Source organism: Bidens hawaiensis, unplaced genomic scaffold (genome assembly GCF_021521415.1).
Source record: "Bidens hawaiensis isolate Kalapana, Puna unplaced genomic scaffold, B.hawaiensis_p1.1 tig00012849_1, whole genome shotgun sequence".
Lineage (NCBI taxonomy): Eukaryota > Viridiplantae > Streptophyta > Magnoliopsida > Asterales > Asteraceae > Bidens > Bidens hawaiensis.
This window is the reverse complement of record NW_027492073.1, coordinates 300,045-444,223: the sequence shown is the minus strand read 5'-3', so window position 1 is coordinate 444,223 and position 144,179 is coordinate 300,045. Positions and strand designations below refer to the sequence as shown.

Here is a 144,179-nt window from a genome sequence, read left to right as displayed (position 1 = left end):
TAACTTCTGGTTGGATATAGTATTTGGGCTAGAAAATTTTTTTGTTCACCATAAAATTTGAGTGTATAGGTCAGAACCCGATTCCTGACTCGAAGTTCGGATACTGAACAGTGTAACTCGCTTATATATTAAAAACCTCATAACTAGAGTTTTACACATTTGTTTGATCTGATTCCAGCTGCATTGTTCTCAGTTTTAATTCTAGTTTATTATCTCAAAGTTTTAGGTTAGTTCGTATGTCACACCCCTATCTTAGGCCTAGGAGTATGATCCATAGTTGGTACCACATTTGTAATTAAATCAGAGTTGCGGGTTAATGCGGAAGACTTTAATAAACATGTGGATTTAAAAATATTTACATTACAAAAGACGAGATAAAAAGTCTCGTTTAGATTTACTTGTTTATAAGTTTAACCAAAAACATCATATTTTAATATTTAAATAAAATATCCGAGCCATCGGATTCTTGAGCTCTTCGTCCTTCAAGCTCTAATCTTGATTACCTGCAAAATATTATAAAATACGTCAGCAACGAATGCTGGTGAATATGCTGACGCTAAAACATTTACTTTACTTAATCACCTCTCGAGACCACGTAAGCCTCGGCCCATCTTGGATTAGGAATAATCAAGTTAAAACAAACATCATTATAAACTCGAGTCTCTACACTAGGTCACCCCAGCAAAACACCGCAGAGTTTCGACGTACTTAGGTACCATAAATATACACAAGGTCATTTTCACTCGAACATACTTTGGTTCGGCCCATCGTGGCTGGAGGTCGTGACCAGGCGTGGTGCGATGTGCCCACCACATTTAACCACATATGTAAGGATCCAGACAAACGTATACTACAGCCTGAGTGCTAGGCTTTTACTCTTATTCATAATGTTTTTAGAGATACTTAATCTCATGTAAAGTTTTACACATAACACGTTTGATTTGTTTGAAAACAAGTTTGTAAAGTGGGGCGTATTCACCTTTTGATAGGGATCGGTTTCCAACACCGTCCGTGAGTTCTTCTCTTGCTATCTCGCACTTATAGTACGAGTATAACTTTTGTTAGTCGGATACACGATCCGGCTTAAGACCTTTAGTCTTATTTATCTCGATGAACTTTTAGTTCATAATCACTTTTTACTTTAAAACCTTTAATTTTAATAGTAATTTATAAACCTTTAGTTTATTCTTTAAACCCGACGTTTCTTCTTCTTTAAGAAACGTATTCTTTTCTTTATTATTTAAGAATACTCATTATTCTTAAATAATATATTTTATAACAAAGATTAATCATGTTCATATATATACTCACATATATGTTTTCATTTTTCTTTTCTTTATTTTCTTTGTTATATGTTTCTTCGTTTATCGAGAATAACTTCGACTTGGGTATTAAGCCTTTATAATATTTTATTATATTTTGGTCGGGCATCATGCCTACCTTTGTTGGCTTAGAAATACCCTAGTCACTTGGGCAGCACTTCGACGCCAATTGCTCTTTTCTACTCTTGGCACGCTTCTCGAGACACCAACACTTCTTGGCAGGCACTTCGAGGCGATTGTCGGGATGTTGGGACAACACTTCTTTCTTGTTTGGAATATCGTGGCGACACGTGGCGGGCGCCGCTCCACGTGGCGACACGTGGCGGACATGTTGCCACGTGGCGGCAGATGATGCCACCGTGTGCCACGTGGCACACGTGTCACAACGTGTCAGACACTCCATCGCGATACGCGATGGTGGTCTCTCTTGATTCATCGTGTAGCGCGATGGGTCAAGAAATTCAGAATTTACATTTTAGTCCCTGGAGTTTAGATATTGACGGATTTGGTCCCTTGACTTTTGAAACTTGACATTTATGGCCCAAAATTTACGTGATGTTATATCCTCCTCACCTTGAATAAATCTCGTCCTCGAGATTGCTTCACGAAAACAAGTGGGGATATTTCTTTCTCATTTCGGACTCGAGTTCCCATGTATACTCAGGTCTTCTTCGGAAATCCCATTTTACTTTCACGATTTTCAAGGTTCGTCTTTTAAGTTTCTTTAACTTTGAATCTTCGATTTGGATTGGACGTTCTACAAATTTTAAGTTCTCGTTAATTTCTATGTCTTTTAATGGCATTGCTAGAGATTCGTCGGCTAGGCACTTTCGCAGATTTGAGATGTGGAATACGTCGTGTATTCCTTACATTTCCTTGGGTAGTCAGAAACGGTATGCGACGGTACCAATTCGTTCAAGTACCTCGAAGGGTCCAACGAATCGAGGACTTAATTTTCCTTTTTAGCCGAATCGGACTACGCCTTTCCATGGTGAGACTTTTAAAAGAACTTTATCACCAACATTCAATTCTAACGGCTTATGACGGACGTCGGCGTAACTCTTTTGGCGATCACGCGCCGTCTTAAGTCGTTCTCGGATTTGAATAACTTTGTCGGTGGTTTCTTGGACTATTTCGGGTCCAGATAATTGATTGTCTCCGGTTTCAGACCAGCACACGGGCGTCCTACACATTCGACCATATAACGCCTCAAATGGTGCGGTTTGAATGCTCGTGTGATAACTATTGTTATACGAGAATTCCATTAGGGGTAAGTGGTCATCCCAACTCCCACCTAAGTCTATCACACATGCGCGGAGCATATCTTCCAACGTTTGAATTGTCCTTTCGCTTTCCCCATCGGTTTGTGGGTGATAGGCGGTGCTAAGGTTAAGCTTGGTGCCAAGTGCTTGTTGGAAGCTTTTCCAAAAGTGAGACGTGAAACGACTATCTCGATCGGAGATTATAGATAGCGGTACTCCATGCATAGCAACGATGTTGTTTACATAAATACGCGCTAATCTATCCATTGAGTACGACTCATTGATGGGTATGAAGTGTGCAGACTTTGTTAATCGATCCACAATCACCCATATAGCCTTATGTTGTCGAGTCATTTTCGGGAGTTTGGTAATGAAATCCATGGTGATTAACTCCCACTTCCATACAGGAAGTTCGGGTTGCTGGAGCAGTCCCAAAGGCCTTTGATGTTCAGCCTTGACTTTCAAACAAGTAAGACATTTTGCAACATGCGAAGTAATATCTCTTTTCATTCCATTCCACCAATAGTTCGACTTGAGGTTTTGATACATTTTGTCGCTTCCGGGATGTATCGTGTATTTGGATTTATGTGCTTCGTTCATAATTTTCTCACGCAAATTTCCAATGATTGGTACCCAAATCTGGTTTCCCATTCTAAGAATACCATCGTCACCTTTGACTAACGAGTCAATAGTGCCATTACGTTTCTCATCGGAGAGTTGGTTTTCGTTGATTGCTTGAGCTTGAGCGAATTTGATTTGGTCAATAAGATCAATTTGAAGTTCTAGCCTTAACGCTCTGACTCTTTTTGGTTTTTCGTGCTCTTTACGACTTAAGGCGTCAGCCACAACGTTGGCTTTACCTTCATGATAGACAATTTAGCAGTCATAGTCGTTTAGAGTTTCCATCCAGCGTCGTTGGCGCATGTTAAGCTCTTTTTGAACGAATATGTGTTTCAAGCTTTTGTGATCAGTGTACACAACAAATCTTACTCCATAGAGATAGGGCCTCCATATCTTAAGTGTAAAGATTATGGCGCCTAACTCTAGATCATGAGTCGTATAGTTCTTTTCGTGCAATTTGAGTTGACGAGAGGCGTAAGCGATTAGTTTCTTTCGTTGCATCAATACACATCCCAAGCCGGAATGAGACGCATCGCAAAAGACAACGAAATCTTCAATACCTTCTGGCAAGACCAGTATAGGAGCTTGGGTAAGCTTTTGTTTAAGTATATTGAATGCCTCTTGTTGCTTTGTCCCCCATTCATATTTAATGTTCTTGCGAGTTAAGGAGGTTAAGGGAACAGCGATTCGGGAAAAGTTTTCGATGAATCTTCGGTAGTATCCGGCCAATCCCAAGAAACTTCGAATCTCGGTTGGCGACTTTGGGATTTCCTACTTAGAGATAGCTTCAATCTTAGCGGGAACCACTTGAATACCGTTTACATTAATAATGTGACCTAGAAATTGCACTTCGTGCAACCAGAACTCGCATTTAAGAACTTGGCATAAAATTTCTCGGTTCTAAGAATTTCAAGTAAGGTTTGGAGATGGACTTCATGATCAGCCTTGGACTTAGAATAAATAAGTATGTCGTCGATGAAGACGATCACAAATTTATCTAAGTAAGGTTTACAGATTCGGTTCATCATGTCCATGAACGCGGCTGGCGCATTAGTAAGTCCGAATGGCATAACGATGAACTCATAATGACCATACCTTATCTGAAACGCGGTCTTTGGAATGTCTTCGGTTTGAACTTTGAGTTGGTGATAGCCGGAACGAAGATCAATTTTTGAAAAGAAGCTAGCACCTTGACAAATAGATCATCTATTCGTGGGAGTGGATAACGATTCTTGATTGTGACTTTGTTGAGAGCTCAGTAATTAATGCACATCCGCATGGATCCATCCTTCTTCTTGACAAATAGTATCGGCGCTCCCCATGGTGATGAGCTTGGTCGTATGAAACCCTTCTCAAGAAGTTCGTCCAATTGTTTCTTCAGTTCCTTCATCTCGGTTGGCGCTAGGCGATACGGAGCCTTGGCGATCGGAGTAGTTCCAGGAATCAGATCGATCCTAAATTCTACTTCACGATTGGGAGGAATACCAGGAAGTTCATCGGGGAATACATCGGCAAAGTTAGAAACAACGGGAACGTCTTTGATTTCTTTGGGCTTAGAGTCTTCGGTAACGTAGGCCATGAATGCTAAGAATCCTTGATTCAAAACATTTGTTAGCCCTTATCATGGAGATTAGGCTAACTTGGCCAGCATCTTTATCCCCTTCGATTCGTATGGTATGTTTGTCAGGGGCTCGAAGTTCAACGGTCTTGCTATTGCAAAGGATACGAGCATGGTTGTTGGATAACAAATCCATACCCAATACAACATCAAAACCAGCAAGAGTCATTGGTAGCAATTGAATAGGTAAAACATAACCGGCTAATAAGATTTTTCCGTTTTCTAGAGCTTCGGAGATTTTAATGATTTCGCCATTAGCGGTCTCGACGCTTAGAGTTTTATTAAGTTTGATTAAATGTTCGTTTAATAGACTACAAAATTTATAATCTATAAAACTTAAATTGGCTCCTGAATCAAACAAGACTCTAGCATAGGCATTGTTAACAAGGAACGTACCGGTAATGGTTTCCGGCATGTCGGCTGCTTTCTTAGTATCCAAGACAAAGACTCTTACATTGCCCTTCTTGGGTTCGTTCTTTTGACCGCTACCACCCGCACCACCAGTTGCGGGCTTATTCTTGGGGCACTTAAAGCTAAGATGCCCCATCTCCTTGCAGTTATAGCAGTTCATCTTCTTCTTCCAACAATCGGCCATGGCGTGGCCGGGTTTGTGACACGATTCACAGAGTCGCAGAGTTAGGTGGCATATACCCCTATGGTACTTCTTACAAGTTTTGCATTGTGGGATGCCGGGGTTGAATCCAAACCTTCGTTGGTCAACTCCTTTACCCTTGAATAGGGTATTTCCTACTTTCCTCGAGTCGTGTGTTGTCACGCCCTTCTTATTCTCCTCTTTATTGCGGATCATTCTGCCCATCAAGTACCCAGCCAACTCCATCGCGGAGTCAGCGGTTTGTGGCAAGTGTGACATTACCATGTCACGAATCTCTCGTGGTAGTCCCCATATGTAACGAGTAACTTTGCTGGATTCGGGGGTAACCAGCTGGGGAACTAAACGACAGTATCCATGGAATTTCGTATTGTACTCACGGAGGTTCGTTCCAAAAACCTTGTGAGCCAAGAATTTGGTTTGAATTTGGTCCGTTTCATGCATCGGACAAAATTTCGACATCAGCAACTCTTTAAACTCGTTCCAGGTCAAACCATACATTACCTCCCTTCCTCTACTCATGATTAGTGTGTTCCACCACTCTAGCACTTCGCCTTTGTACATCAGGGCGGAGTATTGGATCTTTTCTTCGTTCGTACACTTGCTCGTAATCACAATCGTCTCCATCTCTTCAAGCCACCTTACGGTATTGATGGCTCCCTTGTCACCGTGAAACTCTTTTGGTCCATAGTATTTAAAATCTTTGAACGAGCAACCACTTATTTTGAGTTTCTTGAACTCTTGCCGAACCACTATGTCATATCTGGGCTATAGTCACACTTTTTCAAAAACCGTCTTCTTTTTCAAAAACCGTCTTGTCACACTTTTGAAAAAATCTGTGGCTAATCTTAATTTCAGCCACACATTTGAGCATTCGTGTGACGAAACAGCCCAGTTACGAGGCCTTTGGTCACACTTTCTTAATGAACGTGACCATAAACACATCTTTTAGACACACACTTCAATTTCGTGTGACAATAAAAGCCCGTTACGATACCTTTGGTCATGTTTTCAAAAAGAACGTGACCATAAACTCACATTTTAGCCACACTTCAATAAAATAATGTGACAGTTGCTAGCCACACTGAACAAAAGAGTGACCAAATATTACCAACTGCCATGGTATTGATTGATTTTTTATTCATGTAACTAAAAACACAGGTAACATATCCACACTGGATGTGTGTGGCCAGTTGTTACCAACCGTCATTGTAGTTTTTTATTTTTGTGACTGAATGGTTTTGGATTTGGTCACTTACATGAGTTACTAGGTGTGACCATAGAGCAGTGACCTCTAAAAATTTGGGCGGTGGTTTTTCCCTCCGTCGATCACTCTGTCCCTCCTAAAAACCTCAGATATTTTCCTTTTGCCTACCAAAACTCACTGACCATTACAAACTCTAGTTCCACCATCTCATCCTCACACCATTCAACCCTCCGATTAACCACTGCAACCTCCGAATAGCCATCGCCAGTACACATAGCCCCCACCACTGTTGTCTTATACCTCGCCACCACAGCCAAACACCACCGTCGAGCACCACTTTCTTCACTCCAAACCACAACCATCTCCTGTGTCGCTTAATTCCGACGACCACCACTTACCACCACTGCTTCTGTCACCATATTTCTTGTAAGTCAGGATTTTAGGTAATAATTGTTAGTTTTTTGTGATTTAGGCATAATACATGTAATTTAGGATATTTTAGGAATAATACATGTTAATTTAGGATATTTTAGGTATAATCATACTAATTTGGGGATTTTATGTATAATATATGTTAATGTTGGGGATTTTAGGTATATTATATGTTGATTTTGAGGATTTTAGGTATAATATATGTTAATTTTGGGGATTTTAGGTATAATTCATGTTAATTTTGTGTTTGTTTATGTGTGCATATGCAATTTCTGGCGAGACTTGTTGCAATTGACCAGATTTGACATTGATGCTTGTTACGATACCAAATTGGTGGTGAAATGCACCGGTCACAAAACAGTGATGATTGTTAGCAATAATACCATGATTTGGTTTTATCCCATTTTTTGATGCTACACCATGATTGTAAGCAATATCACAAGTGACTAAAATAGTGATGATGCAGAATGTATCATGCAGCTCATTTTGTAACTTGTTCATACTTTCATGACCACAATTTTTCTGATCATCATGCTTTTGTGTCATCTTAAATTTTAACTCCAATAATTTGGAGTTCCATATATCCCATAAATGCACCATTGTCTTCTTGATACTGTCACACCCCGAAAACCTTAACTTAACACAGCGGAAGTCTTAACTTTAATTCGTCGGGTTATGACAGACGCCGATAGTCAACAATAATAAACAATTAATAATAAAAGCATCATCTTTTATTATAAGGAAATATTTTACAACATCAGAGTTTACTACACGTGCTAATGCACGGTTTACAACACATCACTTTTGTTCAAACACCCCACGCTCTCATTTCCATGCTACCTCGAAACCTTCACTTTCCTGCAAAGCATATTTAAATAATTTTTGGGTCAACACGAATGTTGGTGAGTTATTCCTGAGAAAAAAAACTTATTATATAAATATAAACAATTTATATATAAACAACACATGAATATAATGGTGTACGGCCATTATACTCCCAATTAAAGACCGATCAAACACGGTACACACAATAACGAAACCCGCATTTTACCTTTAAGCACAAAAAGCGTTAGTTGTAGACTAGCTACGAATACAACGCGTGTATGACTACCAATTTGATAACTCGAAACGTACCATACTCAAAATATTCCCACTTTTAACCCAACGCGAATGGAAGTGGGGGGCGTCACCCCGATAGATCTACCAACATTTCTGTGCCCGCCGTCCGGTTAATAGTTATTTAACCAAATTGATTCATCCCACAATAACGACAATTTGTAGTATAATGCGTTTTCAAAACATATATATATAAATACGAACATAGATATACAATATGCTTTTCGGAGGAAAAACTCACCTTTGATTTGGGGTTTTTGAATAAACGCTCGTTCCTATACTAGTACACGTTCGTTAAATATATATATTCTTATTCTAAAAATCCACACAAGCACATAACGCACAAAGTTTACTACTTATAATCATATAATTCTATACTTAAAAATATAAACAAGTAATAATCAACTAATAATTGTTTTATTTAATAATTTAATTTAATTATTAAAATTTATAAAATTTATTACCTTTAGTTGCTGGAGTGTTTTGGAAAAATTCAAGTTATCATTTTATTTAAAATTTTGACTCTATTATAATCGGTTTTGTCGGTTTTGCCGGTTTCGTCAGTTTTGAGCTTAAAAACGAACCGGTTGCCCTTTTTATGAAACTTTTAGTTTTAAATTATCTAAAACACTTTTTATATGGTTTTTAGTCAAGTTTTATTGGTTTTTCAATAAAAATGTTTTGGTTTTTATTTTATTTCCAATTTCTTAAAAATGCCAATTTTTAACGTTTTCGTGTCGGTTTTCGCGACACGAACCGTGTTGGTTTAAGTTTTGCTATTCTTGACTTTTCTTATACTTTAACTTATGTTAAATATAAGAATATTATGACTTTAGGAGCTGTTTTAATTCATTTCCAAAAACTCATGTCGGTTCACCTTAAAAGTCGAATTTTCCTACCGTTAAAGTCACCGACAAGTTATTTAAGTCACAATGTCAAAACCAAACCATTTGGTACGGCAAATATACACATAATAACAAATAATATATCTTCATATACATGTTTGATCATCTAGCATCAAGTATGCACATAAAACAAATTTTTAACTACACATGTTCAAGCCTTAGCTTAAGTTTTCAACTATACAATATACATGTTATTTCTTCAATCTCTACAAGGTGTTTATGTACCAAAATTTCCAGATCTTACTAATCCATAGTAAAATCTTATTTCATCCCATAATTATCCTTTAACAAACACATTCTTGATTTCTTTAACAATAAAGTTTCTATTATTAGTAAGTAGCAATTTTTCATAACCTTATTATCATACTAACAATCTTTACAATGGAGTTTACTAAAGTAATCCTAACCACAAGTCTTTAATCATCCACACAAGACTATGTTCACTTATCAAATCATTTTGCAAAACATCTTGTACAATTTATAAAGTTTCCTTTATTAGTAAGTTTAATACCAACTCTTGTTTACCTAAGTTATTATGTTTCATGCATCCTAGTACTTCTAGTAGATTTCATTCCTTTTCATATGTCCCATTCAATCACTCAGTTTGTCATTTTCAATCCATATAAAACAAGTATGAGCTTTATGATAAAAATCAATTTTTGTATTACTTGCATGTGTAAGTGACTTTCCATCAAAGTCAAATCCCTACACTTTTGTCAACCCTTTTCCAAGATTCTTTCAACACCATTATTATTATTACTTACAACTTTTTCAAGTAATCAAGTATGTGGGTTTTCAAAATTACCTTTCTTCTTTAACCATTTTACCATTTAACAAGTTATAACTTCAATCAAATGCCAAAATCAAAACCCATGGTTCTAATGAGTGTTTTTATCCATAATCCATTTCCAATCTTTTGACCATTTTCACATTTACTTCCAATATTAAAACAATACTTAAACTCATTTGTTAAACAAACTCAAGTAACATCCATATGGACAATCTATACAAGCTTAAATGCAACCATATCAAGTCCTATAATCAACAAAACCCATCTTATGCATTCCTATATAAACTCACGGCTACATACATACATGCACATATCCATATCATGCTTGCATGTGTACTACCAAACATACTAGAATCAAACCTTAAACATCAAATAACAACTAGTATACACAAATCTTTGAAGTGGGTTACCTTGGATTTCGGATTTGGTGCTTATGGTGGTGATAGTGTGACCTTGGGTTGGCTATAATCCTTCATTTGGCTTCCTACTTCTTGTATTTTGCTTAAACTTCCACCCAAAGATTTCCTAAACAAGTGTTGTGTGTGTAAAAATTTGAAAATGTGAGATGGTAGGGAGGTGAAGGGGGTGGCCGGTTATAAGGAGGAAGGAAGAGAGGGGTAGAGTGGTGAGTTGTATGGTAGGATAGGTGTATGTGTCCATCCAAATATCTAGGTAATCATTTGATGCATACATGCAAGCTTCTCATTGGTGGGTTTGGGTGGTGAGGTTGGGTTGTGTGTGTGTGTAGGCCGAGAGAGATGGGAGAGGGAGAGGAAGAGGTGATTTGAATAATAACATGTGCTAATAGCTAGGTATTAATGTTTAACGTATCTCGTAATTTATCTAGCCAAACGACTTCCGTTTCTAATAATTTTTATCAGACTTTGAGCGAAATTAGATTACAGTCAATGTCTACCTAAAAACATAATCTTCTGAAAAACTTAATGTCGGACTCTTACGGTGTCCTCTACTGGCTTTCGGTTACTTATTTTCTAATTTTCGCGATTCGAACCTTCTAAAATTAAGTTTATACACTATCTCTAATATCCTAACATAAAATTTTATTTTTCGAGGTCATCTTGACACGTTTATGAATTTATCCGTTTTGAGATATTACCCGGTGTCAATCTGTACAGTGTCAGCTACACGACAAAATTGAACTTTTTCGGGTTCCATATATTAATATTCAACTAAAATCAAAAACTTTGGCTAAAAATATTATTCCTATATATTTACCTTACTAATTAATACACGATTTCGGTTAATATAATTACCAGATTAGTCTAATTTTTGGCGGTTGTCACATTCACCCATCCTTTTTGAAATTTCGTCCCGAAATTTAGGATGTAGTGCTGGTTTCGGTTTCTTCTGGGAAAAGGTGAGGGTATTTCGCTTTCATTTGATCCTGACGTTCCTACGTGAACTCGGGACCAAGTCTTGAATTCCAGCGAACCTTGATAAGCTTAATCCTGTTATACCTTAGCTTCTGGATTTTCCAGTCCATGACTTCAACAGGTTCTTCTACAAATCGAAGCTTATCATCAACCCTTATATCTTCAATAGGAACAATCAGCGATTCGTCAGATAGACATTTCTTCAGATTGGATATGTGAAACACGTCGTGTATTCCACTGAGTTCTGAAGGTACGTCGAGTCGATAGGCTACCGACCCTACTCGTTCGGTGATTTTGAACGGTCCAACGTAACGTGGACTAAGTTTTCCTCTTTTACCGAATCTGACTATGCCTTTCCAAGGTGATACCTTTAGTAACACTTGGTCTCCTACCTGGAATTTCAACGGTCTCCTGCGATTATCCGCATAACTTTTCTGTCTGTCGGCTGCAGCTTTTAACCTATCCTTGATTTGAAAGACCCTGTCGGTGGTCTCTTGGACAATTTCAGGACCTGTAAGTTGCTTTTCTCCGACTTCTGCCCAGCAAAGGGGAGATCGACATTTTCTTCCGTACAAGGCTTCAAACGGTGCAACCTTAATACTGGAATGGTAGCTGTTATTATAAGAGAATTCAGCTAAATGCAGATAAGTATCCCAACTACTTCCGAAGTCAATGATACAGGCTCGCAGCATGTCCTCCAATGTTTGGATAGTTCTTTCGCTTTGACCGTCTGTCTGGGGGTGATAGGCGGTGCTCATATCTAAGCGAGTTCCTAGGGATTCGTGAAGAGATTGCCAAAAACGAGAAACAAATCGACCATCTCTGTCAGAAATGATTGAGACCGGTATTCCATGTTTGGCTACGATCTCTTTCAGATACAGCTGAGTTAACTTCTCCATTCTGTCTTTTTCTCTAATGGGTATAAAATGAGCGGATTTAGTTAATCTATCCACAATTACCCAAATCGAATCATAACTTCGCGGAGTAACTGGCAGTTTGGTTATGAAGTCCATGGTAATATTATCCCATTTCCACTGAGGGATCTCTGGTTGTTGCAGTAGACCAGGCGGTCTTCTATGTTCAGCTTTCACTTTGGAACATGTCAGGCACTTGCTGACATACACAGCTATGTCTCTTTTCAAGTTAGGCCACCAATAATGTTCTTGGAGATCTTTATACATCTTGGTTGATCCTGGGTGGATCGAATATCCAGACTTATGCGCTTCGTCTAGAACAAGATTACGCAGATTTCCATAGAGTGGTACCCAAACTCGATCAAGTAGGTATAGTGTTCCATCAGACTTTGTGACAAATTCATTTTCAAGTCCTCGTAATTTCTCAAATCTTACATTTTGCGGTTTCAAAGCTTCACGCTGTGCATCACGAATTCGAGTAGTAAGACTCGTTTGAATCGTCAATCCTAATGCACGAACACGCAGAGGCTTTTCTCTTTCCTTTCGACTCAACGCATCAGCCACAACATTCGCTTTACCCTTGTGGTAACGAATCTCACAGTCGTAATCATTGAGTAATTCTACCCATCGCCGTTGCCTCATATTTAGCTCTTTCTGATCAAAGATATGCTGGAGACTCTTGTGATCAGTAAATATTGTACATTTGGTTCCATACAGATAATGCCTCCAAATTTTAAGAGCAAACACAACAGCTCCCAATTCCAAATCGTGCGTTGCGTAGTTCTTTTCATGCACCTTGAGTTGTCTGGACGCGTTTGCTATCACCTTGTCTTGTTGCATAAGCACACAGCCAAGACCTAAGCGAGACGCATCACAATATACTACAAATCCATTAGTACCTTCTGGTAAGGATAAGATTGGTGCACTACACAACTTTTGTTTAAGTAATTGGAAGGCTCCTTCTTGTTTTTCTGTCCACTCATATTTCTTGTCTTTTTGGGTTAATTGGGTTAAGGGTTGGGCTATAGAAGAAAATTTTTCAATGAATCTACGATAGTAGCCAGCTAATCCTAAAAATTGTCGCACTCCAGTGGGTGATTTTGGTGTCTCCCAATCTTTAATTGCTTCAATTTTTGTTGGATCAACTAGGATACCATTCTCATTGATTACATGCCCTAAAAAGTGAACTTCTCGAAGCCAGAAATCGCACTTGGAAAATTTGGCATATAACTTCTCTTCTTTTAGCAATTCTAGAATCAGTTTTAAGTGTTGTTCATGTTCTTTCTTGGTTCGTGAGTAGATAAGTATGTCATCGATGAATATTATCACGAATTTATCCAATATGGCTTACAAACTCTGTTCATAAGATCCATGAACACAGCCGGTGCATTCGTTAGGCCAAAAGGCATGACCAGGAATTCATAATGGCCATAACGAGTTCTGAAAGCGGTTTTAGGAACATCCTCTTCTGCAACACGTAACTGATGAAACCCGGATCGCAAGTCGATTTTTGAGTAATAGCTTGATCCTTGCAACTGATCAAACAAATCATCAATTCTCGGTAGTGGGTACCGATTCTTAATAGTAAGTTTGTTCAGTTCTCTGTAATCGATACACATTCGAAAAGAACCGTCCTTCTTTTTCACAAATAAGACTGGAGCTCCCCAAGGTGAGAAACTTGGTCTTATGAATCCTTTGTCTAGTAATTCCTGGAGCTGATTAGATAACTCCTGCATTTCCGATGGTGCTAATCTGTACGGAGATCGAGCTATCGGTGCAGCATCTTGAACCAGATCGACTCTGAATTCGACTTGACGCTGAGGAGGTAATCCAGGCAAGTCTTCAGGGAAAACTTCTGGAAAATCCCGTACTACAGGAATATCCTCTATCTTTCGCTCTTTAGCCTTTGTATCGACTACATTGACAAGAAAAGCGGGACATCCTTTCCTTAACATTTTGCGAGTCTTTGTGATACTAGAGAGTTTTAACTCGGTGTTACTCTGATCACCTCGAATACTCAGAAATTGACCGGTTGGGGTTGGTAAACGAACTAGCTTTTCGGAGCATATGATTTCAGCACCTTTTTTGGATAACCAATCCATTCCTACTACTATATCAAAACTGCCTAACTCTACGGGTAAAAGATCGATTGAAAACCTAAGGTTTTCTAACAGAATATTGCAGTTTCAGACAATTTTACTGGTTTCAATTAGCTTTCCATTGGCTAATTCTATTGAGTAATTATTGTCTAACTTGCTTGGTTCAATACCGAGAAGGGGTTCAAATTGGTCAGAAACAAAGCTTAAATCTGCTCCAGTATCAAATAGTACATAAGCATAATGATTATTAACGAGAAACGTACCGGTGACTACGGATGAGTCTTTCCGGGCCTTTTTCGCGTTCATCTCGAATGCCTTGCTCTTAGCATTTTGTACCCTGAGTTTGGGGCAATCATTTCTGAAATGCCCGACGACACCGCATTCGAAACATTCGAAAGTTCGGTTTCCTGAACCGGACTGGAAGTCCCTACAGTACTGAGTCTGGTCTCCAAATCGATTGCACTTCAGACATTTCCAACATTCCCCATAATGACTCTTTCCACACCTATTACAAATGGATCCTTGTCCTGATCCTCTTGCGTTTGCTGCAAACATTCTTCGTGCTCCTTGATTTCGTTTGAACTGTCCTCCTGAGTCACCATTCCACTTTCTTTTGAGTTCTCCGATTTTCTGATTATCGGTAATTGTTTTTCGTTCAGGTTCGGCGTTAGTCGCTTTCTTACCAAAGTCTTTCAGAGTTCCCATACGAATTGCATTATCAGTTAAAGATTTTGCCAGCTCTCGGGCTGACTGGATAGTGGTTGGTTTGGAGGAGGTAACCAATCCTCAGATCTCGGGAGCTAAGCCCCAAATGTACCTCTCGATTCTTGCATATTAAGGCGTAACCAGTCGGGGTACTAGCCGTGCCAAAGCGTTGAATCGGGAAGTATATCCTCCAATGTTAGCACCTTCCATCTTAACTGCCAGAATTCGCATTCGATTTTCTGAAGTTCGTTTCGGGGACAGTATTCCTTTAACAACATTTCTTTTAGTTCTTCCCAGGTTAGACGGTAAGCGGTATCTTCTCCAAGATTTTGAATTATGGAGTTCCACCACTCGAGTGCCTCATCACGGAATGAACACACTCCGTATTTTATCCGTTCGAGAGGAGTGCAATCACTGATTTTCATTACAGACTCCATTTTCTCGATCCACCGGATAATTTCCAAAGGTCCTTCGGCACCGGTAAATTCTTTCGGTCCGCAACCTTGGAAAATTTTGTATGAGCACCCGCGTACCGTGCTACCTGAGGGGTTTTCGTTTAGATTTTTGGTTCTAGGTGTTTCTTCATTCGAAGTATTAGTTGTATTTAGGGGGTTTTGGCTTGCGATGCGATTAGCCTCATGTTGCTCGAGTGCCGTATTTACATGTTGAGCGATTAGCTGAGCTAACTCGTCTTGAGAGGAAGGTAATCCGGTTGCTTGATTATTAGTGGATCGTCTTGTTTTTGGCGCCATGTTCTTTTTAGAAAAATATAATTTTGGTTAGTTTTGGAAAAATGATATTTTTCTAAGTTGTAAAGAATCAAATAGCATCATTAATAATACAACATAAATATAATCATCAAATAGTGGGATTTTATAATGTACCAAAATACCAAAAATTAGGTGTACTTACCTACACCTTGATCACCCACCTTAATTCTAGTTCTTACCACAACCACACAAAAATAACAACATGTTCCAAGGTTAAGTTACATCACCACTACCATAACAAACATATTACGCAAAACGCCCTACTACATCTAGTGAAGGCTCATCAAATAGCCTACGCATGGCTCTATCATCTCATTCTTCATCTCAAGAACTCCTACCCTGGCTTTTGTCATCAGTCCCTGGTTCTTCAGTTCGTTCACAAACTGGTGCATCGCATCACGAGTTTGGTCATCAAGACCCTGTTTATGCTCGATAGCAAGCACACGGTTCACCATGTTATGAACGATGTTCTCGTAAACTGAGAACTTGGCAAGAAGAACCATAAGTAGCTCGTGATCAGAGGGTTCCTCGACTACAGGCTCCGGTGCGGGAGGCGGTGGTGAAAAGGGTGGGATCACAGCTAATGGGAGTGCAATGACAGGGGCCGATGCATCACGGGTTGCCCTGGTCCTTCTTCGAGTGTACACCTTCAAGGGTGTAGCTCTCGAATTAGACCCGGCATCTCCTGATGCAACTACCGGACGCCACTCTACCGGTGATAGTGGAGTACCACTGCCACTAGAGTCGGAATCAGATACGATCGCCACTGAGTTCGTCATCTGAATAAACATATCAATTTAAGTTAGTAATAATCTAATATGTATATATCCTTGTTACCTTTTCGTTTCGAGAGGCGGGAAAGGAGCGCGTGTTTGAACATACCGTTATAGTTTAGAAAACTTTATATTTTCTAATTCTCTATAACTGTTGGCTCTGGTACCAACTTCTGTCACACCCCGAAAACCTTAACTTAACACAGCGGAAGTCTTAACTTTAATTCGTCGGGTTATGACAGACGCCGATAGTCAACAATAATAAACAATTAATAATAAAAGCATCATCTTTTATTATAAGGAAATATTTTACAACATCAGAGTTTACTACACGTGCTAATGCACGGTTTACAACACATCACTTTTGTTCAAACACCCCACGCTCTCATTTCCATGCTACCTCGAAACCTTCACTTTCCTGCAAAGCATATTTAAATAATTTTTGGGTCAACACGAATGTTGGTGAGTTATTCCTGAGAAGAAAAACTTATTATATAAATATAAACAATTTATATATAAACAACACATGAATATAATGGTGTACGGCCATTATACTCCCAATTAAAGACCGATCAAACACGGTACACACAATAACGAAACCCGCATTTTACCTTTAAGCACAAAAAGCGTTAGTTGTAGACTAGCTACGAATACAACGCGTGTATGACTACCAATTTGATAACTCGAAACGTACCATACTCAAAATATTCCCACTTTTAACCCAACGCGAATGGAAGTGGGGGGCGTCACCCCGATAGATCTACCAACATTTCTGTGCCCGCCGTCCGGTTAACAGTTATTTAACCAAATTGATTCATCCCACAATAACGACAATTTGTAGTATAATGCGTTTTCAAAACATATATATATAAATACGAACATAGATATACAATATGCTTTTCGGAGGAAAAACTCACCTTTGATTTGGGGTTTTTGAATAAACGCTCGTTCCTATATTAGTACACGTTCGTTAAATATATATATTCTTATTCTAAAAATCCACACAAGCACATAACGCACAAAGTTTACTACTTATAATCTTATAATTCTATACTTAAAAATATAAACATGTAATAATCAACTAATAATTGTTTTATTTAATAATTTAATTTAATTATTAAAATTTATAAAATTTATTACCTTTAGTTGCTGGAGTGTTTTGGAAAAATTCAAGTTATCATTTTATTTAAAATTTTGACTCTATTATAATCGGTTTTGTCGGTTTTGCCGGTTTCGTCGGTTTTGAGCTTAAAAACGAACCGGTTGCCCTTTTTATGAAACTTTTAGTTTTAAATTATCTAAAACACTTTTTATATGGTTTTTAGTCAAGTTTTATTGGTTTTTCAATAAAAATGTTTTGGTTTTTATTTTATTTCCAATTTCTTAAAAATTCCAATTTTTAACGTTTTCGTGTCGGTTTTCGTGACACGAACCGTGTTGGTTTAAGTTTTGCTATTCTTGACTTTTCTTATACTTTAACTTATCTTAAATATAAGAATATTATGACTTTAGGAGCTGTTTTAATTCATTTCCAAAAACTCATGTCGGTTCACCTTAAAAGTCGAATTTTCCTACCGTTAAAGTCACCGACAAGTTATTTAAGTCACAATGTCAAAACCAAACCATTTGGTACGGCAAATATACACATAATAACAAATAATATATCTTCATATACATGTTTGATCATCTAGCATCAAGTATGCACATAAAACAAATTTTTAACTACACATGTTCAAGCCTTAGCTTAAGTTTTCAACTATACAATATACATGTTATTTCTTCAATCTCTACAAGGTGTTTATGTACCAAAATTTCCAGATCTTACTAATCCATAGTAAAATCTTATTTCATCCCATAATTATCCTTTAACAAACACTTTCTTGATTTCTTTAACAATAAAGTTTCTATTATTAGTAAGTAGCAATTTTTCATAACCTTATTATCATACTAACAATCTTTACAATGGAGTTTACTAAAGTAATCCTAACCACAAGTCTTTAATCATCCACACAAGACTATGTTCACTTATCAAATCATTTTGCAAAACATCTTGTACAATTTATAAAGTTTCCTTTATTAGTAAGTTTAACACCAACTCTTGTTTATCTAAGTTATTATGTTTCATGCATCCTAGTACTTCTAGTAGATTTCATTCCTTTCCATATGTCCCATTCAATCACTTAGTTTGTCATTTTCAATCCATATAAAACAAGTATGAGCTTTATGATAAAAATCAAATTTTGTATTACTTGCATGTGTAAGTGACTTTCCATCAAAGTCAAATCCCTACACTTTTGTCAACCCTTTTCCAAGATTCTTTCAACACCATTACTATTATTACTTACAACTTTTTCAAGTAATCAAGTATGTGGGTTTTCAAAGTTACCTTTCTTCTTTAACCATTTTACCATTTAACAACTTATAACTTCAATCAAATGCCAAAATCAAAACCCATGGTTCTAATGAGTGTTTTTATCCATAATCCATTTCCAATCTTTTGACCATTTTCACATTTACTTCCAATATTAAAACAATACTTAAACTCATTTGTTAAACAAACTCAAGTAACATCCATATGGACAATCTATACAAGCTTAAATGCAACCATATCAAGTCCTATAATCAACAAAACCCATCTTATGCATTCCTATATAAACTCACGGCTACATACATACATGCATATATCCATATCATGCTTGCATGTGTACTACCAAACATACTAGAATCAAACCTTAAACATCAAATAACAACTAGTATACACAAATCTTTGAAGTGGGTTACCTTGGATTTCGGATTTGGTGCTTATGGTGGTGATAGTGTGACCTTGGGTTGGCTATAATCCTTCATTTGGCTTCCTACTTCTTGTATTTTGCTTAAACTTCCACCCAAAGATTTCCTAAACAAGTGTTGTGTGTGTAAAAATTTGAAAATGTGAGATGGTAGGGAGGTGAAGGGGGTGGCCGGTTATATGGAGAAAGGAAGAGAGGGGTAGAGTGGTGAGTTGTATGGTAGGATAGGTGTATGTGTCCATCCAAATATCTAGGTAATCATTTAATGCATACATGCAAGCTTCTCATTGGTGGCTTTGGGAGGTGGGGTTGGGTTGTGTGTGTGTGTAGGCCGAGAGAGATGGGAGAGGGAGAGGAAGAGGTGATTTGAATAATAACATCTGCTAATAGCTAGGTATTAATGTTTAACGTATCTCGTAATTTATCTAGCCAAACGACTTCCGTTTCTAATAATTTTTATCAGACTTTGAGCGAAATTAGATTACAGTCAATGTCTGCCTAAAAACATAATCTTCTGAAAAACTTAATGTCGGGCTCTTACGGTGTCCTCTACTGGCTTTCGGTTACTTATTTTCTAATTTTCGCGATTCGAACCTTCTAAAATTAAGTTTATACACTATCTCTAATATCCTAACATAAAATTTTGTTTTTCGAGGTCATCTTGACACGTTTATGAATTTATCCGTTTTGAGATATTACCCGGTGTCAATCTGTACAGTGTCAGCTACACGACAAAATTGAACTTTTTCGGGTTCCATATATTAATATTCAACTAAAATCAAAAACTTTGGCTAAAAATATTATTCCTATATATTTACCTTACTAATTAATACACGATTTCGGTTAATATAATTACCAGATTAGTCTAATTTTTGGCGGTTGTCACAGATACACTTCATGGCGTTAAACATAGAAACCACACTATGTAACCCAATAAAATTGCATGTTGACACTTCAGCCGTTTGAAACATAGTAACGGGAAGTGGCGTCAATGTGAAACTTAAGTCGTTAATTGTGCTTATGTAAGTTGTGGCTATTCCAACTTCTATTATGCATTTTGTCATCTGAGCAGATAATAAGAATTCTATAATTCTCCCAGCCATATTTTTCATTATTGCATTAACCTGCAAGCTTGTTTGAGATTCTTGCAGCTTCAGTTCTTGTACCTCAAAATGTTTAATACCATTCTTTTGTTTCCACTTAACTACCCATTTTCTTTTACCTTCTTTTCTTTTGTACTTGAACACCAAGTTTGTTTGATCTGGTAAGTTGCAAATTGGGGTCAAACAGGTTACAAACTTATCTTTTATGTGTTTGTTTTATTTTTAACAAACAGTTATCTTTAGCTAGTTACAAAGTGTCTATATTGTTACTGATTTAGTGTCTTCAGTTAATTAAATTTAAATGTTTGAAGAGTTAACCAGGAACGAGATTGAGTCATGGGCAAGGGAGAAGAAAATCCAAAAGAAGCTGCATACATATTTCCCAGTTGACCTGGTAAGTTGCAAATTGTAGTCTTTATATTTAACCTAAGTATTTATAAAAAAACGTTTGAGACTGAAAGTTGGAGAAATTGTAAGATATACATTCCTCTTGTTTTGCTCTTTGTTATTGACCTATTCAAGTTTTTTATTTTGTGGATGTAGAGCTATGAAGTAACTATGAAGACTATCTTTCAAATGGAAGTAAGTACGTACAGACCCTTCATAGGATGAAATCAATAAGCAACCAAATAAAAATCTTTATGATGGTAAGAATCATTACATCAAACCATAGTTAGTTACAGTAGGATAAGTGTAGTTGTGCAAATTTTAATGAAGGGTTTGTAAGTTGCTAATGTACATACAGTTACGCCAAGCTGTTTCGGTAGCTTTTAACGAGGCAGCCTGCATTCGTGACCGGTGTTTTGGCTTCGGATGCAACCGGGCTATGTGATTCTTGTACATATATGCAGTACGTTCGATCCACTTTGGTTTTAATCTGTTTCATATATATTAACTTTTTTCCATGTTTTGTTCCTCCAGCTACCAGCAGAGTCACCACCACCAAAGAAGAAGAGAAAAATGCAAAACCTGGTTTAAGGGACGAAGATATGCATGATGATCCTAACACAAGGATGATCGATCAACAAAGACGACATACAGATCGATAATATATATTGTACTTCAATGTTTAGTCTGATGAACAATCTTATGTATGGATATATATTATTATTATTAATATATGATATGATTTGGATTTCCATTAGCTAGGGGTTTCATGTTAATTTAATGATTTTTTAATTAGAATTACAATATATTAATTGAATTTGGTTTTTAGTTACATTTATAGTTAAAAGTGGGAAAAAAACGTTATGTGTCACAAAAGATAGACAATAGTCACACTTAAACATTAGTTACATAGTGTAACTTTGTTTTTGTTTTGTGTGACTGAATGATATAGCCACACTGATGGGGACAAAATGTGTGACTACTTAAAACATTTTGTCATTGTAATTTTAATTCAATGTGACAATAACAAGCTTTCACGTCACTATATATAAGAAACGGCCACACTTATAAGAACATCATGTTGAACTTGCTACATTTTGTCACTGTTGTATTAAATTGTTGTCGCTAAAACATAAATGTTTGTGACTATACAGTAGAAACGGTCACATTGAAAATAGATTCATGTGGCCGCTGCTACCTTTAGTCACACTTAATAGACGAAAGCTTGATTCCAGCAAAAATATTGAAACCTTTTAGTCATGCTTTTTAAGACCTACGGTCACAAAACTTCAAGGTCATCGTATGGTATCTATGGTGGCGGCGGCTTTGGTGTCACTTGGACTGAAAGGGATATGTGTGACGAAATGGATACAGTGACACTTATTCTGTGTCACCGTATCTAAATTTTCACGCAGTGAACCCCTCCATCAGCGTTTGATTCATGTACGTTTTCATCCATACAGGAGGGTCTAGATCGGGGTTTAGAGACAGACTTTCGGGAAGGATTTTCATATTGCGAATGCTTTGTTTGTCTAGATTGGGATTTAAACTCAGATTCGGCCCTTACGGCGTCTTTTACCAATTTTTGAATTTGTTTCATGTATTTGTCGGGAATCAGTTCCTCTTTTTCATTTTTAGGACCTTTCCCTTTCTTTTCCCGTCTTTCGGCTTCCTTTCGGGAGGCCTCTCGATTATCACTTTGTCTAGACACTCTTTTTAATCTTTTATATCTGAAATTTTAATATGTTTTCTTTATTAAACATACATTTTATTTATTTCACACATATATATATCACAAAACGATATATATATATATGTATATATATATATATATATATATTATTACAACATTCTTATATATCGTTTATGCAATATATAAGTTCCTATCCTTATCATGTGTTACATATAACACACAACTATTTTACACACATAAACTTCATCACTTGGGATATGCCATCATCATCATCTTCTTAATCTTTCATGTACTTCTTCATAACCCTTGTCAGCTTATTACACTTACGGAGAAGTGTTTCTCCCATCTTCTTCTTCTTTTTCTCATCCATGGCAATCTTTTTCCTCAAATCATCAGTCTCATGTAAAGCTCGATCCAGATGTTCCTCTTGTGACTGGGGAATATCATTGGGATAGCCATAACGAGGTGGTGGATCTCGATACCCCATCATCACTACATCAAAGTGATTCCTTGGATCTGGGTATGGGGAAGTAGTCACTTCAGATTGGTAGTTGAAGAAGGTGTCGGCAGCCTCATTCTGCTCTCGTATCTCATTTGCTTGTTCTTCAACTGTTGGGAAGCTTGATGATGCTTTACCCTTGAGCACTTGAAGGAATTGCATGTAGGGATCAACTGAACCACAGCTTGGGGTTTGTTGAGAGTATGGTTCTTCCACCGGTGTCATCTCTTCATTTGGGTTGTCGGGAAATTCCTCTTCCTCAGGATCTGTTTCCTCCTCCGGTTCCTCCTCTGATTCTTCTTCCAGTTCATCTTCAGTTATTGCATGCACATGAATCTTCTCGTATGGCATTGTCACTCTCATTTTGGGCTTGTGAGACGGTCCCCCTTTGTTGATGTGAGAATTAGCGGAATCCATAGTTGAAGTGCCGGTATGCCATCTTCGTTGATTTGAGTGGCATTGCATCCAATCGGATGAAGGAGAATTGGGTTCCTCCTTTACTTGCTTGTTGGCGAGAAAATAATATGACGGATGTGGATTTGGCGGCACATATGTTGGATCTGAGTAATGTGGTGGAGTCTCCATTGGTTGATATGTTGGAACTTCTGATGAGTGATACATTGGTGGGTTGAATGGATGATAATTTGAGTGCCTTGGTGCTTGGTATATTTGATGTGGAGTATTATCTAAATGGTATATTGGACTTTGTTTGATGCCAGGATTTGGTTTGCTTTGATTATGATCCATATCGGAATTGAAAAATGCTTCGAAGTAATCCTTACTCATGATGTCCTTTGGGAACTTGTAGTATTTCCTTGCTCTTCTTGCTTCACGATCATAATACTCCATTAATTTTTGTAAGACATCTTTGATGGGTGGTTTAAAATGTAGAGAGGGAAAGAAAGGGTTACCAGCCAATCTTATCCCTATTCAAATAAACAAATAAATATTTCCTATGCTTGGATCGAAGCTTGGGTATTGTTTTATAATACCCAATTCGCTAAGATCGATGGCTCTAATACCAACCTGTCACACCCCTATCTTAGGCCTAGGAGTATGATCCATAGTTGGTACCACATTTGTAATTAAATCAGAGTTGCGGGTTAATGCGGAAGACTTTAATAAACATGTGGATTTAAAAATATTTACATTACAAAAGACGAGATAAAAAGTCTCGTTTAGATTTACTTGTTTATAAGTTTAACCAAAAACATCATATTTTAATATTTAAACAAAATATCCGAGCCATCGGATTCTTGAGCTCTTCGTCCTTCAAGCTCTATTCTTGGTTACCTGCAAAATGTTATAAAAATACGTTAGCAATGATTGATGGTGAATATGCTGACGCTAAAAATATTTTCTTTTACTTTGTCATCCCTTGAGGGTTACGCGAGCCTCGGCCCATCTTGGCTTAGGAATGACAAAGTTAAAACAACATCATTATAAAATCGAGTCTCTACATTAGGCCACCCCAGCAAAACACCGCAACGTTTCGACGTACTTAGGTACCATAAATATACACAAGGTCATTCTCACTCGAACATACTTTGGTTCGCCCATAGTGGCTGGAGGTCGTGACCAGGCGTGGTGCGATGTGCCCACCGCATTTAACCACATATGTAAGGATCCAGACAAACGTATACTACAGCCTGAGGGCTAGGCTTTTACTCTTATTCATAATGTTTTTAGAGACACTTAATCTCATGTAAAGTTTTACACATAACACGTTTGATTTGTTTGAAAACAAGTTTGTAAAAGTGGGGCGTATTCACCTTTTGATAGGGATCGGTTTCCAACACCGTCCGTGAGTTCTTCTCTTGCTATCCCGCACCTATAGTACGAGTATAACTTTTGTTAGTCGGATACACAATCCGGCTTAAGACCTTTAGTCTTATTTATCTCGATGAACTTTTAGTTCATAATCTCTTTTTACTTTAAAACCTTTAGTTTTAATAGTAATTTATAAACCTTTAGTTTCTTCTAAAAACCCGACGTTTCTTCTTCTTTAAAAAACGTATTATTTTCTTTATTATTTAAGAATACTCATTATTCTTAAATAATATATTTTATAATAAAGATTAATCATATTCATATATATACTCACATATATGTTTTCATTTTTCTTTTCTTTATTTTCTTTGTTATATGTTTCATCGTTTATCGAGAATAACTTCGACTTGGGTATTAAGCCTTTATAATATTTTATTATATTTTGGGCGGGCATCATGCCTACCTTTGTTGGCTTAGAAATACCCTAGTCACTTGGGCAGCACTTCGACGCCAATTGCTCTTTTCTACTCTTGGCACGCTTCTCGAGACACCAACACTTCTTGGCACGCACTTCGAGATGATTGTCGGGATGTTGGGACAACAATTCTTTCTTGTTTGGAATATCGTCGAGGAATCGCACAAATATCGAGGTTTCGACGGCACGTTTATCGAGATGGATCAATGGCACGCTTTTCGAGGTTTAGAGAGAATAGTGAGAGAGTAATGTGTGTGATTTGAGGTGTGGGTTGTGAGAACCCGTGGCCCTTCTATTTATAGCCAAATTTGGATCCCATCGCGGTATGCGACGGGTCCCTTGGCAAGCCCGTCGTGTACCGCGACGTAGGCTTGTTGAGTCAGAGAGTAGACCTGCCACGTGGTAACACGTGGCAGGCGCCGCTCCACGTGGCGACATGTGGCGGACGTGTTGCCACCGTGTGCCACGTGTCACAACGTGTCAGACACTCCATCGCGATACGCGATGGTGGTCTCTCTTGATTCATCGTGTAGCGCGATGGGTCAGGAAATTCAGAATTTACATTTTAGTCCCTAGAGTTTAGATATTGACGGATTTGGTCCCTTGACTTTTGAAACTTGACATTTATGGCCCGAAATTTACGTGTTGTTACATCGTGTCGGATTAGTCAACTCGCTTAATGCTCGGGAATCGTTTATTTATCTGTATTTTATCAATTAGCTCATCAATCATTAAGGTAAGTAATCACTCCCTTGTTTTAGCTGTTTTTAAATCTTTTGAGGACTTTATGCGTACCTACTTTGTATTCATTTATCACATTTAACTAGCAAATCATGACTTGTTGTGTTGATCAATTAAATGTTTACTTGTTATTTGCTTATTTGCTTAATTCTAGCATTCATAGAGGTCCATCATTGATTCTAGCATAACTCATTGGTGTTGTCTTAGTAGCCAAAGTCCGAATCACAAGATAATACTTAACCGACACCATTATTTGTATTTCATTCGTCTTAGTAGCCAGAACCCAATTCACAAGGCAATGTTGATACCCACAATATTGTTGATCTAACGACATTAATTATTTTCTAATTATTTAATTGTTGATACCCACATTATTGATTTGCCTAATTATTTTTACATATTATTCATTAACAAAAAATCAGGTTATTAGTTACTCAACATGTGTTGTTGAAAAATATATCTATTTTGTACGCATATTGCAGGTTATTCATTGGTTTGAAGTGAAGGTTAAAGATCATTTAGAAAAGACTTTAGGTTATAAATAAAAAAAATACAAGTTGATATTACACTATATGTTTTTGGTTATATTTGTAATTAATTGAGACTTGTGTACTTGGTTGAAATTAAATAAATAAATTAGATGTTGTGATATAAATTTTGCATGATAGTGTCTTGTAAGCTGTGAACCAACAGTTCGCGTCTCGACATTTTCGTCGTAGGTTGGGATGTGACAAACTGCTTATGTGGATCTAACATTAATACATGACTATTAATGTTTTTGCCTCATAAGCAGCCCACGCCATCAAAAAGCTAAAGGGATTACCTTTCTATTAATATGGAATTGACGGAGGTAAATAGTTCAAAGTCTAAAATTTATAGAATTGAGATTAATCACAGCTAATGTGTCAAAATTGTTATTATTAAAATCCAATTTCCATTGAATGAACTATGGATGAACTCGATACTGAAATTCCTCAAAATGGGGTAATTGTACCGAAAAAACTCAGTATGGTATTGTTCCGAATGCAAAATTCTGTAAAATGTCGTTACCAGGCTAGATCAGAGTACCGGTACCTTACCGATCTTGAAACTCAAACAACATGTACCAAATTTATACTAACGGTACCTGATTCGATATCACAACCATGGAATAAACTACCACACTTAGTCCAGAACGTGTATAAATTGTGCTGCTTGCGGGTTAATTTTTTTTTTCCGTCGGAAAATATATTAAGATACATGAGAAAACTAAGATAATATAACTTTAGGAATAGCTCAAAATGATATCTTCCTACATTGCTTTTGGCTTGTAGGGGTGTTTAATATCCACTTTTGCAAATCATAATTGTTCCCAGACTGCCTCATTTAGCTAGTACAGAGTTTGACCAACAAGGACATTTAACTTTTAATTTTCTTGTTGTAAGGTTTGACCGTTAATTACTATACATATAATGTACCCAAGTGTTTGCAATTACAAAATGTCAATCAGAAAACAATGAAAACAATATCGATCGTTATAATAATTCACGACATATACTAGAAAATCCAAAAAGTGAATCAAAAATAATTTTTTAAAAAATATGCCATTGATTGTACGTATAATATTAGTTGTCTTTGATACGTTGGTATTTATCAACGGACTTAGTTCATACACGGATGAGCTTAAGGATATCAATTAGGATAAAATCTAGTTAGAGGCTTTACTAGTCAATTTTTAGTTGAAAAGTCCGCATAAATAATATTCTTTTAGAATTGGTTGTTTTGGAAGTTACATGTGGTAAATGTGACGCTGAATCCATGTAACGTCCCAAGTTTGAAAAATAAAATTATTAAAAACCGTCATGGACACATATATAAGAGCTTGCGAAGTGGTCGGTGAAAAGAAAAAATAATGGGGAAAATGAGAGTTGAGGTGGAGGCAGAAGGTGAGCGAAAATGGGGGAAACCGAGTGGATATTCACCAGATCCCACTAAAATGCAAGAACAAAAAAATGAAATGGGAAACCCGCCACTACGCTCTCATTTGCTTCTTTCTTCACCAGGTTTAGTGAGAGAGAGAGAGAGAGAGAGAGAGAGAGAGAGAGATATTTGTACTGTTACAGAAAGAAACCGAGAGAAAAGGATTAAAGATCACGGTTTGAGTATACGAAATTATAGGACATTTGCCTAGTGATTTCAATAAGGTTCACCAGTGGAAGTTAACTGAATCAAGCTCGTCATCATCCACCTCATCGCGAAACTAAGGTCTCGGTTTAGATGTAAGTTTCACGTTAAAGAATGTGTGATTATTAATGGTTTTGCATAGAAGTTTAAGGATCTTCATTTAGAGTTATATATGAAGAACCACAAAGTCTAAATCTTGATTCGTTTTAGGAGTTCACGATTGAAGTCGTAACAAACCTTACCAATAGCTTTAATTACTTGTGGGAATTAGGTGTTGTTTGTTTTTTAAGACAAAAAATGTCTGCAATCGGATTTAATTTGATTTCATGTCTGGAACTGAAGATGTGGTCTGAAGGTCTGCAATCTGAAAATATAATATTGTTTGTTTTATAAACTGGATATCGCCTGCATAAGCTGAAAATTAGTTATCTATCATATATATAATAGTAGAACGAAATCTTTTAACGTCTGTAAACTGCTAAAATAATTGGTAGTGGTGTACGAACTACGGAAGTGAGTGGTGATATACAAACTATGGAAGCAGGTGGTGGTAGACGATTGTAGTAGGCGGTGAACGGTTGTGGTGGACAGTGGCGGACGGTGGTGGTGGGTGGTGGTAGTGGACGGTGGTGGCGAGTGGTGGTGGTGGCAGACGGTGGGTGGTGATGGATGGTGGTGGTGGATGGTGGTGGCGGACGGGGGTGGTGGTGGTGATGGTGGTGGGTGGTTGACGATGGTGGATGGTGGGTGGTGGTGGTGTTGGATATTGGGCGTTGATAGGATGTTAAGAAGTGTGAAAAGTGTGAAGATGGTGGATATTAGCTTATTTTTTAAGACCATAAAAGCAGTTTTCAGATCTATATTTTTTTTTAAAACAAACTGTCTTTAGAAGCTTATGTCTGTGCGTCCGCATACATGAGCCTCTTGCAGATCTTTGAAGCAAAAACAAACACAACCTTACTGAGTACAATTTTTGTATAATAAGGTAAGTGTATTTTTGTTATTTGTATTTTACTCATTCACTCTTCTTTTATAAAAAATTTAAAGTAATTATTTATTTTATTTAATTCTTTTTTCCATTACATTTTCTCTTTGTAAATTCCGGCCATATCTTTAATTCATTTCACCATCTCACGCCAAATAGACCATTGGCTTTTTAGACGCCACTAAATAGTTATAATAGTAGTGTCACACTATACATACATAAGGTAAAACTTATATAGTGACATTTAACGAGACCAGACGTTGAAATAAGCCATTAAGGATAATTAACTAACTAAATATTTCCTTTCGTTATTCTGTCGGAACTGTTCAATTGTCTGAACGAATCCAATATAGTATCTGGAACTCTGGGTCTTTAGTCAACACGATAACAATATATATAGTGGAAAGATATATAAGTAGAACTAATAATATAGCAAAGGAGACACATATTTTTCATTAGATTGCTTGGGTTCTGACATCTCAGACCCACACAAAAAGCAAAATAAGATAGCGAAATACACTGAACCAAACCAACACATAAATAAAGGTGACACCAACAGTAAACAACTGTAGCCTTAATTAGTTGATGGTCCAAAATACAAAATCAAAAATAAATATGGATTTACTATCTTCTACCAACATTTAAAATACAAATCCCATTTTAACTGTAAATATGTGCTCAATGATCATAAATCCTCAGGGTCTTCTTGTTCTTCGGCTCTTCGTCAATAAGGTCGATCCAGAATCGTCGTGTATATTTATCTATCAGATTCTAGACAATGATGATCACTGCATGTCACATGTTTTTCTCATATTCACATGAATTCAACTAATTTGCTTAGTCCATGATGTTGGGATTAATCTCCATACATTGAATTAATCATAACTCCATACCCTAAACAAGTAAAAGTTGAAGTTAAGATATATACAACATATACTTAGATTAAATAGATAATATATAATGATAATAAATGGTAAAATATATATGCACTTACCATGACTAGTGAAAAGAAGTTAAGTTATTGCTGAGAGCAAAACGATTGTCTACTTTTATTCTTTGTTCATCCACATCCCATAATTCATGTCCATTTCCCTGAAAATTAAAATATTTGTTAAAATAAATAATTAAATAAATATATGTCATACAAAATAATAATTAATATTTGATGTCTTAAAAGTGAAAGATACCTGTGACAAAATATTTGGCATCTGTGCTTGTTGAACAAAGGTAAATTAGTAGCTGATGAACTGTTAATCATCTGCGGCAAGTAGTTGTAGTTATCGCTAGCCGGAGCAAAGGCAGCGTCTCCGCCGTTGTGATTCCATTGTTGTATGCTTGGCATGATTGGCAGTACCATGTTACTCATATTCTGGACATATTATAAAGCATGCATAATTAATAAAGTGATCCTACAAAACCTCAATTTATTTATTAATTACCTCATCAGCTTTAAGCATGAATGTATCCAAATCAACTCCAAAATCATATAGCATGGGATTTACAGAGGCAAGCTTCATGGAAAGAAACTGAAATTTTGTTCATTAGCAAACTAAGTTATTTTCTCAAACTAAAATAATTAAATAAAATATACACATCCCATATATGTAGTTATTTGTATATATACCTCGACTTGATTTTGTAAGGATTGGACATAATTAATAATTTCATCCAACATGAGGGCCTTTCCAGTTACCTACATATCAATCAATCCCACATGAAATTGTCAGTTCTAATATTATTATCACTCTAGTTTATTAAATAATTGTAATTCATCTATTATAAATAAATAAATAAACAACAAAGACAGAAGCAAGCCAGTTCACCTTGTCACAACCTGGAACAATGGCTTGTAACAGCTTCATCCTTTCACTTATTTTCTCTCTCCTCACCTGAAGAATAAAAAATTAATCTTTTCAGTTAAATAATAATAACCAGTTTCATGTAATTATTCAAGAAAAAAAAATACCCTTTCAGCAAGGCTATGGCTATCAGTAGCTTGGCCTCTTCTTGCTCTAACTTGAATGTATCCAACTTCAGTTTCCTCTTGATCTGAAGAGCATTTCTTTGTATTCTTTTTCTTTTTAATTTCCTCTTGATCATCATTTGTTTTCTTGTGCTTCTTTATCATTTTCTTGCTTGTGTCCTTGATCATAATTAATATCATATAAAAGTATTTATTGTAAGTAAATCATTACAGCATTAGGAGAATATGTATTAAGCAAAAAATGAATATAATTAAGTGAACTACTTTAGATTGATCTTGATGAGAAACCATTTGTCTGTCCTTTCTCTTTTTTGCCAACAACTCATTTCCACTTTCAACTTTCTGATCATCAAGAACCATTGACATTGAAGATTCTGGGCTCTGTAACTTATGTGCTACAGAAGCTTGATGATCATGAGGCTGGTTGAACTCATAAGGGAAACATGCAGCAGTGGTGATGGTGTTAGGGTTTGGAAAGAAAATAGTTTGATGATCAAGAAAATAAGATTGGTGTTGTTGGTGTGAAAAGGCTGCCATTGTTTAAAACTTGAATATGAGTCTAATTTAGAGTTTGTGATTTGGAACCGAAAGACTAAACTTTGATGATTACAAAAAGTGGAAGAATTGGAAAAGAAATGTGGGTCTATGATGAACTTGGAGCTCACCTATATATAAACATGTGGAGAGAGAAATTAAGGAAATATATATATTTTTTTGGAACGACCAACTAAGTAACGACGGGTCCTCCGTACGCGGCCTCCATTGGCTAAAGGTAGCCCGAGCCGGCCACGAATCCGGACGGACGGAGCCCCTAGCGATCCACCTATTGAGGGATTCCGCGAATAAAACCAGACTCCCACACCCGTCAAACGGCACGACAACGAGGAGCCGGTAAACCGGGTGATATCAGAACTCAACCCTAGCATGCCAGGGTCATCCCTCATATTTCCCATAAAAATTAAGGAAATATTAAACAGAGAACTAGAGAAGTGCCAAAAGTTATTAGAATTAAATTAATAAATATTTAAAGATATTAACTTAAATATTTGTTCATTAACTTAATTAAAAGTGTTATATTTTTTGAACATTTATTTTTCTTTTCCATATATTTTATCACATGACTTACATGAGACTAAAACCCACGAATATTTTATTAAAGGCCATATATGATATATCAATAAAGTTTGGGGCCAACAATTTTTAGAGCTTAGCTTCATTTAATTTATAGTTTTCACTAAAAAGCAAATTATATATGTGATTCTGTGCATTTTATAAGAATTGTGTATTATGACTCTTATTTTATTAGAATCTTAATCAATATATATATATATATATATATATATATATATATTACAAAAAGGGCTTGATAATCAAAGTTAGCTAGACTCCAAAAATAAAAAATGACCGACCCCTTGTCACATCAGTTTCATAAACATTTAGGGTTTCACTTCCAACTAAAAACCGAAGTTAAATGGTGTTGGACATATAAGGAGGGTGCTTTTTATAGTATACCGTTAGACTAAGGGGTGTGGGGGCTCCAGTGGGGGTTTTAGCAGAGCCAAGAACCAATAATATTATGACGTGTGGCAGAGAGAGAAACTGGATAAGGGGGGTGTTGGAGCCCCTGGTGGAGCCCATGGCCCCGGTGTGAATGGGCTCTAGCAGGGGCTCCAGCGAAATTTTTTTTTATTTTTTTTATAAATATATTCAAACAACATATTATTAAAAAAACACATAAATTATTAAAAAAACACACATTAATAAAAAAATACATTAATATCCAAAATTCAAATTACAAAAAAAACATACTAAAAATTAAACAATATTTTTTTAATTGGTATAAAAATGGGTGAAATGGAATATAGTTTATATAGAAAATATTTATTTTTTGTTTTTTTCGGCTGGTCAAACACCCCAACGGGTGAAAAACCCTAAAAAATTGTGCCCTCCTCTCTCTCTTCTCCCGCTACCATGCTCACGGCTATCCATAACGTCTCTCTAGCGCCCCTGTTGGTGTGGTATTAGCGCCTGGGGGCGCGAGCGGAGATGCTCTAGCGCCCCCTTTGAAGCCCCCACACCACTCAGTCTTAAGAGGTGTTTTTGTTCCGATGAATCTATGTATGAAAACTATGTAAACTGTTTTTGTTATATATAGGATGAGGATACATACTGCAGGGATTTCTTATCAGTCCTATAAAAGAGACTGCTTTTCCACACTGGACAAATCTAAACCTCTTGTTTTTATATGTCAAGTTTTTGAAAGTAAATGGATAAAAGATTGGTCTACTATTATCTATAGATTATCAACACCCCTAACCCTGTTAGACTAATTAATAGGAGTGAGTGATTCAGTCTTCACTGAGAACCCGAGCAGCCCATATAATAACTCCTTTCTTTCTTTTGTTGTATCCGAATACATTATTATAATTGGGTTGTCCACTTCTCCTTAAATAAAGGGAGTTCATTTCTGTCTTTTTTTAAATACCCTCGGGCTCAATATAAAACCTCTAATTTCTTTTTATTTTCATTTTTATCATACATATATATAGAGGATTGATTTCTTTTAAGAACCACTTTGAGTTTTAAGAACTCGAAAGAACTCAACGTAACAATTTTTTTTTTCGAATTTTTTTTTACACATGTGTAATACGTAAGTGTAAGTGTTGTACAAAAAATTACGGTATTTTTTTACACACCGAATCGACTTTTTACACATGTGTAACTAACGTTTAAACTTGTGTAATTATCAAAAATACGTATTCTCTCTCCTGCTTCATTTTTTAATTAAATTTAATCTCAGACACATATTTCAAATCATTTAATTAAATGTGTGGTTCAAAATTAAGTTTTTAAAGTTCTTAAAACTCACCTTGGTTCTTAAAATAATCCTCCCCTATATATATATATATATGAAACTTGAAACCAAAACATTTTTTTTTTTTAAATAAAACATTTACGTGCATCACCTCAACCTTTGGGACTGATGATCATTTGCCAATAAAGGGAGTTCACGCGTAATTTTGTAGGACAATATATAAATAATTAAATATTATGATAAATATACCACTATCACAACTGTAAGTAATTTATATTTAAACTATAATCAATTTATATTTACCAAAAAATGATCTATGTGGGATGTACATCAAAGTTTAGTTTTGAGAAATTCGAACTTGTCTACAATTAACTAATCGACTCGTTTTCACCTAAGAGTTTTTGCTAATTCCATCTACCAGAAATAAAAGAATTCTAAACGCAAGACTCATGTTTATAATCTTATTATTAAGGGATTAATCTGGTGTCGTCACTCATGGTCCAAGAAGAGCCCGTATGTGATTGAAAACTTAAACCCTTTTGCCCATATTGACCATTCCACGCTAGTTTAAACACTGCCATTTGACGACAATTTGGTTACCGGCTTTGGTAGTCTTTTAAACTTGGTTTGGCCAATGACTTTTGCGACTGAAATTGCGATCAGAGGCGAATCTTTATTGGGGCCAGGGGTGGCCCCGGCCCCCCCTGTTTTTTTGCGCATTAGTGTAAAATTTTTTTACGTAGTGTAAGTTTAGCCTTTTTTGGCCGAAAATTTGAGTCCGGCCCCCCCTCGTTTATGAAATTTTGTATACATTTTGAGCTCGGCCCTCCCGATGCTCAGTCCAAGCTTCGCCACTGATTGCGATTGACAACATTTGATAACCAAGGTATTTTTTGTTCAATTAATCGATCGCATTTTAGTGACTTAGTGGCCGAGCTGGTTTCAAGTTTTAGTGACTAATTTTGTGGGACATTATAGTTGACAATTGTTAAGACTACAACTATTCTTATTTGTTTCCACAAACTTCAATTATTTCATTATTTTACACCGGTTTGTCAATTTGATTTTAATGCAACTGGCCTTTGGGTTTATTGTTCTAAAACGTGTTGTTTTGAACACGCAAACCGGCCCACGCCAGACCGTCTCAGCCCATCACGTGAGAGGTAAATCAGCCTCACTTAGCGGCAAGACGATTGGCGCTTATGATCGGTTTCGAACCCACGACCTCTAGGTTACTATTCCAAGTCTTATGCCCCCTTAACCAACTGAGCTACACGACGGGGACAACCTTGGGTTTAATGGTATGGGGTGATGGTTTAAGACTTGAGATTTTTAAGGTCTCAAGTTCAAAACATGACTCAATGGGTTTTCCACAGTGGTTGTTTTTCCTTGAAGGTGTTCTTGGGTTGGAACGTCAAAATTAGCATGAACGGTTGACATCCAGTCTCAGGAAGACTCACTCGGGTATTGGGATTAGTTTTAAACTTTGTTAAAAAAGATTTAACATTTAACTAGCTACTAATTCCAATTGTTAAGCAAAAATCTTATCACCTCAAATGGCAACAATTGTAATATATAATTCCCATATGAAAGCATTAAAATAAATAAATAAATAAAAGAAAGAAAAGAAAAGAAAGAAAGAAAGGATCGGTGGGCTTAAATTTATTTACATTTAAGATTTAACAGAGAATCTTTTAGGCCCAGCCTTCTATCAAAGTAGCTTCAAGCCTTCAACCACGTACTTATAAGAGCATCCTCAATGGGGTATGAATACTAAGGTTTGAATGATGTGGATGACTTCAAACAAAAGAAACCAACTTTTGTTGTTGTGGGCTGAAAGTTTGCTTCACAAAGTTTGTGAATACAAACTTCATCCAAACATCATATGTGGCAAAAGGTGGGGGACCACTCTCTCATCCACACATATATATAACATGTGTATATATATATTTCTTAATATTTTAATATTATATGATGGGTTTGTGGAGGTTTGTTATTGTAGAATAAAGTGAGGTTTTTGAGAAAAATTTGAAATCTGATATGACACTGACGTGGCGGTTTGTAGATGTTTGTTGTCGTAGATGCTCTAAATAACCTAGCCCGGTCCAACTGGACTTACTTTCATTTAGTACACATTTGACATTTTTTTTTGTGTCACGGCAAAACATGTTATTACAACCCTAAGAACATGAAAGTATCAAGTATGATGAAAGAGTACACTACTAATTACACAACGATATAACACTGACGGATTAGTATCAACGGAAAAGTTCTAATTATCAAGGAATCTCCGATGGAACAAAAATGATCACTCAACTTTCAAATTTGTATTGTTATACTCAATTCACTAAACTAGAGAAAATAAATCTTGTTTAAACATGAGTTAAATTAAAAAAAATGAAGTTCTGGTGATCAAAATATGTGAGGAAAAACACATAAATTGTGAAACTTATTTAAACGTTAATAATTTTGTTGGTGGTGTGTGTGTGGTGGGGGGGAGGGGGAGGTTAGGTTGTTCTCAATTCTAGCAACTTGATAGGGACAATGGGACAAAATGAGGTAGTTGCGACTTACGAGAAAGGGGGGGGGGGGTTGTAGGAGCTCAAAGACGATGCTGGTACGCAGCAAATGAGAGAGGCCTGCTGATGGTTATTGACGGTAGGTGGGCCCGTGGGGAAGGTTGCGATGGCCATATGTGGTAGGACTTAGGAGTAAGGTGTTTTTGTTTTCTTATTGTTTGTATTGTAACACTAGCTAGTGAAACTTCCTAACGTGTTTCAGCAGAGATTGATCCACATATATATGTAACATAATAATTTAAAGCTACAAATATAAAAATGTGAGTTTCAAAGTTACTTTGTCGTTTGGTACCGGTTTAGTATTAGTGAAAAAAAGACCCAAAGAGATTGAAACCAAATTGTATCAAAACCAAGGACTATATAAAAAATTTAATAGTGGTTACCGGTACCGATGTTGTTCGAGTGGTATCAGTTTAGTATAGTAAAACCTTATGTGTATCACATAATAAAAAAAAGTTTATTTACAACGGTTTAAAATTACTCATAAATAAAGTCATGATATACCTAAAAGGGGTTCTACATTCAGTCAGACATGATATACCTAAAAAAGGGTGTTCTGCATATACCTTAAAGGGTGCTCTACATTGAGCCATTGACCGAAACCCATGTCTTATTGGTTCCTACAGGAGAGACAAGAGTCTTTTGTTTCATTGGCGCCATCCGTGCATAAAGCTAGAACTTTATTTTTCTCCAGTTTTTTCAAAACTTCTGGAAAGATGGTTAAGGATACTCCGGTCCCAAAACCGAGTAACCAAGAGACTCCGGTAATTATGACCCCAGCTATAAGGGGGAATACCGAGTACACAAACTTTACGAACACTACCCCAGCTACCCAAGCCGGGGCAAGTGAAGTAAATAATCAGACACTGGGATTCACCGATACCCAGTTAGAAAATCAACAGACGAGGCTCCCCTGCCAAACACTCGATGAGGTTAAAGCGTGGGCCGAAGCACGTCAAAAAGAGTTCCAAGCTGAGTTGGATGAACGTTTACGTTCACTCCAACAAGTGGAAGAATTCGAATACGACGATGATTCGGAGGAATCCGAGGAAGACGCGAACCCTCGTCATAGGGCGAAAGGGAAGCGTAAAGAAACGGATTCCCAACCGAGAAGGCGTTTTGGAGAAGCATTCAGTCCAATAAACGTGGGCAACAGCCCACGGGACTTCTCCAAAACATTCACGCCAACTGCGGCAAGGGCGGGAACGTCCAAATTCGCAAGGGACATTGCGGAAGCAATCGCCCCAAGAAATGCCAAACAAATGTCCAACATAGGCACGTACGATGGTATTTCTGACCCTGACGATCACTTGAACAGATTCATCGCGGGGGCGACCGTCAGTAACTGGACGGAACCCACGTGGTGTTATATGTTCCAAATGACGCTGGTCGGGGCAGCTAGAGCGTGGTTCGACCGTCTGCCGGTCCACCACATCTACGATTGGGCAGACTTCCAACAGAAGTTCAGCCAACACTTTAGTCAGCAAAGAAAGTACACTGAGGAGCAGTGGACAATCCTCAAGTGCGTCCGAGAGGAGGAAGAATCTTTGCCTGACTTCATCACTCGCTTCAACTCGAAGAAGCTAAGCCTGGGCAACGTTAGCGAAGATCTCGTTCGCAGCCGCTTTCATCCAGGGCGCAAACGACCCGGAACTCATCCGCACCCTGACGGGCAAAGATGGCATGCCATCCACATGGGATGCCATCATGACCGCAGCTAAACGCTTTGCGGAAACCGAGAGGCAACTGGGTAGAGATCTTCCACAGAGCACGAACCTCTACACCCAGAAGACGAGGGAAAACAACGTCCTTACCGCCCGATTAAACAAAAAGCGGAAGCTGGGCATTTGGCAGTTAAGGGTAAACTTTGACACCCCGTCCGGTTTCCAACATCGGTTGGGCGGAAGAGATAACGTGAAACCGGAGAACTCCAGGTGGACGCCACTCACAAAGAGTGTGACCGAGATATTCGTCACGGAGGAGCTCCCGTGGCCAAAGGCTCCGTTTATCCGGCATCGCCACAACGCTGATCGGAGAAAGTATTGTGATTTTCACAAAACCAAATGCCACAACACTGAAGAATGCTTAGACGTAAAGGACTTGGTCGAAGCATTTGTCAAGGATGGGACACTCGCGCACCTTGTGGCGAAGTGAGCGTCGAGCAGGCTGATGCGTGAACCCCAGCTGGGGAAACGCACGAATAAAAATCGCAGCTTCAACGTAGACTACATACTGCGTAAACAACGAGATCCCGAACAAGATACATGTCGGCTCGATGGTGTTCCCATCCAAGCCACGCCTAATGGGAGCTCAATTACACAGTTTGTATGTAGATCAATTCCAAATTTGTAAAGAAAAGGCCTAGAGCCACTTCTAATGGAAACGATTCTCCTTCAAATTGAAGCTGATGATTTTACATTTATATTTTATGAACTTTGCACATGGAGATGCCGGTATCCGCCGCATCAAGTGAAGAATCGTTGCGCAGGGAAGGCGGCAAAACCCGCACAAACCCAAAAGCATCAAACCTTCACGCAGGTCAGTTAAAGGGGAAAGGTTCAGCCATCCCACTATGTGAAAGTGCCGGTATATCCGCATGAATCCTGGTAGAGGAAGCTGAACACTAACCTATTAACAACCACGCGTTGAACGGTCGATTCGAACACTAATGCCGGTAGTCATCGCATCAAGAAGAGTCATTGCGTGGGGAAGGCGGCAAAACCCGCATAAACCCAAAAAACGACAGAACCTTCACGCAGGTCAGTTAAAGGGGAAAGGTTCAGCCATCCCACTATGTGAAAGTGCCGGTATATCCGCATGAATCCTGGTAGAGGAAGCTGAACACTAACCTATTAACAAACACGCGTTGAACGGACGATTCGAACACTAATGCCGGTATTCACCGCATCAAGTGAAGAATCGTTGCGTGGGGAAGGCGGCAAAACCCGCATAAACCCAGAAAATGACAAGACCTTCACGCAGGACAGTTAAAGGGGAAGAGTTTAGCCATCCTACCAAGTGCAAGTGCCGGTCCTATCCGCACACTCACAAAGGGGGAAGCAAAACTTCAACCTACTGTCAACCACATTCAAGGTTAACTTATTCTAAACACTTGGGAAATCGCTAATTTAAACTAAGTATGCAAGTCATATAAGGTTTATAAAGCAATGAACCCAAAGGAAATAACAGTCTTATCCACAAAAAGATTTGTATTTCACAAGATATATTACAAGAATGGCCGGGTAACTACCCGCCTACAAAACAAAATCTAGTCTATCCTAGCAGCGGGAAGGGATCTTCAGAATCAAGCTTCAGGACCACTTCCACTTGGACCCGCCCCATCAGTAGAGCGTGGCGGTTCAAGGAAAGCCTTGAGGATAGCAAGTCCATCATCAGCAGCAGCGACTTCCTTCACCTTCTCCACCACCGGATGCGGGAAGGCGGCATATTGGTTCACCGCTTGGTCATATGCAGCTTCGGTGTCCACATCGAACAAAGGGAAGTTGGAAGGCGGGACGCCTTTCTCAACGAACCCTAGACCAAGCAGGAAGCCGGCCTTTTCCCCATCCTCATGAGAAGCGTTGAGGGCTGCGCTCATGGCATCATCGTAAGTAGTCTCTGAGAAGACCCGATGCACAACCTACAAAGAAAATACAAGTGTCAAACACCTTTTCTATGTACAAAGGAAAGCGTGAAGACGTAAAGCTAAACATACCTGAGACAACGCTTCTCGAAGAAGCCATTCCTTGGCAACCAGAGCTTCTTGGAGGGCGGCTTGAGCTTGGGTGCGGGCGCGTTCGGCTTCGCTTTTGTTAAGGTTGGCAAGTAGCACTTCCTTTGCAGCAGCCTCTTCAACGCCCTTAAGCTTTCGCTCGGTGTGGTCAAGCACGCCCCTCTGGTCCAGGATCTCTTGGAGCTTCTTGGCATCTTCCATCGCCAAGGCATCATGAGCACGTTGGAGAGCCTCTAATTTGGCCTTGAGCTCCTCGTTCTCCACGCGTAAAGGCTCAGCAACGGCTTCAGGCTTGGTGGCCCTCTCGGTTGCGTTCCTCGCAGTCTCCTTAGCCAGCCGAAGCTGTTCGTTAACAGCTTGGGCAGCCTTGGAGCGGGCCTCGAGTCGCGCTTGAACCTCAACCTCGAGGGCCTTGAAGGCCTTCTCCTTCTCCGCAGCAGCTGCGGCCAACTGTTGGTTCTCCTCCCGAAGAGCCCGCGCTTGAGATACTTCCTTGGCGCGAGCTGCTTTCAACTTGTCGTTTTCACGACAAAGCAGCTCGACGCGCGGCTGCATCCGGGCCTGGAGAACCCGAAGCTCATTGGTTAGCCTACCCTCCTGGTAGCTAGCCATGGCTTCCCCCAACGCACCATGGGGAGCAGCGTGGCGAGCCCATTCCACGCACTCCACAGGGGTACGAAGGGTTGTTCCTCGGCGGATGTTCCATCGCGGAACATACACTTCATTGGAATCCGACACTGCAAAAGAAACAAAGCAGTTAGGAAAAGATGAAGAAAAATATAAAGGCCAAAAGAACCATACGCACCTGTAGGGTCGATCACAGGCCGATAGCCACCGAACCCATCGCCTGAACCTAAGGGAAATCCATCCAAAAGGTCGGGCAGATGGGAAGGTGACAAAGATTGGCGAGAAGCCCTGCACGTACCTGATGGACGAGCCCGATGGAGCCGGTCTCTTGATGCCGGTCACCGTCGTCGTCGTTGGTTCTCCGGAGGTAACAGTCGTAGCCTCCGGAGCAGTGGTCTTCTCACCACCGGGGTTCCCCGCCACCTCTTCACTATCTGACTCGGTGTCAGATAGAAGCACCGGATCAGCTGTGGAGGCCACCTTCTCCTTCCCTTTCCCGCCGGCAGCCCTCTTCTTCCGCACCAACGGAGGACCATCTGCGGATTCCTCAGAAGAAGACAGGATGTCAGGAATTCCAGCAGCGGGTACAGCATTGAGGGGTTGAGGATAGAGTATCGCCTTACCTGGCCGCCGGTGGCTTAGGATCTCGTGGCCCAGCGGATAGACCTCCACAAACCGATCCGCCGTTTGTTCCAGGATGGGCAACTCGTTCTCGTCTAGAGCACGAGTACCCACCCGCACGGGACCGTCAGCTTCCCGCGGGTACAGGAGCGACTCCAAATCGTTCCCCTCTGAAAGAAAAGAAACAGTTAGAAGACAAACTCATATCAGCAAGAAAGACAAGACATACCATAAGGAATAGAGTTCAAACCGTATTCGAGAAGGATGGGAAACCGAGACGCCTCCTTCCATACCCGGCTCATCCCCAGCATCACCATCCCGGACTCCGCAAACCGGTAAACCGGAGATTGGACCCGAGATATCTTCGCGAAACATTCCGCCTCCTGGTAGTTGGAAGCGTGAAGGCTCGGAAGCGCTTGCCCCTTCTTAAACTTCATGGCAATGGGGATGGCGCGGGCAGAAATGTAGAAGAACTCCCGCTTCCACGATCGGAGACTGCGCTCGGTCGCGCAAATCTTCAAACCCTTGATCCGGGTTGTCAGGGTGTACCACCCCTGGATGCACCTCCAAGTATAGAAGGTCATCAGGCGGTCCACATAGGGCTCAATGCCCAGAATTCGGCACACCCACTCGAAATGCCGAATCTTGGCAATCGCCATCGGATGCACCTCGGTCAGGTGCACACCGTGCCTCTCCAGGACACGGTACACAAACTTTGTCAATGGGAACCTAAGGTTCCCATAAACAAAGAATGCAGCATATACCCCGATCATGCCGCTGGGGGCATCGTACACAGTCTGCTGGGGTTCAGGAAACTCAGGCTCAAGAGACTCAAGCATGAATTTCCTGACGACGTACTGGTACAGATCGACAGGTAGAGCACACTGGCACTCGCCAGCAGTACTCCTATCGTCGGCTACAGCTTCAGCATCATGGGAAGACATATTGCAGAGGAAGAAGAAACGATTTCGGAGGAATGCTCAACTAAATAAGGGAGTATTCACCAGAAATCGCCTTAGAGATGAAGAGAAGAAGTGAAGGTGTGAATTACAAAGGACCCTCTTCCCCTTTATATAGTGATCACAATTAATGCGATGAATTTAATGCGGAGGAGAGAGAATTGAAGGTGCAATGAAACCGTGACATGTGGCACCAGGCAAGCTGGCAACAGCTGTTGAAAGGACGAGTGCCATTAATTTTGCGGCCACGCGCCCGAAAAATCGCGCCCACGCGCCGTAAAAAGCGTCTGGAATGACCATATAATGTCACGTCGCCATAACTTCCAGCACGTCCTGACACAGTCAGAAGAAACCGTCGCACGACGACTGTTCTTATCCTTTCACCAATTCAAATTTCAAAGATTCAAAAAGATTCGAAAAGTAAGCGGGAAAACCCCCTTACCCCGGCTATCCAGTTGACCGTAAGTCGGCTGCGGGTACAGTGTTAAGGCAAAACCCTTCACATACCTAGCACCCGCAGGGAACAGAAGCCAAGAAAACCCAACTATGAAGCCGGGTGCGGGTATAGTGTAAAGGCAAAACCCTTCACATACGTAGCACCCGCAGGGCACGGAAACCGGAAAAACCCAGCTATGAAGTCGGGCGCGGGTACAGTGTTAAGGCAAAACCCTTCACATACCTAGCACCCGCAGGGCACGGAAACCAGAAAAACCCAACTATGAAGTCGGGTGCGGGTACAGTGTTAAGGCAAAACCCTTCACATACCTAGCACCCGCAGGGAACGGAAACCGGAAAAAACCCGACTATAAAGCCGGGTGCGGGTACAGTGTTAAGGCAAAACCCTTCACATACCTAGCACCCACAGGGAAGTGAAGCCGAGAAAATCTTGGCATTCCACCCAACTACAAAACGGGCACAGGTACAGTGTTAAGGCAAAACCCTCCACATACCTAACACCCGTAAAAAGTCATACCTCGGCACCCAATTGTAAGTCGGGCGCGGGTACAGTGTTAAGGCAAAACCCTTCACATACCTAGCGCCCGCAGGGGATTAAACGCCAGGAACACCTTGGCAACCATAAGTCAGGTGCGGGTACAGTGTTAAGGCAAAACCCTTCACGCACCTAGCCCTGCAGGGATTTAACGCCAGGGATACCTTGGAGTAAAGTAACTAATAAGACGAAGTGCGGGTACAGCGTCAAGGCAAAACCCTTCGCATACCGAGCACTCCATGGGAATTGAAACCAAGAAGGATCTTCTGGGCCATGCTTGCAGAAACGGGATTAACATCCCCGCATAGCGGGAACGTCAAGAACTAGATTGTTTGAAACTTCAGGATGGAATTGGTGGTTATAACATGATTGATCACTATGTTCAAAACCACCAAGACCTCATGGAGAATCTACACAAAAGGTTCTAAACGCTCCTGACTTGCGGGGAGGTTACAGACCTATCCGCATAATCCCAGAGATCAAGCAGAACATTGGGAAATTCTGCGTGACATTGGGAAACCCGTGGGTAAGACTTCCCGCGAAAAACCCATAAAACTAAACCCTTTTCAAAAACCCCTTGCTTAAGTCCAAAAGTTCACCTCACTTTATTAAACATTCATGAGAAGAACATTGGACTGGGGGGACTTGAAGAGGTAGGTCCCAGCAGAGGTGGTTAGGACCGCAAGACTCCCTTAAAAGGAGACGTCTGCGCAGTTGAACACGCAAGACTCCTTAAACGGACGTCTGCGCAGTTGAACCCGCAGACTTCACCATAGGGACGTCTGCGCCGCGACCTACCAAACCCGCAGGACCCACCACGCTCAGAGTTGTGACGACCTCACATGCGGTACGCAAGCTGGTCCCGCAGGAAATGCCTCCCTATGGTTTCCAAGTATCCGCCTGTTCCCGCAGGTGCGGATACCCGCCATTAGGGACTGGCCACCCGCGCAGCATGGCTACACGCATAAGGCTCAAACTCGTAATAATTCAGTAGTCACCTGAAGAAGGAATGAGCAAAGCCGGGAACATTCCCGCATAAAGGCGGGAGGGGGAAAACTCCCGCCTAAATGAGCCAGTCCGTATAATAATGGAGGATCTTTTGTGTGATACCTGACGAGGTATGGACAAAAGATCTAACCAACGATACGACAGCTCACTGACAGCAGCATGGCAGACAACACGCCACAGCACTGTGACCAATAGCCGCCGCCTGCTCACCAACTCCTGCCATACCACGTGCCTAGCCTGTAGTTGTGGAAAAGGAAAAGTGAACAGCACGCCTGGTCACTGTCAGCCGCTGCCTATCCACCAATTACCAGCAGAGCACGTGTGTAGGCCACAGTTGGCAGAGTAGTAGGCCGGATAAACCTCCTTGGAAACCCACCTTCGGCTATAAAAGACATCAAATGGTATTATCATTTCATCATCTAATATCTTGTATAATTTACCTGATAACTGCTCTAGCATTAATAATATACTTTTATATTCAAAGAGTAATATAGACTGATTCTCACGCCGGAGGGTGGTCACAAGGAGGAACCCCCCCCCCCCCCTTTCTTAGTGACGAGCTCACGGTGTCTGTTTTGCAGGTTATCGGAAGAACCATCTTGCCGGAATTAACCCCTCGTGGGAAACGTCGATCTAACCCTCAGGTTACTCGTAATCTGTCAGGGTTCGACTGGTGTTTCTTCAGGAACCTAAAATGTTTGATGTTCATGTCAAAACTTTTCTGGTGATTTGGACGATTCTCCTATGTTTAGTTATTTCAATTGACAGGATTACTGTGAGTTAAAAAAGAGTAGATAGTGGCTCCGTCATTTGAAATAACGCAATATAAAATAATCGTCTAACTCACCAGACAACTCCTAACATGAACCGCAATCGTCCTAGGTTCATCCATTTCAATTGATTGAATGAAGCCAAATGCCACTGCATGTTCAATTAAGCAATGATATAACAAATTAATTAGAACATCATTCACAATGCATCATTTTATTTTATTAATGTTATATAATTACCCTCTTTAATATACAAGTCACGATTTATTACCCTATATATATTTGATCGTGGCTGTTAAAATAAACTAATGCAATGCATTTCATTGAATTTTATGTATAAACGAATTCAGGCAGGCATTGACAAGACATGAGATAAGTCAGGTTTTGATGATATATGTAGGTAGGCCTATGTTATATTATATGTCACCAGATCCAATCACTGTTGTTTCAACAGTGATACCTTAATCTGATACGTCGACTCCCGATTGTACGTACCATTTTATGCATGCATGTGCCCACGTAATTCATCTCACATGCTTTTCATCTCTATGACCGTGTATATTAATTACCATAGGAGATCGAAACACTTTAAATAACTATACAACATTTGCCATCAGTCTCTCGTCTTGTGATGGGGCTTTAAGGCCATTGACGTTACCGCCAGACATGTTAAATATTTAGAAAATAATTATTAGAACAGAATAAAGAAAGAGTTACATAATCTCGATTGGTAATGCGAACAACAATTGAGTTAATTGACAATCGAAAGCTTATATAAGAAAACAAATCAGTTAGAAAAGTTCATGTCAAACGTGAATAAAAATAAACACGTCATAAATCGTAATAACATGTACGTTTATAACTTCCTAGTTTTGTATCAAACCATGAAAAAAAATTGTAGGGGGGGGGGTGTTTGAAAACAAAATAGAGACTCTTTTTTAAGTATTATGTAATTAAGGTTAATTAAGATTGAGTTTATTTAATAATTTTACAAAGTATTTTTTTTAGAATATTACTAATTTAAGTATAATATAAAGAATAGGGCGAAAAGTGGATTTGTGTGAGATGAAATATTATTCGCACTTTCATGAAATATTCATACAAAATGGTTTGAAAGGGGACTCGGTCTTTTCTAAAGTCCCAAACAAGTTTTAAAATCATTGTTTTTCTTTCAAGAGCATACATTTTGTTTACGATCCTAAAAAAAGATGATAAAATTAGCTCATGACCATTAAAATTAAGGTCTTACTGGCGCAACTATTATTCCTTGACCCCTAATTAAGTTACCGCATAATGTAACTGAAATGAATACGACAGAAGTTACATGTTATCACGCAAGTTAGACGGCTTAAAACTCATGTGCTCGAAATACCTCATGCACATCTGAGTTAGACAAGACACCACGCCTACATTAAATGCATTTGTCACGTTTAAAATCAAAGTTTATAATTATAATATGTTCAAATAACGTAACTGTGTCGCTATTCAATTTCACGCGTTGTTTTTTGTATTCTTTTTCATAAATATCTTTACATTTAGGTGTCTCCTATAAGAAACAAAATTTATATATCCTTGGTTCGATATGCCATAACGTGGTGTGGCAATCTCTACGTCAATAAAACAAGGCTAGCATTATTAATTAAGTTGTAGCTTTCTATATATCATATGAAAAGACAATTCCTTTGCAAGTTGATACAAACAATCAAACCTTGATTTTGTGTGGGAAAAAAACATGTGTGCCAATAGTGCTTCATGACTTCATGTAGATCATATGAACTCTAGAAGCACGATCGTCTGAATATTTCTTTATAGAAATAAATACCCACCAGAAAATTGTAGGGTTAAACTAAATCCATATAATGTTAAGAGAAAAAGGTGTGTTTAAATGTTTTTTTTGTTTTTTGAGTTTTTATTTTCTCTTTAATTTCAATAATAATTATAACAGCATATAGCATGGTTTATACACCATATAGCATAATCAAGTAGGATAAGTTAGAGTTGTATAGAATCTTAAAACAAGTTTCTAAATAACAAGCCAAACATTAATAATAACTAAACTAACGACCCAATTAAATTTAAATTAAAACAAAGTACTAGTACACAGTGTTTATTTCTATCTTATGTAGAACGTTTTGTGATTTATAAAAACAAAACTACTTTATGAAGAAAAAAAAATACTCTATAATGCATATGTTTTAAATTTACATTATTTTATATGTGATTTTATCTATAAATAGTATTTTAAACCATTAGAAACGTTACCATAAACCTCACGTGACAATGCAATACCATGCTAACCAACGGGATCAGATAAATTACAACTTATTTTAGACATGAGGCGTTTAAGAGGTTATTATAAGAAATTAAATGGGGAAGAAAGATTAAAACCTATAGCCCCTACTAGAGATGAATAAGGTAAGGTTTACCACTAAACCACAACTTGAAGGTTAAATAAATAGTTATGATCTCATATTAGTCCGTCACATATTAAACAGAATCAAGCAAATACCAAGCATCCCAAATCCTACAACGAAACCAAATAGGATATAAACAGGTGGGATCATAAACATTAGACCAAGTGTGGTGATTTTTTCCTTAAAGTGTTATGTAGGCGTCACACACGCAAAAACAATTAACTAAATCCTCATTTTATTTACGTGTAATGGTTTTAACTAAATATTGATAAAAAGAAGAAAGAAAGTCGATTGGTTGAAACTGCCTTGACCCCATCACTTTTCCTTTGGTTTCTGGCGCCATTCAATTAACGCCTCCCCACAAATGGTGCACCTTCCTCCTCTCCATAATGATGTCAGTGTCCAATTTTAGTGATATGACAGTAGGTTAACACCCACTAACTTGGACTTAAGAGTGATTGAAATACGATTAAACATTTAAACCGATGTAATAAGGCACAATGTTTCGTGGATAAATGGATAATGTTGGCTGGGTTTTGGTGGGCTCTATTGATCAGTCCATAATATACCCAATAGGTCAGTATGCTAAACAATAAAGGCCCATCTAAAAATCAGGTGTCCACTTTAATTGTCAAACGAGCCATGTTAAACGTAACTGGACTTAAGTTATTCCAAAAATCCAACATGTTCTTCATAATAGGGCTTTACGTATTCTCTAATAAATATGATGAATACTAAATTTGTGATGTTTCGTATATGTAAACGAACAAAGTCGCGGTACAAAATTCAAATCTCAACAAATGATGAGCTTGTTGCACTTGGTTTCTTTGCTGGATCGAAATAAGTGTGACCATGAAGTTGGATTCAAACGAAAAATGTAAAAAATAAACACGATAATAATTATCAAATTCAGTTGCTATAATTATTACTGTTATCTTTTTTCACAAATTAATAACTGTTGGTTAATTTAATTGTAAATGTTCTTTTGAACTATTACATTTTTATTTGGAAAACACCAAGATATATATTGAATTTTCTTAGCGACAACAACATGGTTTCGTGGTGTAGTTGGTTATCACGTCAGTCTAACACACTGAAGGTCTCCGGTTCGAACCCGGGCGAAGCCAATATTAATTTTATTTTTGAAGTCTTTTAACCTAAGATAAGTAACTGGGACAGCAGCCATATGTGATCTTTGTTACAGTTGTGTCTTTAGAATTATGTTAGATTAACGACTTCAATGCCATACAAATCATGTCAAACTTTGGCTTTTTTTTTTAACGACAAGCAAAAAAACTTTCATTACCACCAAACGGTAGAACAAAGAGTTAAGCAAACTAGAATACCGTACAAGCGAAAATGTAAGGGTTTTTTTTTTACTAAAAAAATGATCCAATTACAGCAAGATACAAAAAAAAACAAAGAAAAAAAAAACATAATACCCACTCAAAAACAAATACAACCCCGTTACAAGTTGAAATCAAATACAAACTTTGGCTTTCTTAAACGGTAAATTTACAAGCATTAATTATTAACATTCTTCTTGTTTGGCGTTCTTAAAACTTTGTTTACAATTTATTAGTGTCTCTAATATGTCGACGGTTTACACCGTCATGTTCAGATTATATGGTTTTAATTTTAAGTAAGTATACACTTCTTTTTTTTTTTTTTTGTTATGAATGTCAATACATCAACTTAACACGATTGTAATAGCCCTGACTCAAATGATTCTTGCATATAGGAAAATCCTAACATTTCAGTTATTAGCCACGAGTGGGGAAAAGGGTGGCTTGTGTACGGTTTCAAATCTCTTGCTCCACAATTGTTGTTGTTATGCTATTTATAACATTTATACAAATTTGGATTTATAAATTAACTTGATTTATTAATATTTGTAAATTGTAAAATTTGGTACGCAAGGCCGGAGTCTGTGAACAAAGTTTGTGAAATTCTGAAGACTCGGTTGGCATTGTTGGTTGACTATGTGGTTGCACCTGATTCTAAATTTTTGACCCTTGGAGTTGATTCCCTTGACATATTAAATTGGCACCTTCACATTTTAAAAAATATATATATTATATGTTACGTATATCTTGGCCTTACGATTGTACCTTTAGATATTTGAACTGGCATAAAAATATTCAGCCCATAAAATTTACATTGAAAAAAAACGAATTTAAAGAGTATCCACAATAAAAATTCCAAAAATGTCAAATAATGTTAGCTTACACATAAGAAAAACATTTATCCTTAAAAGCATCAAGAATCTCCACAATAAAAAGACCTAGAGTACCCAGAAGCGTTATCCCATCATTACTACAATTTTTTTTTAATTTTAGCATACTTATCTCGTCATACATTTTTAATAATAAAAAAATTACGTTCCCGCCACCTTTTCGTTCTTTTAGTTCAAGTCAATGAATGGCTTCCCATGACATGCTTGCCTCAATGGCAAAGAACTGGTTAAACGACCCCCCCCCCCCCCCCAATAAAAACATTTCACAAAAAGAGTTATTGGGAGGCTCTAAGCACGCAAAAAAATCCTTTCAATCCTAAATTGTTATGGAACAGTATATTAAATTTTTATGATCATGATTGCCACTTAGTAGTTAAAACTCACTATGTCTCTTAGTTTTACAGGTTACAATGACAATCTATTATTTATCTTATGGGGACGGTTGTTGAAATAAGCATCCGAGAAATGAAAAAACCTGAAAAAAAAGAATATGGGATCTGCCACCAATAACTACTAATGTTACCATTGAATATTTGTATAATGCAGGTTGAAATTGTGATGGCGCTAGAAGAAGAATTTGACATCAGTGTAGAAGAAAAAACCTCAAAAGACATAACCACCGTTCAAGAAGAATCACATCTTAGTGAAAAACTTATCAAAAAGATAAACACGAGCATAATTCTATCATTTCAGATGTATTACCTTTTGGCCTGTTTGATTACTGGACGAACCATCAGTTAGAAGATTTGGTTGTAATTGAGATGATTAATTATTTGCTAGATTTTTGGATTTGTTAATTATATGAGCTTTTGGTTATAATATCAAAATGCTTATCATTGTTCATTTGTTCATATTTTGTTGTTTGGACATGCTTTCTTTCTTCATAGAATCCCTTGAAATATGAAAGATTTAACTATTCATAAAGGACCAACCATAAAATGTGGGCAAAAGTTAAAACTAGATTAGGTATAGGTGCCCGTGTCACATAAACCGGAAAAAAAACATATGTACTTTTACCATTCGGAAGTCAAATGAAGACGTATATTCTTTTTATTGATGATACCGGTGTAACCGGTAAATTTATATGTAATTTTAGCAACACTATATGTTCCTTTTATTGACACCAATTATAATAAAACATAAAAAGCAAAACTTATGACATTTAAAACAATCGTATTTCATAACATGCCACCCTGTTTATAAGCAAATGTTGATCGATGTACAACTGTATCTTGATCGATGTACAACTGTATCTAATAAAAGAATCACGAAAACAATTAGACATAAATCAACGGACCAATAAACAATTAACGTATCACATAGTTCAATAAATCTAATTTAAAGAAATAGTATGATTTGTGAGATTTTGAAGTTGTTTAGGCTTTTATATGAGTTAAATCGGCGCTTTATTTATGCGATTAAGATTATATGTATTTCTTGGTCTTAATAGTATAATACATGATTGTTTGAATTTGGTTAACGAGGCCTATTAAAAAAAATGTGTTGTACATCCGATTGAAACATGTGACAACTTAAAAAAATAACATATTGTCAAGCTACCCGTGTAAGAAAAGTTAAACTAGCAGTTGTGATTGTAGTGTAATAGAAAAACATATTTCGTTAACATTACACTACAACAAAATCGATAACTGAAAAGTATATAGTTTATTAAGGGAGTGTTTGGGATTGCTTCTTAAAAATGCTTATGGCTTTTTTGAAAGGCAAAATATCCAAAATGCCCCTCCAAAATGGCTTTTTTGAAAGGCAAAAATATTCAAAATGCCCCTCCAAAATTGGAGGGGCATTTTGGATATTTTGTCTTTCAAAAAAGCCATAAGCACTTTTAAGAAGCAATCCCAAACATGCTCTAAGTTAGTAAAATATTTCTTGTTTTCCATTAGTAAATAAACTTTACTAACAAATTACTGAAGGGCATTACCGTCACTGATACACCTACAAGTAGCAACTAGGTTTTCTTTTTTAAGTGACAAAAATTTTACAAGTATATATGATCATATTTATGGAGAAATGACGCCTCACAACCTGCCGTCTGTCTCCTCTTTTTAATCTCAATTAAAATCGTGTCCAAACCAGACCTACGAGACTCTGGTTAGAGGTATGCATGATACAAAAACTTGAATCAAATCGTTGTAATTATAAATGAATGTTAGAACAATGGTCAATGGAAGACGTTTGATGATGTGAATATATACAATCACATGCATGATGTACAACTCTCTATATAATAAATGAAAACAGGTTTTGACACGTGTCACCACCACATGCATTTGGGACACCCATATTTATTTTGCTAACGTGTTCAACAAATAGGAAGCCACGCCTCTTGGTTTGAAAATCTTCCTCTACAAGCTTTGTTAAAGATTCTTCTGACATCTTTATCTAGGATTTGTTTCTTATCATTCAAAATTCAAAAATTGAATCAATCTATACTTCCGTTTTTCTTTTCTCTCTCTCTCTCTCTCTCTCTCTCTTGAAATCTTGATGCCCTAACAAGGAACCTAGATCTAAGAGCATTCTCATCCAACCCCTCATTTAATGTGAGGGGTATTTTTATAATTTAGAGGGTGATTTAGGGTGTTGTGAGTGAAGAGTTTTTATATTTTAGAAAAAGTAGTGAATTTTTTGTATATTTGAAAAGCTACTGTTCACCCCTTATAATTTTTTAATATATTTTGAAAGTGGTTGTGAGTGAAGGAAAGAGAAAATGTAATGATAAAATGTATAAAAAGTATTATTTAATTGAAATAAAGAGAGAAAAGATGGTGAGTTTTAGTGTAATTTTTGGTTTAGGGACAGAGGGTGGGATCTAATATGCTCTCCGTCGGTTTGTAAAAATCAGCCCATAAAGCATCATTCAAAACCCTAAAACGAAACCCATACAGTCTTCACATACATAAACAAACATCCTGCCGTTTTCCCTAGGGTTTACACTTTCTTCACCGGCGCGTCGTTCAGATTCTACATGTAAACCAAAATGGTGAAAGGCCGTCACGGTGAACGCGTCAGACTCTACACCCGAGGAACCATTTCGGCTACCGAAGGTTATTATTAATTTCACTCTTTATTATTATTTTTTTCTTTAATTTCCCAATTAAAATTGACTAGTTTATACTGATGCTATTGCTAATCAATTTTGACCATTTCAAAATCGAACCAGTATTCCAACATCTTCTTTGATTTGTTTATATTCACGATTTATATTGAGTAGTTGCTTATATTATTATCAATTTACAATACATTGTTTAATTTCACGATTTAATTTGTTTAATTATTGATATTATTATTATTATTATTATTTTATAACATATGTGTTTAATTTAACGATTGAATTTACTGATAATATTGTTAATCAATTTTGACTAGGTCAAAATTTAACCAGTATCGAACATATTGTTTGATTTGTTAATTCACGATTTAAATTGAGTAATTACTGATGTTATTATTAATTAACAACACATTGTTTAAATTGTTTGATTTCACGATTAAAAGTGATTAATTACTGATATTATTAATATTATTATTTCATAACATATGTGTTTAATTTAACTATTGAATTTGAGCAATTACTGATATTATTATTTATTATTTCATAACATATTTGTTTAATTTAACGATTGAAATTGAGTAATGACTGTATTGTTAATCAATTTTGACCAGGTCAAAGTCAAACCAGTATTCAAACACATCCTTTCAGTTGTGGGTTTCAATCTAGATAACATCCTTTCAATTGGAATCAGGTACAGTTTTCTTTGGTTTAGTGTTTTTTAGTTTTTTGATATCTTTTACTACTATATATTTTAGTTGATGGTTTATTACTATATTTGTTTCAATTAATGTTGCTTTTAGTAAATTTGGGGCCAAAACCACTGTTTGATTCAAAAATTGTTTCACTAATTGGAGATTTATATGATTGACAGTTTTTATTATTATTATTATTATTATTATTATTATTATTATTATTATTATATGTTCACAAATCAAGATGTTATAATATTTATGAGTTATTTTAATTTTCATAAGAAACATATTTAAAATTTCAAAATAAAAATATATTTTTATATTTTATTTTTTATAAGTTATTTAAAGTATTTTATGATTTGTGCCTTTATTTTACTGATGCAAAGAAGTTAATATTATGCTCATGATAGGTTTTAGAAGTAAGCATGGCCGGGTTCGGGTCTAAATGGATCATATTATGTTTCTTTACATGGATTAAACTTATTCTTCATTGGTGTGGTCAAATTTTACATTTGTACATGTTATGGAAAATGTTTCTTGCAGACCTCATCATTCAATTGCTGGGAACTGATTATGCAAGAATCATGTGTTCGATTTATGCATTTAAGCAGGTACTTATTATTCTGTGCTCCAGATAAAATATTGGTTGATTTGAAAAACATTCATATCCGTTTTAGGACGATAATTTAGAGGATTTGTAGTTTAAATATGTTGGTGAACTGCAATAAATAACTGTCTACTTAACTTCTTTTCTTAGTTGGTTCGGTTTTCTCTTCCATTAGACTATCAGTTGTAATAAGTTAACATATTAAATTTAGTACAACAAAGAAAGGGTACTTATTTTTTCAATTTAAATTTACCATCATTCATTAAGATTTTTTCTTTCTGATATATATGATGACATTTGATGTGGGTACAGATTTGATGTAAAGATTGCTGCAGCCGTAGCTGATGAAACAAAGTTACCGTTTATAACAGCTGATAATAAGTTTGAGGTGCTGTCACGCTGGTTAGTTTCATTTTTTTAACTGATAGTTGTTTCAGTATGCTTCAAGTATGCATGCTATATATTTATTACATTGAAGAAAGAAATATATTTTAATTCTACTATTTTATTTTTCTCATCATGTTAAATTATCAGGCTACATATAACGCCTTTGTTGAAGCTAGCGGAAAACACAATCGCCGCTTCACTTATGAAGATTGCTAATGATATACGGTTCCTAGGAAGGTATGAAAGCTGTACATTAAATTTATATATGTTTTACTTTATAAGACGTTTTATACTCACTTAACATTCGATATTTGTACATTCAGTGGTCTGCATTGTGGTCTTGAAGAACTTATTCTTCCTGAGAATGAACCTGGTAGCAGGATCATGCCTGTAAAGTCACCATTTCATATATACTTACAGAAATCATATAATTTTTAATAATGTTAGAAATTAACTATATATATTGATTGTTATGAGTTTTGACATGTGATCTATTTTAGGGGAAAGTAAATCCTACACAATGTGAAGCTTTGACTATGGTTTGTGCTCAGGTATATATAGGTGTATATGAATCTTTCTTCTTGACTCTTGTATAATTGGTAAAAAGTAAAAACATAGCATTAACATCTTACATTGAGTTAGCATATAAGATGGGTTGGTGTTGAACATGTCATATTTTATAGTGCGTGCTAAAACGAATTGATTAACTTGCTATTTTTTTGTTACATCTTTAATTTCTTGTATTAAGGATGAATATACTAATTATGATTATGAAAATAATATTTGTACACTTAACAATTTAAATGACGGCAATGTCGTTTACTTTGGTTAATTTCCATGCAGACAATTGGAAATCATGTAACCATTACAATGGGTGGTTCAAATGGACAATTTGAGCTCAACTACTTTAACCCAATTCAAAGTGCATTTATGGAAGGATTAAGAGTTCGAATTCAATTCAATTTTGTTAATGACATTGCAGAATCAAGATTGGCGCCAAGGTATGGAAGGAGAATTCGAACTTACATTCGGCGGATTGAATTTCATCATGACATTGTTGACGACCCACTGGTGTGGGAAGAGGTAGGTTTTCAAAACTATTTTCTTGATTTCCATGCCAAAGTTGTAATCTTTTTATGTTATTTTTGTTGTCTTAAGTTTTCTATATTTTCAATCGAGACATTGTTGACAGCCCACTGGTGTGGTAAGTTCATGGTGGTGATCATATCAGTTTACTCTGTACTGTCATGATTTGGTGATTTTTTTGTTCGAGCATTTCACTACATGTATGCATACTCAATAGAGGTTATCTTTTATGTTTGACTTTTAAAATTTCATAGATATTTTTGAATATTTACCATGATTCAGTTGGTGTCCTTAATTAATGTCAGCTACTTTGATTATCTATTTTGCTATTTTGCAAATATTTGTTTTTTTTTCTTGGACACTTTACCACGATATCATAGAAACCAATTGGGTTTAACTGATACTTTTAAGCCATTGTCAGAATCATTGTGCATGTTCTAATTTTGAATGAGGTTGTATGATTAGTATAACTGATTTACAATATTGATAATGTCCAATGGTTAGTTTTAGAGGATTTTCATCCATTATTTTAGTTTAATTTATGCTTCCGGAATATTTGGTTTTTATTAAACATTCAAATTATCTAAATTGCTAATTTGTTCATTTTTAAAATTAAATATATTCATTGTATTATAAACTTTTTTTATTGAGTAAAGTGTCAAAATCGTCCCCGAGGTTTGGTCATTTTTGCGACTTTCGTCCAAATAGTTTCTTTTTTGCAACTGCAACCTTGAGGTTTTCTGATTGCTGCCAATAACGTCCAAATCGCTAACTCTGTTAATTTTTTCTGTTAACTCAAAGGGTATTTTAGATATTTTATTGTTTTCTTTATTAAATTCTTTAATAAATAGCAAATTTATAATAATAAAAAAGAAAGACCATAAACAAAAAAATGACCACAACCACCAGAACCTTTCCAAAACAAAATCATTTATGGCTTTTCATTTCTTCCTTTAAACCTCATGAACTCCGGTGACGATAAAGAACTCAATCTCTTCTTTCGCCACTAATTCAAGATCCCGAACCGATATGACCCCTTATCATCTCCAGACAACGCCTCCACCACACCACCGCCCACAACCACCATCGTCTCCGGCAACTCATCAATGTTTCTCTTTCTTGCACCAAACTGAACATACAAAATAAACCACAAAATTAACAGCATACCACTGTCGCATCTTCTTCATCGTAAACCTTTAGCCGTGAATTTCTCACTCACACAATTTCACAATTGAACACACATAGTAATCGACTGAGGTATTGGTGGTTTCATAGGCGTCGACTGTGGAGGTTTCAAGCAACGACAGTGATGGGGTTTAGCCTTCATCCGCTAATTTCTCTCCACTGTGGATCTCTCTACTCCCTCCGTTTTTCATAATAAACCTTGAGGTTTCAGGAATTAGGGCATGGAAGGGGGATGTCAACTGGAAAATTGTTGTTGTCGGGTGTTGAGGCTTCCCCGGTGGTGGTCGAAGCCTTGCAGATGGTGGGGTTTGGTTGCCGGAGAAGTGGAGGCGGTGTACGGGGTGTGGCCGACAAGGGCGTGGGGAAGAAAGCGGTCATGGGTGGGGGTGGGGATGGGGATTGGGGCTAATTACTTATTATTATTATTATATAAGAAATTAATAAATATAGGAAATGTCTATATTACACCTGTGTTAACAATAAAAGTTAACTGAGTTAGTGATTTGGACGTTATTGGCAGCAATTAGAAAACCTCAAGGTTTTAGTTGCAAAAAAGAAATTATTTGGACTAAAGTCGCAAAAATGATCAAACAATAGGGACGATTTTGTCACTTTACTCTTTTTTATTCAAAATACTTTGATATCTAAACCAGTTGTGAAAGACTACATAGTCAAATCCAGATTTTTTTCTTCTTACACAATTCCCGCTTCAAAGTTAAAAATGGTGTATTTCAATACTTTGCACTAAATAGGTATAAAATCCTATACCCAATACCTGAAATCATTTTTACCTTTTCAGTCTTACTAAAACAAATTTCAAACATTTTCAAATCAATAAGTAACTAAAAGAAAAAACTATCATTTCGAATTCTTTCACAAAATACACATCCAACTCTTTTACCAATAAACATAATTCTTCTTGCTTTTTTTCATATACCGTAAGTGTTTTTTATTTATCATTGAGAATTCTGTAATTTGTCTTCCTGGTTTATATCGTCGCTGGATGGGTTAATCACTGAAAAAGATTTTGCGAACTACGGACCACTGTGAAATTTTGGTGGGTCAGTCTGTGCCCATCCGTTAAATATTTCCGTTAAAGGCCGTTGAGTTGGAGGGTATTTTAGACTTTTTACAAATATAAATTTGGCCGGTCACATATGTGCCACTCTGTTTGTTATTTTTTTTAAAGCTTGAAAAAACCAGCTTGTCGGGAAAAATGACATTCCGGCCACCGGGTATTATCTTCCTCCTCCTTCCTCCATACTTTTTCCCCCTTCTCCACCTCTCCTTCCTTCCTCTTTCCTTCATTCGTTCCTTACCCAACACAATCACCAACATTTTCCCCACATTTTCCCCACATTTTCTATATATATATATATACACCACACCACACCACACCATCACCCATCACCAACACCATCAGCGACGTTATCACCAACACCGTCACCGACGCCATCTCCATCACCATCACCGACGCACACATCACCATCACCAACACCGACCGACGCCGCCATCACCGATGCCACCACCCGCCGTACCTTCACCTTCACTTCACAATGGTTTTGGTGTTGGTTATTCGGTTCAATTGGTTATTCAGAGTCCCACTTGGACTGAGTCTCCGAATCCGATTTCGGATTCGGAGAATTTCGGTCCGTTTTGTTGTTACTTTCGCTGGTCAAGCCCGGTTGGCATTCCGTAGAACGTGGAATGTTGACCCGCTTCTCCTACCGTAGTGTTCGGGGTCGGGTCTGGTCGGCGCGTAAAATCCCGAAGATTATAATTCGGGTGTTTTGATATATGTGTTTATGTATTGTGTTTGTGTTTATGTGTTTATGTATTGTGTAATATATATAAAAGAATGGTTGTGTTCATTGTGTGTTCGGGCTCGGGTTTGTGGTTAACTAAAAAACGAGTCGATTCGTTGTTTTCGGGCGTATAATTTACTAGAAAACGATCCATTTCGTCGTTTTTGAGCTAAAATTACAATAAAAAACGACACTTTTCGTCGTTTTGGGACGAAAAGTTTACTAAAAAACGGCCCGTTTCGTCGTTTTCGGACGAAAACTTTACTAAAAAACGACCCGTTTCGTCGTTTTCGGACGAAAAGTTTACTAAAAAACTAGTCGTTTGGTCGTTTTTGAACGAAAAGTTTACTAAAAAACGACCCATTTCGTCAATTTCGGACGAAAAGTTTACTAAAAAACGACCCGTTTCGTCGTTTTTGAAAGAAAAGTTTTCTAAAAAACGACCAGTTTCGTCGTTTTCGGACGAAAAGTTTACTAAAAAGCGACCCGTTTGGTTGTTTTTGAAAGAAAAGTTTACTAAAAAACGGCCCGTTTCGTCGTTTACGGACGAAAAGTTTACTAAAAAACTAGTCGTTTGGTCGTTTTTGAAAGAAACGTTTACTAAAAGACGGTCCGTTTCGTCGTTTTCGGACTAAAAGTTTACTAAAAAACGACCCGTTTCGTCGTTTTTGAAAGAAAAGTTTACTAAAAAACGATCCGTTTCGTCATTTTCTGTCACACCCCCATCTTAGGCCTAGGAGTGTGATCAATAGTTGGTACCATATTTGTAAATAAAATAGAGTTGCGGGTTAATGCGGAAGACTTTAATAAACATGTGGATTTAAAGTTAAAATATTTACATTACAAAAGACGAAACAAAAGTCTCGTTTAGTTTTACTTGTTTATATGTTTTACAAAAACCATCATATTTTAATATTTACACAAAGTTATCCGAGCCATCGGATTCTTGAGCTCTTCATCTTTCAAGCTCTAATCTTGGTTACCTGCAAAATGTTATAAAATACGTCAGCAACAAATGTTGGTGAATATGCTGACGCGAAAATATTTTCTTTACTTAATCACCCCTCGAGACCACGTAAGCCTCGGCCCATCTTGGCTTAGAAATAATCAAGTTAAACAATCATTATAAACTTGAGTCTCTACACTAGGTCACCTCAGCAAAACACCGCAGTGTTTCGACATAACTAGGTACCATAAATATACACATGGTCAGTCTCATTCGGACGTAACTTAGGTCCGGCCCATCTTGGCTGGAGGTCGTGACCAGGCGTGGTGCGATGTGTCCACGATTCCACATATGTAAGGATCCAGACAAACGTATACTACAGCCTGAAGACTAGGCTTATACTCTTATTTACAATGATTTTAGAGACACGTAGCCTCATGTAAAGTTTTACACATAACACGTTTGATTGTTTGAAAAAAAGGTTATAAAAGTGGGGCGTATTCACCTTTTGATAGGGATCGGTTTCCAACACCGTCCGTGTGTTCTTCTCTTGCTATCTCGCACCTATAGTACGAGTATAACTTTTGTTAGTCGGATACACGATCCGGCTTAAAACCTTTAGTCTTATTTATCTCGATGAACCTTTAGTTCATAATCTCTTTTTACTTTAAAATTTTTAGTTTTAATAGTAGTTTATAAACCTTTCGTTTATTTTTAAAACCCGACGTTTCTTCTTCTTTAAGAGACGTATTCTTTTCTTTATTATTTAAGAATACTCATTATTCTTAAATAATATATTTTATAACAAAGATTAATCATATTCATATATATATATATATATATATATATATATATATATATATATATATATATATATATTCACATATATGTTTTCACTTTTCTTTTCTTTATTTTCTTTGTTATATATTTCATCGTTTATCGAGAATAACTTTGACTTGGGTATTAAGCCTTTATAATATTTTAATATATTTTGATCGGGCATCATGCCTACCTTGGTTGGCTTAGAAATACCCTAGTCACTTGGTAGCACTTCGATATCAATTGCTCTTTTAAACTCTTGGCACGCTTCTCGAGACACCAACACTTCTTGGCACGTACTTCGAGATGATTGTCGGGACGTTGGAACAACAATTCTTTCTTGTTTGGAATATCGTTGGGAAATGGCACGTTTATCGAGGTTTTGGGGCACGTAAAACGAGGTAGATCAATGGCATGCTTTTCGAGGTTTAGAGAGAGAGTAGTGAGAGAGTAATGTGTGTGTTTTGGGATGAGATGGATCTGAATTCGTAGCTGCCTATTTATAGGCTGAAATTGAATCTCCTCGCGGTACGCGACGGGTCCTTTGGCAAGCCCGTCGCGTACCGCGACGTAGGCTTGATGAATCAGTGAATAGACCTGCCACGTGGTGACACGTGGCAGGCGCCACTCCACGTGGCGAATGTGTTGCCACGTGGTGACACGTGGCGGCAGACGATGCCACCGTGTGCCACATGTCACAACGTGTCAGACACCCCATCGCGGTACGCGATGGAGTTCTCTTCTTGATCCATTGCATAGCGCGATGGGTCAGGAAATCAAAATTTACAATTTAACCCCTTGGGTTTGGAATTTGGCAAAATTGGTCCATTGACTTTAGAAACTTGACATTTTTAACCCGAAAAATTACGTGATGTTACATCCTCCCTACCTTGAAATAAATCTCGTCCTCGAGATTACTTTACAAAAATAAGTTGGGGTATTTTTTTCTCATTTAGGACTCGAGTTCCCATGTATACTCAGGTCCTCTTCGGGAATCCCTTTTTACTTTCACGATTTTCAAGGTTCGTCTTTTAAGTTTCTTTAACTTTGAATCTTCGATTTGGATTGGACGTTCTACAAATTTTAAGTTCTCGTTAATTTCTACGTCTTTTAATGGCATTGCTAGAGATTCATCGGCTAGGCACTTTCGCAGATTTGAGATGTGGAATACGTCGTGTATTCCTTGCATTTCCTTGGGTAGTCGGAAACGGTATGCGACGGTACCAATTCGTTCAAGTACCTCGAAGGGTCCAACGAATCGAGGACTTAGTTTTCCTTTTTAGCCGAATCGGACTACGCCTTTCCATGGTGAGACTTTTAAAAGAACTTTATCACCAACATTAAATTCTAACGGCTTACGACGGGCGTCGGCGTAACTCTTTTGGCGATCACGCGCCGTCTTAAGTCGTTTTCGGATTTTAATAACTTTGTCGGTGGTTTCTTGGACTATTTCGGGTCCAGATAATTGATTGTCTCCGGTTTCAGACCAGCACACGGGCGTCCTACACATTCGACCACATAACGCCTCAAATGGTGCGGTTTGAATGCTCGTGTGATAAATATTGTTATACGAGAATTCCATTAGGGGTAAGTGGTCATCCCAACTTCCACCTAAATCTATCACACATGCACGAAGCATATCTTCCAACGTTTGAATTGTCCTTTCGCTTTGCCCATCGGTTTGTGGGTGATAGGCGGTGCTACGGTTAAGCTTTGTGTCGAATGCTTGTTGGAAGCTTTTCCAAAAGTGAGACGTGAAACGACTGTCTCGATCGGAGATTATAAATAGCAGTACTCCATGCAAAGCAACAATATTTTTTACATAAATACGCGCTAATCTATCCATTGAGTACGACTCATTGATGGGTATGAAGTGTGTAGACTTTGTTAATCGATCCACAATCACCCATATAACATTATGTTTTCGAGTCGTTTTCGAGAGTTTGTTAATGAAATCCATAGTGATTAACTCCCACTCCCATACAGGAAGTTCAGGTTGTTGAAGCAGTCCCGAAGGCTTTTGGTGTTCAGCCTTGACTTTCAAACAAGTAAGACATTTCGCAACATGCGAAGCGACATCTCTTTTCATTCCATTCCACCAGTAATTCGACTTGAGGTTTTGATACATTTTGTCGCTTCCGGGATGCATCGTGTATTTGGATTTATGTGCTTCGTTCATAATCTTCTCACGTAAATTTCCAATGATTGGTACCCAAATCCGGTTTCCCATTCTTAGAATACCATCGTCACCTTTGACTAACGAGTCAATAGTGCCATTACGTTTCTCATCGGAGATTTGGTTTTCGTTGATTGCTTGAGTTTAAGCGGATTTATTTGGTCAATAAGATCGATCTGAAGTTCTAGACTTAACGCTAGGACTCTTTTTGGCTTTTCGTGCTCTTTACGACTTAAGGCGTCAGCCACCACGTTGGCTTTACCTTCGTGATAGACAATTTCGCAGTCGTAGTCGTTTAGAGTTTCCATCCAGCTTCGTTGGCGCATGTTAAGTTCTTTTTGATCAAATATGTGTTTCAAGCTTTTGTGATCGGTGTACACGACAAATCTTACTCCATAGAGATAGTGCTTCCATATCTTAAGTGCAAAGATTATGGCGCCTAACTCTAGATCGTGAGTCGTATAGTTCTTTTCATGCATTTTGAGTTGACGAGAGGCGTAAGCAATTACTTTCTTTCGTTGCATTAATACACATCCCAAGGCGGAATGAGATGCATCACAAAAGACAACGAAATCTTCAATACCTTCTAGCAAAGCCAGGTTAGGAGCTTGGGTAAGCTTTTGTTTAAGTATATCGAACGCCTCTTGTTGCTTTGTTACGCATTCATATTTGATGTTCTTGCGAGTTAAGGAGGTTAAGGGAACGGCGATTCGGGAAAAGTTTTCGATGAATCTTCGGTAGTAGCCGGCCAATCCCAAGAAACTTCGAATCTCGGTTGGCGACTTTGGGATCTCCCACTTAGAGATAGCTTCAATCTTAGCGGGATCCACTTGAATACCGTTTACGTTAATGATGTGACCAAGAAATTGCACTTCGTGCAACCAGAACTCGCATTTTGAGAACTTGGCGTACAACTTCTCGTTTATAAGAATTTCAAGTAAGGTTCGGAGATGGACTTCATGATCAGCCTTGGACTTAGAATAAATAAGTATGTCGTCAATGAAAACGATTACAAATTTATCTAAGTAAGGCTTACAGATTCGGTTCATCATGTCCATGAACGCGGCTGGCACATTAGTAAGTCCGAATGGCATAACGGTGAACTCATAATGGTCATACCTTGTCCGAAACGCGGTCTTTGGAATGTCTTCGGTTTGAACCTTAAGTTGGTGATAGCCGGAACGAAGATCGATTTTTGAAAAGAAGCTAGCACCTTGAAGTTGGTCAAACAGATCATCGATACGTGGAAGTGGATAAAGATTCTTGATTGTAACCTTGTTGAGGGCTCGGTAATCAATGCACATCCGCATGGATCCATCTTTCTTCTTAACAAATAGTATCGGCGCACCCAACGGTGATGAACTTGGTCGTATAAATCCTTTCTCAAGAAGTTCGTCCAATTGATTCTTCAGTTCTTTCATTTCGGTTGGCGAAAGGTGATACGGAGCCTTGGCGATCAGAGTAGTACCGGGAATAAGATCGATTCTAAACTCTACTTCACGATCTGAAGGAATACCAGGAAGTTCGTCGGGAAAAACATCGGCATAGTCGGAAACAACGGGAACGTCTTTGAGTTCTTTGGGTTTAAATTTTTCGGTGACGTAGGCCATGAATGCTAAGCATCCTTGATTCAAACACTTGTTAGCCCTTATCATAGAGATTAGGCTATCTTGGCCAGCGTCTTTATCCCCTTCGATTCGTATGGTACGTTTGTCAGGGGCTCGAAGTTCAACGGTCTATTGTAAAGGATACGAGCATGGTTGTCGTATAACCAATCCATTCCCAATACAATATCAAAACCAACAAGAGTCATAGGTAACAATTGAATAGGCAAAACGTAACCGGCTAACAAGATTTTTCCGTTTTCTAAAGCTTCGGAGATTTTAACGATTTCGTCATTAGCGGTCTCAACGCTTAGAGTTTTATTAAGTTTGGTTAAAGGTTCATTTAATAGACTACAAAAGTTATAATCTATAAAACTTAAATTGGCTCCTGAATCAAACAAAACTCTAGCATACGCGTTGTTAACTAAGAACGTACCGGTGATGGTTTCCGGCATGTCGGACGCTTTCTTGGTGTCCAACACGAAGACTCTTGCATTGCCCTTCTTGGGCTCGTTCTTTTGACCGCTACCACCCGCACCACCAGTCGCGGGCTTATTCTTAGGGCATTCGAAGCTAAGATGCCCCGTCTCCTTGCAGTTGTAGCAAGTCATCTTCTTCTTCCAACAGTCGGCCGTAGCATGGCCGGGTCGATTACACGATTCACATCCTCGGGGAGTGAAGTTGCATTTACCCATATGATGTTTCTTACAAACTTTGCATTGAGGAACGCTAGGGTTGAAGTTGGATCTTCGTTGATCAATTCCTTAACCCTTGAAGCGGGTATCTCCTCCCCTCCTTGAGTCATGTGTTGTTACGACTTTCTTATCTTCTGCTTTATTGCGGATTATTCCACCCATCAAGTAACCTGCCAACTACATCGTGGAGTCAACAGTTTGTGGCAAGTGTGATGTCACCATGTCACGAATCTCTCGTGGCAGTCCCCAAATTTAACGTGCCACTTTGCTGGATTCAGGGGTAACCAGCTGGGGAACTAAACGACAATATTCATGAAATTTCGTGTTGTACTCAAGAAGGTTCGTTCCAACAACCTTGTGAGCCAAAAATTTGGTTTGAATTTGGTCTGTTTCATGCATCGGACAGAATTTCGACATCAGCAATTCTTTAAATTCGTTCCAAGTCAAACCATACATTACCTCCCTTCCCCTACTCATAATTAGTATGTTCCACCATTCTAGCACTTCGCCTTTGAACATCAAGGCGGAGTATTGGATCTTTTCTTCGTCCGAACACTTGCTTGTAATTACAATTGTCTCCATCTCTTCGAGCCGCCTTACAGTTGCAATGGCTCCCTTATCACCATGGAACTCCTTCGGTCCATAGCATTTAAAGTCTTTGAAAGAACATCCACCAATTTTAAGTTTCTTGAACTCTTGACGGACCCCACCATCGGCGTTTGATTCATGTACGCTTTCATCCATACGAGAGGGTCTAGATCGGGGTTTAGAGATAGATCTTCGGGAAGGATTTTCAGATTGCGAATGCTTTGTTTGTCTAGATTGAGATTTAAACTCAAATTCGGCCCTTACGACGTCTTTTACTAATTTTTGAATTTGTTTCATGTATTTGTCGGGAATCGGTTCCTCTTCATTATTTTCGGGACCTTTCCCTATTTCTTGTCGTCTTTCGTCTTCCTTTCGGGAGACTTCTCGGTTATCACTTTGTCTAGACATTCTTTTTCTTTTATTCTTTTATCTGAAATTTAACATATTTCTTCTTTTTTTAATATACAAGTTTATTTATTTCACATACTTATACATATCATAAAATGATATGTATACTATGTTACAACATTCTTATATATCGTTTTAGGCAATATATAAGCTCTTATCCTTATTACATCATATTTTACATATAACACATAAACTATTTTACACATATAAACTTCATATGACATTGCCATCATCTCCTTAGTCTTTCATGAATTTCTTAACAACCCTCGTCAGTTTGTTGCATTTGCAAAGAATTGTCTCTCGCATTTTCTTCTTTTTCTTTCCATCAGTATCAATCTTCTTCCTCAACTCATCAGTTTCCTATAGAGCACGATCCCCAAATGCTCCTCCTGGGACTGAGGTATGTCGGTAGGATACCCGTATCTTGGTGGAGGGTCACGGTAACCCATCATCACAATATCGTAATAGTTCTTCGGGTTTGGATACGGAGACGTTGTTATATCCGAGGGATAGTTGAAGAATGCATCGGCTGCTTCATTTTGCTCACTTATCTCATTTGCTTGTTCTTCAACTGATGGGATCTCGCCTGTGTACGGTGGGAAGCTTGATGATGCCTTACCCTTGAGCTCTTGAAGAAATTGCATATATGGGTCAACAGAGCCATAACTTGGGGTTTGTTGAGAGTATGGCTCTTCCACCGGTGTCATCTCTTCATTTGGGTTGTCGGGAAATTCCTCTTCCTCGGGATCTGTTTCCTCCTCCGGTTCCTCTTCTGATTCTATTTCCAGTTCTTCTTCAGTGTGAATCTTCTCGTATGGCATTGTCACCCTCATTTTGGGCTTGTGAGACGGTCCCCTTTTGTTGATGTGAGAATTGGCGGTATCCATAGTTGATGTGCCGGTATGCCACCTCCGTTGATCTGAGTGGCATTCCATCCAATCGAATGAGGGAGAATTGGGTTCCTCCTTTACTTGCTTGTTGGCGAGAAAATAATATGACGGGTGTGGATTTGGTGGCACATATGTTGGATCTGAGTAATGTAATGGAGTCTCCATTGGTTGATATGTTCGCACTTCCGATGAGTGGTACATTGGTGGGTTGGGTGGATGATAACTAGAGTGCCTTGGTGCTTGGTATATTTGATGTGGAGTATTATCTAGATGGTAGATTGGACTTTGCTCGATGCCGGGATTTGGTTTTCTTTGATTATGATCCATGTCACAATTGAAAAATTCTTCGAAGTAATCCTTACTCATGATATCCTTTGGGAACTTGTAGTATTTCCTTGCTCTTCTTGCTTCACGATCATAATACTCCATTAATTTCTCGTAAGACATCTTTAATGGGTGGTTTAGAATGTAGATAGGGAAAGAAAGGATTACCAACCAATCTTATCCCTATTCAAATAAACAAGCAAATATTTCCTATGCTTAGATCGAAGCTTGGGTATTGTTTTATGATACCCAATTCGCTAAGATCGATGACTCTGATACCAACCTGTCACACCCCCATCTTAGGCCTAGGAGTGTGATCAATAGTTGGTACCATATTTGTAAATAAATCAGAGTTGCGGGTTAATGCGGAAGACTTTAATAAACATGTGGATTTAAAGTTAAAATATTTACATTACAAAAGACGAGATAAAAGTCTCGTTTAGTTTTACTTGTTTATATGTTTTACAAAACCATCATATTTTAATATTTACACAAAGTGCCATCGGATTCTTGAGCTCTTAATCTTTCAAGCTCTAATCTTGGTTACCTGCAAAATGTTATAAAATACGTCAGCAACAAATGTTGGTGAATATGCTGGCGCGAAAATATTTTCTTTACTTAATCACCCCTCGAGTCCAAGTAAGCCTCGGCCCATCTTGGCTTAGGAATAATCAAGTTAAACAATCATTATAAACTTGAGTCTCTACAATAGGTCACCTCAGCAAAACACCGCAACGTTTCGACATAACTTAGGTACCATAAATATGCACATGGTCAGTCTCACTCGGACGTAACTTAGGTCCGGCCCATCGTGGCTGAAGGTCGTGACCAGGCGTGGTGCAATGTGCCCACCGTATTCCACATATGTAAGGATCCAGACAAACGTATACTACGGCCTGAGGGATAGGCTTATACTCTTATTTACAATGTTTTTAGAGACACGTAGCCTCATGTAAAGTTTTACACATAACACGTTTGATTGTTTGAAAACAAGTTTATAAAAATGGGGCGTATTAACCTTTTGATAGGGATCGGTTTCCAACACCGTCCGTGTGTTCTTCTCTTGCTATCTCGCATATATAGTACGAGTATAACTTTTGTTAGCCGGATACACGATCCGGCTTAAGACCTTTAATCGAGAAATGGCACATTTATGGAGGTTTCGGGGCACGTAAAACGAGGTAGATCACTGGCACGCTTTTCGAGGTTTAGAGAGAGAGTAGTGAGAGAGTAATGTGTGTGTTTTGGGATGAGATGGATATGAATTCCTAGCTGCCTATTTATAGGCTGAAATTGAATCCCGTCGCGGTACGCGACGGGTACCTTGGCAAGCCCGTCGCGTACCGCGGCGTAGGCTTGATGAATCAGTGAATAGACCTGCCACTTGGTGACACGTGGCAGGCGCCGCTCCACGTAGCGAACGTGTTGCCACGTGGTGACACGTGGCGGCAGACGATGCCACCGTGTGCCACGTGGCACACGTGTCACAACGTGTCAGACACCCCATCGCGGTACGCGATGGAGTTCTCTTCTTGATCCATTGCGTAGCGCGTTGGGTCAGGAAATCAGAAATTACAATTTAACCCCTTGGGTTTGGAAATTGACAAAATTGGTCCCTTGACTTTAGAAACTTGACATTTTTGACCCGAAAAATTACGTGATGTTACATTTTCGGACGAAAAGTTTACTAAAAAACGACCCGTTTCGTCGTTTATGAAAGAAAAGTTTACAAAAAATCTACCCGTTTCGTCGTTTACGCACGAAAAGTTTACTAAAAAACTAGTCGTTTGGTCGTTTTTGAAAGAAAAGTTTACTAAAAAACGGCCCGTTTCGTCGCTTACGGACGAAGAGTTTACTAAAAAACGGCACTTTTCGTCGTTTTCGGACAAAAAGTTTACTAAAAAACGGCACGTTTCGTCGTTTTCAGACGAAAAGTTTACTAAAAAACGGGCCGTTTCGTCGTTTTTGAACGAAAAGTTTACTAAAAAACGACCCGTTTGGTCGTTTTTGAAAGATAAGTTTACTAAAAAACGACCCGTTTCGTCGTTTTCGGACGAAAAGTTTACTAAAAACGACCCGTTTCGTCGTTTTTGAAAGAAAAGTTTACTAAAAAACGGCCCGTTTCGTCGTTTAGGCACGAAAAGTTTACTAAAAAACTAGTCGTTTGATCGTTTTTGAAAGAAAAGTTTACTAAAAAACGGCCCGTTTCGTCGTTTTTGGACGAAAAATTTACTAAAAAACGGGCCATTTCGTCGTTTTTGAAAGAAAAGTTTACTAAAAACTAGTCGTTTTTGAAAGAAAAAATTACTAAAAAACGGCTCGTTTCGTCGTTTTCAGACGAAAAGTTTACTAAAACCGAGTAGTTACATTTTTTTTAAAAAAATAGCTTTGAAAAAAACGTTTAAAAAAACGATGAATATATATATATATATATATATATATATATATATATATATAATATATACATAATATATATTACATAATTATAAGTATATTTACATAATTAAAGTTTCAATTCAAATGGTGAATATATATTATATATTGTATAAATTTATTAAGTGTTAGTTCAGATCATCTGGTTAGTGTTGTGTGTTATCAAACTGGGTGTCGGGGGTTCGAACCCCACCCTTTACACGAAATTTGGATATTTAGTTTTAGGATTAATTATAGGCTCAGAGGCAAAATGGTCATTTTAGCGTTTTTTGGTCAGTCAACTCACGGTCAACTGACGGCAGGGAGACAGATTGACCCGCCAAAATTTCACAGTTGTCCATAGTTCGCAAAATCTTTTTCAGTGGTTAACCCATCCAGCGACGATATAAACCAGGGAGGCAAATTGCAGATTTCTCTTTATCATTTGAAGTGTTTTATATTATAAAAATATTCAACTAAATAGACAGATAAACAGTTTTCAATATTTTTCAAACAATACTAATTAAACTCTCTAACCAATACAAATAACAGATGTTGGTTTCTTTCATATAATCTAAAATAAATCTTTTGTTCAAAACAAGAGTACTTTTCAAAACCCAATAGCTCTTCATGAAAGAAATGACGAGTCTAAAATTGTATTCAGAATGAACATCAAAACTAAAATGATAAATTCGCAATCACCTTTTATTTTATCTAACATCATGTTCTTTTTTTTGAACATTTTATAACCAATTTTAAAAACAATTTTATGCACTTATTATTTACCTTAGTTGTGTTTGAATACTAAGAGGGTGTTTGGATTCCTTAATTTTACCTCTTTATGACTCATAAGTCATAAGTTACAACCGTGTAATTTATGGAATTTTACACTTACACATTAAACAATCTTAAACATTTTTTTTAAACTTTTTAATAAGTTATAAGGGGACAAACTAAGGAATCCCAACACCCCTCAACCTATACTATTTACATGTTTAAAGTAAAATTTTGTGTTTTTCAAGACTTTGCATCAAAGTGGTATCAAAGTCTCTATCCAAGAGACTTCACACTTTCGTAATCTTTTCAATCTTACTTAATATAACTTCTTTGACCTTACATCTAGAGGATGAAAAGTATGACTCTCTTTTACATTTTAACTTTTCAACATTTGATATGGTGGTCAACTATTGAAAGATATACACATTTTTTTCACATTTTCACCAAACAATATACAAAACTCTCTTATTACCTTTTAACCGACTAAATAAAAAAATACTATTTTTTGTTAAAAATCTAATTCTAAGAATATAAGTATTAAGGTGTACTCCATCTATCAAGATCCCCCCCCCCCTCTTTGTGTGAAAAGTAGAGCAAATAAATTGTCGTGAGATATGGATTTTTTTTTATTTTGCAATTTTAGTTTCTTATTTTTATTTATGTCTAACAATAATTTTTAACTATAAATCATTCGGTAACTAAGATGACACACAAAAATGATTATTTGCAGGTTTTGAAGACAGGTTGTGAAGTCCATTATAAAAACATAGGTAATAAGCTATGAGGGAAAGCTTTTATAAAGCCATATGGTAGGTTCAATTTCATTACTAATTTTCTCTTTTTTTTTTGAATTTGGGTGTTTATTTGTCACATCAAGATTATGTAATTGTTATTGTTATTTATATTTATCCTGATTAAATGCAGATGAAATTGAATTTTGATATTAGGAATAAGTTAATTGCTAAAGTTGTATTGAATCACAGGTTCTCGAAAGACGCTCTTTTTTAAGTCCATTTTTAGTAATGTGAATTGTCAAGTTCGTAAACTTTTATGGGAAAACATTATGATCACATAATGTCAATTTAGCGTTGTTTCATTTGTGAGTATGACCGAAAAAATCTGTATTGTTCACACTATAAGTTGACTCTCATTTGAACATTTTAAAACATACCTTTATGCATTTATTATTTATCTTTACTTGTGTTTACGTATTTAAGTTACTTGGTTATATGTTATTGTGATTTTTAAATTTTCATAGATTATATTTATTAATATTAATGTGTTAAAATAATTTTTTTTCAACCCGTGTGTAACACGGGAAAAGCTAGTAAACTATGTATGTGCACAGTACCCATTAAAATTAAAAATTAACTAATAAAATCAAATATTTATATATATATAATGTTTTAAAAATACTTTATTAAACATATTATCGCTTTGTAAACCAGACTTTGAACTAGTTCGTATGATGTTAAGTAGCATCCAAAGTGTTGAGCATATTATTTGTACTTATGTTCACTAGCATCCAAAGTCTAGTCTGGAGCATATGGTATGTGACATCATTAAAAGCATGCAAATCCCTACAAAATGCAAAACTGACCGGTCTATTTCATCGCCCATCGATGATTCCAAAATCCAAACACATTGCAGAATGCAGAATAATATATAACCTCTGCAATTGGTAGTACGTATAATTGTCGTTTCTCATTTCATTGTTGTCTTTCGATTTAAAACTACTTTAGTCTGTTATCACTATATATTATTGATCTGCATTTGCATGTTGGTTGTTTGTAACCGGCTGTCGTTTCAGGGTCCGTACAACGTCTTAAAATTTATCAAAGATAACGCTAACAAGATAATCAAAGAAAATTTAATAGTGGTATATTATTGATTGCGTCATTATTTATCAAGACATTGTTAGGCATCAAGTGGTATGACGGAAAACCAACACACAATGCACAAAAGAATTAAACACGTAGAAACGATAAAAATAAAGAGCATGACAATGTAAGTGGTTCGGTGATCAAGTTGATGTCTATGGTTGCAACTAGGGTTTTTCTTTATCAGCTCAAACACAAAAATACAATTACATGACGGGTTTAAATAAAATTATTAGAAACTTAGTTAACAACAAACGAAATATGTCCTCTTTAATTAAAAGAGAACCGACCCTCTCATTGTTCCATCTTGTTGATCCAAAAGTTTGAGTTTAAACTAAGTCTTCACCAATCCTAATAAAAATCTTATAAGACAAGCTATTTATATGTTGATCAAGGAAATTGTTTTAGTTAAAACAAGTTCGAGAAGTATCAAGAGTATGAAATGTTTTTAGCTTTTTAGTTAGTTCATAAGCAATATTTTGATCATTAAAACATGAGTTTGGTGTTTTGTTGCATGTCTTGAAAATACACTAAGTACATTTCCATTGTGGACGCTCTTTGTCATCCATGGCCGAGGTGGAGGAGAGAGACGGTAAAATATCCATATCTACTTACGTGATCTAGTGGGGAATATGAGACAGTAGAAGAGAGGGGTCGGATCATCCATGGGAGGAAACTGATACCCTATGAATTCATTCATACGATCCGCTCTATACACAAAGACGCAGACTTATACCCTATGAATTGGTGTGTTCAACCAACACAACATTTGGATTGAAACTGATACAACCTATCGACTTACTAAAGCTTACATCTACATATTCTAATAAAGTAATATAATTGTGACACATGTCAGTTTATGGTAAAACCTCACAACTTTTTTCCCTCCAAAACTAATATCTTATTGACCATAATATATGTTTATATTTACTTTCCTTTTACATTTTATTTATATTATATTTATACATTTTTATAAAAATAAATATTATATTCAAAATTCTTGGTGAAATCTAAAAATTAACAACAAACCATGTTTGTTAAAGATTGAAAAGAATAGATAATTTCAAATGTTATCATTAACATATTTCATTTTATAAAGTAATTTATAAAGTAACATGCTTTCATTTTATAAAATAATTTTTTGCTTATTAAATTATAAATCTATGCTTAAAAGTTGACCCATTTTTTTAAAAATCAATCCATTTATCTATTATTTTTATTATTATTATTATTATTATTATTATTATTGCAACTTGTCATATAAAATTTATAAATTATAAATATATGCTTTAAATCTAATTTAATTTTTTGGTTAATTTATTAAACTATATATTTTTTCGGTTAATTTAGTAAATATTTAATCACTTTCATATATAACAAATTTATCATATTTAATTTCTTGGTTTTTTTATCAATGATTGTTTCAGGTTTTGTGGAACTTCAATTTGGTTTTTATAGTTAAAAAATGGTAAATAGATTGTTTTGTATAAGTCAACTACATTTGGGTTAAAATTTGTTATGAGACAAAAATAAGAAATCTGAGTATTTTTAAAAGTTTAAGAATACAAATAAATTTATCGTCAAATTTGGTACGAGTTCAAAGTGTTGACTTGAAAATGTCAAACGGATGAAAGTTAGAATTTTAAACATGATCTGGGTTTCAAATTTATTTTCAATTACATTTTTGGAAAAAATCAAAAGGTTCGGGATTTGGTAAATTGACTATTTTTCCCTCGCCTATTAAAATTTAAGAATACAAATAAATTTATCGTCAGATTTGGTACGGGTTCAAAGTGTTGACTTGAAAATGTCAAATGGATGAAAGTTAGAATTTTAAACATGATTTGGGTTTCAAATTTATTTTCAATTACATTTTTGGAAAAAAATCAAAAGGTTCGGGATTTGGTAAATTGACTATTTTTCCCTAGGATATTAAAATTTAAGAATAGATTGTGAACACTTACGACATGGCACCCTCAGGCCTATCAATTCTTTTAACTTGTATCAAATTTGAAACATTTTTTTCAGCATTAACTTGTCCTTCAATGGTGATCAGAACGTTGAATGAAAAACATGTCATGCAAAACTATGCTCAAATGAAGCAAAATATTTACAAAATTGAATGGGTTAACATATTATTTTTTATGTTATCAAACTTATCAAAGTCTTTTTCATGGTTTAGCTCGGAAAAACATAGTTCTTGAAAAACATCCGTCGTTATATATTAATGTTCCCCTTTCCTTCTATGGCTTGTAAATTGATAAATATATAAATGAATGTAAAGTTCCTTTAATATTTAGGCTGAGCTACTATAAGAAGTCTTCTTCCTAAATTCTTTCAATTTTACATATATGATACTGACAATGAAAGTTTCAATAAAATGATCGTTCTCGGGTACGATTTTGCACGTGCAAATTTTTATTAAGTTCATTTTAAAAAAATCGTTTTGTGATATAAATAAAATCAATTAATATACACACAGTATCGATACAAGCATAGATGCAATACATTATTTCATATACATTAAATAATTATTTTCTTTACTTGTAATTTTATAATTTGGATAACCTCGTGTGTTACACTAGCTCTAAAACTAGTAATTACAATATAGCTCTTTGACTAGTATACGTATTATAATATCACACATAATACTTTGCTTTTATTATTTAATCCATCTAGCTTAATTATGTAACATTATACGCCTTTAGATTATTGATCTGCTTTGCTATTACATTAATGACAATTCATCATCCTCCTGTCGGGTCAGGTTAGTCTCCTATATTTTCTCCCATTATGGACTTTCTTGTGTGAAATGTATGAGCTTGTTGCACTAGCTAACACTTTATGTGGCTTTTATCCCTTTGAACCCATTAACCATCTTATTAACGTCTCCCAAGCCTCTGACTTCAACCTCGGTTAAATCCAAAGCCTTCTTAATTTGAACTCTCTCAACCACAGTGCTCATTTTTGAGTTCTTTATTGTTCTTCATTCCGTCAGCGTTGGCGAATAATAGTTTACTATGTATGTCTCCTTCCGCGATTCACCTTTTGATATGTTCTTTGTAGGCTTTTAATCTTTCAACGACCTTTTGAAGAGATATCTTAATGAGGTATGCAAACTACTCAACTGCAACAAGTTGAAAGAATTTTTCTAGTACATACCCGAGTAGTTTCCAAACTAGTCTTTGTTATCGGTAGTGGTCTCGTCACTCGTGGACCCATGATTCTTGGCTTTCGACACGAGTTGACTAAATTTGTCTATGAGTCATTGGGAGAATCTAAGTCTTTCGTCTTTAAGGCCTCATATTCTAATTCACGTGTTTTTAGTCGAGCCTCGTCAATCGAACCTTCAAATCTCCCCAAATATCTTTGGCATACTTATGATGAACAGCCAGTAGAACAATTTCTTTGGGAGTAGAGTGAAAGAGATAAGCGATGGTCGTTCAAATATTAGGTAATTAATCAGTGATTCCATAGATTAGTGTATTATTCAAGGACTACACATACGACATATTGTCAATTTTGGCCGAACTCTCTGGTTCCCTAATTCACATAGAAGACATACGAAATGTCTGTCTCTTCTGAGTTTTATTGAATATTCATATGAACCACCGAATTAATTCGATCTGAAAGCATATCATGACTCTTAGATTATCCAAGTGTTTCACTAAAATTAAACTACAGTAAATGAATTCAATTAAAGTCTTATCATGATAGATGTAATACATTTATAATTGTTTAACTTAGCATTAGTTGAGATAGTTTTGTGGGTTAAATAACATGTTAAAAGCAATTTCTGGTGAGGATTTATATTTTCAGTTTAAGCGTATAGTCTATTCTTGTTAAGTTGGGTTATCCTTTGAGTTCTTTTATTTTCCTGATTATTAACTTGTTCAATTGGATTAAGTAATAAAAGGTTTTTAAATTACCAAAACTATGTGACATGTCTAAATAGAAGTTTATTATTATTTTTGAAAATGAATAAAGCTCGAGTACCCAGAGTAACATTACGATCGCAAACAACGACGGGTAGCCGAATTTTAATTAGAAGTTTATATTTGTAATTTTGTTGAGTCTTCCTAAAATGGCAACAAAACATTGGAAATGAAGGATTGGGAGAGAAGTTCACATCTACTGTGGCACTACCAAAACCAAATAGAATAAAAGATGTTATGTCTGGTGTCTGCACTGCAACTGCTATCATATGGTGGACATAAAGAAATTAATAAAATAAAAGGTCATGCTAATGTGTGTGGCAGTTAAAATACAAGTGTAAAAAACAAATAAAATAAGTGTAAATGTTGCTTTTGTAAAGAGTCTTTATGTAATATTTGAGTAGTGGGTGGGTGTGGGGGCACTGTGTTATAAAAAAAGCCTAGAGAAATGGAGATTGTGGATGTGGCTGTCTGTGTGTGATGTAATGGTGGTTTAAAAATGACAATTTATAATGATGGTGGTGTGGTTGTGGTGGGTTACTCTTTTGTTTTTTTAATACCATAAAAGAATATTTTACATTTAAAAATCTTAGTAGTTTCTATTTCTTGTATAAAATATTTTCACATGAATTTGAACATATTTGGTAAACATTTATTTTAAGACTGTTTTTTTTTTCTCAATAACTCAACTATAATGTATTCAAAAAAATTAAACTCTCTATTATGTAAGTGATCCTTCTTTTGAATCTATAATATATATAAACGAAGACATAAAAATCCTACGTGTCGCGATATGGTCGCTTCCCCTTTTTTTGAGAGTCATCAGATTTGTTTGATTTTTAAATGGAGGCTTCTCATGCATTTGACCTGAATTCATGGGTATGAGTCTTACCAAACCCAGATATTCCTTAAATGGGTTATAACACCTCATTAAATTAAAAATTATTCTCACCAAATTATTTATGTAAAAATCCTATAAAATATGATATAATAAAAAATAATATCTTATTTATTTTAAAAAAGATATATATATATATATATATATATATTATTTAAATTAAAAAACCAATTTGATAGTAAAAAAAATAAACGGGTCTTGGATAGGGCCGTCTAAACCGCTCGTCGATCGAACTCGCTCGCCGCTCGCTCAGAAACTGCTCGGAAACCGCTCGCTCGCTTTTTCGCTCGATTGTAAACGAGCCGCTCTGCTCGGTTCGGTTTGTAAACGAGCCAATCAACGAGCAAAGGTCCGCTCGATTCGGTTCGGCTCGGCTCGAATATTTTGAGTTTGTTTTATTATATATATATACACACATATATCATTATATAACACTTAGAATTATATATGTACACAGATAATTAATTTTATAAGTAGTATTAAAATATTGAATTATATCTAACTTAACTATATTTACTTGAAATATATAAAAAACAAATAATAAAAAATAATACAGCACAGCGGTGTTGTAATACACAAACCCTAAAAGACTAATTTTCACAATATGACCTATGTTCCAAGTATCCATAGCCACGCCGTCACAATGCTAACCAACATCAATTCAAACCAGCATCATCATCAGGCCGTCACCCTCTCTATCCGCACAGTCACAATCCATGCCACGACTCTACTCCACTCTATCCACGCCGCACGTCGCGGAGAATCATCATTAATCGCCGGAATCGCTTCTAATGGTTAATCACAGGCTGTTCTCCATCCTAATGTTTAGTCATCTCATCTTCTTCATTCCAGTTTGAGCGAAAACGAGCTGATCCGAGCCGCTCGTTTCAATTCGAGCCGAGTTTGAGCAACGTTTTCCCGCTCGTTTACTTAAATTCGAACCGATCCGAGCCGCTCGGTTTCAATTTGAGCCGAGTTCGAGCAGACACTCGCTCGGTTCGGCTCGATTCGTGAACAGCCCTAGTCTTGGGTCATCAAACCATAAGTATATTATTAACTTTCATAAATATTATTTATAATTAAAAAAAACCAATTTCATAATAAAAAAAATAAACGGGTATTGGGTCTCATCAAAACTATATAGCTTTTAAACCGGGTTATAACATCTCATTCATTTGTGAAACAATTTATCATCAAACCAAAAGTATATTATTAACTTTCATACAATAAAAAAATATAAATTAAGAAAAATAAATAAATATTAGAAAAAACAATATAAAACAGCCCCGTAATACGGGGGTAAAAACTAGTGACATAATAAACTTGAATAAATAATAATTTATATATATGTTTAAACACTCATTGTAAAACATTAAATTATACAACAAAATATTTTTACCACAGGAAGAGGGTTTCGTGGTGGTGTGGCTTAGTACAAGAATTAACAATAGCGGAAAAATGAGCTTCAAATGAAAAAAAAAAGGAGAAGAAACTATACTCGTCGATCTTTTTTTTAGTTATTTTTTTTAACCACAATTGGGTTTACATGGAAAGCCATGAACGAACTGGTTTCCAAAAGAGCAAGAATTCATATTAACAAAACGATTGGGATCAAATTTTCTTTTTCACAACATTGTTGTTTAATGAACGAAGTTATTAATTCCTCGTGGTACCAAACGGTCCTCCTTTATTTTCTTTGATTCAAGTTATTTTCATTTGTACTTTATTTCAGCCTCCCTTTGGATTTAAATGAAACTTTCAAGTATTGCCGTTAAAAAAACATACACGTGACTAAGTTATGTAAACAAAAAAATATTAAACTAATTTGTTCTTATATACTTTTTAAATTTTATATTGTTTATTTATGTGCGATAATGTAATATAATATACACATGATCTACTCATGTGTATGTTACCGATCAAACTAATTTTTTTGTTATTATTATTATTATTATTATATTTTTAATTTATAAGAGATGGGTGTGAAAAATAAGCATTATGTATATTTTGATTTATTTCTTTTAAGCTTTTTAAAGTTGAAGAGATAAAATGCTTAATTTAATTATGTGTGTTCTTGTAATAATTATTTATATATTATTCTACTTGAATCCCTTTAGTGAATATTAAATTAAATTAGAGAAGAAAAGGTCAAATAGAAGAAGCTTGATTCTCACATAATAAGTACATAAAAAAGAAGAAGAAGAAGAAGAAGAAGAAGAAGAAGAAAAGCATGTGTCAAGGAAGAGTATCAAGTGTTGAGATTTGGTGATTTCATGTGTTGTGATCCACTACCTCATTTCTTGTCAACCATTCCTTCCATTTTTTTTATCTTCTCAAAATATTCTTTTACTGTTTCCTTCTCCCTTTATTTGGGATACATATATTTATAATAACAGACACCATTTTTTATGGATAAGTTTTTAAGAATGTTTTTTGAAAGAGACAAGTATCTCACTGAGTAGCTAACAAGCCCAAATGGTTGCATCATAGTACAAAAACCAAACGAACTCATTTTTTAAACTATTTTGTTACAGAATACTTAAATCATTTATAGAATACTCAAATCAGTTTAATACGGTCTCTAAACTTATAGAAATAATATGCAATATAAACTTATAATAGGGTAACATTTTACAAAACTATACAAGCGTATAGTTATCCAAATGTTATGTAACATTTTAAAACAGTAGTGCATCGCCGGATTAAACGTGTAGTCTAAAAGAAATTCGACATTTATAAAAAATACAAACAAAATTAGCTTATATATATGCTTACAAACTTTCATAAGGGAAAAACCAATCTGAAAGAATTCAAAAGGCATTCATTACAACTTAAAGATAAAAAAAATGCTTTATAAGATTCAAAACTAAGATATAATTTCACCATATGGGAAACAAATTTCAACAAAGGAGCCGCATAAGACCAAGATCGATGTGTTTACTATAAAAACAACTTGTCTAGTCCTGCAAAACCTTGATACTTTGTATAAGGCTATAAGCTTAATTTTTTTTTTCAAGTAATGGAATCACCTCTTGTAATCTTGTATTAATTCAATGATGATATATAGTTGATTCAGTTCAACATGTTCAAATGTATTAAAGCATTCTAAACTCATTAACTGATGAGTTTAAAGTTATGATCATCTGGAAACCAAGTTCTATGCATGACAGTTCTACCGACCACTAATTCTCACCACATAACCAAGAACATGTATAACCAAGGTATACATGTGAAAGTCATATTTAGAGACAATTTATTTAGTCAAAAGCATAGTTCTTAAAGTCTAAATGTAAATCCATTATTTCCTTTCGCTTAATTGACACGATCGATCTAACAGGTAATAAAACTTAATGTTAAAATTTCAAAAATAAGTATAAACATGTCCATTGTTCGATATATTTATATGTCGTGAACCACAAAACTAATTCCACGCATATACTTTATCTTCAAGAATCGACATATTTTCTTCGGAATATAATATCCAACACACTTTTACTTTTTACTTTATGTTTTTTTGCATTCTAGGATGTAGAAACTTTGTTGGGTACATGAGGTGATGAAACTTTTTAAAAGTACAAATCAAGTTAGTGTTGTATATATATTCCAAGACAGTCTTAACATCTACGCATGTATAGTGGATTTGCAAAGCATTTCATGTACTCGTGGATATAATTTTTTTTAAACAATGTATGATATATTTTATCGTGATAAATAATTTGACAATTTTATCATTGAGTTGCATTTTCAAACCTAATCCAGATCAAAACAAAATAATAATAACAACTTGTTAAAACAACCCGTATAAAAAATAAAATTTTTTCTATTAATTTAAAAACACCACCATTGAGGAATTGAACATATTACCTTTGATTACATATAAAATACCATCATTTTCAATGCACCAATAAGTCATTTTATATACTTATATTTTAAAACAAAGTAAAATGTAAAATATATATAATTGTTTTTTAACAATTATGGGCCTTTCGGGATAATCGGTTTGGGTCTGTCGCCTCCTTGACCCCCTTTGAACTGGGTCCGTGGACCACGATTATTACAAGCTCTTATACCACTTCAATGCACTACTTGATAAACATTTTATTATTGCAAGAGAAAATCAACCTTAAAAACTTGTTACAATAATTCTTTGTTGATAACACAGCTAAATCATTTAACCAATCCCTATATTTATAATCTAACCCTAACTTGTTGATAAAAAACATTACCATAATAATTATATTACAATTAGAAAATTTTCATAGAATTGTGAATGCGGTCTAGAATTACAAACAAAAAGTTAGTCAGAGCATACATGACAATGACGTGACAAAGTGTTTTTCACTTATTTTAGTTAAACCACTATACATAATAGGTCAATAATTAATCCATTTGAAAATAAATGTTATATTATAACGGTTTCATAATGATCAATGAACTTTTATGTGCAAACAGTTGTACTAAATTTTCTTCCTTCCTTTAATTGTATAATGAATACACATGCTTGATTTCTGCAAGCAAGGAGCAATGATAGGGTAAACATTCAACATGGTTGAAAACTTTGTAAACCTTCTCAATTTCAGGACAATCTTCAAGATTGGTAATTGACTCACTATAATAATGGATGACCAAAAAATTGAGGAGCTTTATTTTCAAGCTTGCTCATGGAAAAGGCTACAACATAACATGATTGTGGCAAACAAAATCCCTTCATACTCAAGCCACATTTATGATTTTATGAATTCTTTTTTCTAATATGTTTATTGGGAACCATTGACATCATCATTATCATCCATTCATTCATACTTACTCATATTCATTTCCAACATATTTTCTTGATAAAAAGAAACCAAAGTAATATTCCAAAAAGAGCTTTGCTTTTCATAATTTGGGGACCAAGTAATCACATTCATAACAAACTTGACAAAAAATCGATAAGCAATAGTTTGATTAACACATATATGATAAAACATGTCAAGAACCCTTGTGGCTTTATTTGTTTATATAAACATATGGATAAAGAATATACGATTTATCACTCGTCTTTAAATCTTTCTAAGGAACAAAGTAATCATATTCACGACATCACAAAAGATCAAAAACCCGTGTCTCTTTTTGTTTACATAAACATTTTGATAAAGAAGCCATGACTCATCACTTATCTTTAAATCTTTCTAATGGAAAATATATATATATATATATATATTATATATATATATATATATATATATATATATATATATATGAGAAGAAACTCAATCTTGTTTTTTGCTTTTAGAATCCAAGAAACTAAACCCCACATGATGATGACCATTGAAAAAGCCAATTTGCACAACCAACTTCTTCCACAATCCACATTTCCATATTTAATACAAGTCAAAAAAGCTTCGGTTTATAATGATTTTAAAAGATGAAGCATGACAATAATTGTTCCTAGTTTCCCCACCTAAAAGTCCATAGCTTCTTACCTTCTACACTCATTACAAAAACATATATAATTACTGTCCAATATTTAAAACTAATGACCTTTCTATATATTATACAGTAATTCAGTCTCGTGACTCGGCCATGAGGGCAATTATATAGTTTTTTTTAACTATTTAATTTGAATTCTTTGTAAAAATAATAAATTTGAAGTATTTATATTGGAAAGGCAAAATCTTTTTGAGAAAAAGCCATTGTTTGTATTCCTATAGCATCATGCGAATTGTCAATTCACTATGAATAAGAAAAACAAAAACAAAATCACAATTTACATCCTCATGCATGGAATTTTCGCAAAAAAAGACCCTAAACTTTTCACACTTAGTCGTTTGCGGGTTAAGGGGTCTGCTGACCCTGGAAGTGATCGGATATTTTTTCTATAAAAAATGACTATTTCTTCAAAAAAATGTGAGTTTTGCTCCTAATTGTAGTGAGGAGAGAACTCAATGCTGACATCGGTTAAGAAGTTTTAATTCCGTCACTCCACCTAGTCAATGGGAGATATGCAAGACGCTAGTTTCAAAAACACCAAAAAGCTTCCAAATCTTTCATACAATTAGATAAATCATTCATAACACACGTAAAATTTAAATGAGTCGCGTGACAATTATATATACCAAGTTAGCATCTTTGGTTGAATCTACAAGAAAAAAAATTTGTTTGCATACCTGGACTAAACTAACACAATGCATAGTTCAGTACAACAACATCATACTAAATTAACTCTAATTAGAAGACAAATTGTATATGCATAACTCAATCTTGGAACTTAATCAAGAACCCTTAAATCCCATTACTAATATAGCTCCAAATGTGTACAACTTCCTTATAGAAAGTGTCTCTTGGACAAAAAAATATGTAAGCAAAAAGACATAACTGACATTTTCTAAAGTTAGAGGACTAGTGATGCAGTTTGGCCTCACATCTTTTACAGAGAATAACACCTCAATCAGTTTTAAGTCAAACTCAAATCCCTAATCTGTACCCTAAAGAGTATGAATCTGCACTATATCTACCACATCACATGTGGCTTCTTAGGTAAAGTCATGTCATTCAACATTAATCAAGAAAAAAGAACAAAACCAAATCTTGTTCAAGATTACTGTTGATATTCCTCTGCTTATTAGTTTATTGGTTTATTCCATGTCAAGAATCTTATTGGGGATAAAAGATTGGATAAAGGAAGTAACTTTATAATAATATTTGGTGTTGGTTGTATGTATATTTATATGGTTACATATGTAACAGAATTTTTTGCTAAATAGATATAGTTACAAAAAGTATTTACCTATTTGGGTAGTTTCAATACTTTTTGTAGTTTTAATAAAAAAAACATCATATTCAATTATTTTTCCCACCCATTTTTGCTCCTTTTGATTTTCATTCTTTCAAATATCAGATGACTCGATTTCAGGCAATTCGATTTTTTTATGACGACGGTCGTTTCGGTGAAACCGAGGTATGCTTATCTCTTTCTTCTCCGGTGGCTTCCTTTCCTCTCCGGTAATGAATTCCGGTGACTTCCTTTCTTCTCCGGTTAGAACGTCGAACGGTGGTTTCAGACAATGTTTTAAGACGACGATTTCAGATATCGGCGATTTCAGACGTCGATTCGAACGGCGGGGTTCGTTTTGTGAACGACATGTGCACTGTGCACTTCGAATTTCATTTAGTTTTTTTTTGTGTGTGTATTGGTAAGTTATTTTAGTTCTATTATACATATTTAGTGAATAGATTTTTTTTTTATTTTCCATTACAGATGTAGTTTGCTATTTTTTAAGAATATTTTGAATTTTGAATTTTTTCTGGATTGTTGTTGAATTTTTGCATATGTTTTTTGAGTTTTTGTCGATTTTTGAAGCATTTTAGTTTTAATTTTTGTAGATTTATAGCTTTATTTTTTTCTTGCATAACCTTTTGATTTATTATAAAATTTTGTTTGAACTGTTGCGCAGATTGTTTTTATGAAGTTTTGGTTAAATTTTGATTCCAAAAAAATAATAGATTAAATACTACTTTTGTTTAATCATGTGCCCACTAATTATAGTTTGGATTTGGATTGTAATGGCTTCGTCCGTCCGGAATAGTGGTCGGCTCGGGCTACCTTTAGCCAATAGGAGCCGCGTACGAAATACCAGGCGTTACTTAGTTGGTCGTTAAAAAAAATGAAAGAAAAATGTAATTTAGGTAAAAAATAAATAAAAGAGAGAAAAATACCCAAATAGGTAAATATCTTTCAAAATACACCAAATAGGTAAATACTTTTTGTAAATACACCTATTTAGTAAAAAACTCTTACAATAATAAAGTTACAAAATTTATTATTATTGTAGGCAAGAGGCTCAGAAATCACCATCATTATCACTGTTTTTTGAACCTGTTGGGAATAGGAATAAGCCTGTAAAGCCACTTTTAGTGTGGAACATACTCTTGTTTGTTCTAAGGGTATAAAATAGTATATGTTGTCTTTTTCATTTCTATAAAAAAAAACTGATTAATCTATATGAAACAAAAGAGGGACCAAAAGCAACTTTTCATAAAAATTCTGAGACCAATGTACAGATGGACAGAGAATTCATCTTTCAAATAAACATCAAGCCCATGCCCACATGCTCATAGACCCCAATTCACACACTCTCACCATTTTCAGGCCTGCAAGTCACCAATAAAGCTTGCACCTTATAATCATTATAAAAAAACAAAGCATGCACACACCAAGTGTTTGTTTATAATCCATCCCCACTGAATATATATATAAAAACAATTTCATAGGCTTCATGCCCTCCACTGACCATAAACCACCACCTACAGTAGTATATACATATTGTTAGTTGGTTTTTCATTTTCATAAAGGGTAGTGAAATCTTTGGTTTGATTCTTGAAATCATGGCCACAATGGCTGCAATGCTTCTGGTGCTTGTACTGTGTGCTTTCATGGTGGTGAATGAGGCTTCACTGGCTGAACCTGACAAGATTTTGAAGCTGCCTGGTCAACCACAAGTGGGATTTCAACAATATTCTGGTTATGTGACTGTAGATGCCAAGAAAAAAAGAGCTCTTTTTTACTATTTTGTGGAAGCTGAAGTTGATCCAGTTTCAAAGCCATTGGTTCTTTGGTTGAATGGAGGTAAATTAAAAAAAATAATAATAATAACAAAAAGTTAACCCTTTACAAGAATGATGAAAAAGCTTGGGTTTTTATGAAAATTAGATTCACTTTTTTCATAAAGTTTTCATTTTTAAGCAAATTACATGGCAATTATCTTGTAGGGCCTGGATGTTCATCACTGGGAGTTGGAGCATTTTCAGAAAATGGGCCTTTTAGGCCAAATGGTCAGGGTCTGGTGAGAAATGAGTATAGCTGGAACACAGGTGAAGTAATTATTATTATTGAAAAAGATGATACCCTTTTCAAGATAGATTAATGAATTAATTTCACATTTTCTTGAAAATTTCAGAGGCAAATATGTTGTATTTAGAGACCCCAGTTGGAGTAGGGTTCTCGTATGATTCATCAAATTCATCTGCTTATGAAGTTGTCACTGATGCTATAACAGGTATTTCTGGTGCTTCTACTTTCTGTGAAGTATTTGTTTAGTTATCTTCTTTATGCTCTAAAAAGGTTTTTGATAAAAAGAACAAGCCCTTTTTTAGAACCTTAAAAAGGTTTTCTTTTTAATGTTTATACCTTCAAAAGACCATCAAAAGTTGTTTTCTTCATCTTCTTGCCATCTAAAATGCAGAAAAAAGGGTTCTTTTTTCTTTTTCTTCTTCTTTTTCATGTTTCTAAATCTTTTTTTTTTTTTTTTTGCTTTTTAATTTTTAAAGCTAGAGACAATCTTGTGTTCTTGCACAAATGGTTCTTGAAATTCCCTCAATACCAGCAAAGAGATCTTTTCATAACAGGAGAAAGCTATGCAGGTAATCATTACATGTTTAATTTCTTAAATTTTATTACAAAAGTTCATTTTTTTGTTTCATAATTTAATGTTTTTTGGGTTATTGTACCAGGCCATTATATACCTCAACTAGCAGAACTTTTGGTTATATTCAACAAAAAGCACAAGATTTTCAATCTAAAAGGAATTGCTGTAAGTGTTTCAAGATGTTAGCTTGGACTTTTTATATTAGTGATTAATATTTAATCAGTTCTTCAAATTTAACATAATTAATCAGCCAAATCAAATTGAGTTACAATTCCTAGAAATGGGATGAAATTGAGGGAAAATCAATCAAGATAGTTAGTTATACTGATTAATATTATACATCAATGAAGAAACACTAAGTGACCCCGGGCAGACTACGGATAATCTGGGGGTTAAATAGATGTTTCCCACGAGGGTTATGTCCGGCAAAGATGGTTGTTCTTCTGATGACCTGCAAAACAGACACCGTGAGCTCGTCACTGAGAATGGGGGGTACCTCCTTGTGACCACCCTCCGGCGTGAGAATCAGACTAGATTGCTCTTGAATATAAGTGTATATTAAGAGAAATTACTAGAGCAGATATATAATGGTATGAGATAATAAGATGATAATACCGTTCCAAGGTGTTGGAGTATTTATAACCGAAGGTAGGTTTCCAAGCAGGTACAGCCAGCTGTATAATATTCCTTTTCTACCAACTGTGGGCTACGTACGTGCCATGCTGGTTGGTGGGTAGGTAGCGGCTGATAGTGACAAGGCCGGCTATGCACTATTCCTTTTCCACCAACTACAGGCTATATACGTGCCACAATGAGGGTTGGTGAGTAGGCAGCGGCTGATAGTGACATTTCGCACTAGAGGGTGCTCCTCCTCGTACTGTTGTCGGTGAGCTGTCACCCTGTGATTGGTTCACGGGCTGCTTTGGTCAGATCTTGTCTATTTTGTCCATACCTTGGCAGGTATAGTACAAAAGATCTTCCAGAAGCGTACGGACTGGCTCATTTGGGCATGAGTATTCCCCCTCCCGCCTTGCTCATTCCTTCTTCAGGTGACACTGAATTATTGAGTTAGTGCATTGTGCGTGTAGCCTTGCTATTAGTGCGGGTAGCCTTCCCTGATGGCTTGTATCCGCAGCTGCGGGAACAGACGGGGTACTTCACCATTGGGAGGCTTTTCCTGCGGGAACAGCTGGCGTACTGCGCGTAAGGACGTCATCTCTCTGAGCGTGGTGGGTCCTGCAGATCCAGTTGGTCTCTGCGCAGACGTTCCTCTTTAAGGGAGTCTTGCGTGTCCAACTGCGCAGACGTCCCTCTTCGAGGTGAGTCTTGCGGGTCCAACTGGGCTCTGCTGGGACCTACCTCTTCAATCAACAAAGTACAAGATTTGACTTTATGAAGTCAAATCAATTAATTTTCCTGTGCCAAAGTCAAAATGCTAGCAAGGATAGTCAAGTTGATTATACATCCATAAAGTACTGATTTGACTTTAAAAGTCAACCTTTCAATATAGGTGTGATCATTCTAATTATTTTCTGTATTGATGTAAATATGCAGCTAGGAAATCCAGTTTTGGAGTATGCTACTGATTTGAATTCTCGGGCCGAGTTTTTTTGGTCTCACGGCCTTATATCCGATTCGACATACAAATTATTCACTTCTGCATGTAACTATTCACGCTATGTTAGTGAATATTATAGAGATTCGGTTTCGCCAATATGCTCAAAAGTTTATAGCGAAGTTAGCCGAGAAACGAGTAGATTTGTGGATAAATATGATGTCACTCTTGATGTTTGTATCCCATCAGTACTCTCACAATCCAAGATTATTGCTCCCCAGGTATATACACAATTTATAAAATTGGTTTCAGTAAAAATTTGTTTTTTTTTTCAATAAAAATACCAGCTTGATTTAAAAGTTTGTTTCTTGAAAAATAATCTGACTGAGAATATTATAAAGATCTTGAAATTATGTTGCTTTTTTCAGCAAGTAACCGAGAGGGTTGATGTTTGTGTGGAAGATGAAACCGTTAACTATCTTAATCGACGTGATGTCCGTAGAGCACTGCATGCGCGTTTGGTTGGAGTCCGAAAATGGGAAGTTTGTAGCAAGTAAGTTTTCATATACTATTTTGCAGGCCCGTTTCACTTATAAAATATGTTTTTAACATGTTTGACCCTTAAACAGCATTCTAGATTATGAACTGCTCAACATCGAGATACCGACAATCAACATTGTGGGATCGCTTATCAGAGAAGGGATACGCGTTTTGGTTTATAGGTAAACATGCACGTTCTTAATGTATTGAATATTTTAAAACCGGGTGTGGACATACTGAATTTTTGTGTAAATATTTTCTTGATTAAATATAGTGGTGATCAAGATTCGGTAATTCCGTTGATGGGGAGCCGCGCTTTGGTTAATCGCCTTGCTACTGAACTGGGACTCAAAACAACAGTACCTTACCGAGCATGGTTCGAAGGGCAACAGGTAGCAATCCATATTTTCAGTTTCGGGTTGAACATGACTGGTATTTTATTCGTGTCAAAAACATTAACCTAACCCACGCACACTTAAAAATCGTGTAAGCTGTATATCAGTACAAGTCAAACGGGTTGGCAGGTAATGATAAAGTTGTGAACTTGTTAATCGGGTTGGTGGATTGTGAAAAAATGGGTTAAATGGGTCATAAATGGGTGGCTCAACTAAACCAATTGGCGAGTTGACCTGTTTAAGTTTAACTAAGCGGGGTCTAATATAAGTCAATCAAGATACGACTCGTTTAACCCAGTTATCTAAACATGTCAAATGGGTTGGCAGATTGACGGGTGATAATCAAGTTGTAAACTTATTAATCTAGTTATGAAAAATGAGTTAAACAAGTTGTTGGGTCGACATGTTTAACTAAACAGGTTGGCGGGTCAACTTGTCTAACCAGGAGGGTTATACATGTCAACCCGAACATGACCCGTTAATTAAACGGCTTAATGCCAACCCAAAACATAATTATTTTTGTGTCATGTTCAGGTTAACTTGTTTAACTAGTAGGCAAGTCGACCATTTAACTAAACAGGTTACACATTAATGTATACCTTTTATTTGATGAATATGATATTATCTTAGGTTGGAGGGTGGACCCAAGTGTATGGGAACATATTCTCGTTTGCAACAGTACGAGGAGCATCGCATGAAGCACCATTCTCACAACCTCAAAGATCGTTGGTGTTGTTTCGGTCGTTTCTAAAGGGGAATCCTTTACCGGAAACGTTTTGACAGTTGGAAATATGAATAAGTTAAGTTATAGTCTGGGTTTGCATTGTAAGTAAATTTTGTCGTGATATCATCAATGGTAATCTGTAATTGAGTCAACCTGTTTTTTAATTTATTTTTTTTTGGCTTGGAAATATTGTGGAAGTTGAAAGAACGTACATTTGCATGATTGCTTTAATGTTGCTTGTGTAGTTTGAGTATTTTTATTTTTATTTTTATTTTAACGGCGTGTTCATGGTGGCGGTTTAAGGCGACGGCCAACTAGCAACAGTGGTGGTGATTCTGTTAAGATGGAGATGATGTTTTAGAGAGAAAGCAGATCGGTTTGTATGTGGAAGATGTACATGCAACGTTATCGACCGCCATAACTGATTTTCAAATAAAAATCTACTTACACTTTTTCACCCCAAACTAGTTATATATTTCAAACTTAAAACTTAAAATGTTTCAATTACCCTACTCAATTTGGCAAAACAAAATTCTAGTAACACGACCCGGATAAAACTTTTCAAACATATAAAAGTCGAAAAATTATGGTCCAACCATCACCAGTTATAATCTTTGAAATAAAACTTTTTTAAAATTTTTCATAATGACTTTTAATCCACCGACCAAATTAAGAATTGGAACTATGTTTGTCCTCGCATTTCTCAATTAGTCCCACATAATGGAGGGACAGAAGAAGTTGCTATTAATTACGGGTGAGGAAATGATGGCTTGGTTTTGTTAGCATTCCTAAACACAACCATAACTAGGCATGTTCAAAACGGTTTGGGACTAGGAACCGAAACCGGTTCCTAACCGGTTCTTATATTCAAAACCCCCTTTTAAACCGGTTCCAGGCTCGAACCGGTTAGGGAACCGAACCGGTTCTCCCACCCTCGGACCCCTAACCTATCTAACCGGTTCTTACCGGTTCCTAACCCGGTTCCTGTACCGTAACCGGTTCCAACCGGTTACAGTGTAAATTTTTTTTTTTTTCGTTTTTCGTTTGCGATTTGAATTCTAAACTACGATTCGTATTTGTATAACATGAAAAATAAAAAAAACAATTAACATAAAAATAAACAATTAACTGATGAAGAAAAGACAACTACTGAAGATGTTTGCCACTGAAGACAACTACTGAAGGTTGCCACTGAAGACAACTACTGAAGGTTGCCACTGATGACAAGTTGACAACTACTGAAGATTGCCACTGATGATAACTACTGAAGGTTGCCACTGATGACAACTACTGAAGGTTGCCACTGATCACAACTACTGAAGACTGCCACTGATGAGGAATACTCATCAGTGGGAAAGCTGCCACTGATGAGGAATACTCATCAGTGGGAACAGTCATCAGTTGAATCAGTGGGAAAGCTGCCACTGATGACAACTACTGAAGGTTGCCACTGATGAGGAATACTCATCAGTGGGAACATTCATCAGTTGCAGAGTTTGTTGTCACTGATGCAAAATATGAATCAGTGACACATCAGTTGCAGAGTTTCATCAGTTGGAACATCATCAGTTAAATATGTAACCATTGTACAATGTAAACTTGTTCATTGGATTTGCAATACAAGTGCATTTAGTTTTTTTTTTTTGTTTTTCGTTTGCGCGATTTGGATTCTAAACTATGATTCGTATTTGTATAGCATGAAAAATAAACAAAACAATTAACATAAAATTCATTTTATTTACTTTAAGAAGTTCAAAAAAAAAAGGTTACATGTTTTAAAATCTTCAAAAACAAACTAACAAAACATTAAACTTATAAATATAAAGTTGTGACATATTATTTCTAGAAAAGCCTTCTTGTTCGTCGTAATTATTGAGCGGCGACTTCTTCCTCGGAATTACTTGTAGAAATGCCTTCTTGTTCGTCGTGCACTCGAACATCAGGTGGTGTTTCATCTTCGAGAGTGGTTACGTGTTGAATACGATCGATTGAGTCCAAGTGATCCTTTAAGCAAATGCACATCTCCACCGACTCCGAATTTAGTCTTGTTCTTCTCACCGATATTACCCTGCCACTAAGAGAAAAAGCGGATTCCGAAGCTACCGTAGAAGCTTGGACGGTTAGTAAATCACGGGCCATGGTGGCAAGAATCGGAAACTCGGTTTCCTTTACCTTCCACCAAGCCAAAACATCAAAAGTGCCATATTCCTCTTCGGATAAACCGGTAGAGTAATCATTTGCACTATACCTTCCTAGTTCGCTTGAAGGGGTGTTACCCCTTTGTTTTTTAGCCGTTACGTTGCGAACGGTGTTCATAAGGCTAATCATGGGATCTCGTACTCTAGTAGCACTTGAACTTGATGAAGACCCCCCCGGCATAGGCATGTGTATGTTTGACCCATATTTATTTAAATAAAAGTCATACATAAATTTAAAATTCAAGTTAAAATCATTTTTTGCCTCTGTTGAAAAGTTTGGGTCAACTTCATGCATATCTAAGGCTGAAAAAATTTCGTCTATCACACATTCAACCCCCGTAACATTTAACATTGGGTTTAAAGCGGCGGCGCAAGTAAAAACCGGTGGCAATTCAAGAAAGTATTTTTTTAATTTAAACTTCATTGGTAATATGATGTTTGAAAACATTGGACTTTTATTTTCAAATTCTTTAAGATTGTTAACGATTAAAAATAACTCCGAAATAACCAAGGGACTTGTCGGATAATACGTTCCCGATAGTTTCGTAGTTGATGTTTTAAAAACTTCAAGAAAAGTCGATAAGTCATTGATAATTTCCCATTTCTCATTTGAAAAGGGGATTGCCAAATCATTCTCGGCAAGACTAGAATGAAACATTTGTAAAGTTTCTCTTTGTTTCAAAGCACTTTGAAACATTATGCAAGTGGAATTCCATCGATGAGGTACATCCCAATTAGCTCCCAAAGCTTTTCTTCCCGTATCTTTACAAAATTTTCTATATTCCATTTGTCTTTTTTTACTTTTCTTAAAAACTTCATGTATCATTAGGTCTAAAATCGTTTATAACCGATGTAACCTCATCCGAAGCAAGTCCGTCTTGCACGATTAAATTAATGATATGTGCAACACACCTTGAGTGAAAAAATACACCATTGCAAATCGGCGTATATTTTAATTTTAATTTATCAACCACCGATGTATTATTCGACGCGTTATCAAATGCCATTGAAAATATTTTATTTTCTAGTTTATAAGTTTTTATAACATAATCTAAAATTTCAAACAAATTATCTCCCGTATGTGGATACTCAAAGAGTTCGAAAGCAATTGTGCGTTTCATCATTTCCCACGATAACGGGTCTACCCAATGAGCGGTGACACAAAGATAAGATTCGGGTAGACCATGTGGAGCCGACCAAACATCACTAGTTAAGTTTATTCCCGTATTTATATTTTCAAAATATGCAATTAGTACCTCTTTGGCCTTCTTCCACAATTTTAAACAATAACGTTTAAGAGTATGACGACTTACGTGAGTGTATTGTGGTTGAAGCGTATCTCGAATCATGGCGGTTAAGCGAGGGTTGTCGAAGTGGCTAAACGGCAAAGCTTCTTGAATCACAAACTTCGCCATACGATCTTGAACTCGATCAATTTGGTATGTAAATATTCCGCCTTCACTATCCATTTGCGTTTGTTGCGAATCGACGTTCTTTTTCAACGCCTTGCAATACGGTTTTTCGATGTGTTTCTTCAAATTTGAATTCGAAAGTGGGTTTAAATAAATCCCACAAAACTTGCATCGAGCCTTCAATGAATGGTTACTCAATTCAACCAAATCCCAATTGCACCAAATCTCTTGATTACGATTATGAGGTACAATACGAACGAAACTTGGTTCGACGTTGGAACCTTGACCAACCGATGATTGTGAGGCAGCCATAACAACAAATATGAATATAGAAGAAGAGAAAACAAGAGATTAGAGAACTCAAAACGTTGTAATAGCGTTTTTTTGTATTTTTTTGCGTTCGGGTTTGCGTTTTGAGTGTTGTGATGAACCCATGACACCAAATACCTATTTATACTAGTAGTGGGGTGCTTGGGGGAGCCAAAAAACGGCTATTTTTGACCCCAATGGTCAAAAAACGGCCAAAAAAACGATTTCCAACGGCTATATTCGATCCAACGGCTAGAACCGGTTAAGAACCGGTTCCGGATGGTTCGGTTCCAGAACCGGTTCTGGTTCGGTTCCGGTTCCTACCCGCCCCCACTCAAAAATGCAAGGACCGGTCACGGATCATCGGGTTGAATCAGATAGGGTCCGGTTCCTACAAAAAACGGGTAGGAACCGGTTCGGGTCCACCGGTTCGGTTCCAGGAACCGGTTTCGTTGAACATCTCTAACCATAACTGAGCCTTGGTTAAGGGATATGCTTAATAATAAGTCAACAATCATAACCGATTCTTGGTTATGATTAAACGGGTATAGTTTTGATCAATGGTTGGTTATGGGTCGCTTTCACTTAATGTTTAATTATGGGATCATCTGCCAAAATTTTGATATTTAATTTTATAATAAAGATGATGCATCCGTTCACAATAAAATGATAAATGAATTAAATATGAACAAATTAAAAAATAATAAATAACGCCAACGGTTTATAAGCAAATATGTGAAAAACTATAAATCAATTGTATTATTTATTTCTTTTTCATACTACATACAATGATACAAATATGCTTACAGCTTTAGTTTTAGCATTAGTTGCTGTATAATTTAGCAAAAATATATTAAATTGAATTGGCTAAAATGTTTAGTCCTGTTAACATTGACTTATGAGACATCCTTAACTATAGCTGACAGCCATAACCGATTTATCAGTTAATCAACGAACCTTAACCATAACTTTAATCTCAGTTATCTTTTCAGTTAGTTTTGGTTAACGGTTTAAGGTATGCTTAGTTAATTTATCATGGAACTACTTTGGGGGACCTAAGATGCTTCAACAATATACTTTTACAAGAAAACTTATGAAAACATGAGGGTATTATCATCATCTATTAAAATACGTATATATATTAATATTATTATTATTCCTTCCTCTGACCGACCGTCACGTGATCGATCACCGGTGAATAACTAACCGTAAGTCTTTCCGGCCACCGTAAAAGTAAGCGATTAATTATTGAAATCTAAGAATGGCGGCCGGTGAGACAAAAGATGACCTTTACGCTCTTTCTATCCATCAGGTAATTCATCATTTCAATACCTTTTCTATTTCAAATTTAAATTCAAATTCAAAAAGCGCCTACGTTTGTTTAATTGCTTTGGATCTAGCCTAGGGTTGTTCTACATTGCAACGTGCCCTAATATTATCTGTAAATATGCAGAGAGACGATGATAAGGAGTTTGATTTCGGATATGACGATACTGATGCTCCTCTTCCCCTTACTGTCGCCTCTCGTGTTCGTTCGCTCGCTCGCTCGCTTATTTTTACTTCGTTTTCTCACATTATAATAGTTATTGTTGTTGTTTTTTCAAAATGAGACATGAGTTTATGCCCTAAATGCTGCAATCATGGCTGTAAACGAACCAAACGTTAAGTTCGTTTGTTTAATAAATGAACAAACACGAACACGATATATTGTTAATTGTTTGTTTTGTAAACTCTCCTGCTTTGACTAACAACAAATCTAGTTACTTGTGTTTCGTTGATTATTGTTATTATTATTTAACTTTATATTTAGTTAAGGTGATCATGTCTAATGTCTTTGGTTAAGAATGATGCTTTTTTTTTCTTTCTTAAATAGTATATGTTCGTTTGCGCTCGTGAACAAGTTCATTTTCTTAACGGACGAATATTTTTTCATTAGGTTAGTGTTCATGAACCGTTCGTCAACAAGTTTAACGCTAAACGAGCGAACATGAACAAGGCTTCATTCGGTTTGGTTCGTTTACAGCCCTAGCTGAAATTCATGAATGTTTATCCCTAGTCTTCCCAAATTGGAGTATAAATGTATAAAGTGTATGATGCACTGCCTGAACTGATAATTGGTTATTGGTTGGTGTAGGTATTGTACATGTTGGGTCATAATGCAGCAGGCACTGCTTTTAGGTTTTCTCAATGGTTGGAGTTAGTTAGGAAACGAAGTGCTAGGTATAAGTCGTCTGGATTCCCTCGCCACCCTCAAAGACTTGATACCATGCTCTTAAGGTTATTTTTCATTTTCTCAGTTATTTTCTTGTGTAAACGCGTATGCCATTTGATCTTATAATAGGAATTTTGATTGCTTAGTTTTGTAATTGTGATTAAACTGTACAGTGCAGCAGGGGATTTAAGTTTGGATTTAAAAAAGCTTCCGTCTTTTGAGCAAGTTACAGAAATTAGTTTATGGGAAAGACTCGGTAAGGCTGCAATGTTGAACATCGAGTCAAGCTCATTTTCATGGAACATGCTTTCTTCACTTCACCGTACTGAACAAAGCAGCAGTATTGAACATTCTGAGGATGATATGAATAAAGCATTAGAAGTGTGTGTTTCTTCAATGATATACTGACATGAAATTCGGGTCTTAAAATTTACTATTTGTAACTTCGTGTTTTGATCAAGTACAGGTAACAGTGAATTCAGGTGGAGTTGTATTCTTTGCACTGTTTAACCATAATGAAAGTGGTGAGTTTGTCCCTAAAGAATCAGCAGCTGTTATCAAATTTGCATCTTCTAGAATGGCTACACAGTCGGAACGACTTGGTTATGAATTTGCAAAATGGCTTGGTGTTAGAACTCCACAAGTTATTATAATTTCTGACTTTTTTTTACCAGATTTAGGTTTACTGTCTGTGAAAATGTTATTAAATGTTACTGCATTATAACGTGTGCAGGCTAGAGTGATTCACAATTGTAGTCCTGAGTGGTTAGAAATCAAGGAAGCTGCAGAAAGAGCAAGAGAGGCTGCAATCTCTGATGGAGATGAAGTTGGTGAAGTTACTTGCTCAGAACTTCTAGAAGCTCTTGAACTCAGCCGATGCCTTTTCTTGATGAAGTATGGTTTTGTACTTTACTACTGTTCGTGTTTTTTCGTTTAATTCAACTGAACACGAACAATTTAACGAATGGGGTTTTCTTGTACGTGTTCGTTTGTTAAGAAAATGAGTGTGTGTTCGTTTGTAATAGAATTAACGAACGATTTACGAACATAAATGAACACACATAGATGAACAAAACATAACCAAGCGAACACCGATTTAAATAAAACGTGAACTCAATCCATCGGGCCTAAAAAGTAATAAAAGTAGACTAAATTGTTGTGGGCCTAAAAGGTTTAACTGAATATATAGATGAACATAAACGAACAAACTTAAACACACGTAAACGAACAAACATCAACTAGCGTAAATGAAAAGACATAAACAAATGTTCACTAACATAAGTGAACGAACAAGAAATGTGTTCATGTTTGTTCATTTAACTAAAATGAGCTTCACAAACTGTTTACTAAATGTTCGGTTTGGTTCGTTAACAGTTATGTGCATGGATCTCCCCTTTTGGAAAACTCAAGTGCATTCCAAACACAAGAAGCCGCAGAAAAGACGGCGGCTGCCCTTGGTAGAATCTCAATGTTGGATCTCGTTATCAGAAACGAAGACCGGTTTCAGTGTCGGTATCTGAGGTGGCGAGGTAACTCTGCAAACTTATTATTAGCAGACAAAATGGCGCCTGCAAATAGAGACGCATTAGAAGAAGCTTTTGATTCTGCTATTAATAGATATAGACCAAGGGTAATTCGGGCACTTCAAAAAGAAAGAAGATCAACTTCAGGAGATATGAGAATAAGTACCGATGATTCAAATTTATCATCAAAAACCTTTCATCTTTCTGATGAAAAACCTTTAAAAAGACAAGTTACAATGGATCCAATACTAACCGATTTTGATATTGTGGCTATTGACTCTGGTGTCCCTCGTCGACCTCCAGCTGGAAAGCGTTTACACGATCAAGAAAACTATCCTAAACTGGTTGAACTCCTTATCAACTGTCCTGAATACGCGTCACATTTGTTGCATGAAATTACTAACGGGAAATTAGGATTTCCTTCAGAAGCTTCTGAAACTTCTGGAAGCAATTCGACTTTTATTAAAGATATGATCTCGGTTATTCATGAATTTAGAAGCGGGTTTCGTGCAGCTCTGATGGATTTACAGGGTTTTCATATCCTTTTACTCACACTTCACCAAAAGCTGGATACTTTGTTGAGGATTTTTATGAATATTATTGATAAATCATCGAGTGGTGATTTTGATAAAGAAGATTTGATGATACTTGAGTCCCACACACAATCACAGTCTGCACCTTGTGTTTCTCCTCAAAGTAAGGGTGGCCAGGCAGATTCAAATGATAGTGATTTACAGAAAACAACTCAAAAAGCATCATGTTCGGGATCTAAAGATAATATAGACTCGGTTTCTCCATTATCACGGGATTCGTCTTCACATGGAAAGTCTAATAAGGCGAATGCAGAACCGTTACGCACTGCGTGCATCACCTCAAAGCTGCGTGATTTCCACAAATATGCTAAGGTTTGCTTAGAGAGTCATTTTTAACTTTTAACGAGTCAAACAGGTAAAATTATAGATGGTAATTTAAGTCAAAGAATGACCTTAACTCAGACATGTGTAACCTGATTATCTAAAACGGTCAACCGACTGGCTATATTGGTTGTAAACATGCTGGTTAGGTAACGGATTGTAAATGGGTTATAAACGAGTTGGCGAGTATATTTATGATCTTTTGAATTTTAATTATAATTTTAAACGGGCTGGTTATGTCAACTTGAAACTGACCCGTTTATGGCCTGAACCTGTTTAGCCCAACTGAGCCTGTAAACGAACCGAACACGAACACAACAATTAATTGAACGAACTTGTTTGTTCATGTTTGTTCATTTGTTAAAATAAACGAACTTCCTGCCAAATGGTTCACTGAACGTTAGCGAACTATATACGGGCCTAGCCCCAACTCTAATCCCTGTCATGTTTTTGTGTTCAGTCAGGAGTTGTCATTCCTTGGTAATAATATTATTAAAATAACATAATTCTTTGAATCATCTTTGATACAAATTAGTTATCCATTTATCTTTACAGGTAGATGCTGAACTAAATAAAGAACTAGAACAATGGAACGAATTGCTAAAACGCGAAGCCATAAAGCTATGTCAAGAAAATAATTTCATCTCAGGGTATTTCGAGAGCACCGAGAGTAATTATGTTGTCGATGCTTATGAATTGAAGGTAATTTATCCAAATTATGAAAACATTATCTCCTTAATACCAAGTTTCCACTTTATTTACAGTTTACTTGTGTTTGTTTAATTTACAGCTTAGGCTTGAACATATCCTTGAGAGAATATCAATAATATCCGATGCTGGAAATACAGAAAAACCATCAATGATTACAAGTAACTTATTTATTGGTGGATCGTTAGCTGCAAGATCGGTTTACACATTGCAACATATAGGGATTACACATATATTGTGTTTGTGTACTAATGAAATTGGACAGTCTGAATCTCAACGGACCGACTTATTTGAGTATTTAAATTTTTCTGTAAGTTATATATCCTTTATTTTTTTTGTATAAATCTTTTTGAAGTGGCAAAATGGGCCTGGTCTGAACGGGTAGGCCTGTAAATTAACCGAAAGTTTAATATGTTTGTTTCTTTAATAAAGGAACGAACATGAACACATGTCTTGTTTGTTCATTCACATTTAGTGAACTTTCGCTTACGTTCGTCCATTTAAATTCATTTATTTTTGTTCGTTTACATTCATTTATGTTCGTGAGTTTACATTTGCTTAAGTTCGCTTGTTAATATATACATTAAATTTTTTTGACCCATTAAAACCTTGTATAATTTAACAACTTTTTAGGCCCAACACAACATTAGTTATAACTAGTTTTAGCCCAGTTATGTTCGTTAGTTTACGTTCGTTTATGCTGTTAACGAATGAACACGAACAATAAAACCATGTGTGTTTAGTTGTTCGTGTTCAATCTTTTGTTCGGTTAAAATTAAACGGACAAACATGATAAACGGGTCATTTTTGTACATGCCAAATCAGGCTTGGTTGGCCAGAATCACTTTTTGTCTAAAGTTTTAAAGTTTACTGTATATTGTTATACTACCATATATAATTTCTTGAAAAAACAATTTCAGTAATAATCTAATTCTTTAGATCAAATGATTTATGCGGTTGTATGCATTAGAAGTACATTGTGGGCTACTTTCAGCTCGTTTGGCACATTTTGTTTTCAACTAATCTTTTTTCATTTTACCTGTTTGACCCGTTAGAGATTTAACACATCCTGAATCAGCCCATTAAGATTTTTGTTATGATTAACAGATTGGCGATGAAGAAGATTCAAACATCAGTGATATATTTGAAGATGCGCACCAATTCATTGATGGTGTTGAAAAAAAAGGCGGTAAGGTTTTGGTTCATTGCTTTGAAGGGAGAAGCAGGAGCGCAACGGTTGTTCTCTCTTACTTAATGATGAGGAAGTAAGTTTTATCCCTTGTTTAATTTGACACATTTTTACTAGTATAACATTATTCATTATTTATGGTTGTGGTTATTTGTGAAGGAATTATACATTGCTGAAAGCATGGAATATTCTAAGAAGAGTACATAGGCGAGCGCATCCGAACGATGGATTTGCAAGGGCACTTTTGGAATTAGACAAAAAGTTGCATGGAAAGGCTTCAATGGAGTGGCAACAAAAAAAGCCCGCGATGAGGGTGTGCCAGATATGTGGGAAGAACGCAGGCTTAAGCAGCAACGCGTTGAAGCTTCACTTACAAAAAGCACATAAGAAGTTGTCATCAGGGAGTATAGATAGTGCCATGACTATGGAGATACAAAAGGTTTTAGAGGCACTCAGTATTGCACAGAGACAATCTCTTTCTAGTGATTAATTAACTGAATGATAATGTATAAATACAATGTTGTATCAATATATGCTGGTATATAGAATCATGTTGTAACTTTTATTTTTATAGACAAAAATCACATAAAAATACATTGTATACAACATTAAGAGTCTATTCTTATTAGTTATTAGTTAATAGACTATATTAAGATTCTATGGCTCCAGTTTCACTTGTTTTCTGTCTTTTAACCTCTCACCTTTACTTGATTTCATTGGTTAGTGTAACGTTGATATCTTGTAAGTTATTTATTACCAGGTTCTCACAGTTACCAAAAAAGATTACTTGTAGAGTAAGTTAATAGACCATGCGTAGTAAAAACTCTTCACTCCTATGTGTTTAACGCCACGTGGCGTCCAGTCATCTTTTCCGAGTTTTGCAAAAAAGTTGTGTAGTAAAAAGTCAAAACTCTATTCAAAACTATCCAACAGTCACTGTTTCGAAATAAGTTTTACATCCGTCAAATCGTATCTTTCTTCCGATCAAAAGCCCAAAAACATCCGTTTGAAGTTCGGAAAAACTCTATTCCCTTCTTGTTGCTGCTATTAACTTAGCGAGAGAGAGAGAGAGAGAGAGAGAGCTACATGCCTATAGAGATAAAGAAGAGGAGGAGAGAAGGATGGAAAGTGAGGGACTAAAGAGATTCTTCGCTTCTCCAACGTTGTCTACACAATATGTCGATGTTTATCTCCAAAGCGCCAACGCTGTCTACACAATATGTCGATGTTTATCTCCAAAGCGCACGCCTGAGAGCAGTGTTCCCACTTGTAAAATATAATGTAACACCTTGTAAAATTGGCTTCTTGATGACTTGCCAGTCCATATGTATTTTAAAGAAAATAAAACAAAGCTGATGTGACATTCAGTGACAGTATCCTAAAATTAAAAACATTGTTGAATTGGACAGTTGTGTTAAATTCTGGTGCATTCAAGTAATTATTTTCTAAGTTTATCTTTCAATATTTTTGTTATGTGCCAAAGTAACTTCAACACGTAACTAAATTACTTAAATCGAATGACGAATGAAATAAATGTCCGAAAATCCAATACCCCGACCAACGTAAAATGACCAAAATACCCTTCGTCTACACTACAATCGGCTCAGGTAACACCTCTGGCGGAGCACCACCTGCAGCATTCAAAACCGTAACATTACCATCCGAATCAACATCCACAATCACCGAATCACCCTCCTTGATCTCGCGTGCAAGCATCTTTTCCGCCATACTATCCTCCAAAAGCCTCATTATTGCCCTCCTCAAAGGCCTTGCACCATAACTAGGGTTATACCCTTCTTCAACCACCCTATCTCTAAATCTCACAGTCACTTGAAGCTCTATTTCTTTACCCTTTAACCTCTCAAACACTTCCTTTAACATAATATCAGCAATCTCTTTGACTTCCAACTTGGTCAACTGTCTAAATACTATCATATCATCCAATCTGTTTAAAAACTCGGGCCTAAAATACTGCTTAAGTTCTTCGGTTACTAAACTTTTGATTCGGTTATAACTACTGTCTTTCTCGTCATAATCGAGGTCAAATCCGATTCTCCAACCACCTTTTTCAATAACACTGCTTCCGACATTCGATGTCATGATTAAAAGCGTGTTCTTAAAGTCAACGGTCCGACCTTTGCTATCGGTCAACCTTCCGTCTTCGAGAATTTGAAGCATCATATTAAACACATCGGGGTGAGCTTTTTCGATTTCGTCGAATAGGACGAGTGTGTACGGACGGCGGCGGACTGCTTCAGTCAACTGACCGCCTTCGGTGTAACCGACGTAACCGGGCGGCGAACCGATGAGTTTTGAAACCGTGTGTCGTTCCATAAACTCGCTCATGTTAAGTCGGATCATGGATTCTTCGGACCCGAAGTAGTATGTGGCTAGTGATTTGGCGAGATCGGATTTCCCGACACCAGTGGGACCCGAGAATATGAAGCTGGCGATGGGGCGGTTAGGGTTTTTGAGACCGACACGGGCTCGGCGGATGGCTCGGCTAATGGCTTTGACTGCTTCGTCCTGACCAATGACGCGTGTGTGAAGGGTGTCTTCCATTTTGAGGAGGCGGTTTGACTCGTCACTGCTGACTTTCTCCACGGGTATTCCAGTCCACGTGGCGACAATATGTTGGATGTCGGATTCTGTCACTGTGGGACCCTCATCACCCGCTTCAACCTTGGCTTTACTCATTTCTTTGTTTTTATCAATTAGAGTTGATATTTGAAGCTTGAGATCCATTTCTCTATCTCTAAGCTCCCCTGCCTGGTCAGAAGTCAAACTTAAGGTCAAAGTCAAACATATGAAATGAGTCAATGAAGAGAAGCATTACCTTTTCAAAGTCCTGACCACGGACTGCTTCGTTTTTCTCTTTTGTTATCTGTCTAAGCTCTTTCTCAAGCTCTTTAGCTTCTTCAGGTAACTAGTCATACAAACAGGTAGTAAACATGTCAAAACTGGTTGTAAACGAGTCAACAAATAAATATATGTACCTGTGCATGGCGAAGTCTAACACGAGATCCGGCTTCATCGATCAAATCGATTGCTTAATCAGGAAGAAAACGATCACTGTAGCGTATGACAAAAATCATCAACCATTGTAAAAGGTCATCTTATAATACAGATATAAATCGTATAATAGTAAATACCTTATATATTGATGTGCTAGTTCAGCAGCAGCAACTACAGCCTCGTCAGTGTACCGAAGCTTATGATGAATTTCATATCTTTCTCTAAGCCCTCTTAAAATCTGTATTGCTTCATCAACAGACGGCTCGGGTACCTTAACGGGCTGGAACCGTCTCTCTAATGCTGGATCTTTTTCAATATGCTTTCGGTATTCATCAAGTGTTGTAGCCCCAATGCACTGTCACATAACACATTAACACACATCAATTAATAAACTCCTTCTAAAAAAACATAAATTACAATAATAATATTACTGGTTACCTGCAATTCACCTCTAGCGAGAGCGGGTTTTAATATATTAGCAGCATCAATTGCTCCTTCTGCAGCACCGGCTCCAATAAGAGTATGAACCTCGTCAATAAAAAGAATAATATCATCACTTTGTTTTATTTCTTCCATCAACTTTTTTAATCTTTCTTCAAACTCTCCTCGATACTTTGTGCCAGCAACAAGCAGACCCATATCTAGGGTTATCACCTGAATACATTACAAAACAAAAGAATGAAACTTGTTTTGACCCGTTACCCGACCCACCCATCTTGCCACCTGTAAAGTTTCTAGAATGTCATGAAGTCAACTCACCTTCTTCCCCTCAATGGTTTCAGGCACATCGCCATTTGCAATTCTTTGAGCAAGACCTTCTGCAATGGCGGTTTTCCGACACCTGGCTCACCAATAAGGCAAGGGTTGTTCTTGGTTCGGCGGCCCAAAATCTGTGTGACCGGTTCAATTTGTGGCTGCCTTCCAACCACCGGATCCAACTTACCCTATAAATAAAAAAAAGGTGATTTAAATAAAAAATTAATATACATCAAGAAACCATTATGCAACATACCTCCTCAGCTAGCTTTGTTAAGTTTGTTCCATACTCCTCAAGTGTCGGCATCTTGCTACCAGAGGTCCCGCCACCAACACCTGCACCAACTGCTTCTGCACTCTCACCAACCATTCGAATCACCTACTCGTGAATTTGAAAAAGAAATGACCAAATTAAAATAAATATAACAAATAGGGTTAAAATTTTGAAAATGTGAATGCGACTGGAATAATATCTAAATGCTAGGCCTGTAAAGAAACCAAGCATCAACTGTTCGTGAATTGTTCGGCGGGAAGTTCGTTTATTTAAAAAACAAACATTCATGAACAAGAAAAGAATTCAGTCAATTGAACGTACAAACATGAACACATATCTCGTTCATTCATTTATGCTCGTGAACGTTCATTTGCGTTTGTTTAAGCTGGTTTGTTACATTCATTTATGTTTGTTAGTATACGTTTGTATTTCATTCGTTTACACTCATTAATTGGTTTTACAGTTTTACCTCAGTTGTGTCTGTTCATCTATGTTCAGGCATGTTCATATCGTTTATGTTCGTGAATAATATGTTATAATGTTAACAAACGAACATGAACACGCTCATTTCGTTAGTTTAATTGTTTCGTGTTCATAGTGTTTGTTCGCTTAAAGTTCAACGAACAAGCACCAACATACTTCGTTCTTGTTCCTTCAGTTTGTTTACAGGTAGCAAATGCTAATAAACCCTAATGTTAACGTTCCAACAACTATAATTAACAAAAAACAACAATAGACTTGCCTGAGTGCGAATGTTACTAGGGTCGGCCCCTAAATTCTCCAAAACACGAGCTGCAACACCCTCACCCTCTCGAAGCAAACCGAGTAGCAAATGCTCTGATCCAATATAATTGTGACCTAAACACATTTCCATAATAAAATTAAATAACTGCTATTGAAGAAAAATCAGCCAAAAAAGTTAAAAAAACCAAGTAGACGAGCTTCTTCCAACGAGAGTTCCAAAACGCGTTTAGCTCGAGGCGTAAACGGAATCTCAACAGCAACAAAACCACTACCCCTACCAATAATCTTCTCAACTTCCACACGCGCGTCTTTCAAACTAATCCCCATAGATTTCAAAACCTTAGCAGCAATTCCAGTTCCTTCACCAATAAGCCCTAAAAATATCTGCTCCGTGCCAACAAAATTGTGTCCTAACCGACGCGCCTCCTCTTGCGCAAGCATAATTACCTTTATAGCCTTCTCCGTAAACCTCTCAAACATCGCTTTCGGAACAACACGAGTTGCCACCCGTTTCGACCGAACAGAAGTCGCTAACGAAACCCAAGAATGAAAATCTTGACCCGTTTTCATGATACTATCTAACGAATTCGACCCGCGCAGGCCTGAAAAGGTCCTGATTCTCATTGGTGCATATGAACATGATATCATTTTAACCATTCTTTTCGCCTTCCCGGTTTTATAAACCTTTGTTTCGCGGTCAACCGACGCGAAATAAGCAGCATGAATTAGTGAACCAGCCATAGCTGCAACCAAAAGAATAATAATTAGGTATCCTTACAACATTGTATTATCAGTTTAACAGCTATTGTTGACTAAAGTCAAACATGAAATCAAATACAAGAATACAAGTTTTGGGTTCTGGGTTTACAACTAATTTGCATTAAACCATCAAATAATGAATCAAATCACGAATAGTAGCAAGATACAAGTATAAGAAAGTAATATCTTTTGGTGCAAGAAAACAATTAAAGTTTTGATTTTGAATAATTTAAAAGAAGGAATCGAATCAGGTGATGAATACTTTACCGGAGGTTGATATGAAGGAAAGCTAGGGTTTTGAGAAGAAGATAATATAGCCGTCAGTGAGTCTATGGGATGATGCAGTGCACCTTCATGTACCTACCTGCAATGCTTCTTTGATGTATTTTTATTTTTATTTAATAATTTGCTATAACCCTAAAACTTTGTAAACTCCACGTTTTTGTCCTATTTATTTACTCATGTGTTTTTGCTTTATATTTTTTTTAGATTTATTTTCTTTTTTTTTTTTTGAACGGCCAACTAAGTAACGCCGGGTACCACGTACGCGACCCCCATTGGTTAAAGGTAGCATGAGCCGGCCACTAGTCCGGACGGATGGAGCCCCTAGCGGTCCACCTGTTGAGGGATTCACCGGATAAAACCCGACCCCCACGCCCGCCAAACGGCACGACAGCGAGGAGCCGGTAAAACCGGGTGAGATGAGGACTCGAACCCTGGCAAACCAGGGTCATCCCTCATATCTCCCATATAAGTTGGTGGTAGTGAGGTTTTTAGATTTATTTTCTAGGTTTTTAAATAAGCAACTAGGAAATATTTATTGATGATTTCATTTTACGGGTTTTGGATTTTAAGTTAATGAAGAGGGGTAGTGTATTTTGTATTTTTATTCTTAGTATATATCCTTACTATATGAGATATGAACAACTTATATCATAAAACCTTTTTTTTAACTCAATTTCATTGGTGGTAGGTGGTGTTTTGTGATAGTAGGTAGTTTCATTGTGGTGGTAGTCTGGTGGTAGGTAACCAGGTTATAACATTTTTAACGTTAAATATTTCATGTGATATAAATATGATGTGTTAAATGACACGTCAGATTAATCCTTAACACCCACAAATGACTATCTCCAACACATTTTAAATAAAATAAAGTGTCGTTTTTGTCCTTGATAGTTGATCACAAATATTTTTTTCATTCAAAAGTGTTTTTTTTTTATCTGGAATCTTAGGCCATATGCAATGGGGCTACAATTTGGGCGATTTTGGGCGCGAAGGGGCTCGAACACCGCCCCCTGGGCGATTTTTGGGCGAAAAGGGGCGGGGGCGAGGTCTTCTTCTCGCCTGGAAGAAGGGGCGATTTTCAGGGTGGTGGGCCCGGCATGTATGGATGTGTGTGTGTTATATATACATATATATATATATATATATATATATATATTATTATTATATTACTAGTTGTAGCCCCTACACCATTACACCCCAAAAACAAATTTTTACCCCTTGCTGACTGGGCACCACACGACGCAATTCGCCTCCAATTGTAGCTCCTCCACTACGCATAGCCTTAATAGTGAGTAATTAATGGAATAAAAAAAGTGTGAAAATATATTCAAAAAATGTAAGGCGTTTTTATGACATAGCATTTCAATTTATCGTGGATCTATTACAGATGCCCATGCCCTAAGGCCATGTGTAGTGGGGCTTGGGTTTGGGCGATTTTGGGCGACAATGGGCGCGAACACCGCCCCCCTGGGCTGCAAAGGGGTGAAACTGGGGCGAAATGTGGAGGGGAGATGTATAGTTGTCGTTGCTTCCTTGTTTCATTTATTATTATTATATTTTGTATGTGTGTGATATATATATATATATATATATATATATATATTATATTACTATTGTAGCCCGTACACCATTACACCCAAAAAACAAATCTCACCCCTTGCTGACTGGGCGCTACACGGCGCAAAACGCCCTAATTTGTAGCCCCACCACTACGCATAGCCTAATGAGTGGCGTACATGAGTGGTACTAGGTGGTTAAGAAGAAAGTTTTAAACAAAAAAAAAGTGAATACAAAAATAAAACAAGGATATAACTAAAAGAAATAAAAGGTTATAACAAGGTTATCACTTTTATCTGAAACTGAACCCGGGAAAATTTGTATTGGAACGGAACTTACCCGACCCGAAAAAACCCAAACCAAAGTAATTCAGGTTGGTTATTGATTCTGATATTGAGTTTCAAGTCAACCCAAAAAACTCAATAAACTTTTAGGTTTAGAACCAAATATATTTTTAGGTATAACATGCTTAAGCCTTAGCCACTAAAGTTATCAAAATCTGGCCTAACCCGTTGTTGTCATTCCACATATTATGAATCGACTTTTTATTAGTAACATGTTTTGTCGTTCATGACTAATAGCAACCATAATCGAACAACCAAATCACATATGATTAAAGACGATCATGGTTGGAGTTTATTTTACTCTTCTTTTGAATTGTTTTTATCAGATTTTGTTGGTTTGTTATTTGGTTATTTACATTACAACCAAACAAGAATATGTTTTATTTTAACGTTGTAGTTTTTTTATTTTTTTCTGCTCTCTTTTTTGTTTTTTAGGATACTCAAAACTCGATTAACACAACCCAAATTCAAATTACTCAAATTTGAAAACCAAGGAGAGATTTGGGTTGAATTCGGGTTAAAGTTTAAAACTTTGAAACTCTAAACACAAATCCGAAGAACACCCATAATCCCAAGGTTATAAATACCGAAAATTTCATAAATAAGAATTCATGAAACAAAGAACTTTATACAGGTTAACTAAAATTAAAGGACCAATATCATTCTCTACTTTAGGGGGTGTTTGGTAGAGGGATTTGATTGGGGAAAAATGGAATTAAAAATATTTCTTTTGTTTGTTTTCCACTTTTCATTTCTATTTCTCTTTCTATTTCTCTAAAACTAGAGAATTCCATTTCTCTTTAAAACAAAGAGAAATCCATTTCTCAGCAGCCTCCTCATAGCATGTCACCACCTCGTCTCCGGCCACCACCTCGTCTCCGACCACCACCCCGTCTCCGGCCTCGTCTTCGGCCGCCACCTCGTCTCCAAGTCTGCAACCGCCACCTCGTCTCCAAGTCTGCAACCACTACCCCGTCTCCGCCGTTCGCAGTGGTGAACACAGAGATGGTAACCGGTTGTAGGTTGCAGGTGGTACGGGTGAACGGAGATTAGGGTTTCAAGTGGTGGTTCTGATTATCATCATCATCATCGCCACCACAACCACCACCACAAAATCTCCAAAGAGGCAGTGATGACAGATCTGAGCCTCCTTTTTCTATATCTTATGTTCCAAAAATTTGAATCTTTTTAATTTCTTGTGTACTGTGGTTGAAGAAGGGGGTTTGGTGGCGGCAGCCGGTGGTGGTGGGCTGTGGTTGAAGAAAAGGGCTGTGGTGGTGTGGGGCTGTGGTGGTGGGGCTGGTGGTGGTGGTGGGGCTGTGGTGGTGGTGCTGTGGTGGTGGGGATGTGGTGGTGGGGCTGCGGTGGTGAGTGGTGTCAGGTTGGGTGGAGGTGGGGTTGGGTATGGTAGAGTTCTCTGTTTATTTTCTCATGTACCAAACAAGAGAAATGATTCTCATTCTCCATACCAATTCTCTTTCTCTACGATTCCATTTCCATTTCTATTTTTTCTCCATTTCCATTATCTGTACCAATCACCCCTTAGTACTTTTTTCATTTTCAACTTTCAAGCAACCTGCTAAGCTTGGCTGCTTGCAGCTTCCTATTCGAACCCTAAAATGCGAATAATCATTCTCAATGCATTGATCTAAACCATGGATTATCCATATCAATAGCAAAAGATCCGACCCATTCTTCTTCTTCTTCATTTCATTTCTCTGCAATTATTTTCCACCAACCATGCGAGCCATAAACCTCATAAAAACCCAATCTTTTCCAAAATCAAGATTAGGGTTTTGCTCAAAGATCCCCAAACAAGACGATAAACAAACAGTAACCCAAATCACATCAATTCTCCATCAAGACGATGACTGGCTGTCACACATCAAATCAATTCAAAACCTCAATCAGAAGCTAAACCCAGATGTAATCGAATCAGTTCTTCATCAAAATCAATCATTTGACCCCAAAAGACTCCACCTTTTGTTCAAATGGTCCACCAACGAAATGGGTATTGCTCAGAATCCTAAATCTTTCTTGATTCTTTCAATGTGTTTCTGTAATTCCAGTCAGTTAAGGAAGGCCAGTGCCATTCTTGACCAGATGATTGAAACCCGTACGCCGTTTTCGGATGTCTTTAACGCGGTTGCAAGTGTTGAATTTAGTTCTGTAGGCCTTTCGCAGCTGATTTACGCTTATAAGAATAAATCTTTGTTGAATGAAGCTGTTTGTTTGTTGTTAAGCTTAAAGAATATTGACGTTTTCCCGAATTCGGTGTGCTTGAATTCGTTGATGGGTGATTTGTTAAAAAACAATAAGATTGATTTGTTTTGGAAGGTGAATGATAGATTAGTTGAAGCCAATGTGGCACCTGATGTTTATAGATACAGTAATATGATTACCGCTTATTGTAAAAGCGGAGACATTGACGAGGCGAAAAGGGTATTTTTGGAAATGGAGGGGAAAAATTGCAGGCCTAATTTGGTGACATACAGTCTGTTAATTGGAGGGTTGTGTAGACGCGGCCTCGTTAACGAAGCTCTCGATTATAAAAAATCGATGATCGAAAATGGTTTGGTTCCCGATGAGCATACCTACTCGATAATAATAGAAGGATTATGCAAAGCGAAGAGATCAAGTGATGCAAAACGGGTTTTAGACGATATGATAAACGCGGGTTTGGTTCCTAAACCCGTTACTTATGGGTCTTTGATTGAGGGATTTAGAAAAGAAGGTAAGATCGATAAAGCTTTACGGGTCAAAGACGAGATGGTTGCTAAGAATTTAGACCCGCGATCCACTTTATGGTGGGTCAACTTTTTGATGAATGATTTGTTGAGACAAGATAATATGGAGTTGTTTTGGAAAACGTACGATGAAATGTCGGTATTTAAGTTAAAACCTGATGACTTTATGTATACCAACATTATCGGTGGTTACGCGAGGGTCGGGAAATTGGACGAGGCGAGAAAGGTGTTTGGTGAAATGAGAAAAAAGGGTTATAACCCGAGTTTATTAACGTACAATGTATTAATTAGCGGGTTGTGTAAAAGGGGCCTTGTTGATGAAGCTTTTGAGTTAAAAAGATTAATGGGAGGGGAGGGTTTGAGGCCCGATATTTATACGTACACGAGTCTTATAGACGGGTTATGCAAATTGAAGCGATCTCACGATGCAAAACTGTTGTTAGAAAACATGTTACATGTCGGTTTGTATCCGGATAAGGTTACTTATACCGCGTTGATTGACGGGTTCTTGAAACAAGGGGATGTAGACGAGGCGTTTAAGTTGAAAAACGAAATGGTTGTAAAAGGGATTGAAGTTAATCTTGTGACGTTCAATTGTATAATAGATGGATTGTGTAAGCTTAATCGGTGTGATGACGCGATTGAGGTTTTTGAAAATATGAAGGAGGCGGGTGTATCACCGGATGTTTTTTGTTACAATTCGTTAATTATTGGGCTTTGTAAGGCGCAAAGAATGGAGGAAGCGCGTGTCTTTTTGGCTCAAATGGTGGAAAGTGGAGTAAAGCCAAATGCTTTCACATACAAGGCGATTATTTCGGGTTATAATAATATAGGAAAGGTTAAGCTTGCGAATGTATGTTTTAGTGAAATGATTGGGATGGGAATCGTGCCAGATCAAGCGGTGTTGGCTTCCGTGATTGATGGTTATTGTAAAAATGGAAACGATAAGGAAGCACTCACGGTTTTGAAAAACATTTTGGGGAAAAGTGTTCTTCCGGATGAACAAATATACAACGCGTTTGTACAAGGTTTTTCAAAGAATGAAATGTTGGAGTTAGCAATGGAAGTCGTGTCTGAGGTTCGGGAAAAGGGTTTAAATCTTGATGTTCATGCCTGCAGTTCTCTGATTGCAGGGTTCGTTAAAAAAGACGATATTCAGAACGCCTTCCAGGTGTTTGATGAGATGCTTCTAAGAAACGTTTGTCCAAATATTGTCACGTATAATACTCTGATTCATGGGCTATGTAAGACGGGTGATGTTAAAAGGGCACGCGAGTTGTTTGATGGAATCCCGGGGGAGGGTGTGATGGTCAACGCGTTGACTTACGCTACATTAATCAATGGGTACTGCAAATCAAAGAATTTTTTGGAAGCGTTTAAGTTGTTAGATGAGATGTCCGTGAACGGGATTCAACCAGTTGAATCCGTGTATGGAGTGCTTGTGAAGGGCTGCTGTGAAGAAGCCGCCACCGAAAGGGCGTTTTTGGTATTTGACAGAATGGTGGAGAGCAGGCTTGCGCATACACCAACGTTTAACACGTTGATTAACGGGCTGTGCAAATTAGGGAAGGTGAATGAAGTAAGTTTAGCATTGAAAGACATGTTCGCTTCCAAGAATTTGACACCAAAAATAGAAGCTTTCGCACCCGTTTTACAATCTTACATCAAATCTGGAGAAAAATCAAAACTTTTTACAATCTTTGAAGATTTGATCTCATTGGGTACCAATAAAACCGAAGCTTCAGAAATCTTGAATAATCTTCTTTCTGAAGAAAATAATTTCAAAAATTCTTTTGAGCTTTTGGACGTGTTATTAGATAAGGATCTTTGTTGCAGCAACGTTTTTGATGGATTATTGGAAACGTTATGCAAAAAAGGGAAATTTTCTGAAGCATCGGCTTCCATTGATGAAGTGAAGAAGAGAGGGTTTGTACTTGGTGTTGACACGTGTAAGACTCTGATTGGCGGATTAAAGTCGAGCGGTTACGATGATGATGTAGCAGAGGTTTTGGATAAAATGGTGAAGTTTGGATGGGTTCCTAGTTCAACGACTGTGAACGATTTAATAAGTCAAGATGAAACAGATGTGAAAGAGGTTAATGTGTCGAATGAAGCAGCTTTGTAAGGTGTGATTCTATTGACAGTTGACAGTTAAAGGTGCGGGTCAAAGATGACCACATCTTATAAAATCGGTCAACATAAGATGATTCAGTTCATGATGATTTGCACCAGGTAATTTTGCGGTTTTTTAATATGTACGTTTTTTTTTTCAATATAAAAGCATATGTAGCGCTAAACCATGTCATTTGTTTTTTAGGTTGCAATCTGTGAATAAAGTTGCTTAGAGCTGATAACATATATCATTGAAATGAATGAGGGGATGCAGGCGGTTGATGACGAAGAAAACATTTAACTTGGAAAATTACTGGTGTAGTAGCTGACAAGAAATACAATTTTGGTACCTTTTCTTTGTTTACTATTGTATCAGTAGTTTGGATATTAGTAGAATATGTAGGAATATAGAGCAACAACCATGGTAGAGGTTTTGAGTTTGGGTTGAAAAAATAGTTGAATAATAGTCATTATGGTATTAACTGCAATTGACAAAATCAAGTTATAACCATTCAGGATTTTGAAATAGTGAACTGTAAGATTCTTTTTTCTCATGAGCTGTACTCAAGCAATATCAATCATAAAACAGTTTTGCATTGATTTAAAGTTTGGTTCCTCGTGTTTCTTACTTGATGAACTCGTTTCTTGTATGCGCCTATGCGGCCAAAATTGCTACCGGTATCAAAACAGTTGAAAATTGTTCGACGTCTTAACAAACTTTAACCAAAATCAAACTAAACTCTAATGATATATTCATCTCCAAAGCCTACAATGCATTTTAATCCTTACCTTTTAGTTGAGCCTCATTTTTAAATATATCAAAACACTGCAATTAAATTTTATATAGTTTGTATTTATCATATAAGGTCAAACCCTTCAGAAACAATCAACTGAAGAGGCAAATAATACAAGTAGCAAATTATTGTAGTGCATGATTAGGAGCTTCCTAGAACGCGTCTTAATTACCAACTGTCACAATAAAGGTTCGTATTTCCATAGGGGCAAGTTCAACAACCAGCTTTTGCGGGTCAACAGGTCCACCTCTTTGACTTGTAGGTTCATCATTTTTGGACCCTTCTACTTTCCACACTAACCTTTTCTTTTCCATTTCCGCCCTTCCTTGATTAGCCGATAAACTCATTTCTGATACTTTGGTTATCTTAAATAATATATATAAATGGAAGATAAACAAGAAACAAGTCAAAAATAAATAATAGAAAATATTATTGTATTTTATTGTGTTAAAGTGAACTGCAATTTGGATCTTACCTTCCTTTTAGCAAATATTTTCTTCAATTCGACATTGGTTATAACCGAAAGATCCTTATCTTCTCCTATCTAAAACCAGAATGAACAAATATTCAAACAAAAAATTAACTGGTCATATATAAAGATTAGCTAAAAAGAAAACGGGTCAAATGGGTCAAAAAGTCAAACAGGTAGGACATTCTCCAAGTGTGTTTTTATGGTAACAAACTTCTAAAAGCCTGTTTCAAGTCGACCCAACCCGTTTTGAAAAATGACCCGTTTCTTATAATTCAGTACAATTAAGGAAAAATCAAGAACCTCATATAAGTGTGCCAAACGAAGAAGAATTGTTCCATCTTCAAGATCTTGGAGTGTTAGCAATGCTACATTATCAGGGAGACTATAATTGAAATCCATTCCTGAAAATTTCGACACTTGGAAGTTTGTCACTTTATTTCCATCCTGTACAACACGACCGAATTAATTAATTACTAATATACAATAACTATCTATAATTTCTAAAAAAAACAATAAAACTGTACTTTTCTTTCACCTGCTCAGTGAATGCCAAAAGAAGTGGAGAATATATCTCCTGACCATATGATCGACGCCACTTGGCGCCCTCTCCAAGTGGATCCATTCTAATATAGTATTTCCCTTGAACCTATACACACAAGTACTTGACTTTGTCTATATTTATTGGAATTAATAATAATAAGAATAAGAATAAAAAATGCTTACTGCTAATCCTTTACATTCAGCACCAACACAAACTGTTTCATCTAGAGCTTCTGCAACACCTTTTCCATCATCATAGAGCAATCTCCTGCAAAAAATTACAAAATTATTCATATTGTATAGGGAAAACCACCAAATTAACCATTTTGACCAAGAAAACTACAAAATTAACCATTTACTCTTTTTTTTACCAAACTGGCCATGGACCCGAGTGAGCTTGTGCCTATGTGGCGCAGGATTTGCATATTGCTGCTCCCACGTGGCAATTTTGTCCTCACATGGCTATTTTAAGTTTTTACGTAACTTTAAATGATTAAGTTAATTACTTTTTTTTTTGTTTTTTAATTAACTGGCACAAGAATCACCAAATCCTGCGCTGACATGGTGCAAATTTGCATATTCTTGCACCCGCGTGTCATTTTTTGTTCCCATATGGCTATTTTAAGTTTTTAAGTATTTTTAATAATTAATTTCAATTTTCCTTTTTGGCGCACGAAATCACCTAATCATGTGATGACTAGGCGCAAGACGCTTAAAAAATATATTTGGCGCAAATTTAACATACTCTTGTGATGATGTGGAGTAGGAACTTACTTTTTGGCCTCGTATTATCGTATAATTTTATTAACTCTTTGGTTAAAAATAAGTTTCAGTGGTTATTTTTTCACTTTTGTTGGTCAAAATTGTTTAAATGTTAACTGTGAGATATAATGGCATCATCAAGGAAAAATGTACCTATGAAGCATCAACTCTAGTTGCCCGTCAACAATGCTCGATCCACCAACAGATCTATCTACCAAAACTGAGAGCTCACTCTTTTCATCTTTTATGTACATACCAAGATTGATCTGCAAAATAATCCAACTTTGAGTTAAACATGTGTAACTCAACTTGAGTAATGTATGCATAATACTACAAAAGTTTAAAACATACAGGATAATAGTTTCCTGCAATTGGTTCATTCACTTCAAGATCCCAGTCAGCTCTATAGTCTCGAATCTGCCACAAAAATTTACCTTTAATTATTACCAACATGTTTTTTTTTCAAGAATCACAAATTTAAGTTTTGACCAAATACCCGTTTTATAAAATCTCGACCATTAGAATCAGAGTAAAATGTTTTATTGCTTTTTACGGTGGTTGTGATCTTAGTTGTAATCTCTTTCCCAACTCCGTCTTCTGTAGGTATGGGGCCCACCTGAAATTCAGATTATTAGTCATAACTCATAAGCATATCCCCAAAACAAAAACTTAAAAAGAGTATAAATGTTGAACTTACAGTGAATTCGACTTCCGCGTGTTCCTTATTTTTGTACACTCTAGTGATCTAAAAAGAGATTCATAATATTATCAAAGTTAATCAAGAAAGGATGCTGATCAAATAATTTATTACCTGGTAAATCCAGTTGTTTATTTTCTGATGCACTTCATCATATATTGTCCCTCTTAGAACTGTTATATTCTGTAATATTATTGCAACTGAACATTATTAATTTGGAATTTTGGATTACAAATCATAGCATACATGCATCAGAAAATAAATATATACCTGCTTCTGAGAAACAATAGGATGGTCACCATCTGGACGAAAAATATATGCTCCGGATGCCTGAAACAAAAATAATAATAAAATGACATTGTAATAACAATAATAAATAATTAAATTATAACAATAATAATAAAGTTACCTGACCCGAGCCAACAAATCCAGCATAATAGCTATATGATTGCTTCAAAGAGGCTTCAATCTTTCATAACCCAACATATAAGCAGATACATATTAGCAATCTAAATATTAATAATATATCGAGTAAATCACACTTTTAGTCTTTCAAGTATATATCGAATTTCACTTTCCGTCTTTAAACTAAGGAAATAACAGAAATCTCCTTTATGTTCATATGTTGTCACAGTTTACGTCCTTTCTACTAACGGATTCTGTGTCTTGCATATGAGGGTATTTCGGTCTTTTTACCCCAACAACTTAAAAACTATATATTTTTATTAACATAACAAATATGATAATGTACTTACAGCGCTTCGACTATTAACATACTGAGAAAGCTTTCCTTCACTTCCAGAATATATTAATTTTAAATTTCCCGTCCCTATCTTTATATCATCTTTTCCGTTTATAGTACGTGTGTAAAACTCTTCTTTTACATAAGTTGAAGCTGCATAGTAATTTTATTCAATACATATAAAATGATTATTCAACGTGCAAATCCATTTAGTTTGCATAAAAATTTAGACATTTAAGATTTTTACCTGGTTTTTTGGTGCTAGAAATGATGTATGTGCTAAAACCCAAAGGTGGAACGTCTGCTGTAAATGCAAGCCAAAATTTTGGAGTAGATTTTGGTGATTCACCCGTGTATGCAGTCGTGTAGTAGTTTCTTATCGATATAGATTCATTTATTATAGGGAGAACTTGAGATTCAACTTCTTTCTCACTGGAATCATAGACTGCAAGATTCTCACTAACAACCTAATGTAATATTAATACCAATATCGATATGTACAATATAAGGAAAGGAGTATGAAGCCTAATGTAATACTTACTGGAAGTCTTATAACATCAGATCTCTTCCATCCGAGTGAATTATATACAACAACAATCTACAGTAAAAGTGGCATTAGTACATTTAACTTTGACACGCGTATGCAGATTATAACATAAAGTTTTACGCCATTTCCTTGTGTATTGGACAATATCAGGTATGTGTGGCAATCATGACCAGCCCAGTTTCCCAGGCTTAATATGATAATATCAGGTATTAATCATCTCACTTACCAACTTCTTGCCAGATGAAAGATCAGCTTCAGTTGGAGGGCAGTTGCTTATGTTCAGAAGTGGACACTGGGAATTAATTGTAAGAAAAATCATTAAGCAAAAAAAATGCACATATATATTTTTTATATTATACACATATATGTTGCATATGCACCTGCTGAATATTAGTTGCTGAACTTGCACATCCCGGTTTTGGTGATATCATGCAAGCTATCGATTCTGCAACCACCATTTCAGCTTCTTTGTAACCTATCGCGAGGCGTTTTGCATAATCGTTAGCCACATGTTGTTGAGATGTACCACTAACAGCATCATGATGCTGAGCAATCCCTAATGCATCACCCAAATACTCAGTAGTGGGCCCGGTTTTTTTCCTCCCCTTCATTACTTCCAACTGTCTTGCTGCCTGATAAAAGTTTAGTCAAAAAACTAGAATCATAATCAAGAATTTTATTAAAAAAACCAAGATACAAAATAAATAAATAGTTGTGTTACGCACCAGATAATAACCGCTCAACATTCTCACATATCCCTTGAGAGCAGGCCTACTAGTGAAGTATCCTGTCCAGTACGTGTTTATGTCGCTTGCATATCTAGAAAAACAAATATAGTGTTTAAACTATTAGCAAAATGGAGGCTAGAAATGTCATAATATTAAATATATAACTTAAGGTTTACAAAATATACTTACGGAAAATAGTCGTCTTTTTTGAGAGACCAGGTGTCAGTCTCAGCATGTTTAGCATCAGTGTATATAGACGGTGTTGAATAGAGCGCATTAACCCGACCATCCTGTATGCATATATGCAAAACTCAAAAACCATTTTAAGTCCGTTTTCATTTTTTTTAAATCTATTGCGTTAAATATGATTGATTACAAAAAACTATATTACTATAAAATTTTTAAATAAAGTGACTTAGGAGGTATTGATAGAGGCACTAACTTTATTGACATGATGAATAAACTTATCCATATTCCGAAACCATGACTCTGCATACTGATATTTGAAATCTGTCCCCATTGTCCACATAACATGATTTGTGCGTGTGATGTTTGCCTGATAATACAAGTTGTTTAACAAATATTTTTAGTTCATTAATAATAAAATGCCAGACGGATGTTAATATAAAAGGTTAAAACAAATACACGCAGCTCACCTGTGACAAAGCTGCATCTACAAAATCGTTGACTCGTTCTTTGACATTGTAGTCAAACAAGTTTATGTCATCCTTCAGTATAAGATATGCCATTATGTATTTATGTTACATTTTTAATAAATGTTTATAAACCTCAAAGCTCGATTTGAAGTTTACCTGGACGACTGGGGATTCGTCATTGACTTCAAAATAGAATCCGCCAGGTGGCGGTTCATAATTTTCAGGGAATGCACCTGCAAAAATCTGTATATATAAAGAAACCGTTAAATAGTGTTAATAATAATAAGGTTACACTTTTGTATGTTTTCAGTACTAATGATAATTATATTGAAAGGGACCTGTGAAGATGACCCGAGACTCTTGGAGGCTCGCCAGATAACTTCAAGATTTTTATCCTCTTTTCGTTTAGCTCTATCTTGGTAATCAATCCGGCCAAAGAAAAGAGAATCAAATCCAACCTAAATGATCATAAAGGCTAAAGTTTAAAACTTGAAAACATGTAACATTATTATTTTAGATGCATTAGTAATATGTGACCTCTGCTCCCAATAGATAAGCCTGCACTGCTGAATGACCAAAGGGGTCTATTTGCCAACCAACTCTTGGTGTTACATTAAATTGTTCTTTGATGAATTTATGCCCGTATGTTGTTTGATCAATCATGTCAATGTAATGTGGCGCTGCCTCATCATGCATGCACCAGCCTCCGTTTCTGCGCAACAAAAACAAACTACTCATATCCTAGCTATATGTTCCAAGATAAATCCATAACAATATACTAATCAAACACCTCTTATGTATCATAGTCATACACTCATATATACACACCATACGGGTCATATTGTTTACACGTCTAGTTATGTGACAACACACACCAATGATGAATTTTATAAAGCCTGTTTGACATTTTTCATATATTACGGCCTGTTTGACCATCTTTGACCTGTCATACGGCCCGTTTGACAAACTTTGACCTGTCATACGGCCCGCTTGACCATTTTTCGCCTGTGATATGGCCCGTTTGATCATCTTTCGCTTGCTATACGGGCTGTATGACCATCTTTTTCCATACATCCCGTTTGATCATCTTTTGCTTGTTATACAGGCCATATGACCATCTTTCTTCTGTCATGTGGCCCGTATGATGGCAGATGATATCAGATGGTGTATGTATAGTGGCAGCCCAAATATATCAACTCTATCTGCTTACATCATCTCAAGTTGACCCGAGCTAATAAGGCGCTTGACTTTAGCTTGGGTTGCCACACTCTGCTCCCTCCACCAACGCTGGAAAAACGCCTGCAACATTCACAACAGTTTGTTCAAAACCTATATGATAGGCGCAAACACATAACTGTATTAACCGAACCTAAACCAAATTAACTGACTAAACCAAAATTTAATCGTTTGCAAAGTCAATGATCGATTTTGGCTCAAAGTGCATAGTGAAATAAAAGGATCCAAAATCTTTAACCTGTTCAACATAAATAAACTTCCGATTCTTATCAGCCAACAGCGCTTGAATCATCGAATCAAGAATGTTTTGAACGCAGGCCGCCTGTAATATGATCAACAATTCAGATACCAAACAGTGAAGAAAAAAATTAATAAATTAATGAATATGTAAGACAAAAAAACAATTTAGATATAAAATAATAACCTGAATGGTGTTATTGGATCCAACATAGTACTGATCAACAGTCTTCAACCAACCAACATCATCATGCGAATGTGGTACAAGATGCACATTAAGCTTACCCTTCACAACTCCTTGTGCAGTATCATATATCATATACTTGGATTCCACACACACACATATAACACTCAAAATCAAAACCACAAACACTAGAATATCCGCCATTGTCCGAAAAACAAAAACAAAACTCTAATGTCACTTGATCAAATAATTGATTCAGAGCATGTGGTCATGCAATCGAATATTTCAATGAACATAAAATCTACAATGAAAGTGGCTTTTATTATGTATGTAGAAAACAACCAAGACTAAGAAGATATGTACTGTGCATGGACCCCATGGATTATTATTAATGGACTTGACCTGTTGTTTGTAAATTTCTCCACGTTTAATGGGTAGATGAATAATAAATATGAAACAGGAATATTAATTCATTGTGTCATGAATCACCACCGACAACCTTGCCGACAATATTGTATGACACCAAATTTCAAAGGCCATATAAACGTGTAAGAAAAGAAACATCCATGTGAATGGATGAACATTTTCAACACAAATTTAATGCATATGTTTCCTAAATAGTAAAAGTAGTTGTATATATATGAACCTTATGTAACAAAGGAAGCAGCAACAATCGAAAGTTACTGAATATATCTCTCTCTCATGTTTTTGTTTTCTGTCATCTTCAAATTGTTCAATACATTGATAGTCTTGTTATAATTTTAGTGGTAATATTATAACACGTTATCAGCACGAGCCGCTTATATCCTAACCAAGAAAGGTAATAGACACAAAGGTATCTACATAAGCATCATAAACACTTCTTTAATTATGTACATTAGATATATATCTATGCATATACATATACTAACTAATATACTGAGTAATAGCAATAATGTGTATAAACATTGTTATTAAAATTTGATAACTATTCTAACTTTTATTTATATATACACACTAATATCTCATTTAGAAGTTAGATTTATTTACACTAACAATTCTATTCTTATTATTGTGCATACTAATTATATATATTTTATAAAATAAACTGTATTTAATATCTTATTTATTATCCTACTTTAAAATAATTAATATTATATATTATATATATACACACACACAAACGGTAATGTTACCGTTATAAACGGTAATATAACCGTTATAAAAGGGCTACAAATTTTCACTATAAATAACTAATCATTAACCCCATTTCATTTACAACAAACATTCTTCTTATTAAATTTATCCAAGATAAAATTCTCAAAATGATTCACCCGGTTTTGATGTTGGTCACTATAATGCTTATACTACTTCTCATTCTAATTTTTAATCTCCCATCTGAAGATTTCGGCATTTTCTTTTTCTTTTATATGTTTGTAGCTCTACCAATGTATTGTATCTCATTGTTGATTGATATATATGGATTCTAATATTTATCTTATTATTTGCTCTATTATGTTTAGAAACAAAATGTCAAATATAGCAAAACTCGAATTCCCTGCACTCAACATTTCTGGAGAAAATTATATGTCTTGGACAGCAAATGTCAAAAGACATTTAAAATCTATGGATGTGTTAGACGCAATCCAAGAATACAATGATTGCTCTGACCAGGATAAAGCAAGAGCTGATGTTTTCATCCATAAACATATTGATGAATTACTACAGCATGAGTATTTTAATTATGATAACCCATATATGATATGGGAAGATTTGAAAAGCAGATTCGGTCATCTAAAGGAAGTTTTACTTCCTACTTCTAGAGATGAATGGAACAGTCTTAGGTTCCAAGATTTTAAGAGGGTAAATGATTACACCTCTGCTTTATACCGAATTTGTTCAAAACTAGAATTTTGTGGGTATCCCGTAACAGAGGAAGAAAAGTTAGAGAAAACTTTCTCCACGTTTCATGCATCAAATATAAACTTGCAAACACATTATCGTTTGCAGAATTTTAAGAGATACTCTGATCTAAATGCACTACTCCTTGTAGCAGAGAAAAATAATGAATTATTGATGAAAAATCATCAATCTCGTCCCACGGGTTCATTAGCAATACCAGAAGCACATGTTGCTCACAAAAGTTCTCATAAAAATTCTGATCATAAATGGGAACAAAGTCGAGGACGAGGCCGTGGACGTGGACGTGGTCATTTTGACAAAAGGCATTTTAATGATCGTAAGCATCCATTCAAATGGAACAATAACTCTTACGGTCGTGGTCGTGGCCGTGGTCGTGGTCGTGGTCGTAACCAGAGAACCAATAATTATCATGTCCCACACAATACCAATTCCAACCACCAAAATAAATGGAATGAAGCTGGTAGGTCCGAAAACAATGGCACTTCATGTTTTAGATGTGGAAGTACAAACCACTGGGCAAAGGCTTGTCGCACAGCTCCACATCTGTGTGAACTGTACCAAGCCTCTCTAAAAGGAAAAGAGAAAGAAGTGAACCATGTTGATAACTTTAATAATATCAATGCTGAGCTGAGCGTTGAAGACTTTGGGGTAGAACTTTGAAACAAAGTTGCTTGACCACTATAATTAGATGCAGTTATTAAGTGTGTTCTCATTATCTTTAATTATGTAGTTCCTCTTTCATGTACTACTTGTGTTTCAATTAAATAAAGTTCTTATTAAAATATCATATGTCTTCGTTATATACTTATTTTTTTTTTCTTAATATTTTTCAAGATTTAAAATGAAAATCACCGGAGCACAAGATCAAACAAATGAAGAAGATATATGTATAGCAGATAGTGGAGCCACGCATACTATACTTAGATCTAAAAAATATTTTTATAAACTGAAACCAACAAAAGGGATCATCAATACAATACCAGGTCCTACAAACTTGATAGAAGGAGTGGGAAAAGCTAATTTAGCATTACCAAATGGTACAAATCTCAAAATAGAAAATGCTTTATTTTCCCCAAAATCAACAAGAAATTTGTTGAGTTTCAGAAACATATATCATAATGGATATGATACTCAGTCAAGGACTGTTAGTAATGAAAAATATTTGCATATCATAAGCAAAGATCAAATATTGAAAAAATTGCCAATGCTCCATTCTGGTTTGCATTATACATATATAAATGTGCCTCAAGCACATATGGCAGTCAAAGAAAATTGTTGCGATTCTGGTATCATAAACTTATGGCATGACAGATTAGGCCATCCAGGATCCACAATGATGAAAAGGATCATTGAAAATACACATGGGCATCCACTGAAAGGTCAAAAGATCCACAAAATAGATAAAATGCCTCAATGTACATCTTGTTCTCTTGGAAAATTAATTACAAGGCCTTCGCCATTAAAAGTCGATAAAGAAACACCAATGTTTCTTGAAAGAATTCAAGGTGACATATGTGGACCAATTCATCCACCATGTGGACCATTTAGATACTTCATGGTCTTAATAGACGCATCCAGCAGATGGTCTAATATCTCTTTATTATCGACTCGTAATGTTGCTTTTGCAAAATTTCTTGCTCAAATTATCAAATTACGTGCACATTTTCCGGATTATACCATTAAAAGAGTAAGGCTTGATAATGCGGGAGAATTTACATCACATGCTTTTGATGATTATTGCATGTCTGTGGGGATTGTTGTAGAACACCCTGCTGCTCATGTACACACACAAAATGGCTTAGCCGAGTCGTTGATCAAACGCCTACAGCTAATAGCTAGACCATTAATAATGAGGACAAAACTCCCTGTTTCTATTTGGGGTCATGCAATTATGCATGCTGGATCATTAATACGCGTGAGACCAAGTGCAAATCATAAATACTCTCCCACACAACTTGTTTCTGGAAATGAGCCAAATATCTCTCATCTTAGAATTTTTGGTTGTGCTGTGTATGTTCCTATTGCACCACCACAACGCACAAAAATGGGTCCCCAAAGAAGGTTGGGAATATATGTTGGATATGAAACATCTTCCATCATAAGATACCTTGAACCTTTAACAGGTGATGTATTTACAGCACGTTTTGCTGATTGTCATTTTAACGAGACAATGTTCCCGACATTAGGGGGGAGAAATGAAAAAGCAAGAAAGAGATATATCATGGTGTGTGCCATCATTGTTACACCTAGACCCAAGATCAAAACAAAGTGAGACAGAGGTTCAAAAAATAATACATCTACAAGAAATTGCAAATCAGTTACCTGATGCATTTACTGATATAAACAGGGTCACTAAATCTCATATACCAGCTGCTAATGCTCCAGCTCGAGTTGAGATTCCAAGCAAGCAAAACCATAATAATGCACCTCATGAATCTCAAAAACGTTTAAAACGTGGAAGGCCAATCGGTTCAAAGAATAAAAATCCTCGAAAAAGAAAGGGTTCTGAGAAGGATACTGACCCTAAGGAAGGAATGATTGACAAAACCTTCCCTTAGGAAAGAATAAATGATATAACATTTCCTCAGGAAGAAATAAATGATTCCAATAAAGAATTGTCAATAAACTATAGTAAATCACATATAATGTGGGATCGAGATGAAATGGAAAATATTGATGATATATTTTCTTATTCTGTGGCAAGCGATATCATGGAAGAAAATGATGACCCCGAACCAAAATCTGTAGATGATTGTAAAAATCGACAAGATTGGAACAAATGGAAAGATGCTATGCAAGCTGAATTAAACTCACTAAACAATCGAAAGGTTTTTGGACCTATTGTCATTACACCAAAGTCAATGAAACCTGTAGGATATAAATGGGTTTTTGTGAGAAAACGAAATGAGAAAAATGAAGTTACAAGATATAAAGCAAGACTTGTAGCTCAAGGTTTTTCTCAGAGGCCAGGAATTGACTATGAAGAAACGTATTCTCCTGTTATGGATGCTATTACGTTTAGATATTTAATCAGCTTAGCAGTCTCTAAAAAGTTAGAGATGCGTCTTATGGATGTTGTCACAGCTTACTTGTATGGATCACTAGATAGTGACATCTATATGAAAATTCCCGAAGGATTTAAACTCCCCGAAGCAATAAGCTCAAAGCCTAAGGAAATGTATTCCATCAAATTACAAAGATCCTTGTATGGACTGAAACAATCTGGAAGGATGTGGTACAATCGTTTGAGTGATTATTTGATAAGCAAATGATACACAAATAATCTTATTTGTCCGTGTGTCTTCATCAAGAAGACAACATCAGGATATGTGATCATAGCTGTGTATGTTGATGATCTAAATTTAATTGGGACACAAAAAGAAATTAATGAAGCAATTGCTCTTTTAAAGAAAGAATTCGAAATGAAAGATCTTGGAAAAACCAAATATTGTCTTGGTTTACAAATTGAGCATATGCATAATGGGATACTTGTGCATCAGTCAAATTATACTGAGAAACTCTTAAAACGTTTCAATATGGACAAAGCAAATCCTTTAAGCACACCGATGGTTGTTAGATCACTCAATGTTGACAATGATCCATTTCGTCCTTGCGAAGATAATGAAGAGATTCTTGGTCCCGAAGTACCATACCTCAGTGCAATTGGAGCACTTATGTATCTTACTAACTGTACAAGACCTGACATTTCTTTTGCAGTTAATTTATTGGCAAGATTCAGTTCATCCCCTACTAAAAGACATTGGAATGGCATTAAACATATTTTTCGGTATTTAAAAGGAACTGTTGATTTAGGTTTATTTTATCCTAACGATTCAAAAGAAGGGTTAGTTGGTTATGCAGATGCAGGTTATTTATCTGACCCCCATAAAGCAAAATCTCAAACTGGATATGTATTTAAGAATGGAGGAACTGCGATTTCATGGCGTTCTCAGAAACAAACACTCATTGCAACATCTTCAAATCATGCTGAAGTCATTGCATTGCATGAAGCTTCAAGAGAATGTGTATGGTTAAGATCTATGTCACGACACATATTGATTTCTTGTGGACTAGAGAAAGATCGAATTCCAACTCCTATCTATGAAGATAATGCAACTTGTGTCTCGCAAATGAAGGAAGGATATATCAAAAGTGACAGAACAAAGCATATACCACCAAGATACTTTGAGTATACTCGAGACCTTATTAAAGACAATCAGGTTGAAATGAGATATGTCCAGTCCAGCAACAACTCAGCTGATCTTTTCACAAAAGCACTTCCCACAGCAACATTCAGGAAACATGTTCATGATATTGGCATGCGCCATGTACGAACAATGTAACGACCTGCAATTTGAAGGGGAGCTATACACTGCACTCTTTTTCCCTTAGCTAAAGTTTTTTCCCATTGGGTTTTCCTTTAGCAAGGTTTTTAATGAGGCAGTACTTCAAGACCCCGAAGTTTTGAAATGGTGTCATCCAAGGGGGAGTGTTATGAATCACCACCGACAACCTTGCCGACAATATTGTATGACACCAAATTTCAAAGGCCATATAAACGTGTAAGAAAAGAAACATCCATGTGAATGGATGAACATTTTCAACACAAATTTAATGCATATGTTTCCTAAATAGTAAAAGTAGTTGTATATATATGAACCTTATGTAACAAAGGAAGCAGCAACAATCGAAAGTTACTGAATATATATCTCTCTCATGTTTTTGTTTTCTGTCATCTTCAAATTGTTCAATACATTGATAGTCTTGTTATAATTTTAGTGGTAATATTATAAAACATTGGCGTTTTTTGATAACTTTTTTTATATGGATATATATCATATCTTACAAATCATATTGTTTGTTAACTCATGATGTCGGATCTTATGTTTTTTTTATATATATCTTTTATTTACAAAACAAACTCTGACGATATCTTGTAATTATTATTATTATATATCTTTTGGTTGATTCTGTCTGTTATATATAGCTTTAATGATTAAGTTATTAACTCCAACATTTTATATGTTTCTTTTAACATAATATACAAGCACCTGATAAATTATAACTATTTTTTATTTTTATAATAAAATATGAGTAAAATTTAATAAATTAATTAATATGTCAGACTATAATAGTTTAACTAGGATATAGCTCGTGTTACACATGGGTGGAAAAACACATCAACTAATCATATAAATATAGACAACATATTCAACCTACGCAAATATGTTTCGAGCAAGAAGATACTTTTCGGCTGGCAAAAGTAATAAACTAATTATTAATCTTAATACAATAGAGTATAAGAGATCAATAAGAAACTTTAAAAAATATAACCAGGTTACCAAGATTATTGTGCAAATCTTACAAATATTATAGAAAGATGTTGCTTTCAAAAACTCTTCATCAAGAGATGACAACAACTTCAATGGAATTGGTCTGCGAACGTTCAAATCATTGTCATTTAGCAATCCAAACATACTACAAATGACAAATATTGCTATTAAATAAAAGTAACATATTCAAAAATATTAATAAAAATATATAGGAAGAAAAAAACATACAGTAATTGTTAACATCATTACTTTATTTAAAATCAATTTCATTATATAATTCTTTTTTTAATTGTATACATTAATCTTGATATTTATACGTAATTAAAAATTATTCAAATATTAATTAAATGATAACTGCATCATTTGAAATTAAAAGTACAACTCTAATACAATTAATATGTTATAAACAAAATGGATTCATATGTTATAAACAATTACAAAAGTTTAAATAAATATACATATCTACCTATACTATGAGTTGGACAACAAAACCTTGTCATTTTTCATAATCTACATATATAATATGCAAGTAAAACATAAAAGTAACATTTATAAATTTATCTAATAGAACAACGTAATTGGTATATATTCATTCATTCCTACGTTTATATAAACATTATTGGTTATAAACTTGATATTAAACTCTTTTCTATTTGATTAATTTTTAGCTATCACATGGAGCTAATGTTCATATATATTTATCAAATAATTGTATTTGTAAAACAAAGAAATTGTTATGGTCAAAGACGTCATAACTAATAAATTAATTAGTGGTCAACATATATTGCAAAAACTTATATTCAAACGATTTACATATATAAAAAGTATAAATTGTTTTGAAGTTGGCAAAATATAATATCATTAATTATAGTTATATCATTTTGGTCAAACGATAGTTAGTTATCACAATATTTGAAATCATTCTTAAATTACATAATCTTTGTAACAATATTATTAGTGTAATTAAAATAAATTTGAGTTTAAATAATTTAATTTGACTTCTATAATTACTCGGGTCTTTTGGAAAACGTTAATAATTTAATAATTTGACTTCTAAAACTAAGTAATTTAATTTGAATTCCACAATTAAGTAAATGAAATCAAATTATAAATTAATTAATTACCTTAAATATCTTTAAACAAAAATCAACTGTCATAAATTGAATTAAAGGTAATTAATTTGCAATGATTTACGTGAACTTAAATGTTGGTTATTACATTTTTAATTTAATAATGGTTACCATACCAAAAAACTAACCAAATAAAAACTAATATTTAATAAATGATTATATTAATAAAATAAATTTAATATTAATCAAAAATAATATATAGATAATATAAAATTGTAAAACACCAAAGGAATTTCACTTAATACAATAAACTTTTGAAGAAACTTTAAAAAGAACTTGACCAATAATAAAAATCATGGAAATGTGAAAATAAGTGAAAATCATGGAAACTTAATTATTGTATTTATGTAATTAAAATCATGGAAATACATTGAATATAGAAAATATAATGTAAATGCTTATTTGCAATAAATTATTATATTGCAAATCTTGTAATTAAAATCATGGAAACTTTATAACTTATTTATTGAGTTTTCCATATATAACGTAATTGGTTACATATAGAAAATATAATGTATCTTACAGTATAATAATAGAGTAATGTTTAAGTCAAAGATATTGAAATATAAACAATGGCAAGGTGTAAATGTTATTATTTTTGTCAAAATAAGATGTAACAACTAATTAGAAAAGGTAATAAATTAATAATAACAAAATTACTAAACTTATAATAATTATTATAAATTATTGAGATTATAATTAATAAATAGATAAATATAAGATACAAATAATTTTTTCTTTAATACACCGGTTCTGATTAAATTATATTAAATGGGCTTTGACCAACAACAATATATGATTGATTATATAAAAATCAAATAAATTACATGAATTGCGAAAAATACATAAATACATGAATAATAACAAAAATATACAACAATATTAAACAAAAACTAAGATATCTTATCAACAAATATTCAACCCCGAAATTAGCTATATCAAGTTGGGAACATAACCTGAAATGAGAAAATTAAATATTAATATTAATATCACTTAAAAAACAAATTACCAGTTATGGAAGATTTGAATTATGTAAACAAATGTAAAATTGATGTTCTAATTGATAACCAGAATATTTGAATCGTGTTACCAGAAAAAAAATAAGGAAAATCCCTATTGTATCTTCGAATTTGATATAGAACCTAAAAAGATTATAAGAAAATCATATAATAATTAATATAAATACAAACAAAAACGGAAAACAAAAATCTTACCGGAAACTTTGCCGGAAAACCTTAATAACTTCAAAATATCAATTCAATCTTGGATTTTGATATACAACCTAAAGAGATTATTACAAAATCATATAACAATTAAAATAAATATAAAACCATATCAGAAAACTTTACCGGAAAAAGATATAACCTTGCCGGAAAATCATATAACATTGTTGGCCATTAGAATATAATATATAACCTTACCGGAAAACGATTAATCCCGATCTACATTACCGGAATATAGAAGATGGTGATGATGAAGTTAGTAAGCCGAAAGAGAGAGAAAGAGAGAGAGATTAAAATGATTAGGGTGGAAAATTTTAAGGTTTAAATATAGTGTGTGAGATGATTTAACAATAATAGTAAAGGAAATAGATGACTTGGCAATGATGTGACATTGATGTGGAAAGGCTAGTTGAATGACATGTGAACAAGTGATGTGAAGAGACTAGTTGAATGACATGTGTACAATATGTTTTGCTTTAATAGTATTGTTAAATATCAGATTGTAAATCATTTGGTTAATAACAACAAACGGTAAATGCATTTGTATAGTCCTTTTTAATTTTTTTTGAATAAATGTAATTTTATTTTAAATATAAATAATTTAAAATTACCTCCACCTCGTCCTGTTATTATATTTCTAATTTCACTCTACTACAACAAATGTGAATGGGTGTGAAATACGAAAGCCCTAAATGCCCATGTGATGCCTACGTGACGAACTCACATTTCACACATTTTGTAACACATGGTCAGGGCAGTCCCTGAGAACGTGTCGGCCTTTATAGACCCCGTGCGAGTTAAAAAAAATGGGCCCTAATATAAACTCATGTGTGTGCGTGCGTGTGTGTATACATACATACATATATATATATAGTAATAGAACGGTAAGTGTGATAACATACAAACAATAAACAAAACAATACTTCACGAGGCTCTTCTAGCACTTTTTGTGGCAAATTGTTGATCGATTCTTCATATTTTAAGCTCTTTAGTATTTATTTCTTTTTTTTTCATTTTTGAAAACCGAATAAGTGTTTAGAAGGGATAATTTCTGAAAAACATACAAAATTGTTAAGCTAAAACTTCAACTAATCAAGCATATCAAAGTGCGTTTGTAAACGAGTCAATGGATAAACCCAATCAAATATTCCTCTAGAGTTCACCTTTCCTCATATTATTTTATTGAGACGATGGGTTAGAACCGTAATGTTGAAGTATATATCTGTGCCGTTGAATGCTTTTATAATTATATATCATATATCACTTTTTATATCTTTTAGATATCGAATGAATAATATATAAATGTAACATATTATTATATAAAGTGATTCAATTGAATACTTGAATTAAAGAGTTAAAAAATAAGAAAATCCAGATTGATAAAACCAAGATCACGATTGCGTAACATAGTACATATATATAAAAAATTATAAAAAAGAGAGAAAAAAACTATGGGCCTTTGTTTCAGCTTTCAAAATCTTTTTTCTACGCCTTACTAGAGGTGCACAAAAAAACCTGAACCCGGAACTGGATCCGAAATAAAAACCCGAAACCGGTTTTATTAATACTCGGGTTTTTAATACCCGAACACGTACCCGACCCTACCCGTAGGGTACGGATAGGGTATGCATTTCGACACTAAAACCCGAACCCGAACCGGACCCGATTTGTACCTGGTAATACCCGAAACCCGAAACGGTTCCATACCCGGAACCGGGTTTTTTCAATACCCGAAACCGGGTATTTCAAATACCCGATGTATACCCGAAAAATACTCCTAAAAAGTGCAACATTTTAAAAAATTCAATCTATACTCGAAAAATACCTGGAATAAAGCCCGAAAAAACCCACAAATAGGGTTTTTTCAATACCCAAAAATAGGGTATTCAAACACCCGGTTTTAGAATACCCGGCTCTATACCCTACCCGAACCCGATGCATAGGGCATGGTTTTTAGAGTCAATACCCGTACCCAAACCCGACCCAGTTTTTATCAATACCCGATTTTATAATACCTGATCATATTCGAACCCGGTTTCATACCCGAACCCGGGTATTTGGAAAACCCGATTTGTGCACATCTAGGCCTTACTGATTGAAAAGGCAATTTGGATCTGGTTCTTTACATTTGATAATTTAGGCTAAGCATTTGAATTTGGACTTATAGCTGTTTAACAAAAAAATAACTATGGGTCCTTCTTGGATTTGGGCTTTGTGCGGCTGCACAGCCTGCACATGCCCAAATCCAGCCCTGCACGAGGCATAATAGGGGTGTTAATCTGTTTGTTTTTTTTTGGCATGAAACTTTTTTGGATAAAACTAAAAAAACAAATGAATATAATTCAGATAGGTTAAAACAACCTATTTATATCGAAAACAAAACATACAAAAGCCAGGAAACGTTCTAAAACAACACGTAAAAATGTAAATTATTCAAATGGAGGTATTAAATCCAGACTGGAGATTGTTGAGTGTTGGCTACAAATAATCATAGTATTGACTCATTGGGCTAAATGAAAATGAGTAAAATAAGGAAAGAGGCATTGGGCCAGATATAGAATATGAAAAGAAAAAAATTGGTTTACTCGGTTTAACCTAACCGTCAACCTTAGAGTATCCACAGTGGTTTAATTGAGAAAAAAAAAACACGTCCCGTCACATAGGTGAAAAGCATCTTTAAAAAAGATATGTAATGGTTTCATCCATCAAATTTAATGTTGTAATTAAATGAATTAAAAAAATCTAAGAAAAAAAATTGAATGGAATACTCTGATTGGAGGAAAAGAAAGTTGTCACTCGACGCCGTGTATAATCTGGTTGTTTCAGTTTGATATATCAAGACTTAGGATTATCTAACTTGTAAGGATATTTACCGTTGCGCAAATGTTAAATTCGAAGTTTAAGACTAAGATGCACAAGTAAACCTGACTTTCGAGACTCTTTGGGATTAGAGCATTTTAGAATACAGCACTCATAATGAATAAACATGACTTTTAAGAATAGCAAAAACGTAAACATATAATATTAGTATGAATGAAGACACAAATGCATAAAGTTTATCTTCACCAAAGTTAGGCAAGAAGTTTAGTATCACTATAACACGAATACCTTGTTTAATCATCAGAAAATTGATAAAATACTTCATCAAACATTTCAACAGTTAAAACCGACTTAGAACTGTGAAATGAGAGCGTGGGAGTGAATTTTTGAATTTGGAAATCCCCCTTCTGTTTATGGATAGAAATTTGACAAACACGGTTGTTTCAATAGTGGAATACAATCATGCCATTGGTGAATTCCACCGAACTAATTGAAAATAACCTAAGGGCATAGGTTCAAGAAATTAGTGAAAAGAGTGGGTTTAATGACAATTTGTTCGATAATTGAAAAATCGATGGTGGTAATAGTGACATCATCATAAAAGGCTAGCTAACGGTGGGCAACAAGTGTTGAAATACATAATAGATAGTCCAAGAAGCATTTGATCTAATACATTGGTGAATTCTTGTGAACCAAGTGGCTAGGGTTCAAGTTTTTTTTTTTTTTTTTTGCAAAAGATGGTGATGATATGACAATGTTTTGAGTGTTTTTAAGGATTTCTTATTGAGTGAGTTATTCGTGTTTTTAAATAATAGTGTTTTTATGATACGACACCTAACTAGCTAGTCGTGTGTTTTTTTTATATCTTTCAGAGTCTTTATTATAGATGCTCTAAGGCATTATTTCCAGTGAACTAATATATTACTATAGATTAGCCTCCCAATGGGTCAAGTGGTGCCACACCAATTCGTGAAGAAACGCTTGAGTATAGAAGATGGTTGCGCAGAGTGTTTTTGAAAATAATAGTGAGATATATTATGTATTTATAGGGGTATAATTTTTTGTATTGGAAAGGACCCACCCAAGGGCTACACTTTGACCCAAACCAATGGCTACTTTCATCGGGTTATTGTACCCGATTTTGGGGTTAAACCATCAACGGAAATGTTCTTTATTCAGGTTATTGGCCGGTCATAGTAACCGATTAGCGGTACCTGCTTGTGCCTACACCTCCAAAGACTTGATTCAAATCTATCTATTGGCCATTTACAATTATAACTTTTAAGATTTTTACTAACTATTTTTGTATTAATTGAAAGGGTAAAATCAATAAATTGCAAAAATATTATATGTATATTGATTACTTTGTTTTCAAATTCTTCGATTTTAGGAGGAATGCTAGAAGGGAAGAAAATCTTACTCTCTTATTTTCACATTTTTTTTTATTTGTTTTCATTTTTGTTCACCTACTTGTCTCTTGAATGTCAAGTTCTACCAATGAACCATTTAAAGTACTTAAAAATGATTAAAGATGTCAAGTTTAATCCAAACTAGTTTTATGCTTAGAGGGAAGTATTGAAAGATTAGCACAAAACTTAGATATTGTACGTTATTATTATTATTATTATTATTAATTGTGACGTTAGTATTATAAGTACGATAATATGGTACGGGTCAATGATAAATGAGTTTGGTGAGAGGGTCGGGGGGACGATGATATATTTAATTATTATAACAATAATAATATTATTATAGCATTGTGTGTGTGTATCTATTCTAGAGAGAATGAAAAACATGCATGATACTTCTCATTACTTGGTTTTTGAAAAGAAAAACACTTCTCATAGTATTAAGACTTTAAGTTGGTACATGGCAGTTGAAAAGAAATCAAAAATAAATAACATTGCAACTTAGCTAGGTGAATCAAGACACACACACTTTTCTGAATTTTTTGGGAAGTAGGTATCTTATAGAAAATCAAGGTGTTACTAGGTGGGCATTGGAAAACTAAGTACTCCGCTATCTTAAGAAACGGACTTCAACTAATTTTTGGTGAGGACTAGGTAAGTCCGCGTGTGCCTTTAGCAGTCTTGGACGTAGAAGACAAAAAAAAAAGATGGCAACCATGGTGTCCGGTATATGAATCTGGAACCGGGGTGCCACCTCAATGCTAGTTAGTTGAAGTACGTTATCTGAGATAACTGATAACAGACTACCTAGATTTGATTGGTTTTCCAATACCCGTCTAGAAACACTTTCATTTTCTACAAACCGCTTACTCAAAAAAAAAAAAAAAAAAATCTTTGAAATATGATAATGACTCCCCTAATAGTTTCTTGGATCATAATCTTGCCAATATTGCATGGACCCATAATCATATGAGCTACCCTGAAGATTTGTAGACGACGATGATGAATTAGACGACTGCAAAATATTTGGATAATAACCACCCATTTGATCATTTGAACCCACAAGAAACTGTGAGTAATCAGCATAATTAGGAGCTACGGTGGTGTGATACGGCAGCTGAGGCTGTGGAGGTGGCTGCTGAAGGTGGTGAGGAAAGGTGGTTAGATAACCTAACTCGGTCCTCCCCGGTTGAACCCTTTCAGGGAAATTGAGCTTTGCTTTGTTACCTTTAAACCTTAGAGCAGCTTCATCATAAGCAATGGCTGCGTCTTCCGCGGTCTCAAAGGTGCCAAGCCACACCCGAGCCGCCTTCTGTGGGTCACGTATCTCGGCTGCCCATTTCCCCCATGGTCGTTGCCTTACTCCTCTATAGTGTCTCCTCCTTTGGTTCACATCTGTTATGAACATACAATTGTGATTAACATGCACATGCATACAATATGTAATAAACAAAAGTTACATATAAATCACATGATTCTAATAACGAGACGAAAATATATAATAAATTGACCATTTGTGGTCTTCTTAGCCGGTTAGTCGAGTCTAATAATGAGTCTAGAATGCATGTTGCACGCGTGGATCTTGATTGTAATAAATTGGAAAATTGGATTCTAATGTAAACAAATATGTTGACATGCACACTTGTATAAATTTGAAAACACAACACATATGTTAAACACACGTACATAAACCAAATAAAGAGCACAAACACGTGAAGTGCATGTATTATGAATGCCACAATATAAACCCAAAATGTTGCAATCATAATTGCCTTATAAAATAGGTATGCTACGTATGCCATATGTAGACTTATATATAATTTGTATTTTGTAATTATACTACGTATTTTTTTGGTTCCATGCGTGCGCACATGCACACACGTATATATGCTTAAATATGATGCCACATATTTGTGCGTGCAGTTACATGTCCAATGACAAACCCTGAAAAAAACTTCAATGTAATTGGAAGAGGAGTTGGTATCAAAATTTTATATAGGTCGATAGGGATTTTAATATATATCTCTCTAAAAAAATTCCAAAAGAGCTGGTAGACCGTAGACCCCTACACTTATAGTAGGTCCGCCATGTACTTGTCCATATAAATATATATCAACTATATTTGTCTATCATACATGATAAATTGAAATATTTACATGTGTTGGAACTATGCAACTGTGTGTGCTATTGTATGTACGTAGAGACTGTTAGGACTGGGATTAGAGAGAAGAGAGAAAGAAAACTTTAAAAAATAGAAGAGAAACTAAGTAATGAATAAATTAATTAAAGAGATAAACCGTTCAATATTCTATAAATATACATTTTCATACACCTTTTAATCTTTGAATTTAAAAAGGAAAAGTCTAGTAGTACGTATAGATTGTTCTATATATTCTCACTTTTCATAAAAGATATATGTTTTTTATTTGATCTATTAATATGCAATGCTATCTAGATAAAAGAAAGTGAAAGTCTTTACCTGGTGATTGTTGAATAACTTGTGTCGGTTGATTTTGAGTAGCCGAAGACATTTGATCACCATGACTATTGTTGTCGGTGGTTTCATCACCGCCAATGACCTGAGCCAGGGCGGAGACGATGGCGGTCATGTCGTCTTGCGACTGGGGAGAGTACACCGGAAACGTGTCATCTTCTTCCTCCTCTTCTGCCCGAGTGGTCCTCTTACCATGTCTTCTTCGAAACATCTTTTCACTTATATTATATTATATTATATCATATCATGTCATATCATATCATATTATACGTGTTTGAGTAGCTGGCTAAAACCATATAACAAGTGACTTCTGCAACAAGAGACTAATTGGGAGGATTTGGGAACTGATAAGACGAGCGACTATATATAGTGTTGCATGCATGGTGTGAAACCTTTGAATAATGTTCACGCGTTTTTAAAGCACCTAAATGCATATCTCATCTCATATATATATATGTACGTACGTACTTTTTTTTTAAGATATATATACCTTTAGGTTTCTTTAATAATATGAAATTATATTTGTATATCTTTTGAAATTAATATAGTTGATTTCAAATAAATATGTAGTTTACCTAATTAAAAAGTTAAATGTTGAACTATATGCATGAGATTGAAATCAATATCAATACTTTAGTTTGATTTCACGACTTCAACATTTTGACATTTCTGCATGCGATCGATCACCTTTTATCATTATTTCTTAGATTCAACGCATGCGTCCTATTTGAATTTCTGTTGTTTCAGTCTATGTTATATTGTACTAAATTCTAAAAGAGACATAAAAATATGCTAAGACTTTAGTTTTATGTATAGTAATTTTGTGTAGTGCTAATTCTCTATACATTTTTATAAAAATATACTTTCATAAAATTACAACATTAGTCCAAATAAATACTCAAATATTCAAAGTAGTATTCTAGTTAATTAAATGGAACTCAAGTAGTGGATCTATAGCAACATTATTGTGGTTCTGGTGCGAAGTGAATAAAAAAAATAATAAAATAAAAGATCAGAACAAAAAAACAAATACAAGGATTTAGAGTGACTTCGTTTAAAATGACTTACGTACGTTTATAAGTGGCAACTATATATTATTTTATTTTATTAATATAATTCCGACTACAAGTACATATCATATAAATAGAGACAAATCTAGGGTTTAAAAGTCTGTGATTAATAAATCACTAGACGAACTGTGCATAGGGCCAGTTCCCGTTGTGCCCCTTTCCACTTCTCGCGATCTCATCTAAACAAGGCCTTAGAAGGCCGCAATCTCCCAATCAGAGGCCATGACATTTGCGTATGCACTCACAATCCTATTTCTTTATCTGTTAACTATAAGCATCTTCTGGCTAGTTGTTATCGTCTTCTCATCAATTAACCTGGAGGCTTGTTGTAGCTCTTTAGAGCTTCAACTCATCCATCACGACATTGCGTGTCAGAGACTCATACCATATCTACTCCACGAATATGTTATTCTATTGGTCTTTGAGATATATATCTTGAAAACTCACTCTCCCCGATATAAGCAATAAATCAAGTGGATGTATTTTAAGGTTAGTTTACTCTTGAATTAGCGTTTGAAAATAAACTAAGTTAGCGATTATGACGACATTGACAATAAATGAGAAACCTCAACGGTCCACTTGCAAAAAATAAACTATTTGGACGAAAGTCATAAAAATGACCAAACCTGAGGGACATTTTAACATGTTATTCTATTTTATATATTTCTTTTCTTTCAGCTTTCTTATATGCTATTGTTATTCACCATAAAAAAATATAAAATTAAAAAAAATATATTAAAAAATTAAATTATATATATATACACAAACACACACACACTAATTTTTATCATCGTATTACAGGGTTGTTTTATATTATTTTGTTTCTTATATTTATTTATTTTTTGAACTTTTATTTTTTTATTGTATGAAAGTTAATAATATACTTATGGGTTGATGATAAATTGTTTCATAAATAAATGAGATGATAACCTGGTTTAAAAGCTATATGGAATTGATGAAACTCAAAACCCGTTTATTTTTTTTACTATAAAATTGGTTTTTTAATTTTAATTAATATATATGTTTTTAAATAAATCAGATATTAATTTTTAGCATATCCCTACTTTATAGGATTTTTACATCAAATATTATGTGAGATTAGTTTTTAATTTAATGAGATGTTATAACCCGTTTAAGAAATATCTGGGTTTGATAAGACCCATACCCATGAATTCGGGTCAACTGCATGAGAAAGCTCTATTTAAAAATCAAGCAAATATGGTGACTCTAAAAAAGGGGAAAGCGACCACATCGCGACACGTAGGATTTTTATGTTTTCGTTTATATAGATTATAGATATATTCGATATAGTGCACATATGAAATACGTATATTGCATATATGTAATACAGCATTATTGTATATATGCATTACATCGACTTTATCTTTACATATAATACTACAATATTGTACCTATACAATACACACTGTTGCGTATATGTAATAAAATAAATAAATAAATAAAGTCGATATATTGTAACTGTGCACTACATCAAGTTTTTTTGTTTTTTTTTCTGGTGAAGAATAACAACATATAATAAAGACGAAAGAAAAAAAATTGATTTAAAAAAAAATATTTATTTATTAACTATGTAGTTCTCTTTCTAATAAGGGTTTTTAATCTTGTCCACATATATATAATACTATTTTTTACCTCCCGTATTACGGGGTTATTTTACATTATTCGTTTATAAAATATATATATATTTTTTAGGATTTTTATTTTATTTCTTCTAAACAAGTTAATAATATACTTAATTTGATGATGAAAAAGTTTTACAAATAAATGAAATGTTATAACCCAGTTTAAAATCTATTTGAGTTTGGTGAAACCAATGACCCGATTATTTTTTTTACTATAAAATTATTTCTTAATTATAAATAATATCCTTAAAAAAATCGGATATTAATTTTTAGTGTATCCATATTTTATAGGATTTTCATATAAAATATTTGGTGAAATTAGTTTTTAATTTAATAAGATGTTATAAACCGTTTAAGGGTTATATGGGTTTGGTGAGACCATATCCGTGAATTCGAGTCAAAATTCATAAGAAGCCTCAATTTCCAAATAAAACAAACTAGTAGCTCGAGAGAATGTATGTAGCAAACTAGGTTATTTACAAAATTCTCGTGGTCTCATTTTAATTGTTGAATTGACTTGATGAAGGGTTTATATTTACTTCGCACGACTCGTATGAAATCATGTTATCGTATAATGTCTGCTTTTTAGTCTGCTTTTTAGTTGATTCGTTTGTCAAAGAAATACAAATTTATATAAAAAAAAAGTATGACCAAGTTTATCTCATTTCAATATAATCGTTTACGTGTAATAGTTTTATTAAAAAGTGCAAAAAATAGTATACGTTGCTGTTACATAGACACGAGTGACTATTCTAACCAAACTTATTAAAGTGTGCAGTGCGACACTTATGTGATAGTCATTGGTCCAAGAAATTAAATCTCCTTTTTAACCACTCAAGGTGGCACACTCGTAGGGGTTCTCCTGTAAATACCCAAATTTAAACCTTAATTGGGCAAAGAATTATAATAGTTTGCCATTCCAAAAATAATAAATAAATAAAATGAAAAAAAATTAAGAACACGCCATAATTCATCTTTAAGCAATCCCGATGCAATAAGCTCAAAGTAATCATGGAGCCAATCACAATAATTTACACCGTATTTTTATTTTCTTTAGTTTAAAAAGGAGAGTGCCCACATTAATGATAACGTGATCTAATTAAGAAGTGACGTATACCCACGACAATAAGATTTCAAGTCTAAACCTTTATTGTATTGATAGATAAGTTATTGTTTACTTGATTAAAAATAACCCCTATTTATAATCATACAATTACTTGTTAGACAAGAATAGGAGGAAAACTAACTCAATAACCCCCTAGGTTTGTAAGTACGACAACTAGGTCCTCGCACTTACGCAAGATTACACTAACAATCACCCCCCTAATATTGTGACACCGATGAAGCTTCGCATCTCGTTAAACTTCAACCGTGACAACGCTTTTGTAAGGATGTCTGCCTTTTGTAAATCTCCACTGACATGCTCCACCTTGATTTGTTCTCTCTCGATGCACTTCCGAATGAAATAGTAACGCGTGTTGATGTGCTTGCTTCTCCCGTGAAAAACCGGGGTTTTCATCAAGGCAATAGCCGATGAATTATCCACCTTCAACATCACGATTTCCTCATTTTCTCCGGTCATCTCTGACAACAAACCCCGAAGCCATAAGGCTCGACATGCAGCCGATGTAGCTGCCATAAATTCAGCATCACATGATGATAACGCCACAGTTCCTTGTTTCTGAGAAACCCATGATATCGGTGATGTACCATAGTAGAAAATCAAACCTGAGGTGCTTCGACCATCATCCATATCCACCGCATGACTATTATCACTATACCCGTGCAACATATTGTTTCCGCCTCTCGAGTAAGTAATACCAAAATCTAGTGAACCTCTTAGATATCGGAGAATATATTTAACCGCTTGAGCATGAGCTTGAGTTGGTGATTGCATGAACCGACTTGCATAACCAACCGAGTAGCTTAAATCAGGTCTCGTATGAGTTAAATACCGCAAGCTTCTGATTATCTTTCTATAACCAGTCAGATCTACCTTCGGATTCTCATCTTCTTTAGACAACTTTAAGTCCGGTTTCATAGGAAATTGAGTCGAGTTGCACTCCCAAAGACTTGCTTCTTTTAGGATATTCGTTGCATAACCACTTTGCTTTAACGTTATCCCACGATCTCTTTGCTTCACTTCGATCCCGAGATAGTAATGCAACAACCCGAGGTCACTCATCTCGAACCTTGACTCCATTTGTCTTTTGAAATTTGAAATTTCTTGCACACTTGTACCCGTGACTATCAAATCATCAACGTAAACTCCAATGAGTAGTAGCCTTTGACCGGAATACCTTTTGTAAACCGCTTGTTCTTGTTTACATCGAGTGAAACCGAGTTCTTTTAACGACCCGTCTAGTTTAGTATTCCACGCCCTTGGAGCTTGGCGTAGACCATATAACGCTTTAGCCAACTTGTACACTTTTCTTTCTTCACCTTTCTAAACGAACCCATCCGGTTGAAACACATACACCTCTTCTTTTAAATCACCATGAAGAAACGCGGATTTTACATCCAAGTGATGAACTTCCCAACCTCGGTTTGTTGCTAACGCGAGTAAAAGTCGAACGGTTTCGATTTTCGCCACTGGTGCGAACACCTCTTCGAAATCGATCCCACATTTCTGAACATACCCCTTAGCTACGAGTCGAGCCTTGTACTTGGTTATTTTCCCGGTTTCATCTCTTTTGATTTTATAGACCCACTTTAAACCTATCGGTTTTACTTTGGGTGGTGCTTCGACTAACCGCTATGTCTTGTTTCTTTCTATCAACTCGATCTCCGCTTCCATTGCTTTTCTCCAATGTTTTTCGTTATTCGCTTCACGAAAATTTACCGGTTTATCATCGAATAATAATAGGAGATTTACCTCGTCGGTTGTCGGGTCTTGCTTGGCGGGTGTCGGTATACCTTCAACCAGAAAGTCGCTAAATTTCTTGGGTAAAACCGTCTTTCGAGTAGTTCGTCGTGGCTGGATAAGTTGTAACGGTTCTTCGTTTAGGCCAGTGTCGGGCCTAGCCTGGCTTACAGGTGGACTGCCACCTTCTGAACTTGATGACTCACTTCCGTTTCTGAGACGAACCAACTCACCGGTATCATGTCGGTCTACGGACCCGGTGTCAAACCCGGATGTCACTTGCTCCGGTTTGGGTTCAATGTCGCACCTGACAATAAACTCGGTCCATTCAGGACCCTTTTCGCCCTCTTGTTTGTCAAGATCAACCCACGCGTACCTTTTACACTCGTCAAACTTGACATCCCGCGTAACATGTACTCGTATTTTGATCGGATCAAACATACGGTAGGCTTTTGTTCCAGGTTGAGTACCTAAGTGAATCATCACAATGCTTCGGTCGTCTAATTTCTTTTGACCGGTACCAAGGACTTTTACATACCCCGTGCATCCGAACACTTTAACGTGTGAAAGGTTCGGTTTTCTTCCTTTTAAACACTCGTACGGAGTCGAATCCTCCAACGATTTTTTTGGTGACCGGTTTAGTAAATAAACCGAGTGATGAACCGCTTCTCCCCATAGATCTTGTGGTAGTGACATCGCCTTTAACAAACTTCGAGTCGTACCAAGTATGGTTCGGTTTCTTCTTTCAACCACTCCGTTTTGATGTGGGTTGTACGGAGCCGTAAACTGATGTGCCACACCTATAATTGAAAGTGATCTTCCAACACATGGGATGTAAACTCACCCCCATTGTAAGTGCGTATGGTTTTGAGTTTCTTGCCCGTTTCGTTTTCCACCTTTTTCACGAAATCTATGAGTAAGCCCGCAACTTGGTCTTTCGTCTTTATCGTGAAAACCCACATATAGCGGGTGTAGTCCTCAACAACAAGCAAAAAGTATCGGTTGCCACCATGTGTTTCGGGAGTAATCGCGCCACAAACATCGGCATAAACGAGCTCGAGCGGTACCTTTGCACGATAATTAGATTCTTTCGGGATATCCGATCTTGTTTGTTTGCCTAGCATACATGCATCACAAATTTGCATCGGGTGTTAGATTCTTGGCACTCCAATCCGCGAGTTTCGAGAGACCCCGAAGGGCATCGAAATTCAAATGGCCCAATCGAACATGCCATATCCATTCAACATTATGCAAATTGACTTGTAAGCAAATCGGAGAAACTACCTTTAAATTAATTTTATAAACCCGGTTAAAGGAACGCGATACCTTGATCAGAAGCCTTCCATCTTGTTCGAATATCCATAAGATACCATCTTGAATCCCGATCTTGCATCCTCCTTCGTCTAATTTCCCGAGACTTATAATATTATTTTTGAGAGATGGAATAAAATAAACGTCACTCAAGGCTCGTTGTTCTCCCCTTTGACCTTCTACTACTATCATGCCCCGACCTTCGATTTCAACACACGAACCATCACCGAAACTTACTTTACCGGTCTTGTTGCGATCGATGTTGGAAAACCATTCCGGATTTCCCGTCATGTGGTTACTTTCCCCGTTATCAAGAATCCATGTGTTTTTATCACATGGGGTTGAAGCATATTGCTTTGGATCAACCCAACCTTCTTTTAGAAAAACGACATCTTCCTTACTCCGAGCTACTGTCATCATGTTTAGAACCGGTCCGCCATCTTGAGCGAGGTTACTTTGATCCTTCGTCTCCTTGTTTTGGTTAGGACATGACGTGGCAAAGTGCCCTAGTTCATCACACCGATAACATTTAATCTTTGACCGATCCTTCTTCACTCGGGGTTCTTTCTTTTCCCGATCCACAACCTTACCCTTGTTCTTTTGACTTGATTCGGTTCCCATCTTGCCTTTCCCATGACGCCTTTCT

The 144,179-nt window shown here is 35.9% G+C and overlaps 5 protein-coding genes, 1 non-coding gene and 2 pseudogenes across 8 annotated transcripts; 4 read left to right on the top strand and 4 right to left on the bottom strand.

The window, feature by feature from the left end:
- Positions 1–30,142: 30,142 nt before the first annotated feature.
- LOC143542443 (transcription factor BC1-like) lies at positions 30,143–31,825 on the bottom strand (annotated as a pseudogene). Its single transcript, XR_013136903.1, has 7 exons — positions 31,392–31,825; positions 31,110–31,286; positions 30,967–31,032; positions 30,768–30,836; positions 30,583–30,669; positions 30,331–30,512; positions 30,143–30,235 (listed from the first exon to the last, which is right to left on the bottom strand). The product of XR_013136903.1 is annotated as a transcription factor BC1-like (transcript).
- Positions 31,826–48,697: 16,872 nt separating this feature from the next.
- TRNAV-AAC (transfer RNA valine (anticodon AAC)) lies at positions 48,698–48,771 on the top strand. The gene has a single exon. It is a non-coding gene; the product is annotated as a tRNA-Val (tRNA).
- A 36,619-nt stretch (positions 48,772–85,390) lies between these two features.
- On the top strand, positions 85,391–89,867 carry LOC143542458 (serine carboxypeptidase-like 45). The gene is made up of 10 exons (XM_077035038.1): positions 85,391–85,669; positions 85,813–85,914; positions 86,001–86,099; positions 86,371–86,463; positions 86,554–86,633; positions 88,023–88,304; positions 88,452–88,576; positions 88,653–88,745; positions 88,838–88,955; positions 89,589–89,867. The coding sequence occupies exons 1-10, from the start codon at positions 85,429–85,431 to the stop codon at positions 89,736–89,738; spliced, it is 1,383 nt and encodes a 460-aa protein (XP_076891153.1). The 5' UTR covers positions 85,391–85,428; the 3' UTR covers positions 89,739–89,867.
- Positions 89,868–94,785: 4,918 nt separating this feature from the next.
- On the top strand, positions 94,786–100,744 carry LOC143542459 (dual specificity protein phosphatase PHS1-like). The gene is made up of 11 exons (XM_077035039.1): positions 94,786–94,913; positions 95,055–95,129; positions 95,736–95,878; positions 95,987–96,194; positions 96,280–96,456; positions 96,547–96,707; positions 97,188–98,241; positions 98,806–98,952; positions 99,041–99,268; positions 100,066–100,223; positions 100,307–100,744. The coding sequence occupies exons 1-11, from the start codon at positions 94,863–94,865 to the stop codon at positions 100,635–100,637; spliced, it is 2,733 nt and encodes a 910-aa protein (XP_076891154.1). The 5' UTR covers positions 94,786–94,862; the 3' UTR covers positions 100,638–100,744.
- Positions 100,745–101,605: 861 nt separating this feature from the next.
- Positions 101,606–106,098, bottom strand: LOC143542457 (ATP-dependent Clp protease ATP-binding subunit ClpA homolog CD4B, chloroplastic-like; annotated as a pseudogene). Its single transcript, XR_013136906.1, has 10 exons — positions 105,963–106,098; positions 105,122–105,679; positions 104,935–105,050; positions 104,175–104,297; positions 103,922–104,106; positions 103,601–103,816; positions 103,300–103,517; positions 103,144–103,219; positions 102,984–103,073; positions 101,606–102,916 (listed from the first exon to the last, which is right to left on the bottom strand). The product of XR_013136906.1 is annotated as an ATP-dependent Clp protease ATP-binding subunit ClpA homolog CD4B, chloroplastic-like (transcript).
- A 3,523-nt stretch (positions 106,099–109,621) lies between these two features.
- LOC143542455 (uncharacterized) lies at positions 109,622–112,880 on the top strand. The gene has a single exon (XM_077035036.1). It carries the CDS (start codon positions 109,622–109,624, stop codon positions 112,751–112,753), a length of 3,132 nt encoding a protein of 1,043 aa, XP_076891151.1. The 3' UTR covers positions 112,754–112,880.
- A 781-nt stretch (positions 112,881–113,661) lies between these two features.
- Positions 113,662–120,755, bottom strand: LOC143542456 (putative alpha-mannosidase At5g13980). Its single transcript, XM_077035037.1, has 27 exons — positions 120,339–120,755; positions 120,153–120,236; positions 119,889–119,977; positions 119,216–119,390; positions 119,017–119,136; positions 118,835–118,921; positions 118,679–118,750; positions 118,465–118,578; positions 118,212–118,312; positions 118,020–118,113; positions 117,675–117,926; positions 117,521–117,586; positions 117,289–117,345; positions 116,995–117,214; positions 116,761–116,900; positions 116,415–116,474; positions 116,276–116,335; positions 116,120–116,188; positions 116,006–116,053; positions 115,805–115,924; positions 115,660–115,725; positions 115,462–115,574; positions 114,730–114,814; positions 114,542–114,652; positions 114,307–114,450; positions 114,010–114,078; positions 113,662–113,899 (listed from the first exon to the last, which is right to left on the bottom strand). Exons 1-27 carry the CDS (start codon positions 120,537–120,539, stop codon positions 113,699–113,701), a joined length of 3,018 nt encoding a protein of 1,005 aa, XP_076891152.1. The 5' UTR covers positions 120,540–120,755; the 3' UTR covers positions 113,662–113,698.
- A 14,145-nt stretch (positions 120,756–134,900) lies between these two features.
- On the bottom strand, positions 134,901–136,857 carry LOC143542442 (ethylene-responsive transcription factor ERF114-like). Its single transcript, XM_077035025.1, has 2 exons — positions 136,632–136,857; positions 134,901–135,547 (listed from the first exon to the last, which is right to left on the bottom strand). The coding sequence occupies exons 1-2, from the start codon at positions 136,855–136,857 to the stop codon at positions 135,069–135,071; spliced, it is 705 nt and encodes a 234-aa protein (XP_076891140.1). The 3' UTR covers positions 134,901–135,068.
- Positions 136,858–144,179: the final 7,322 nt, after the last annotated feature.

What these genes read in the sequence shown, in the direction of transcription:
- LOC143542456 (XM_077035037.1), bottom strand. Translation starts at nt 120,539, where the DNA reads ATGGCGGATATTCTAGTGTTTGTGGTTTTGATTTTGAGTGTTATATGT. An exon ending in AGTTTATTTATGTTGAACAG is followed by an intron (nt 119,978 to 120,152) that starts GTTAAAGATTTT and finishes TGAATGTTGCAG; the next exon opens with GCGTTTTTCCAGCGTTGGTG. An exon ending in CTGATGTTATAAGACTTCCA is followed by an intron (nt 117,215 to 117,288) that starts GTAAGTATTACA and finishes ATATTACATTAG; the next exon opens with GTTGTTAGTGAGAATCTTGC.
- LOC143542459 (XM_077035039.1), top strand. Translation starts at nt 94,863, where the DNA reads ATGGCGGCCGGTGAGACAAAAGATGACCTTTACGCTCTTTCTATCCAT. An exon ending in CTTGATACCATGCTCTTAAG is followed by an intron (nt 95,879 to 95,986) that starts GTTATTTTTCAT and finishes TAAACTGTACAG; the next exon opens with TGCAGCAGGGGATTTAAGTT. An exon ending in ATTTCCACAAATATGCTAAG is followed by an intron (nt 98,242 to 98,805) that starts GTTTGCTTAGAG and finishes TTATCTTTACAG; the next exon opens with GTAGATGCTGAACTAAATAA.
- LOC143542455 (XM_077035036.1), top strand. Translation starts at nt 109,622, where the DNA reads ATGCGAGCCATAAACCTCATAAAAACCCAATCTTTTCCAAAATCAAGA.
- LOC143542458 (XM_077035038.1), top strand. Translation starts at nt 85,429, where the DNA reads ATGGCCACAATGGCTGCAATGCTTCTGGTGCTTGTACTGTGTGCTTTC. An exon ending in GGTTCTTTGGTTGAATGGAG is followed by an intron (nt 85,670 to 85,812) that starts GTAAATTAAAAA and finishes ATTATCTTGTAG; the next exon opens with GGCCTGGATGTTCATCACTG. An exon ending in CCAAGATTATTGCTCCCCAG is followed by an intron (nt 88,305 to 88,451) that starts GTATATACACAA and finishes TGCTTTTTTCAG; the next exon opens with CAAGTAACCGAGAGGGTTGA.
- LOC143542442 (XM_077035025.1), bottom strand. Translation starts at nt 136,857, where the DNA reads ATGTTTCGAAGAAGACATGGTAAGAGGACCACTCGGGCAGAAGAGGAG. An exon ending in AGTTATTCAACAATCACCAG is followed by an intron (nt 135,548 to 136,631) that starts GTAAAGACTTTC and finishes TGTTCATAACAG; the next exon opens with ATGTGAACCAAAGGAGGAGA.